This window comes from Thalia democratica, chromosome 2 (assembly GCF_965202585.1).
Source record: "Thalia democratica chromosome 2, ktThaDemo2.hap1.1, whole genome shotgun sequence".
NCBI classification, from domain to species: domain Eukaryota; kingdom Metazoa; phylum Chordata; class Thaliacea; order Salpida; family Salpidae; genus Thalia; species Thalia democratica.
The window spans coordinates 16,050,902-16,195,080 of NC_139166.1; the positions used below are offsets into that span (position 1 = coordinate 16,050,902).

Consider the following 144,179-nt stretch of genomic DNA (forward strand, 5'->3'; position numbering starts at 1 on the left):
TTTCTTAGATACTTAAACAAAAGCAATTAAAAAATACCTAAACCAACAAACTGCAACGAATTAAAACGCTTTGAGGATTTTTGCAGCTACTACCATAGACACATATCAAAACTAGCCGAATTAACTGCTCTACTTAGTGAAATATCAGGAGTTCCTAAATTTAGTAACAGGCAACCATTACTTTTAAACAAGTTTCAATCGAAATCTTATAGTGACTCTTCCAATATCTTATCAAATGCAGTGAATTTTGCTTTTGAAGATCAAGAGTCGCATATAAAAGTCATATTGGGGCAGTTTTTGATCAAGGAGTAAAATCCAAAATGAGTCCCTTACATTTTTTTACTGTTTAACTGGCACTTCTAAAAACTGAAAAATTGTCATTTTGTAAAGAATTTTGTGCACTATACTTAAATTTAAAACGTCTCTAGTTGCATTATAAGACGTAAATTGCTTATTAGGACTATCTGTTACAAAAACTACTAAAAATCTAGTTAGAAAACAAACCCCTATGGAACGACTTTATATAGCTGCAATTAAAGAATTTAATCCGATAGTTTCTCACAACTCAGGAGACACTAATAAAGGTACCCAATGCGCTAAGTCGACCACCACAAGTAACATAAGTGTACGTTAAGTAAAGACTTGGATTACATGTGCACCTCTGAAGAAAACAATTTGCCTGACTATCAGTCATTTGAAAATGAGAAAAAATTGTTACCTAAACTAACAATCAAAGCATAAATAGTTATTTTAAGAAAGGCTTACCCTCCGCACCATCACAAAATTCTCTGAGTACATGCGTAAATGTCAGTATTCATGTAATATTGAGTTTAATAATTGATAACGCTGCGGAAAACTCTGTATTTGAAAATGGAAATTTCCTACATACAATCTTTAAAGTTATTAGAGTTGATAGAAATTATGAGAAAAAATTAGTTTATTACGAACCAGGGTTTTTTAAAAGTAGGGAAGGAATGGTTAAACAAAAAAAGTAGAAAAAAAACTCAGTTCTTTTTATACCTTAATCCTTGACATTCATTCACTGAACATTCAGAGATTATCGATAAAAACTCAAAGCTTTTAAAAGTTGGTATAAGAAACATTAAAGCATATTTTCCAAGAAAAAACCTTGATAGAAACGGTAGAAAAGTAAGAAATATAAGGAGTATAATTAAAGAGAATGTAAAAATAATATTAATTTTGTAAAAATTTTATCTGATGAGCAAACCTATGTTTTCTCGTTAAAAGTGTAAACAAGGTTTAAACCAGGGTTTCCCAAAGTAGGCAATATCGCTCCCCTGGGGTGAATTTTAGTAAAGAGGCAAAAGGGGGGCGATAACTAGTAAGGGGGCGAATGGGGGCGATTTTACAATTTTGTGCAGTCATAAAGTTTTTACTTTTTATCTTGTTATTTTACTAATTTTTAGCTTGCCATTAGACATTTGACCCTGAGGTAAAACTTTAACAAAAAAAAGTTCATTTTGTTTACGTAAAGTATATATTTCATTCCAAACATGTAAATAAGAATATAGAGGTTTTAGGAAACGTCGAGATGAGAAAATAAAACAGTGAAAAATCATAAAAATGTTAAAGAAATTTACACAAAGTATTGAAGATGGACAATTAGCTTCTCATTATCTGTCTCTCATAATTGCTTAATAAGGACTACCTCACACCATTGGGGATAAATAAAAATATCATTAATGTCTTACGTTCTGTTCCTTTAAGCAACAGCACGGTGAAAAGACGTATAGATGAAATGTCAGAATGTGTTGAATAAAAGTTCGTTCGAATGATGTGCAGTAATTTTTTTTCGATGCAGGTTGACGAGTCCACTTTGCCGGAAAATAAATATATTTTTCTTGTTTGCGTGCGTTTAATAGTTGATGATACAACACTTGAAGAACTAGCGTTCTCCCAACTAATTGAAACGCATAGCACAGGAAGGCTTGTGTTTGAAAAATTAAAAATATTTTGAAGTAAATAAAATACCTTCAAAAAATCTTATAGAAATTACAACAGATGATACTCCGTCTATGATAGGAAAGTATGGTGAATTAATCACATATTACAAAGAGTTAATTCTTGATATACTTACTATTCATTGCGATATACATCGCCAACATTTAGTTGCAAAAAATTGATCGTCCGTTTAAATAACTCATTAAACTTAGTGATAAAAGCTGTTAACAAAATAAAAAGGCATACTTTACAAAGTCGTTTGTTTAAACAGCTGTGCAATGACAATGATAAGGTTTTGAAAAGTTGATAGCGTATACATAAGTGAAATACTTATCAAAAGGAAACTGTTTAGAAAGTTTTGGCAGTTTTTAATTCAGTTATTGATTTTTTCTGAAAAGGATAAGATATTGGTAGATAATCTAGTTAAAAGAAAAATAGACATTGCTTACATGTCAGACGTATATCTGAACACAACTTTACAAGGTAAAAACTTTAATCTTGTAAATGTCAAAAATAAGATCATCTTTACAAGGTAAAAACTTAAATCTTATAAAAGTCAAAAATAAGATAACCAGTTTTAGAAACCAATTTAAACTGTATGGAAAAAGTTTCAAAAATAATAAGCTTTCACAGTTTGCAAGTTTGAAAACTTAAAACTTTAAATAAGTGAAGGTGAAGTAGAAGTATTTTGATCTCATCTGAAACAGCTTAATGTGATATTGATAAACGGTTTACTGACGTTTTACAATTAAACGTTCCGAAGTGGATTATGGATCCCTTCGAAGAAGATCTTTTTGAAGTAAAAGTTGACTTACAGGAAAATTTTTCAGACTTACAAACTTACCTTAAACAAAGTAAATTTTTTCAAAGAACGATATGAATGCTTTTGTACTCAACAAAAACTAAGGCAAAAGTATCCGATCAATTTGGAAGAAGTTAGATTGATGTTTATAGCTTTCCATTCTAGCTATTTGTTGGGAAAGTTTTCAGTTCAGTTATCAACATATTGAGCAAAATATATAACCTAGATATTTATAAAGAAGGTGACTTGAGGATTTATTTGACTGATTTAAAACCAGATATAGAAAAACTTGCAAGCAGTCATGAAGCTCATCCTTCACATTAGATTAGACTTCAGTTGCAGACATTATTTTCTGTTAGGTGTTCAATTTTGTTTCGTTTTTTTTTAAATTTCATATTTAAGCTGGTTTGTATTGTATTTAAGTATTCTTTTTATAACGAAAGTTTTATTAAGTTATTATTCTACAACAAGTTTGCTTAATGCCTAATGATTATTGATTACCATAGACTTCCTCTTAAGTTCGCACTTTTTACCCAAAAAAAAGTGCAAACTTGTAATTTCTTAAATTTAACTTAAATAAAGTGTACAACTAAGTAATTAATAAAACAAAAGTTGTATTATACTAAATAACTTATATAGATCAATCTTTTTTAATGAATGTTTATGTTATATTTTATGGGATTATACATTTGTTCATAAAACTATTGCATTATAACATGATGAAATTTTCCATTTTGTAAAAAAAAAAGATAATTAAATTTAATGATTTTTCTTCATTAACAGAAGCTATTGATAAATCCACTTTTCATGTGAGATAATCAACCAGTCGGTCAAACTTCTTAAAATTGGATAAGCAATGATGTTTCAACATTTATTTCATTATGTGTAAAATTAGCTGTTCATTCTTTTGTATTTTTTTAATTTACGGTAGAGTAATTTTAAATACGCTTATTTATAAAATAATTTAAGTATATTGTGCGATTTAAATAAGTTACTTAGCATTCACTTCTAAATGTCAGAAGTTCTTTATATATTAGATTATTAAAATGTCAGGTTTCAGTTTAGATTTTAGATGGGTAACGTACGGTCCAGATCTAGTCATATTTCGGCCCGCTAAGCAGATTGAAAACCTTTTTGTGCGAAACAAATAAAATTTAGCTTTTTGGTACTTAATACTTTAACATACGCTTTCAATTTGGTTTTCAGTTTACAATAGTACTTCCTAGATCACAATAGTAGTAAATCATTTTATTATAATTTTGTTGAGTTTTCTAATTTTCTTATATGTTAATTTTTAAATTATGCAGACCTCAAGTAATCTTTTTTTTACCAAGTTGACACTAGAAAAGATTTTTTAGTAAAAATGACTTGTGACTACAAATTTTGTCCACAACAAACCTAAAGGTTTTATTAATTTAAAAAAATTCATACTTAAACAGAATTGCTTACAGATTACAAAGGGTTTTTTAATGGGTGGGTGTCAGAATGACACAACCGACAAAATGACACGGTGCGTCACTTTGGCACAGCAACAAAATGACACGGTGGGTCACTCTGGCACGGTGCGTCACTTTGGCATGTTGGACACTTATGCAAAATTTTATATTCACTTATGTGTCCAAATTTTGATAATTTGAAGAAACTAATTTTTTTCACTTGATATTATGTTTTTCTTTTAAAATACAACAAATAATTATAGTAAAACTAATTCCCAAAAAAAACTATTTTCAACAAATAAAATAAGTGTTAATTTATAATGAGTGTGTTTCTGATTTCTTGATTGAACTGGAAATAACTTGTTGGCTAAGGGAAAATGAGAAAAACAAATGAGAGAGCGCGTGATCTACAGTCCAAAGTCAATCGGAAATTCTAGAAAAAGAATCGAAAAACTATAAATACGCCCAATCAGAGCGTGAAACAGGTCATTTACCTCGAAACAAGCACGAAGCGACACTCTGCTGCTCACAAATTTGAGCGTTAGCCGCCATCTTGGAAAAGCTAGCTGATCTTTGGGAAAACCTTCTCTTGGCGCTCTGAACATAAGTCGCCATCTTCGAAAAGCTAGATGACACCCGAGAAAACCTTCTTATTCAACAACGTCGACGGGGCGAACAACTCGATTTGAGTTGTTAACGTGCCATACTCATAAGCCTACGCATACTGTAGCAGACAACTTCTTTGGATCAATTTAAACACTGAATTCCACGATTGAGTCCACAGCGTTCAAGGAAACAAACTTAAACATTCATCTTATCGAGTAAGCCCACATAGACTGTGGCGTCAACCTTAGCTACACTTCTACAAACAAGTTGTTTTCGTACATTTAATTAATTCCGTCGTAATACTTATACATATTTATATTATCGTATCTACTTAATATTGTACTTGTATTGTAATACTTATACATATTTATATTATCATACCTACTTAATATTGTACATGAATTGTACTATTTATACATATTTATATCATCGTGACTAATTAATATTGTATTTTATCGCCACGCTCCGATTACGGAAAGGAACCGAAAGAAGACCAAGCAAACGTTCATCAAGATTCTATACACGAGACAGACCAACGTCGAGTGCCAGAAACTGAGCGACCAGAGACCAGTGACACGTCAAGGAGGGAATCCAGAGCACGTTTCCCTTCTAATTATTAACTTTAAGTGTTTATATTTATTGTGAGCTGTCATTGCGTTTATTTGTACATAACAAAACAACATTACTTAGTTTTATTATATGTAGTTAGATAAATTATATAGTTATGTCCTTAAAACTCCTAAAAAAGGCATTAATCTTAAAAGTGCAACACACACGTTCGCGAACCGAAACGAGTTGTTCCGAGACTACTGCAAACCTGGAATCTGATGAGATTGTCGAGCCTGATACCGAGGAAATTTCGAAGGAAATCAGTGAGGCTCCTAGTCTGGGTAATAATAGACACAGCGACAAAATGACACGGTGCGTCACCTTGGCACGGTGCGTCACTTTGGCACGGCGACAAAATGACATGGTGCGTCACTTTGGCACAGCGACAAAACGACACGGTGCGTCACTTTGGCACGGAGTGTCACTTTTGCACAGCGACAAAATGACACGGTGCGTCACTTAGGCACGGTGCGTCACTTTGGCACAGCTACAAAATGACACAAGACGTCACTTTGACACAGCAACAAAATGACACGGTGCGTCACTATAGCATAAATTAACAAACTTATAAGCAAAACTTAACTTTTTCAGTAATATAACTTTTAATTGTAAAATTTTGATAGTAATTAGTTAAACAAAATATTTATTATAGTTTTTATAAACTATAGTAGGTTGATGCATTTGAAACTATATATGGTACGATGCTTTAAAATTTAAGTCATAGTATAAAAACTAAGATATTCTTAAGTTTTATTTTTTACGTTTCACGACTCTTCATATTTATGTAATGAATAAAATTTAGTACTTTTTGTTAAACGTTTAATTAATTACTATCAGTAATTGTTTTAAAAAATAACTAAGATTTAATTTATTACAGAGTTATTTTGTTGTAAGAATAAGTCATACGTGTTTTAACTATAGTTTTTTTAAAATACAGAGTTTAGCTACTTTTGTAGTAACTAGCCAGTTATATTAAATATGTTTAATATTTTAACCTAATAGTTTGTTTAAATATAAATGTTTTTTTATTACTGTTTTTAAACGACAAAAGGTTATCGCTCGAAAAGTTATACCAAAGAACATTTCAGTTATCGATTTGTAAATCACATGCTTTAATAATCTATTACGAGCAGTTGAAATAAATTTTTTTAATGTTAAGTCCTAAATTTCCAAAAACATACGAAAAAAATATTCAACAAAAGTTAATAAGTTACGATGTTTACTTAAAACTCTGTATTGAAAATGTATAACAAACTTGTCTAAAAGCAAATAATTAAATAAACGGTCCTGGAGCCTAAATTTATGAAAAAATTAAAAATAATATTATGAACAGTTGAGAGAAAATTAAGAGTCTAATGCAACTATTAATGCGCATTTATATATTTATCACTTTTAAGAAAATTAAGCACTAGAAGTTATACAACTTGAGTCCTAATAAATCAAAATTAGTTGTTCTTGAAAATAGTGTATTATATGTTAAGTTTATCGTCCAATAAGTCGCCAAAAGAGCGTAAGTATTACTTTTTTTAAGCATAAAAACGTAAAATAAGAACCGCATTAGAATTTAGAATTACACAAGAAGAAATTTTTTTTTCGATAACGTCTGAGTTTTAGTTTATAAATCAAATTTGTCTCTGTGTTTACATTAACTAGTTTATTGTTTTGATGTGCTGAATGATTGATCTAAAATGTAGATTGTATTTTTTAAATCAGAATGTTGCTGAAATTTAAAAATATGTTAATATAAATTTCTATCTTTCTAGTCTTAAAACTGTGTTTAAGTTTTTCCATTCGAAAGAAATCAAAAATAAATTCCCTTTAATTTTGGCAGTCGTATTTTGTTAAAAAATTGCTGTTTTGGCATCTTTGTGAACGATGTTTGATACAAATAATTATTTGTCGTTTATTAAGCACATCTTTTAAGCACACCTTACATCTTGCTACTGCTTAAAAATGAGTATGTTGTTTATAAGTACGACGATGGACAATAGAAGGTATAAACATTACGTGTTTCACTTTATTTTATGAAGTCACAATCAAAAATTCCTGCGGTCTTTGTTTTTAAAGTTAATCAGTGTGATTGTTGCTGATTCTACAAAACCGGTTAGAAGACAGGAAACCAAAAAGTTTCCTAGAAAAATAAGATCGTTGTCCATACCAATGTACATTGAAGTGTCACAACAAATCGTTCCCTTTCTTATTAACAACCGTGTCATTTTGTCGCTGTGCTAAAATGGCCCTCCGTGTCATTTTGTCGCTGCGCCAAAGTGACGCACCGTGCCAGAGTGACCCACCGTGTTATTTTGTTGCTGTGCCAAAGTGACGCACCGTGTCATTTTGTCGCCGTGCTAAAGTGACCCTCTGTGCTAAAGTGACGCACCGTGCCAGAGTGACCCACCGTGTCATATTGTCGCTGTGCCAAAGTGACGCACCGTGTCATTTTGTCGCCGTGCCAAAGTGACACACCGTGCCAAAGTGACGCACCGTGTCTATTTGACGACCGTGTCATTTTGTCGCTGTGTCATTCTGACCCGCTCCCTTTTTAATGTTTAAGTATTTTAATACACTTTACTGGGCTTATAAGAAAATAACTGTAAGTTATTTTTTCAAGCCCTGTAAATACTATGAACGCAGCCCAAAAGTAAGCGTAAAGAAGTTCCAGACTAAATTACATTTCGAATACAACTTTTTTGGCTCATAAAAGCGTATTCAAAAAAAAAATACTTTATAAAATCATGGGGGGCCATTTTCTAAAATTTCTAAAAGGGGATGATTTAGTAAATAGATTTGGGAAACCCTGGTTTAAACTAATAGAAGGTTTTTTAAGGAACATCAAATACTTATTTTTCATATATACACATGTATATATAAAACTATTACTTGTTATACACAAATTAGGAGATTTTCTTTATTGTGAAGCATTTTGTGTAAGATTTTATTCTTTGCAAAAATTGGTTTAAATCAGTAGTTTAAATTATTTTGTTAGGTTGTTTTAATAAAATAAATTAAAATAATAAAAGTGAAACTAACTTTCAATGTTTCAGACAATTTAGATTTTACTGTAAGAGCTTTTTTTATAATTTAATTTAAAATTTATGTAACTGATTTTTTATTAAACAATTTGATTTAAGCTTATATCTTCTTATAGCAAAACATTTATCAGTTTTTGTAAACTTTACGTTTATTCCTGCTTATTTGTTATAACGAATGAAACGAAAGTTTTAATTCTTAATCCTAAAAGTAATATCATTCGCTATGCACTCATGACAACAGCTTCTGCTTTATTTTTCTGTTAAAAAAAGTTTCGGATACAAGTTTATAGTGATTATACTAATTTTTATACTCATTGTTAAAGTTTATTAATCGTTATAAACCACTTAAGAACGTAAGATATATAAAAACTAAAACTCACTACTATTTAGAATTGAAATTTAATATCACAATTTTTTTTTTGATTCTATATAGGAAGAATTAATTTTGTCTATCACTATTTGAACATGAACACAACTCTTGAACATTATTTTGTTATTTACAATTAAATCTTTGGTTTTTTTGCAAAATTTTATTGCTTCTTAGTCACAAGTTGTTTTTTTCATAAAATAATTGGACAACCGTTTGTAAAAAACAATGGAGAATTCATGCAGTAACGTCCTAAGCAAAACTTAAACCAGAATTGTTTTGTATACTACTGCAAATGGTATAATATTCGAAATCAAAAACACTAATTTCATTTCCATGATTCTTTTCAAGTGTGGAGATAAGGTAACTAGATATGTATGAACAAAAAAGAGCGGAGAAAATTTTGTGTTTCCATAGTGAAAATATGTTGAAAGTTAGTGAAAGTGCAAGTGTTTTTTCATCAAAAAGTTTATTAAGGAACACTTCAACAAAATTCAAACAATTGTATGCAGCGCTAGCGACAGAAGCAAATTTTAATCTCTTAGACGTAAAATTACTGCAGCGTGTCTTCGAAAACCCACAGTGTAAAAACATACAAGTATAGTAAGCAAAATGGGGTCTCAATAGGCTCATCCTACCAAAACTTTAACCTTCCTGTTGGAAAAAGAAGTTAACGCTGTCTACTCAGCAGAAATTCTCAGGAAGGTGAAATTTTCTATAGTTGGAGCGTATTTGAAGCCAAGTCTAAGGTATAACGGTCGTATCTCTGATTGCCCCATCTTTCAGACTTATGTTCGCTTGAAAACAGTGATGGCCTCAGGCAAGGGCGCTTCTTGTACAAATATGTTTCTAATCTTTATTGTAATGCAATGTAAAAACACTTCTAATTCCATGACAATGATGTACTTTTTGAAAATGAAACTTTAGCAAACAAGCGGCCTTAAATTCATCAAACAACAAATTTAAAATTCAAAGAAAAGTTGTCCGACATCAATGAAAATAAATTGGCGGATGACGTTTAACATTTCGCCAATATCGAGAAGTAAATGCAAGAGAACAATTAGAGAATCTGATTTATCTGACGAAAAATATTTATGAAGCAAATTGTTTCGACATCGAGCCTTATCTGGTTGAATGCCAAGAGTTTAATACGTCCTTTATTAAGTATGCCTTAAAACTTTGGGTTCCGGAATTTTGGGGAAAACTGAAAACCGGGATACTGATATCCTGATTAACAAAAACAAAGTACAAATATATAATTACTATCAAGCAGTGATTCGTATCATTTATAGTTATACTAAAAATAAAAGTATTTTGTTTTAAATATACCTTTTTTGATTAATCAAAATTTCTATGCCTTCAAAAACTATTTTTTAAAATGATATCTTCATTTCATAAAAAAATAGTTATTGTTAGTTAATAATTAATTTCAAACAAAAAAAAGGTAAAAATTAACACTTTGTGTATTTGGCTTGTTTTATTAAGCTCAAGTTTGTAAGAAAATAGTTTAGAAACAGATAGAAAATATAATTATGTTTGAAGCTATATATATATATATATATATATAAATATCAACCATAAAAATTGAAATATGTATAATCCTAATGTAAATTTTTCAGAATTTGTTTCTATGATTAATATAAGACGGGTGTTAATGTCGTTGGAATATTTATAAAAGTTGTATAATTTATTTATTAAATTAATTCACTTCTGAGGCTCATTAGCTTATTTCTATGTGTTTTTTAAGTGTTGTTTAGTATAATAGATATTACAAGGTTTAAGTGAAAAGTATAAAAGCAAAGTATGTAGTCATAATTAGAAATCCTTAAAAATTATTTTTTTTCAAAATTGAATTTATCTGGTATTTAATAAAATATTATGTTTCAAAATTTTATAAACAGAGCTTTTAGTTGCTTATATATTATTAAAAATAAGTTGTTGTACTTGTTTTCATGTTCGGTACAATTAATATATTAGCTTTAACTTCTAGTTACATATTGTTTAATGTCTGAAAACATGATTTAAGGTTTTTAAAATGTATAGTAATCCTATGACATCTTAATCTGTTAAAAGTTTTTAACTGGAATGTACCTTATGTATTTAGTTTAAAGCTAACCGTAGTATAACTTTTCTTATTTTATTACTAGAAATTTCAAATAGTATTAACTATTTGAAATATTTACAAAAACTAATTAATGCAAACGCTTTTTTTTAATTACACTTAAATATATAATAATAAAACGCAAAAAAAAAGTTTAGCTTATATTGTGGTTCCATAAATATTAAAATGCACAGCAAGTTAATAAATAAAAATTTGTGAAATCTAGATTCTAAACAAGTTGTCTTTTTAAATACAAGTATAACTTTTTACTTGAAAGTACGATGTAATTTCAATAACTTGATTAAAAATTTGATTATAACAGTTCAAGATAATATATGTATTAAAAATATTAAATTGGTCTTCTATTTTGAAAAACATTTTGCAAAAATACTCACACTAGAATCATTATAAATTCAGTGGAAACTCACCAAAAGATTTTACAAAGAAAAATATGCACAGAGTAGTGAATAACATATTTATTATTTTTATCAATTCATGAATTTATTTAAGCTAACTAGTGCGTTCGTAAATTTAGTTTTTCAGATGTTTTTTTTATAATTCATAGGATTTATATACTAATTAGAATGATAGCTATAGTGTTGATAAAAGTAAATTAAAAAATGTACTTCACTTAAAATGTTTTGAAAAGGCACTATCTGAATAAATTAAGTTACTATTATATTATAAAATATCTTAATTAATATTTTAGTACCTTACTTTTGTTAGTATCTATATACTCTTAGTATACATTAAAAGTTCTTACACTTTAAAATACTTACATTTAAAGTATATTATGTTTTTGATTTGAATAGCTTTAACGACTTATCTACATGCTATGCCTATATTCAATATTAGTATTGTTACGCTTTGTTTGTGTAGGAAAGTATAAAACAATTTGTATGATTTATATAGTCATTAACTAATTTAAAATATATATAACTTTACGTTTTCGCTCAAATTGATGTTATCTGTTTGATTCATTTTAAATAAACATAATTTCTTTTTTTTACGGTTTTAGTTATTTTATATTAAAAAAATGTTTTGATTAATGGGTTCAACTCATTTAAAAAGTTTGATGTCTGTTTTAATACAGTAAAAAACTGTCATTAAAGATGCTCAAAATAATCGCGTTTTTCACACAATAATGAAAGAGATTTATAAAATAACGTTTTACACAAAACTTTTAGTAAAATCTTTGTTTTATAAAAGCTATTTAAAAACAAAAGTCATAACTGTTTACTAAAAATTTTCATTAAAGTTCACTAAAAACTTATAATAAACAAATCACTATCAACAGTAATTCGTTGTAACTTCTTAAATGTTAACTTAATTAAAGAAAATGAAGTTTATTTTTATCTATTAAAAACAAACTAAGCCTTAAATACTGTTTTAGGGTATCTTAGTGATATTATCAAAAAAAGTTGATAAAATATTATAATTGAAAATAAAGTTTGAGCACAAAATTAAAATTCTTAACAAAAAAAGAATATCAAATTTTAAGATTTTAACAAAAAATCAGTGAATTTTGGGTACAAGATATTACAAAATAAAAATAAGTGTTTTAAACTTTAAAACTTCTACAACTTTTTTCATTCAAACAAAAACAAAGAGTAAAGTTCAAACTTCTTTAGTAAGTTTTATAGAAACAATTTCTAATTATTTAAAACGATAGAAAAAACTAGTTTTCACATAACGTTTTAACTGAAAAAAAATATAAGTAGTGTGAAACGACAAATAAATTTAAAACCAATTTACTTTTGTTTATAAAGTTTTAAGTAATAATAAGTTTATTAAACTTTTTTTTAACACTTTTATGTTTGTGCTTTATTAAAAAATTAAAGAATTGTAATAAGATACTAAACGTAACTATACAAACATGTAGATTAGTTTTGAATGTTGATAGTTTTTAATCACGTGATTAGTTGCACGTTGTCAGCTGTTGTTTCAGCACTCGAAACTTGAAAATTTTGTTTCAAATCAGGGGAATTATCGCTTTTTTCAGTTTGTTCGTTCTCTCCTTTTATTAGATTGATTATTGTATTTTAAATATAACTTATTTTTTAGTTTTATATAATCAGAGTCTTTAAAAAATAATAATTACTAACATGGAAAAAATATAATTTACAATTTTGTATCAAATGTTATATATACTTACTTACTGTTTTGCTTACGCAAAGTACACTGTTCTGATTACTATATAAAACACACTATTTTGGTACTTATTTTTCGATAACGTAAATTACTTGAAACTATTGAAATAAAGTAATCGAAACGTACAAATTTAAATATTCAAGTAAACAATATGTTGTTGTAGAAAAGCAACTGAATAAACTGTTTTAATTTAATTTCATTTTATACTTTCTTTACGGTAAGTTTGTTAAGTGTTTTCTGTTTTTATTAAAATTCATAACTGAAAAATATATAAATGCGTTTATATTCTTTATTAGGATGATCATATTTTTGTCGATAGTAAGGATGTGTGCTTAATAAAAAAAACGTTTAAATGTTGACAAAAATTCGTTGCTTAAGACTTTAAAAAAGTAGTTTTAAAACCATATTATTATGTAAGTATACACCAATTTAATGAAGTAAGAAAATAATAAGTTTAATACTTTGATGAATAGTTATTACTAGGAAAACTTTATAAGACAAAATGTTTTTAGTGTAATTTGTATTTATGCTCAATTTAAAGTTTAATACAGAAACATCATACACTTAAGCTAAAGATGTTTTTAATTAAATTGTAATAAGTTGTACACATTTGTATGAGCTTCAAGGCTGAATATTTTTTTCCCGCTTAAAACGATGTTTAGTGTAGTTAGATGCTAATATAATAACATAATGAAAAAAACTACGTTTTGTAGAAGTTTCTTGCTGATTAAAGGTTTTATTGTTATCTTCAGTAGTTAAATTCATTTCCACTTGATAGTAGCTGTCTATTGTCTGAATTAAAAATCAATTACTATAACTTATATACTTTATGGTTTCATTAATTTTAATTAAGTTTTTTTTTTTGTAAAAAATTGCAGTATATAAGATTATATAAAACAAACTTTACTATAAAACTTATGAAAAAAATAAAGTTTTTATTATTATCTTAAAAGACTGAAAATGAAAATAAAAATACAATCTGATATTTTTAACATAACTCTTACAATTGTAATCATAAAAAAATCAGTAAAGTAAGTGATCGGATTAAAACTACAAGAAATCAAACTTACATGCTTAGTGCAACAAAGTATTTGTGACGTAATAACGGTACTGGCCAGATAAAGTGAAAGCTCTGTAAGTACAACAATCGTGTCCATCCAAAATACAAATCCTGACCAGCCCTAAATCGCATTATTTACATTAGGGTTATTTCTATGACTATTTACAATGATTATTTGTATTCTCAAGCTAAAGATTTTCTTAACCTTGTTTTAAAAAGTTTTTATTTTAAACAACAAAAATCTAATGAAACATTCATAAAATAAAAATTAATTGTAAATACATATATTATGGTATATTTATATGTTCTAAAACTCTCTTGTAATTTTTTTAATATATTTTATACATTTTTTTACACAAATACAGTTTTGCTGGCTAACAAGTTTTATAAAACACTTTAAAAAGTAAAAACTTAAAAAATCATAAAAAAACTTAAAAAAATATTTAAAACCGAAGTATATAAGTTAAATATACGAAGAAAAAACAAGCATTTTACTGATTTTGTAAAAGTAGTTTTAGTTTGAGCAATTATAAAGGGTAAAAGTATTAAATTCTCAATCACATTTTCACGATAAAAACAAAACTTAATTTGGTATAAGTAGATCGAATATTTAATGTAAAAGTACATGCTAGTTTTACTTGTGTTTTAATTTAAACAAATAAAAGTATTGTCTTTTTAAAACACCATATTTTTTCTAAGAATTTTGATTTTAGTTTAGATGTATAAACTGCAAAAGGAAAAATAAAGTTTTGTTTGTATATGTATGTGTGTAAATATATATACATATATAAATTATTCTATTCTATTATTACGTAATACTTAGTTTTGTATAATTTTATTACTGTATTTACAAGTTTGCTTTTCTTTAGATAAAACCTGGCTGAAGACGCGTATTAAACGCAGAAACGGCTGTCCCAAGCAAAATTTTATTTTTTGTATTTTAGTTCTTTAGAAATAAAATGATTAACTTAATAAATTTAATTATTCAGCATAGAGCCCATTTTAAGGGCATTTTTAATAAAAAGTTTATTTCAAGATACAAAACGTGCATGACTCGAGTTCGTGCGTATGCACTCCTCAACTGCAAACAAAAAAATAATATACATATTTATAAGGTTATTCTTCAAACTTAAACATCTTCTACTGAGCCCACTTGAAGGGCTTTTAAGTAATTTATTGAAATGGCGATTTTAAAAATTCTGGTACATATGTTTCATAAAGCTTTAATCATCAGCCAGTTAAATTCAAAATAAAAAGCACTGTACTAAACAAAGATACAAAAGCTATGCAAAAATACAACAAAGTTTGAAGTATTTTATAGTCAATTAACTGTTGTTTTCGTTAATTTTAGTTGTTTGATTAGTTAGATGGTAGATCGATTTTTGTACTGAGTATTTGTAATGTACAATATTACGTCATTTTTTTTTTGTTTTTTTGCATAACTTTTGTATCTTTGTTTAGTACAGTGCTTTTTATTTTGAATTTAACTGGCTGATGATTAAAGCTTTATGAAAAATTAAAGCTTTATGAAACATATGTACCAGAATTTTTAAAATCGCCATTTCAATAAATTATATATATATATATATATATTTATTTATTTATTTAAGGTTTTATAAAAAGTTCTGATCGATAGTGCTCGACAAATTAAATTGGAGCTAAATATTTATCTAATTACATAAAAAACTATAATTTATACAGCTGTTTCACACATGAAATGTAAAGTTTCATGTGATCGTTAGTAAGTTATAGTTTATTATAATAGTAAACAGAAGTTTCGATTTTAAAAATTTTATAATAATTGTGACGTGAAATAGTACAGTATATTGTACGGTTAGCTGAATTTGAAATAATACGCTGTGAATGTTAATTTATGCTTTTTAGGAAAGTTTAGAAAGATATTTTGGAAAAATGTTTTAAGCTATTAGAATTTTTTTTTGATTGTTGGGAAAAATGTTATAAAATACTCGTGTTTGCAGCTTCTATTTTATTTTGTTTTAATATTTAGCTGGTTTTAATATTTTTTAAAAAGTATTTTTGATAATGTATGCATATGTTTTGTCTTTCGTTTTTCTTGTTTAGTGTTACGTTCTTATCTGAAAAATAGAAATCGAAAAATCATAATATATATATATATATATATATTTTATTAATATAGTTTATTTAACGAAAAAAACGATGTTCAACATATTTCGTCCTGAGACCATGTTATCGAGTCGCACACCAAGGATGACAAGTAAATTCGTATGTTAAAAACAAATATTATTTGATATTTTTCTTCTTCTTAACAACTTTCATTATTGTTATTTAGTAAACTAAAAATAAATTAACTTATTGACGTTAATTAGTTTATAATTTAGTTAAGCACCAGCTTGCTATATAATAAAAAACCAAATAATTCTACCTAAAAAATGTAAACTTAACATTAAATTATCTTGAAATGGTAGAATATAAAAATATTCAAAAACTTATATGTAAAAATATTCAAAAGTTTGCAAACAAAACAACACTCACTTTTGCATAATTATGATATTTCGGACTTGAAAAAATTCTTTGTATATCAAAGACTAATTTTACAACCAATAAACTGAAAGCTAAAGCACCTATCAGAGCTAAAATGAGATGAGTTATAGCCTGAAAAGTGTTTATTAAACTGTTTTTAAAATGTTTAACTGTTTAAAAATTACAAAAGTTTTAAGTTTTAATTTCTTGAGGTTTAGTATAAACTGTATGTAGATAGAAATAAAGCACACAATTCAAGCTTTTTAAAATGCTTATTTTCCTATTTTAGAACACAAAAAGACTTTTTAATATTTTCCAAGAATTTGTGGTTTACAGAAACAATTAAAAAATAAGGAGAAAAAATTAATTTTTTTGTTAAAAAAACTTTCTTTTATAATATAATTCAAAATTTTACGCTTAAATACTTAATGCAAATCATGAACCTACTTATCTATTACTATATAACTTTTTTGATAATAAATTGCAAATATATTTTTACTTACTTAAAGTAAATAAATTTTAACTTTCACGTATAGCTTTTTCTTTATATAACATTAACTATTAAAAGCTTATTTTTTACATGCAATATATTGTATGTTTTTTTAGTTCATTTCGTTTATAGGCTATAATTACGTTTTATACCAAGTTAAAAGTTTTAGTTGCAGACTAAAAACACTCTTGTGGTTGTAAACAAATATCAAGAATAAGAACCTTATTTTCAAACTCAGTTTTAATAATAAATAAATAATATTTAAATCTTTTATGTATTCGATGCTTATAAAGTTTTTTTTAAGTTTTAAATTAATTTTTTTTGGTTTAAGAACAGTTTTTTTTACATTTGTTTTAGATTACATACTTTATGACTTTACTTTCAATGTTGATTTTAATTAGAACTTAATATTTTAATTAATTACCTTACATTTTGACAGGTTCTTGATGTTTCTACAGACCAAAAGACCTGTTATTACCATCTGTAAGTTTTGCTTAAGTGAATTCAATAATGTTAATAAAACAACATTAAGTGTATAATTTTCTCAACAGTACCGTAAAAGAACAATTCTAATAGTCAAACGAAGTAATTAACAAATTGAAAAAGAATTAAAAACCACTGTGAAAACAGCTGTATAATAAAATTTTCTATTTGGTATAAATATTTTAAAAAGTTTTAAAAACTTTATTTTAGTTTAGAGAAAGTACCATAGTCAAAAATTTAAAACACTGTTACAATCATGAGTATTTTTTTGATACTAATACGAGTATTATACATATTGTTAATATTTACTTGCTATTTCAAATTTACTAGTTATTTTTAACTAGTTTTTTAGGTTTTAATTTAAGTTAATATTTAAAAAATGTAAACATTTTTAATTTTTTTCTTAAATGTTTTCAAATAAATAAGTTAATAAAATTAAGATTTCACGTCAAAAGTTTAAAAACTATCAAAGTTTTTCTTATTTCATACATTTACTTGTTACACATCATTAACTTGTTTAAGTAATGTTTAAACTTACGTATATTCCACAACTAATTTGTATAGCATTACCAACATGGTAAAATGGGTAAACTATTGCTAATATAACACCGAAGGATATATCTATTGAACCGGCTACTATTTGGGCTTTCTGTAAATATATTTTACTTTGTATGTTGTGTAAAACAATCAAAAATATTTTTTTTAAAAATAGTTTATACGTAAACAAATTAATATTAAATTTATTTTATTTTTTAAACTTCAGGTATAATATAAATTTGCTTTTTGCTATACAGTTAGTTTTGACTTACACATAGAAATAAAAATAAATAAATTAAAGTAGTTTTGTAACAATAAAAATAAATGCTTCTTTTAGTTATTTTCAAAAACGTTCTTAAAGTTATCTAACTCAGTTGTTTTTTTTTTTAATTTATTTCAATAATAAACTCAAAAGAGACAAAGTTTTAGTATAGATTTAAGTTAGTCAAACTAACTCCAATTTTAGTTAGTACTTCCATTCTTTTTGATTTGTTGTTACTGGCAGTACTTGCAAACGTCTGTACTGTTGCCATTGTAATGTTTAAAAACTCAAAAAATAATTTCTGCAGATATTTGTTTTAATATTTGTAATTGATTAAACGATAAAAAAAGTTATAACTTTTCCTAAGTATTTTATTAAGGTTTTACTAAGACAATACATGCATAAGTTTTGTAAATCTATCTAAAAAAAACAAGTTAGTTTTTACAAAATAAAATATTTGTTCTGAAACATAGTTTTTCTAAGAAAACCAAAAACATTATTTATACTCAAAGAAAAACAAAAAATTTGTAATTATAATCTTACTATCACAATCTATTTATTTTCACTATAAAACATATTTAAATAACATGAGCGTTTAAAATTTATTTCATAAGACAAATTTTGTTTAGCCCGGAACATTTAAAAAAGACAAATAAGATTTTAGATAAGAAATTTAAAAGAATCTGCTCTTATCATCTCAAACTAGTTTGTTGATTTTCTACTTTTCTTTACTTCAGTTGATAAACATTTACTTATTGTAAAACTTATAATATAAAACTTTATTGAATGCCGTTAAATTTAAGTTTTTAACAAACATTTTGTGTTTGCAATTACTCCAATATTTAAAACATACAAAAGCTGGTTATATTTTCTAAAGTCTATGAGAAACACATAAAGTTGTTTTAACAACAATGTGTAAACAACGAAAAAAACTTCTAAACAGCTTAAAACTTTTAAAAACCAAACTAACATCATATTAACATTCGCAAAATTTGTGAAAAATGCTTTTATGTAAACTAAAATATTTTATAAAATTTACATACAAATAATCTAACGTACGGTTCTAACGTACTGTTTAAAGTAAAAGTATTTTAATTAAAATCAAAGAATTGTAATGTAGGGTTTTTTCTAAAAAATTGATATTATGTTTTATTTGTAAATATTCAAAACCAAACGATTGTACTGTTGCAAACTAACAATTGTAACTAAAATGAGCATTAGTAACTGTCAAATAGTAATTACATTTGATGTGTCTAGAAAGCTTGCTAAAAGCTTAACGAAGTAGTGACATAAATAGAAAATACTTATATCGATAAAATACAACTGTTCTTTTTTTTGTTTCACGATTTTAAGTAATACAAAGCTTATTTAAATTCACTTTATCCTAAAATTAAAAAAATATAACAAATAATTCTTACCCGTAAGTATTGATTAAAACTATGTTTTTTTTACAAACGTACAAAATTGTTTAAAGTTTATAGAATTAACGTATTACTAGTTTAATTTTATAGATAATATTTATCAAGGCAAGTAAAACTGATTTTATGGACACAAAATTAAATTCTCAAACTAACTTGAAATACTTACTATACTGTAGCTTAAATTTTCTAAAAAGTCAGTACAACCTAGCAAATGTTACATACGGAAAATGCAAGAGTCAACAAACTTATTTAGACAAGTCAGTCATCTTTTTACTAAATAGCCAAAATAAAAAACTTACTTAATAAGGGTAGTTATTTAGTTATATTTTCTTTAACTTTAACAAACATTTTTATTAACTCAAATAGAAACAAAAATTTTCAAAATTTTATTTTAAATGCTATAAAATATATACTTAAAATTATTTTTTCTACAGTTTTTAATAGCATAAAAAATTTTAGTTTCAGTTGATGAAAAAAAAACTGAAGCATAAAAAAAAAGGTTTATCTTTTAAAAACATTCAAAAAATCAATACTTTTCAAAATACTTTTTGCATTTAAAAATTTATTGATTAAAAAAAGATAAAAAGTTGAACAAATGAAAATACAACGAGAGTAGAATAAGTTTTTGACCAAAAATTCAAAGCATTTTGTTTTCAAAGTATGCCTACTTATTTATAATATTTTTAGAAAAAAATTGATATGTATATCAAAGTTCATGTAAAATTACATAATGTTGCTCTACAAAATGTTTTTTTAACACATGAAACCGTTGTCTGATAAGCTTTTTACGTAGTTCAGTGGTTTCTGTCTCACATGTATTTTATATGCAAAAAGTTAATTTTACATTCTTTAAATTTACTACTCACAGTTTTAAAATATTTTAAGTTGTTTTTTATTTGAATAAGATTTTTTTTTACATACAACACAGACCTGTTTTCCATTTTTAGTAATTCATTAATTAAACATACATATAAAACTTTTTTTACAACTGCTGTTTCATAATTTATGTCTAGTAATTCTGCGTTTTACAAAAAAAAAAATTAAATGTTGTAAGAAAATCATGATTTAAGTATAACTTAGTTTTTTTACTTAATTAAAAGCTAATGAAACTAATCATACTAAAAAAATAACTGAATAAATTAGTTGACAAATGCTTTATAAAAAATTAGCTTACCAAAGTAGTGTAAAAGCACAATATTGGATGTATAACCTTACTTGTTTTAAGAAAATAATTTATAATAAAATTTGAACTAACAAAAACATAAATAAGTGTTTCGTACAACAAATAGTTACAGCTGATATACATTATTGTTTTATACATTTACTTATAATTATGTCCATTAGCTAAGACTTAATATAGTAAGATTAAGCAATAAAAGGTGATTATGTTTAACTGCTATGAAACCACTTAGTATAAAATATTCTAGTCGGTTTTTAATATATCAACTCTCTTAAAAATTACCCTCAGTAATCAATTGTATTTACATGCACATTAATAAACCTTGCTGCAACTTACAATACACTAAATTTAACAAACGCTTACTTTTAAAATCAATCAAAATTAGGTTAACAAAACTGAACTGAAATTGAAGTATTTTGTATTGAAATCACAAATAAAGCCTATAGCACGTGAAACCAATATGTTTCTCACTGTAAAAAAAGGAAAAAAAGAACAAGAGAAGGAAATTTCCCAAATAACTTAAAAATCGAGTATAAAGTTTAAACGCATTGTTTTCAGTTTTCAAACTTGTAAAGTATGATATTTATATTTTATCATTTCTATCACTATAATAAATTGGATGTATTAGTTTTCGGTAGAGTTATATAAGTTCGAATATATAAGTTAATAAAATTGATAAATATGGAATACTTTTACTTTAACGCCTAAGTTTTTCCACTAAAAAATAATTATAAAAATAAATTGTTTATACATATACTACGTTTATACTTCGAATTATTTTTAAACTTTATACTTTTTTAAAAGTTGTATATATTCTATTGAATAGTTAAAATTCTTTATCTAAAATACGTAGTAATTCACTAAAACTTATTAAAACAAAATAATATGTTCTGTTTAAATTAAACGTTGTACTATTTAAAAAAAAAGAATATATTGCTAAAAGATTTAATTTTATACTTATATCCTATTTAAAAGTCAGTTATTGTATAAAGTTAATGTACTTTCATAAAAAAATTCAAAAAAACATTAAGCCAAAATTATTATTATTTTTTTTTTTTTTGATCAATGATATATTTTTTGATATGTTTACTGAAAAAAGTTGATTTTATTGTAATAAAATTGTTTTATAATTTGTCATTTGTTTTATTTAATTTGTAAAAAACGTTTTGATATGTAGTTATTTTTAAAAGTTTGTCATTACCGTTTTATAACATAACAAATCAAGTCGTTTAAAAAACAAAAGTTACGTTTAAAATTTGTTATTTATTTTCTAGAAGTCTGTAAAAGTAGTTGTTACACTGGTTTCTCGGTTTTAGTGTATTCTAATTTTCTATTATTCTTTCTCTTATTTTATTAATGTTAAACTTAGTTTTATCATACTTTAAATAGAATATTTTTAATTCTATACTGTGTCTTATAAAATTAATTTAACAAACAAAACGCTGCATCTAAACAAAAGAGCTCGGAAAAACCCACAAAAAAAAGCTTTTTTCTTTGTTAAACAAAACTTGTTGTTTAGGCGTATATTGCATTTGAAAAAACAGTTAAAAATTTAGTTTACTGTCCATTTTAATTCTGTCTTAACTAAGAAACATGGCTCAATTTACATGAATGTATAGAGCTTATTCAAATAACAATACTAGTGCAAAGTGAGTATTTTATTCACTACAATTCCAAGCAAAAAAAACAATTTAAAGTATAATATTTTATAAACAGTTTTCTATTTTTTTGTACCTGACAAGGTTGTAAATCTGTTTACAGTTTTGTTTGAAACTTGATTTATACTCTAAATACTTATGTTTTTAAAAGTAGTGCACCTATAAAAAATAAAATTGTAGATAGGCATTAGTAAGTTTTAAGCTGTTTTTTATCTCTGTCCAAGACAATGTTAACTCTTTTGTTCAGACAGTAAACAATTAAATACAAAATTAATTTTACTGTCTTTGAAGATATGAACAAATGCACGTTTTTCGTTTTTTTTTTTAACGCTTTCAAGTAAAAACGATTTTTTTTGTAAAGCATTATTAATCTATATAAAAATTAAGACAAAAACTAATAAGTACCAAATAATGTTTAAAAGTTTTATTACTCAATATATTAAATTAATGTTTTCGGAATTTCAAAAAAAGGTTTTACTTTTAAAAAATAGTTTTTTCTTGTTGACCAAAAAATATTATAACTTTTTTTTGTTAGTATGTTAAAGTTAAGAAAATTTCAACCTTTTACTTAGGAAAATAAACTTAAAAAGAAAAAATATCAAATGAAAGGTAAACACTGCAATAAAAAATGTCATAATTTTTTTTTATCGAAGATGCTCTTTACAAATGCTTTAAAACTCTGATGTAATCTTTTTAAATTCATCAAAAAATGTAATGTTGTTAAGAAAGCAAAAATTAAAAAGCTGTCATTATTACATAAAAAAGTATGATAATTTTTTTAACGTAGCACAAAAAAAGTACATAAACATTTATTGGACATTAAAACAATAATAAATGAAACCTCAACTTTTTTGAATTGAATTGGAAAAAGTAAAGTTCAACCTCAAACTCAAAACAAAGGTGTGAAAGTAGTTTATTGAATTTTGGGTATTTTTCATTTAATAAAATGTATATATAAATTTAAAAATTGTAAACATTCAAAATGTATATATAAAAATGTATTCCCAAAATTTTTGCATCTTATTTTAACAAAAATTTTTAAGCAATCTAAAGCTGTTATATATGACATGATTGTTTAAATTGAAAAACTAACAAAGTATACGGAAAAATATAATATCAAAAATCAAATTTATGATACTAGCAAATAATTTAAAAAATTGCAATCACTAGATTAGTTGCACGTTATCGGCTGATGTTTCACCATTCAAAACTTCCAATTTTTTGTTCTCAACAGGGGAATTTTTAGGTTCGTCAACTTTTTCATTTTCATCTTCTATTTAAATATTACATTAGTTTCTATCTATAACTACTAAGGTAAGCTAAAATTAACGTTTTTTCAAACGACAAAATGATTTATAAGTGTGAAGAAAATAGTTCTAAACTGTGTTCTAAATAATTTTTAAAAACAGCTATTTATGAATTTAGTTAGTTCATAGCAATGAAAGTGTTGTTCTTAATATTGTTACTTTATAAAATTTTACCAAGGGCAAACAATTTCTTTATTTTGTAGTTAAATTAGATAAGGTAAGATGTTAATTAATTTTTTCATTTAGAAAATACAAAATAAATTAGTAAAGTCTAATTTTTTAATAAAATGCATTCACAACATACTAATTTAAGACATGTACATTCAGTGTACAAATAAATACTTTCAGCGCATTTATATACGTTTTTTCCTAGATTTAATTAACATGCAATGACAAAAAAAAAACTTAAAACTTTTAAATAAAAATTGAGTGGTTTAATAAAATTTTAGTTTTAAACTTGTCCTTACGTATTTATCTTTTTTCTTTAGAAAATACGTAAATTATAGTAATAATTTTTATTTTCTAATCAATAAACATTGATCTACGACAACAACAACTTCGTGCTTCTTATCAAAAAGTTTTATCTTCTTAAAAACTACCTCATGCTTTATCTTTACATATTTGAACGGTAATTTTTTCTAAAAACAAATTTTTTTATATATTGTAGGGCATTTCAAAAAAAAAATAATTTGTCTATTTTTTAATGCAGTTTCTTTTAAATCTATTTTAAATGAAAAAAATTTTGGGTAAATTAAAAAACTTGAAAAAATACTTTTTACAAATTGTGAAAATACTAGTTACATATGTTTCGCTTTATATGTTTTATGTTTATTTCATTACAAAGATTTGTTCGTTAAATAAAACTTACGTTTCGATGGAAATACTTGTTGATTGATTGCTTCATTGTAAGTAGGTAAGTTCATTTCAACGTGATAGTAGCTATCAATAGTCTGTTATCAAGGAGAATGTTATATTTTAACCATTTACATAAAAACAAAATTTTATGTATAATTTGTTTTACTAAAATTTTCAAATTGTTAATTTCAAATATTTCATTAGCAATACAAATCCGATACAATCAAAAGTGATTTTTAAAGTAAACGTTATACTAACTTTTTTCAAAAATATTTAATAAAACAATTAAAGTAAACTTTATTAAAACCAAACTTACGTGTTTAGTGCAACAGAGGACTTGTGACGTAATAATAGTACTGACTAAGTAAAGTATGAGCTCACTGAACATAATTAGCGCGTCTAACCACATGAAAAACCCTGACCAGCCCTACAAAAAATAAACAGATAATTTTTTTAAATACTACAAAATTGAAAGCAAAGGTAAAAACATATACAGTCAAAAGTATGCCTAGTTTGTAAAGAAATAAAAGCTTTCAATGTTTCTGAGCAACTGACGACATAGTAAAAAAAAAGCCTTAATCAAACTCTTTTTTCGTATAACACATAAATCTTATAAAAATTGCTTTCTTGGTTTGCTCTAAACTAAAGTTTTTGTACAATTCTATGCATCTAGAAATTGAAACATTAATAATAAATTGAATACTGAACAAAACTGTAAATTATATTTAAGTTTCATTAAAATACGGTGACTTTGGCTTTTATAAACAAACATTTTTGTTTAATGAAAACATTATTTTTTGATCAGTTTGTACTTTACTTCAATAAAAATATACAGTATTAAAATGCACAGAAAAAAGTACTTTATAAGGTTGTTTACTTTTAAGTAAAAAATTAATAAAATAAAGAATAACAAAAAATGCTAAACTTCGTTTAAAATTAAGCTAGAACAGAACCTATTAAAGATTTACAAAACCTATTGATACATCATAATTTAAACTTGTACTAAAATAGTTCTTTTAAACAAGTCTTACCTCTGTAATAATATGGTTTTCAGGAATTGTAAAAATTCTTATGAAGTAACTTACATACCTAACTGCAAAGTAGGTATACCCCAAAACACCTATAACAGTCAAAACGAGGTGAGTGATGACCTAAAATTGTAAAAACAGTTTAGGTTTTATAGTAAATAGTTGGCTACAAAAAGAATTTTTAGTATACGACAAATTAAATATCATATATTTTAGATTTTACTTTCAAAATTAAATTCCGATAAAGAAAACAAATTACACTTAAAACTTTAAAAAACTTTGATATGACAGTTACATATACTAGTAAAAAAGTTACCAGACATTTGTTTGTTATAGAAAATACACTAAGCCTTTTATATTGAATTAATGAAATTAAACTAGTTTGTTTTGTCATTAAAACACATACTCTGCAGAATTAATTATAATGTACTTATCACAAAATTTTAATTCTTATTTAAATAATATTAAATGTTTGATAAACTTCAAGTTATTATGAAAATGTTTACTACACAGGTTAGTATAGCATTAAGTTATTAAACATTAATTTTAAACTAGTTGTTTTGTAACAGTTAGTAAAATTTGTTTTGTTTCAGTCTTTACTTTTGTTCTTTAAAACTAAAATTAACCTAGAATAAACCTATTTATATAAACTCTGTAATTCACATCGTTCATATACTTATGTTAAGCTAGTATCAGTATTAATAAAACTATTCTCTTTTTTTTTTAAGTTTTATAGTTAACTTTATTAAGGAATTATTACTTTGTTGTTATTGAAGTTAACATAAATATTACCTTACATCTAGATAAGTGCTTGATGTGTCTACAAACAAGAATTCCCGTCACTATCATCTGGAACGTTCAATATATTTTTATTTGTAAGATAAAATTTAAAAAAAATCGTTTTGAGCTTATTCATTTTGTTTTACTTTGTAAGTTGAAATTACATTTTTGTGTTTTTATTTTAAAGTAAGAGTTTTAATATTACCAAAAATTAGTTAAGCTCTAACTTAAGCAGATCAGTTATGAAATATTTCATGTTATTTTTAGTATCATACTTCACTAATATCAAATGTATACGGGTAAAAAGATTTGCATGGGTTTTTTTTGTTTAGAACTAAAAAAAACGCCTTTTAAACAAAGTTAAAAAACAGTTATATGCTGATGTGTCTTTAGTGGTTGCGTAACAAACACAAGTAATAGTTTAAATTAGAGTTATTTTGTTTAATAAAAAATAAAACGCTTTAAATTTATAACTAACGACCATTTCTAAAGTTGTAAACATTATTTGACTAAACTCAAGTAAACATACCTAACACAAGGCCTTACTAATAAAAATTTTAAAGATGAATAACATTCTTTGAGTAAAATAAAAATCTTATATTCTTCATGATTAATACTTTAAAGATAAGATCAATTATGAAAGTGTAGTGTTTAAAACTTACTTCATATACAGAACTATGTTTTATTGAAAAACGTATTAACAACTGTTAAATTACTTTAATTTTTTTACTAACTTACAGAACTTTCTTAATTTAGCAACTACACTTACGTATAACCCGAGAACAAATTGAATGATACTACCAAACCAGAAAGAATCAACGATACCTAGTATAAGAGCAAACAACAAGTCTATCGCTCCAACAACTATTTGGGCCTTCTGTAAAAGAAAGTATTCATATTTGTTTTTTTATGAAAAATAGATTTTAATTGATTAAGTTTGATAAAACATGCCTTTATTCTACAAACAGCCTTTTTTTAGTTTCAATAAACTTAAGGTAAATATTGTATACTCAACTTGGTGATAAAACTTTTCATACTTTATAAAAAGTACGAACAGTCAGATGACTATTTAAAGTATATAGAAATTTTGCGTTTCACAATTATAAAATGTTTACGATAAATTTTTTTGCCAGTGTAAAAAATGGAAGCGGGTCAAATATGCAAGTGACCCTTAATGAAAAAGTGTCTTTGTGCAAAATAGACCCCTCGATAAAGAAGGACGCCGTGCAAAAATGTCTCTTCGTGCATATTAGACAATATTAATTTTTTTTAAAGCTTGAACGCGTTAATTAAACAAATAAAGTTATTTTTATTATGTTTCTAATGTTTTAATACAATAACAGTAGTATTTGGGACAGAAAATCAAGGTGAAATTGAATAAATATGATATTTAAGTTGATCAGTGGTTAATAATTCAGAATATTTTTGTTTGTTTAGAAAAGCGTAATGTCTCATATTTTTATTTCTTAAATTTATAAATGCTTTTAATTTACTTAATATTTCAATTTTATTGTTTATTGCGTATAATGAAATTTAACCAAAAAAAAAAAGCCCTACAAGTATTTAAAAAAATATCTAATTTAAGTTAACACAACGGTCGACATAGTAATGCGTAACGTATGGGCTACGGTGTATTATTTAAATTTTAGCATCCGTTGAAAATTGTATGCAATTGAGGTTTTTTATGATTAGTTTAACGACAGTTGCTCTAAATACTTTTATATGAACCTATTCAAAATTGCATATAGGTTTATTTTTAAATATTTATATCACAGTTATTTTTAAAGGCGGTCTGAGAAAGACTTTTTTGTGAATCTGGCCTGTCTACTAGAGAAGTTGCTTACTTCTTAATTAAAGTGTAGCAATAAAATATTAACTTTCTAAATGTAAATGATTTTTTAAAGTACGTTATTTAAATTATAATTATTATTTTTGAATTAAGTTAGTTGTAAGTGTTTCATTAAAGTCAAAGTTACAGTTGAATAAAATCAGTTAAACTTACTCCAATTTTAGTGAGTATCTCCATTCTTTTTGATTTGTTGTTACTTGCAGTAATTGCAAATGTCTGTACTGTTGCCATTGTAAAGGTTGGAACTTAAGCAATTTAAGTTCTGTTGAAAGTTTGATCAACAATAACAACTGGTTATATAATAAATCAAAAACAGTTAAAAAAGAGTTTTTATTTTCTTAACGTATTTAACTAAAGTGCTGCTAACATAACAGTTACATAAGTCTAGTTTTATCGATTCACAAAGCTAGTTCATTTATATTTGTTAAAACATAGAAATATCCATAAAAATAACTTTGTTTTAGAGGTAAAAAACACAACTTGTACTCAAACTAAAAATTAATCTTCGTGCAAATTTAATTATTTTTCAAAACTATTTTCTACTTTCACTAAAAGGAATTTAATATCAACAAAATACACAATAACATTTAGTTTAAGCTTAAATTTTTGTTTTATGTTTTGTAAAACAAGGTTAAGTACGTAAAACTTAATTTGCGATAATAATTCTAAAGAATTTCGTTATTCTATAGTCATCTGGATAAACATTTTCTTATCTTTAATTTTAAAATTTTAAAATTTTCATGAATACCGTAAAATTAAAGTTTTTTACCAATTCTTAACATTTTTAATTTATCAAATATTCAAAACACTCTTTTTACATATAAATGAAATTTTATTTATGTCTACAAAAAGTTAAAAATCACATAAAGTTGTTTTTCACAACAATGTGTGCGCATGAAAAAGTAGTCTGACATGTTTAAAATTTTTTTAAAAATCAAGCATGTTTTTTTACATGTAATTTTAGATGCTTAAGTTCTACAAAGTTTTTCTAAAAAGTCTTGTATAAAAGTTAAAACAATAAAAATGCTTCAAAAAAAATTTTTTAGAAAAGGTTTACGATCTCAAATAACTGTTTATCTAAATAGCTTGAGAGTTAATAAAAATCTAGTGGTTTTTTTACATGAATTTCTAGTTGCTTCAGTAATACAATATTAGCAAAAAACTTATTTATAAAATGATAGCATTTAAAAGCTACTTAAATCTTCATTAAGTTACACGTATAACAGTCTATCAAACATTACTTTCTTAGCCTTAAAAAAACTAAAAAAACTAAATGTTAACACAACTTTTTTGTAATACATATATGAAACAGAAAGTTAAGACATGATTCAATAAAAAACATTTTTATCTAAATAAACAAGTATAATCGATTTCAGCTAACACTTATCAACTATTATTAACTATTTTAAAAATATATTGGACTAAATTAACATTTAGATATTTTATCATAAAAAATCAATTAACACCAATTAGCATTATTAAGGTAAGTTAATTAGAGATATATTAACAGTTTATAATTACATGTTTACAGATTAACTAATTAGTAGTTTAACTAAAATAAGCAAACGTATAAATATATAAACAAAATAAAAATAAATATGATAAGATAAGTAACAAACAAACAACAAATATTAATAAGATATGTTTCAGTTATAGAACAGTACTTAAAAACATATATATTATTTATTTCTTTGTGTTGTATTATAACTTTTAGTTTTAAAACTAGTCTAAAGTATCTCATGCATTAGATAATTTAAAGTATTAAATGATTTTGAAAACATTATACTACCAAACTTTCAATATATTATCCAAGTTAACAGTATTTTATTAAATACTAAACTACTTAAATAAAATACAAAAAATTACTAACCCAACTAACTCAATAACATAACTGACAAACTACATCCTAAATTATTAGCTTATTTTCGATTTAAACAACAAAACTTTGATAATTTTTACATACCATTCAACATAAAACTTTATAAATAAAAAAACTAATTTGAACATAAGTTTTGAAAAAAAAACAGTGTAATTTTGTAATTTGTGTGAAGAACGTGTTTTTAGTGTTTAACAAAATTAAACTAAAAAAGTTAGTAATTAGGTTTATCACTGCTTGCGGTATAAAACAAATTAAAACGTTTTTAAAAATTCATTTGTAATTAATTTGTGATACTGGTACACTTTAAAACAAGTTTTAGTTATCATTTGTTACATTATACATTATAATTTTTTACATGTTCATTAAGAGCTTATCTTTCAAAGTCTGCAAACAAATGAAATAAACTTTGAGTTTTTAATGAAAAACAGGTGTCAGAAGTATTCTAAAATATTTGAGAAATAAAACTCGTTTGACACTACGAAAAGATACGTTTAAGAAAAAAAGGCAAAATAAACCGAGAGAAATTCAATACAACAAAACCAAACGGTATCAGTTAATAAAATATGTTATTAAAATCTTTAGAGTTTTTCTGTTTTTAACATGTAACAATTTAGAATAATATCCCAATGTTATTGTTTGTTTAATGTACAACGCTTGACTGAGGCGTAAAAACTTGAGCACCTTAAGTTTAAGTCAAAGTTTTTTTTTTTCTGAAACTGTGTTTCATAAAATTAAAACTTTTTTAGTCTGATATAAAAAAGTTTAAGTTTAAACAAACTAATTATTTCATAGTAAATGTAGTTTAAATTTTTAGTAAGTGTAGTAAAACATCTAAAGAATTATCAGTTGTAATAACTTAAGTTTTTTGTTGGCTTGTTATTTTGTTCTTTTGTTTTTGTTACTAGATAGAATATGAATTTTTTTTTTATTCATACACACAAAAGTTTATGAAAATTTGGTTTTTAATAACTAATTTCGATGAATAAAAATATTTGTAGGTAGCTTAAAGCTTTTCCAAAATTTTATAAAAAAAAGAAGATTGTTAAAAAAGACATTTAAACGACTCATACTTATTTGAAAACGCAACACTTTTAGGCAATAAAGCTCTTAATACACAGAACAACGTATATTTAATGACTGAAGTATTTTTTCGTAATTATCAAAATCATAATTATTATTAATTATATTTTTTGCAAAAAGTTGAAGCTGCTGTATATACTCAGGTATTTAGTTTTAGTGTTATTTTTAAATGATTTATAACGTTATAAAATTGTATTAAAACATTGTAAAACCGTCGTAAAAAACCTAAAGTAATGCTCTAATTTAGTTTACAAGTACTATTGAATGTCTGTTTTCAAAAATAATTGACAAAAATTTGCTAAATTTACTAATAAAATTGATAAATGATTCCCTACATAACTAACGTACTTCTACATTTTTAACGTATTAAATGAAAGAATTTTATGAAAAAATATGCTATATAAAGATTACAAAAACAATAATTATTTAAAGCAACTTTTCATACAATAAAGTGTTATTTTCAGTTTATATTAAATACTTAGGCTTGTTATAAGTTAAAACAAAATAATAACAGCCCTTTTATATTAAAATTTTTAAATTGTTTATCCTAAATATGTTTATACTTGTGCTTGGCTTTTCTACTATATTTCAAAACTTTGTTTTCAGTTACGTAACTTATATTATTTAACATTTTTCACTTTTATATCAACCAAAGCTAGGTAATTAAACAAAAATAAACAACAAAATCCTAAACTTTCAAAAACCACTAAAAAAGTGTCATTCGAAATGAGGGAGGAAAAGTTTGTATTAGTAAGAAAGAAACAAAATGAAAGATATTTAAATCAAATAATCAAACGATATTATTGTGAATTAAGCGTGTTATTTAAAAAAAATTAAGTTTGTTTAATGTATATTTACATGCCAATGTGTTTATATTTAGTTATCAGTATGTGGAAATCCTTGTATAATCTACAAGTTTTGGTTTTACAAACTGTCACTTAATCTATTTTTTATATTTGCACAATTTTTAGTATATACATGTGTTTTAAACTACTATAAATGTGCATAAGTAAACCACAACAACAAAAAGAAATAAAAATAAATATTTTACTTCTACTTGTTAATAAACAAACACTCTATAGTTGCAAATTGTTCTCATTATGTTAAAAAGATTAATTTTAAACTTAACTTGTTACATTTTTGTTACTAAAGTGTTAAAATGTTAGACAATAATATTTATGTTTACGTTTATGCCTTGACAACTCTAGCTTGAACATTCAACAAGGAAATTATACTTTTAACATCTCGATTTGTACAAGTGCAAAACTGTGCTGCTAGTTTAACACTGATAAACCTGCGTTTTTTACAGTTTAAGTATTTGCAATTGATCATATTTCAACAAGTAATTTCTAAACTTGATAATATGTAACGATATTCGTCCAAAATCTACTACAAAGTTAAACAAATCGAGACGATTTTATCTTTACTTTTAAAAAAACTTAAACAATGTTTTTGTGGTAAAAACTTCACTTACTGCTTATTATGCTATGTTGTTAATTTTATGATTGATAAATAATTGTTCTTTACTTAAACTTATTACATCACAACTTTGATTTAAAACATTATTTTTTAATTTTTACATGTTTATTAAATTAGTTTTGAACGTTGTTTTATATATAAAACAGGCTCCAAACTTATTAAGGCTGTTGACACCTGTATTAAGATATAGTTTTATACATAAATGAGTTAACAATTAAACTTTTAAAACTCAATCATTGTTAAAAATCATAAGTTATGGTTTTAAACAGTATTTTGCCTATAAAACTTCATTGTCTATCAGACTTATGAAAACAAGTTGTTAGAGTTTTTAGTTAATTATGGAAATTTTGTTTTTTAAAATTTAAAAAGTAATGAAAAAGCCAATAATGAACTTTTTTAAATAGCATAATTTTCTATGGTAACATTATTACTCTTGTATTGAATCTGCTTTTTGATAGTCTGATAGTTACTATGTAAATTTTATAATTAAATGTTAATTATGGAATATTTAGATATTAACTCTATTTTATAGTATTATACAAGTATTACTGTAGAATAAATTTTATAAAAAGTCTAGGGTGTTAAAATCTGTCTCAGTATTGATATAAAGGTTAAATTTATTTGCTTAATACTTCAAAATACATAAAAAGGTCAACACAGTTAAGTTGTCCTTAAATAATAACGATTTTGAAATTATAAAAATTTATATTAAAAAAATACTATAAGGCCATGTAATGAAATAAACAAAATATAACTTTGTTTGTGTTTTATTTATTTTGCCACTAATTAAAAAATTATATCAGTTATTTAATTTCTTGAAAAAAAATAATTTACTGACAGCCGTGATACATAAAATCCTTAAATTTAGCTTAAATTGCAACTTCTTAGTATTTCAAAAGAAAATTAAACTTAAAAAAAGAGTTTTTTTTTTGAATATGACTACAATAACTTTTGTTTTGTTGTACTGTTTTTATTCCTATTATAGTAGCTGTTTTAAGCATACAATTTTAAAAGCTAGTACTAAAAATTATTAACTGTAAACTGTTTTGCTACTTACATCAAAAAGACGAAGAATGACAAAATTTATTTAAAAAAAATATTCGCATATTAAAAGTTATTATATTATTAAAACAGTCTTCATGAAATCAATATATTTATCAAATTTGCTGCAGTAAACCGAAGTTAAAATTCTGAAAAGTTGATCAAAAACATAAACAATAAAATTTGCAAAAGTTTTGCAAAAAACTTACCCATAAATATAATTTCCGATTTTTGGTGTATATTAAAGCTAGATGATTTTAAACCTGCGAAAGTTCAGTAAACTTTTGTAAACTCTTTAAATTTCAGAGAGCTTGTTTGGCAAACATTATGATAAATATCAAATAAACGTCACTGTACAAGCTTTTTACTAAAATTTACGGCCGGAAGTACTTAAAAGATCTTTTATGCTAATATTATCTGTTTTAACAGACATGCACTTTACACATGTATAACATAAACTTTTTCAGTCATTCTCTCAATTTTCCTTACGCCTTTCTCCGTAACTTGTTCTGCTTTTAAGAACGTTGAAACTTTGTTTTTAGTATTTTTTATTACATATTTAAGTTATTGTTAAACTTTATTCCTTTATAATATTTATTTTCACATTAGTAATCGAAATTGTTTGGGTACTATAACTAATAAATATTGTAATTTGTAACTAAACATAACTAAATTGATTCGCACTTTCAAAATTTTTAAATCTAAAAAAATTTTACCAAAATTCTAAATTGTTTTTTAATATCAAAGTATGATTAATGTTTTAAAAGGCTTGTGTGTATTAATATGACCCTAAAAAAGGTATATAATAATTAAGATTATCTATTTCAAGGTTTTTTAGTTTTTGTCTTGATCATTCTCACTAATCTCTGGAATGTTGACTCAATAAAAATGAATTTAGAGCAATTTACTATAAACGTTTTTAAAATTGTATATTATTACTGTCAATTATAAGAAAGACTAACTAAAACTTGATACTTATTGTTTTTAATTAATCCTTTGTTTGTTTTATTGTGTCTTTAAATTTTATTCAACAAATAAATTGCAGCATCGAAATAAAAAAAAGAGCTTCTTTGTATGAAATTCGATGTTAAGGCATATACTGCATTTGAAAAGTCAATAGAAAATTACTTTATATACGCTACAAAGCAAAGTATTGTGTTGAAAACTTTATATTTGCTAAAATTTTGTAGATATAACGCGTCTGTAATAAATAAAACTCTAGATAAACACTAATTACTGAAACGAGTTTAAAATATATAGAAAATACTGTTTTAAGGTTTTAACACTTGTTTTATTAAATATGTTTTAAGAATTCATTAACTTATTTCTATTTTAGAAACTAAGTTTTTTTTAGTTAACAACAAAATATTGTATATTTTGTAAATATGTTGAAGTAAAAAAAATTTTAATGTTTTGTCATGTAAATTTAAATAGTAAAACCAAAAAAAAAAGTATATAATATAATACAAAAGTTCCAATAAAACAATGTTTTATTTAAAATTGTTTACAATGTTTTATTTAAACTTTATAACTTTCCTGCAACCTTTTTGAATTCATAAAAAGAAATAATTAAAGTTTTAAAGCATAAGGAAAAGATAAAAAATATTTAACAACCAGCCCTTATTAAATAAAATACTTTAAACTATTTCTTATAGAAAGCACAAAAAGCAACTAATAAAAATTCTAGTTGACACTGAAACAAAAGTAAACAGCAATCGTTACAAGTTAAATTGAAATATGTAATTTTTAACAACAAATTTAAAAAAAAATAGTTATGAAAGTTAATGATTAAATTTTTAGTAGTTTTTATTAACGATTTAAATATATTTTTTGTTCCCGTTAGTTGTGCGGTTTAGTTTTGCAAACTAATTTTAAAACAAAACAAAATTGTTGGATGTGTCATAGTTTAATCTAAAATGACGTTTAAGGGTAATTTTTAAATGAAAACATATGATATAATGAATTATTTTCATTACTAGAAAATATAAAAAATGTTTTGGAATATCTTTAATTTTTCTAAATCACGTGATTAGTTGCACGTTATCAGCTGTAGTTTCAACATTCAAAACTTCCAAGTTTTTTTTTCTCATCAAGGACTTTTTCAGAATTGTCAACTTGTTTTTTTGTACTTTCTATATAAATATTGTATTAGTTTATACTGTATCTAAAAGTAACTAAGTTATTATCAATTAACGTTAGTCAAACAAAAATAAAACATTTAAAAACTCTAACAAAAAAGAAGAACAATTTTGAAGTTGTTTAATGTAAAATGTTTTAAGTATTGTGATTTTAAATAGTTTAAACCTTCTCCTACAACTCTTTTTTAAAACTCACTGTATTTGAAAAAAAAAAGTTATTTAAATTTAATTCGCTTCGTGGCAATGAAAGTGTTATTCTAAATATTGTTACATTAAAATGTATTTTTATTGTTTTGATATAAGTGTAGATTATTTAAATAAGTTTGTACTTGTTTTATAAATTTAAATAAATACTACTAAGTTGATTTATAAATTATTAATTTATATTAATTAAAGGCAGTCACAAAACTGTATGTTCAGTATACAAATATATTTTTTTTGCGTATTTCTATATATCTTTTTTTTTCATAACTTCAATCATATAAAATAATTTAAAATAAAATAAAATTGAGTTGTATTATAAATTTTTATTTCTAAAATTTTCTTAAATTTTTATCTTTTAATACAAAAATATACATAAATAATACAGATAATCTGAGTTTTCAATCAGTAAACATCGATACAACATCAACTTTTTACTTTTTATCAAAAAATATTATTAATAATTACCTAAAGTTTTATCATTACATCTTTTTTAATGTTATAATGTCAAAGATAACAAATATTTTTTATATGTCAGAGTGCATCTCGAAACAAATATTTTACTTTTCCTATTTTTCATACATATTTCTTAAAAAGTGCTTTAATAGATAAGCACAGTGATTAAATTTAACATTTCAAGCAAATGTATTTATACGATTTTTTTTGTAAAAATATGATTGTTTTAAATATTTAATGTTTAATTGACTTCAAATTTATTTCGTTAAAAAAGCTAACGTTTCAATGAAACTTCTTGCTGATTAATTATTTCATTGTTTTCTTCAACAGGTAAGTTCATTTCAACTTGATAGTAGCTATCAATTGTCTGTTAGAAAAAAAAAGATACAATTTTACCAAAAAACAATAAACTAAAAAAAAAAAATTCTTTGTTTTGCTAAAGTTTTACAAATATTAATATAAAAATGTTTATTAACTATACAAACAAGACAAATACAATCAAGAGTATTTACTCTCAAAAAGCATGTTATAAGTGTGATTCGTATGCTAACAGTTTTTACGAAATCATTAACAAAACAACTTAGTTGAACTTAATTAAAGACCAAACTCACGTGTTTAGTGCAACAGAGGACTTGTGACGTAATAATAGTACTGACCAAATAAAGTATGAGCTCACTGAATATTATTAGCGAGTCTGACCACAAGAAAAATCCTGACCAGCCCTAAAAAATTATCAGCGATAAATAGTTTTGTTGTCATATAAATATAATCTAAGATCAAAATAAAAGTACTTAAAAATGTGTTAAATTTGTACTTAAAACAAAAGTGTCTTCTTTTTTCAGTTAAGATTTTATTTCAACAAAAGCACAAAATTTAAAAATACACAACAAAGTATTTTAAAAGAATTTATATTTAAGTAACAACTTTAACTTGATTAAAAAAACAATAAATAATAATTGTGTAAAGTTAAGCTTGAACTGAACATAGCACTAATTTTCAAAAATTTCTCTTACAATTTTATTTTACACTTTACGAAAATAAACAAATACAAATGTTTACTTCTGTAGCATAATGGTATTGTGGATTTGTAAAAATTATTATGAAATTTCTGATGTACACTTTCGTAAGGTAGGTATATCCTAAAACACCTATAACAGTTAAAATGAGATGGGTAATGACCTGTAGATATATAAACAGTTTTAGTTTTTTAGTAATTAGTAGGCTATTAAACTAATACTTAATATTTGACAAATAAAACAAATGCTAAACAAGTTTACTGTTAGAAACTGAAATCCATTGTAATTTAAAATTAAATTCAAAGCTTAAAAAACTTTAAAAATATAGTTATATATTGTAATAACCTATTAGTTTATATTATAGAAAATTTAAACACACTTATTTATTACGAAAACGTTTTACTAAGTTTATAAAATTCATTTAATGCATTTTCTCGGTTTTTTATAACTAATAATTTGCAAGATAAAGGAAATCTATTTACACAAAGTGTAATTCTTTCTTTAAAACTAAAAATTACCTAAGAAGATTATCTATATAAACTTTGTTAGCAACAACGTATGTATGCATTTATTCTAACTACTATCCTTTTGTAATAAATTTCTTCTATAGTTTAGTTTTTATTTCTAATTATTTAGTTCACTTAATTAAAGAGTTACTATTTTTTAAAATCAAGTTAACAAAAATATTACCTTGCATCTAGATAAGTGTTTTATGTGTCTACAAACAAGAATTCCCGTCACTATCATCTGGAAAGTTCAAAACATTTCAATTAGATTTAGTAAAAAAACTAATTACAAAATTTTTTTAAAGTTCATAAATATTATTTTATTTCAACTTAATTATTTACTTTCAAATTTTTATTTTTATTTTGGTATTTTATGAACTACATTTAGAGTTTTAGTATACTATAATGCTACCCTGATTAAATTGTTAACATTAAAGTTAAGTTCTAACACTATAGATAGGATGGAAAATATTTAACTTTATGTTTAGTAATATACTTCAACAGTACAAATTATTTACATTTGAGCAGCTTATTACTTGTATTTCTTATTATTAACAATTCAAAAGTTTTCTTTAAATAGAATTAATAATGTGTATATGCTGTCGTGTATTAACTTATTTTGTAACAAACATGTAAAGTACTTTGAATTAAAAAAAATTGCTAAATAAAAAAATTAATTATTAATTATTAACGACTACCTCTTTGTAAAAACTATTTGATTTAAGCAAAGATGTACCTAACATAATACTAGGCTTTAACAATAATAAATATATAAATTTAGTGAAACAGGGTGTATTAATATTTTTGTTTTACAATTTTTTCAGGTCTATCATAGAGCTAAAGTGTTTAAAAAACATTTTTAAAAGAAAAGTATTTTTTAATGAAATAAGTATTAACAACTGCTAATATACTTTTACTTTTCTGCTTAATTATATATTTTTCTCATTATAGCAATAACTAAACTTACGTATAATCCAAGAACAATTTGAATGATAACACCAAACCAAAAAGAATCCACTATACCTAGTACAAGAGCGAGCAATAAATCTATCGATCCAATAACTATTTGGGCCTTCTGTAACAGAAAGTATTCATACAGTTTTCTAAAATGAATAACGAAACAGTTTTCTGACACATTTGATAGAATTTTATATATAAATTTATAATATGCATTTTTTTAGTTTTAATTATTAACTGTATTAACTAAACTGAACTGCAGATAGCAATATGAATGAAAAAAAAAGTATAAAAAATCAGATAATTACTTAAAAGTAATCTAAAACTAATATACTTTGTAAAATTAAATATCTCTTTTTTTTTAAATTAACTTTGGAGAAAAAATAATTGCTTTTAAGGCTTAAAACCGAGATTTTAAACTTATAACTCCTGAAAAATATATATGTTAAATATATCTTAACATAAATGTGTATTATTTGAAATTTTGTCAGAAAAGCGTGTGATTTATTTTTTACTGTTTTTATTGCTTTTTTATATTAAACTACTTATGAATAGTTTAAAACAAAAATAAAAGCTGAGAAACTTTTAAAAGAACATTAACTTAGTTTAATTAAACATACCAGCTAATAAAGTAGTGGGCAAAAAATTCCGATAAAAACAAATAAAGCCGAGGTTTTATAATAATAGGTACTATGACACTTTTTTTTTATCTCATTAATTGTACAAGTTCTAACGTATAAAATAATAATTTATTTTTTGAGAATGTGTAACTTGAGTTATTTTATTTGTTAGTACCACACAGTTTTTTTTTAAATACGCGGCCTTAGAAAAACTTTTTTTGTAAATCTGGTCCATTTTTGTTCTATTGAAGCATTACTAGTAGCAGTTTTTACAACGATTTTTTTTTGTTTTATCTAATTCGTGTTACAGATAAATAAAAGTCAGCTAAACTAACTCCAATTTTGGTAAGAACTTCCATTCTTCTTGACTTGTTATTACTAGCAGTATTTGCAAAAGTTTCTAATGAAGCCATTGTAACGGTTGGAAAATAAAACAATTAAAATGCTGTTCAAAATTTTTAATAAAAGTTAATTGAATGAATAAATAAAAAACAGTTAAAAATCAATTACAATTTTCTAATGTACTTAGCTAAAAATTTAGTGACATAATCATTATATATGTTTCTTTTTTTTCAAAAAACAAAGTTAGCTATTGTATACTAAACAAAAAAGAATCATTATAAAACACAATTTAATTTAAGAGATGGCAAAATAGTTTATACTCCAATTTAAAAAAAAAGTTTAATCTTAGTCTTGTTGTTTTAGGTATTGAATATTTTCACTATTAAAAAATCTAAAACTACAAAATAACAAAATATTTCAATAGCAACTCATACTTTTTTAAAATAAAAACTCTGGTTCATTTAGTTGTTTTCTTAATTAATTCAAAAAACACAACGGAGTTTATAGTTTATTGGAAGTTTCAGTAAGCGAAAATAAACTTTTTTTTGCGTTTTTATAATCTGACGTCATTTTATGAATATTCCTAACTTACATCCGTAAACTTAAAATTTAAAACTTTATCAAATACCGTGAAATTTAATTTCTTATCCAATTGTTTATGTAAGTAATTTATCAAAAGTTGTAAGAACTTTTTGTTTAAAAAATTTTTAGTTATGTCTATCAAAGGTCGTAAATCACATAAAGTTGTTGTTCACAAGTTGTGTAACGCATGAAAAAGTTGTCTGAGAAGCTTAAAACTTTTTAAAAATTCAAGCGGTTTTTCTATCACCTGTATTTTTAGATGCTTAAGTTCTGCAAAGTTTTTAAAACAATGTTTTTATGAGAGTCAAGACAATAGAAAAAAAATTAAAAACATTTTTCACAAAAGGTTTACGAATGCAGAACAATTCATTATCTAAGTAGCTCAAAAGTTTAAAAATTCAAGCGGTTTTTCTTTCACATGTACTATATCACATGTAAAAGTAAAGCAGTATTAGCGAGAAATGCGCTTTGAATGTTTTTTTGAGTAAAGGTTACATACGACAAATTTAACGTACGTCATAAATTCCTAAAAAATGTAAAAAAAAATTAAGGCAGGGGTTTTTTGTGATAAATTATTTTTAGCATTATATATATTAAATATATTCTACTCTACTTTTGTTTCCATATACTTTTTTGTTATTTCTATACAAATTGTGAAAAAAAGAAACAGTTGTTTTTCATAACAACATGCAACGCATGAAAAAGTAGTATAAACAGCATAAAACTTGACAAAGCAAAAAAGTAGTTTTACTTTCACATGTATTTTCAGATGCTTCAGTAAATAAATAACAGCGAAAATTTTTTTTATCTGAATGAAAACATTAAAACTTTAAATATTTTTTGAGTAAACGTTACAAACAAACAATTTAACAAAATTTATTTCTTATCCTTGAAAAAAACTAACTAAAAATTTAAGATTAATATTGTTTTAAATGTTATAATACTTTGTATTTAAACATAAAAAAAAACTATATTTTATGTACAAAATATGTTATATGTTTTGTTATTTTAGTCTTTTAAACAAATTTTAAGTATCTTATGGAGTTAGAATAGCTTAAATACAAATTATTTACTACCATAACTAACATGCTACCCAAACTAATAATGTTTTATTTTTAACTAAACTACTTAAGTAAATAAAAAACATTACTAACGCAACTAATTTAATAACATAAGTGATAGACTACTTTCTAAATAATTCACTAATTTTTGAACTAAAATACAAAGTTTTAATAAACTTTATTAATATATACATAAAACTTTAGAAAAAAAACAATTTTGAACAAAATTTTGTAAAATAAACTTGTAATTTTGTTGTTTATGTAAATAAACTAATTTTAGTACGTAACAAAACTAGTAAAAAAAGTTAGTAGTTAACTTTATGACAGGTTGCGGTATAAAACAAATAAAATTTTTTCTCAAATACATAGATGTATAGTTTGTGATACAGGTATACTCTAGCACAAATTTTGTTTATATTTTTTACGTTATACACTGTTCAATAAGAGCTTATCTTCTAAAGTCTGCATAAAATTCAAACAAACTTTTAGTGTTGAATAAGAAAAAGTTCTCAGAAGTATTCAACAAAATACGCAAAAAAAAAGTTATTCTGACACTACAAATAAAGTGTGTTTAAGAAAAAAGGCGAATTAAAGCGAGAGAAATTCAATAAAACAAAATCAAATGGTATCATTATATGAATAATTTATTTAACATTTTGTTAGTTTTTTTTTTATGTTTAACAATTTAAGCTAAATTTCCAATGTTATTGTTTGTTTATTGCACAATGCTGGACTGAGATGTCAAAACCTGGGCTATTTAAACCTAATTCAAAGTTTTAATTATTTTGTTTTGAAAAGTGTAGTAAAAAAAAATATATAATTTTTTGTTCATGCACATAAAAGTTTAATAAAAAATTGTTTATAACAACTAATTATAACTAATAAAAGGCTTTTATTGACAATTTTAAACTTTTATGCAAATTTATAAAAAATAAAAACACACATTTAAACAACACATGTTTATCTGAAAACACAACACCTTCAGGCAATAAAGCTCTTAATACACAGAACAGCGTATATGTAATGACTGAAGTATTATTTCGAAGTTAGTAAAATATTTACTATTAATAGTTAACGTTTCTGCAAAAAGTAGAAACTAATGTATATATTCAGGTATTTAGTTTTAATACTACTTTAAAACTATTCATAAAATCACGTGATTGTTTTTAGAGCACTGCTGATAACACATTAATTTTAAATAATATTCTAGAATAGTTGACAAGTATTATTATATGACTGTTTTCGAAAATTAATGTCAAAAAATTTGCTTAAACAACTAATTTACTAACGTATCTTATTAATGATTTCTTACACAATTAATGTATTTATACATTAAAAATAAACATAGAAACAACACTATATATAGGTTATATATAATATATAGGTTACAAACACAACAATTTTCAAAACAACTTTTCATTCAATAAAGTATTATTTGCAATGTGTACAGAAAATTTAGGCTTGTTATAAATTAAGCAAAATAATAATATCCAAATATTTTACAATGAAATATCCTTTTACAACTTTTTATACTAAAATGTTTAAAATTGATCATAAGTATGGTTATACTTGTACTTGATTTTCTACTTAATTCAAAACTGTTTTGTTTTGTTACATCACCTACATTATAAAAAGCGCTAAACTTCTAATTTTAATATAAGCTAGGTTATAAAATAAAAACAAACTTCAAAAACTTAAACTTTAAAATAAATTTGAAAAAAATTTCATTCGAAATGTGGGAGGTTAAATTTATAAAAAAAGGGAGAAACAAAGTGAGAGATATCTAGCCAAAACAATCAAACGATATTTGTGATTATAAAGCGTGTTATTTTCAAAAAAAAATACGAATTTGATTAAAGTATATTAACTTTCCAGTGTTTTTTTACTTAGTTAATAATATTTTTAATACTTATAAAATCTACAAGTTTAACTTTTTAATACTTTCACTGAAACTATACTAGTTTTTATTTGCACAATCTTTAATATAGACATGTAATTAGAAAATTATAACATCAACAAAATTTTAAAAAGTTTTACCTGTACTTGTTAGTACGAAAACACTTTATACTTGCAAATTAGTCTCATTATGTTTAAAAGGTTGCAACTTTAACTAATTTTAAACTCAAAACATTACACTGTTGTTACGAGAATTTTAAAACGTTGTACAGTAATGTTTATTTTTACGTCAGCTATGACGACTCTAACTTGGACATTCAACAAAGAAATGATGCATTTTGAATCTAGACTTGATCTGAGACGATTTTTAATAATTTGAGTAGTTTGCTATCAGTTATGCTTGAACATGTACTTTTTAAACCCAGTAGTGTTTAAAGATTTTATCCAAAAACTATTACAAAGCTGAAATATCTTCTACGTTTAAACATAAACTAAACCAGTATTTGGCAAAACGAAGCCCGCGATGTTATTTGTAGTTAAGAAACACTTAAAAAGATAATATTGTTCTAAAAACTAAATATTACTTCCTATCATGTTTTCATTTTTAAGAATATTAGTTACTTGTTCTTTAAGTATACTTGTTATATCGCAATATTGATTTAAAATGTTATAACATTAACTTTTATATATTTACTAGAATTATTTCGACCTGCAAATAGTTTTTAATATTAAGCGTAGTTAAGGCTGCCAATACCTACACTAGACATTAAAGAGTGTTTTATTAGGAAGTCTCTAACAATTTAACAAAAAAAAAAGACGCTCAAAATATTTGGTTCTAGGACCTGGTGCACAAAGATTCTTTCGGTTATCGAGTCGCACACCACGGATACCTTTCAACGTCTTGTCAAGGACAATTTACAGACAAATAACATAGAACTTTCAAAACACAACCATAGTTAAAAAATAATAGTCCTAGTTTTTAAACAGTTATTTTTTTAGTTTTTTTTTTAGTTATATATTGCCTATGAAGTTCTTAAAGTTGATGATTAAGTATGAAAGTTTTTTTTTTTCTAAAATTTTAAAAATACTGAAAAAGCTCATAATAAGCAGTATTTAGTGGCATAATTTTCTATAGTAACATTATTACTCTTATACTGAATCTGTAGTTTGGTAGTTTTATTTAAACTATGTCAACTTTATAATTAAATGTAAACAGTAAATCTATTTATGTATTAACTGTATAGTATTATACAGACTTTACTTTAGAACAGTTTTTATACAAAATTTAGAATACAAAAGATGTCTCAGTTATAATAAAAATGTTAAATTTGATTAGTTTACAGCTAAAAAGGAAGTAATAAAGCTTAATAAATGTTAAACTTTAAGAAAATGCAATATTGCTTAAGTAGTAAAATGTACATAAAACAACTTTGTTTCTGTGTTATTTAGTTTTCCACTAATTAAAACAACATATCAGTTATCTAATTCTTTAAAAAGTGACTGACTGACACCCTTGATATATAAAACTTTATAGTACAGCTTGTAAGTATTTCAAAAGCAAATTAAACTAAAAAATGGATTACAATATTTTTATTTGAATATGACTATTATAATTTTCGTTTTGTTGTTCTGTTTATTTGCTATTGTAAGAACATTTATTTTAAGAACTATTTCTAGAACTATTTCTAAGCTATTTTAAGAACAAAATTTTTAAAAAGTTGTTTTTAAAACAAATTTCTAAAACTCTTTGTTTTTCACATCAAAAACACGAAGTAATAGATCTTTTTTCAATAATAAACTAATTGCTGTATATGAAAATGTAATTAAAATACTCTTGATGAAATCAATACAAAAGTGAATTGCTTATCATATTTGCTGCAGTAAACTAAAGTTTAAGTTCTGAAAAGATAACCAGAAGTTTAAAACAGAAAACTTGCAAAAGTTTTGTGAAAAACTTACCCATAATAACAATTTCCGATTCATAGTATGTTTTAAAGTTATGTGATTTTAAACTTGTAAAAAATGAGTGAACTTATGTTAACTCTTTAGGTTACAGAGAGCTTGTTTGGCAAACATAACGATAAATATCAAATAAACGTCACTGTACAAACTGCTTACTGAAGTTTGCGGTCAGACCTACGAGATATTCTATGCTAATGTTGAATGTTTTTAAATGCATGCACATGTAGAACATAAATTTTTTTAGTCATTCTCTCAGTTTTTCTTACGCCTTTCTTCCGTAGAAAGTTGCGTTTTTTCGAACATTGAAATATCGATTTTGAAGAAGAAAAATTAATTTGAAAATTTTGTTCACTTGTTTTGTAATAAAACGTAGTTCAGTTTTACTTGTTGTTTTTATATTTATTTTCAATCAAACATGTATTTTATTAAATACTTAAAACATTCTATAGTTATAAATAATTGCAAGTGTTTAGTGTTTACTAGCAAAATCCATATTAAATAATATAATTTGTAAGTTGATTTTTTAAATTTGTTTAAGGTAGCCAAAGACTGTATTATAAAAAAACAAAAAATTTGGAAAATATAAGATTGAGAAATAGGAAAAAACTTAACATTTACACTAAACTGAAGTTTTGACATTGAGAAATTTATTTTTTTAATAGTTTTTATTTAGTATTAGTTATTTAATGCTATTATTGATTGTTAATTGTTTTATAAGCTTATAAAAAAATACACTACTATAAAACAACATATCTTAGTTTAAGAAAACAGTTTGCTTTTTTACAAAATGCTTGTTTATACTTTTGTTACTTTTCGATAGTATTTTTGTGAAATTACACCAATTTTTTTTTATTAAAACTTAGAAGAGTAAGATTTTCAATAAAAGTAACACAAACGATAAATACGTTTTGTCAGAACATCAGTTTTATTGAAATTTATGTATTTATCATTTGATTATATTGAAAAAAGTATTAGTTTATTCTCTATATCAGACAGTTAAACAGTTTTAACTTCAATAATAAAGGTTATTTGAATAGATCAGAATTAAATGTCAAATAAAGAATAAACCAAACTATTTATTCACAAAGCTTTCATCATTTATTTAAAATAATCACTTGATAAACGGATTTTTTAGTTTTGGAGTCAAACTCAACGCTCTCAAACAAAAAAAGCCGATAATGTAAACTAAATGGTGAAAGCTGTGTGAATAAATAGTTTGGTATATATTTCATTTGAAAGTTAATTTTAAAATAGATTAAAGTAATTTAGAATTTTGAATAGATTTGTTGTGATTTTATTTAAAATACTTGTTAAACATTTTGAGCAGATTGTTAACCTTTTGTAACGAGTGCATCATATGCTTATTAATCTTATGCTGTATTTTTTCTTATTAAAGCATGTAAACAATTCATGTGGAAGGTTTAGCTCTAAGTAATTTTAAAAATATTTCAAGTTGTAGACGTTTTATTATTCAAAATACAAAATCAAAACGATTTTTTTTTTAATTACTGTATATGTGTTCAGTATTTGTCATACTAATTCTAGAACGAAAAAAACGTTTAAAATTATGATTGAACTTTTTGCTACTTTTTAGTTTAGAAAAGTTATAAAGTAAAACAGTTGTTTAGCAATACTACAAGTGTTAAAAATCGGAAATTAAAGTAGCTTATTGAAGAATTACATCAACAGTTGTTTATACAACCAGGTCTTTTGTTTAAATTAAACATGTGTTACTGTATAGCTTCAATCAGTATGTTAATTCGTCTAATAGGCACACACTAGAGAAATTATTTAGTACATATTTAGAATAATTGAAGTTACTTCAATAACTCTAAAAACAGTTTTATTATTCGTTTTCTATTTGAAAAATTGTTTTTCAAGATTTAAATTTCACAATAAAAACTTGTTGCTAATCAAAATACTAAATACTACAATAAACATATGTTTACCTTTTGTTTACAGCATAAAACTTTAGTTTTTAAGACTTTTAGTGATGATAAAAGCAGTTTGCGCCGAAAAGTATACTTTCTTTCAAACAGCTTTTCAAAACATATTGTTAAGTTTAAATTAAATAACGTACATTGTTTGTATAGTTGAAAATAAGTAATGCCTTGTGTAGTCTATTTCATAAAATGAAACTAAAAAACTTCTATTTACCTGCAAAAAGGATACCTGTTGTACTTTATAATATATTTAAGTTTAAAATAAATTAGTTTATTGATAAATCTTTAATTTTTTTAGAAAACTCATGAGCTATTTTAGCAGATTTTAAAAACAATTGTATACGTGAAAATCTACAATGGCCACAGTACAAACGTTTGCAAATACTGCAAGTAATAACAAGACAAAAAGAATGAAAGTACTAACTAAAATTGGAGTTAGTTTTGTTACCTTGACTTTGCAATTTTAAGCACAAGTACTTATGTCAAACCTGTGTGATAAAAAACGAAATCAGACAACTGTAATGAAATTGAGTTTTAATATATCTGAAATAAATTATTTTGTATTTAGTATAAAACATCAGTAGATATCTAATATGTATTAATCAAGATTTTTTTAGATAATGTCAACAGAGTATTTTAATTTAAAAAGCAAAACTGTATTCTAAATGTTAAGTTTAGTTTTAGAAATTAATAACTTTGTTTTGACTTTTAACTTATAATATCTCGATTATAAAATCATGGCAATAACATTAAAAACAATGTTTTAAAAATGCAGTGATATTAAAATAATTAAAAAAAACACTTAAACTATTTAAAATAAAATTTCTAAAACTATTCTATACTTTTAATTCAAAAAACATATTTCAAAAAAAAAATCACAGCTAATTTTTAAATGTTTTTCATTATTTTATTCATTAGTAAACTTTCTTAAAATAAGTATATTTCTCAAATATAAACTTTAAAAAGCTTTTCGTTACATGAATTTAACTTTTAAAATTTTTATTTACTTAAACTAATTTTAAGTACTATATCTTAACTTAAAACACAACTTACTTGAAGTATAAGTTAAATTGATTTTTTTTATTTTTTTCATCACAATAGGATAACTTAAATACAAATACCAAGTAAAAGTTTCAAACAGGTGTTTTATTTCAGTAAAACTAATTACAGAAAGCACAAGTAGTTGTCGGAACAATAGATATAGTTTTTGGTATAATACTAGCTATTGTTGAACCATTTACTGCAGCTAATATAATTCAAATCAGTCTTGGAATATACGTTAGTATAAGTATTGTTTTTATGAAAGTATATTTGTACCTAGATTTTTGAAGTAACATAGATTAAAAAATTTATTTAAAAGAATGTACAAAGATAAAATGCATAGTATTTACTTTTTAACTACATAATGATTTTTAATAAATAAGTTTAATTTTCTTATTACCTACTATTTTACTTTTTATACAAAGTTTTTGTACGCAGTTTGATTTAAAACTTGTAAGTTTTGTATTAGTTCAAGACTTATTTTTAATTTTCAGATGCTTATAACTGGCATTCTTGTATGCAGAAACGTTAAAAATCTATCAAAGTACAAGGTAATAGTGAATATTGCTTCCTAAGCAAACTAATCGTTTACTATAAATTTCTGTTATACAATATAGTGCTTGATAGCTATAGTAGTATATATTTTACGATACTTTTTATTAGTTTAATAGCATATTAGGTTCGTTTGTATAAACTTTGGATGGAGATACCTTTAGGTACATATTTATATATGATTAAGTGTTCTAGATTAAGCTTATTTTGTTACAACTTAGGTTTATTTAGTTTCTTGTTAGTAAATAAAAAAATACTAAAAGGAAAAATATTTTTTTTACTTTAAGTAAATTTTCATTAAAACAATTTTACGATTTTATTTTATTTTTTACTAAGTTAATCTTATGCTATGTATAAAAAAGGACACAAAATTTTTTGTAACATTAAATTCTTCTGATATATATGTATATTTATATAAACTATAAATACCATTCAGGTACATATTTATTTAAAACCATATAAAAGTTGACTACCAGCAATTACACTAAATTAGAAGTTTTATATTAATGTTTTCTTGAAATAAATATATAGCGTTTAAACGATTATTTTTAAGTGCATAGTTTTAGGCCTAAAAGTTAATTATTAAAAAACGAAAAATATAAAGAGATATATATACTCAAACTTTTAGCATTTTACTAAACTTTAAACATTCAATAGATATTAGAAATTTGTTAACTTTTGCAGTGAATCTACGACACAGAAGGCTTTAATTTAAAATATAGTTAAAAGCTATTAAATTATACATAATTTTTAGATTATAAATACCACTATTCAAAAATTTTTACAGGTCATCATTCACCTAGTTTTAGCTGTTCTCGGAACATTAGGATTCATGTTTCTAGTTACGTCGTTGATTATAGCACTAGTAGAGGTTTTCTCAGATCCAAGCTTGCACTTTGTTACAAAAGTAAGAATTAGAAATAAAGTTGTTGTTTAAAGCCATTTATGTTTGCAAATATATCAAAACTTAAAATTTTACAAAAAAATCTAGTAAAAGTTAATTTAGTTTTTATTGTTGTAAAACTTTTTTTTTGTAATTTTATTTGATCAATCTAAAACTTCAAATGAATGTTTAATGAAATTTGAAGCATTAACTGTAAACTACAATTTTAATGAAAAGTAATGTGTTTAATGAACAAATGCGTTTTTTTTTTGTTTTGGAAATCAAAAACTTCTAAGTTATTCAGCATACTTGTCAAAAATTTTCGTAGATAACTAAGAAAAAATGTGGTGTCAAACTAAAAGCATCGATTTTTTTGCTGTTTCAAAATACAAAATTTTAAGATGAATTAAGATTTTGATAATAATTAGGTTAAAGTTCTATAAAAAACTTTGAGTTTACAACTTTATTGATTTTTTTTTCATGCTTCTTCATTTAAATTAAAACTTTTGTCTATTTAGAGTTGAAGAAACTGCTGCAATGTTCAAAATAATTCACCATTACAAAGTCTTATTTTTTCGTGAATTTTTTTTTTTATAAATTCATAAAGAAATAAAAGTATATTGCAAAGCAATGAAAATCATTTTGATGCTTCAGTAGAATTTAACTTTTAACAGGGCTGGTACGGCGTTTTAATGTGGACCGACACGTTTTTGGTTTTCACTGAATTCATACTTTATTTGGTCAGCACAATTATTACGTCACAAGTACTTTGCTGTTCTATACACGTCAGTTTGTTTTATTTAAGTTTAATCAGGACTTATATTGCTTTTTATTTTAATAACTTAAATAAAAAAAATAAACTGTTTTTTTTTTCCCTGCAGCTAATATCTACTAAAAGCATGGGTTAAAAAATGTTTGTTTAAATTTTTCTTAAAGATTTTCTTAGAAAAAAACTAATTAACATAAAAAAAATAGTTTTAATAACATAACTTACTAGTTGCTACAAAAGTAATCCAATGTCAAATAACACTTATTAAATAACAAACTAACTTTTGTTTTAGAAATATTCTGTAAAACTATGTTACAAACTTGATTTAAACTATTGTTTCTTTTTATCTCATAATGTCGTTTAAAAATCATTTGAACATCTAAAAAAAGGTTGTTTAACTGTTTTATTTAAAAACGATTTGTCATAAAAGGTATTTAATTTTAAATGAACTGTAACAACATAAGCACAATTAAAAATCAAAACATTGTTTAAATTTACAAATAACCTTGTACAATAAATTTTCTGTACAAAACACCTTAACTCTTTTAAAACAGTAATGTTTACCTTAGCTACAACCTACTAGCCTTTTAAAAATATCATTTAAACGGTAAAAACAGATTTTAAAAATATTATCAAGTAACACGCTTATGTTGTAAATAAAACTTTATTGAATATGTGTAATAGAAATTTTCTAAAACCGATGATTTTGTTTACAATTTGTTTTGTAACAATTGATTCACAAGTAGTTTAACTGTTTGTATATAACAGTTTCTAAATTGTTTATTGAAATATGTTTAAAAACAGTTTTAATTAGGCTTTTTATAAAACACAATTTAGAGTTCACATCACATTAAACTGGGATATGTAGAGGTCTGTTTAAAATTGTTAAATTGAATTTTTCGACAGCTTTGAAGTACGTAATAGAAAATTTAAAAGCTATTTTTTTTTTTTTAAATTTTACTCGTAAATTAATAGCAGTACAAAAAACATGTTCAAGAATATGTAACTGTTTTGAATAAAAAAAAAAACCTACCAAAACAACTAGACTCAATATACTAATTTTTTTCTTTATACCAACCTTTAAAACAACTAAAAATTTAAGCTTTCAGATTTTAAATTTAAAAGGGCTTTAAAAAATAGTTTAATGGTAAAAATAAAACAAAGACTCTAAAAGTAGTAAACTTTGTTATTATTTTTATTTAATTTAAGTTAGATGAACCTTCAGTGTCGTGTTTAAAAGTTGAAAAATGTGTAACAGTTAAAACTAAAGTTTACCATCAAGTTTTGTGTACCAAACATGGCAGCTAATTTAAATAACTTCAAACAGACAATAGATAGCTATTATCAAGTTGAAATGAACTTACCTATTGAGCCAAACAATGAAAAAACTGAAAAAGATAAAACAATTGATCAGCAAAATAGTCCCTTGGAAAGTAAGTTATTAAACGAATGCTATTGATAAATATATATTTTAGAACTACTCATTTAATTGTGATTGATAAAAGTCATCGATATAAATGTATTACTAATAAATCAGGTAAAGTTAATACAGAAATTTAAAAATTGTTTTAAGTACATTAGTTACAGAGAAAAATACTTAGAAAAAGTTGCAAAGCAAAGAGCGTTGTTACGTTAAGTTTATAACTTCATATTTGTCTATTAGCAACTTTAGACGTAACAACATCTAGTTTACGCTTGTATGACGAATTATTAATTTTTGATTCTAAGTTAGATGTTAAGCAAAGTCATAAAACATATGGTCAAGTACATAAATTTGTACAAAGTGTAACAGACAGGTTTTTTAAGTAAAGGTCAAATTTTCAAAAAATTTAATAATTATTACGAAGCTTAGCAAACAGAAATTTAAATGATTTTTTACGTTTAAATTCTTAAAATGTGTTGCACTTTTCACTACCTATTTAAAATAAATACTTAGTAAATTCAGTATTGATACCGAAGTTAAAATATCACCGTTTAACTATATTCAGCCTAATTATCTTAAAGACAACCTAAGCAAGGTTTAAGTTGAAACAATTTTTAAATAAAAAGTTTAATCTAAACAAAATTTAAACTAAATTTATGTTAAAATAACATTGATGTAAAAAATTATTGTTTTTACTCGTCACTAATCAACCTAGTTTGTTCTTTTTTTATTCTTAAGAACAAAACAAAAAATAGCGATACAAATGCAGGTGACAGAAAACACATTGAAGAAGTTAATAAAGTGAATACTGCTATATCGAACGATAAATCGACAGCTGACTACGAGCAATTAATCACTTAAAGTAGATTTTGATTACTTTTTAAAAGTCTTTCATTTACATCAATAAGTTACATTTAAATAACTCTGAGTAAACAAAAAAATATCTTATTGAACAATTTTTTTCTTTATTATACAACAAAATTTTTATCGTATAAACCAAATCTAACCTTAGTTTTTTTATGTTTACTTTATTCATTTTAAAAGCTAAACTGTAGAACTTATGAACAAATAAAAACTATTTTTAATTTTTTAGTTTTTTGATTATTTTGTTTGTATTAAATACATTTGACGTTTGTTTAATTTTTAGTTTAAATTCTGTATAAAAAAAGCATATTTTTATGCTTCTTTTGATTTAACTTTTAAATTGACTAATTATATAACTTCAAGTAAAAAATAACTTTCTAAAACCTTTTTTAGAACATAAAGTATCTTGCTTTTACTAAAAAAAAAAGTTAATTTGTATTTTTAATCAATCACTTTTCAAAAAATTCGCTTAAGACTAATCATAAACAATTATACCGTTGCTAATTTTTAATTCGTTTTGTTTTTGTTTTTTATATACTTACATTTTTTTTTAATTTAAGAAGTATTAAAACAAATCAAAATAAAATCATTTGTGTTTGTTTTTGCTTTTTCTTCGGGTTTAAAACTTGTAACAGTTGTCAAATTAGTTGCTATAGTATTATAGTATTCATTAATATGTTCTAATTTCGTAACTTTTATTTTTATTTTAAGTTTACTTTTAATACTTCTTTTGTGAGTATAACTAAAATTTCGAAGAAAAAACGCTATTTTAAAATCTTATTATAACAACAAAAAATTATGCATGCTTGAAGTTGTTTTAATTTACTTAATAATAAAAAACTACCATTTTAACAGTACACAAGTTTAACAGATGTTTCAGTTTTATAGTAAAATGTTTATGAAAAACTTTTCTAATACATACAAACTTTAATGCAGTTAACAAAAACTTTTAAAGTTAAAAGGTAATTCAGAATTACACAGCAAATAGGCTTTTAGATTAAAAAAAATGTTTTGTAGAATTTTGTAAGAGAGTATCAGCATTTTATTTTCAATATTTATAAAATAACAATAAAAAAAATACTATATTTGGTTCAAAACATCAAGACAACTCATTTTATAAAATTTAAACTTTTAGTTTTCAGAAAATTTTTTTTAATGAAACAGTATAAGCCTCTACCTTTTAGAAAACAGCTTTAATTTCAAACTATCACAAACCATAACTCAGGGCAATAAAAAACCTATTAAGCAATATACTTCCTTATTACTTTAAATAAATTACACATAAAAAAAGAATAATTTACTGTATATGTTCAATACAAAATATAACTTGCAGTTTAACGTTTTTTTTAAACCGTTTTGATACAAACCTTGTATTACTAAATAGTCATTTCGAAATTTCAAAATAAGTTATTATGCTAAATAATTGTTGACATATTTAATAAACTAATTTCGCAAACTTTTATATAACAACAGTTTTATTTAAGATGTATATATTACTCAAAGACAGTCTATATCTGTAAACAATGTCTTACAATAAATGATAATTATCTGTATTGCATTATTATTTCTCAAATTTCGAGTTCTTAGTGAAACCATTTAAGTTTAATTACGTGTGTTCACTGTATCAAAAGACCAATTAATGTAGTAAATAGGTAATTCAAATAACTTAAAAAACTTAAAATTTAGGCATTGTTGAATGAAATAAAATTGTTTTCTAAGACAATTGTATAAAAAAATGAGAGTGCATAAAAAAAATTTAATTAGTTTGTAAAATATATATGGTTTTTATAAATGTTTATTCTTATTGAAAACCTAAATAAAAAAACATTATAACTTCTTTGTTAACAAAAAAGTTATAGTAAGATTTTAGAAGAGTTTTAGTTCATTTTATTTTTTTTTTAAACTCAATGATCTCAATATTAATCTCAATACTAAAACTTTAACTGTATCGTAAATTAACTTTAAAACTTATAATAGATTGCTAATTGCAAGTATTTTTGTACAAGTTCTTAATTAAAGAAAATGGTAAAAATACTTTCAAATGTCTATAGTATTTACTGTAAAAAAACTATGAGCTAATTGTTTCAGGAAAAAATAATTTATGTCAAAAATTAAGTTTAACTAGCAAAAAATCTCATTAAAATTTTTAGTTCCTCTTGTGACTGTTTCTAACAAATTTAGTTTTTATTACCTATACTATTACAATTATATTAACTTTAAATGCCTGTTTAGAATTTAAAAAAACTTGTTTTTGATTACAGACATTAAATTTATTAGTTTAAAAAAGCTTGTAAGCAAGCTTTTGAAATTTTCTAATTTTAATTTACTTAAAAAAACTTATATACATTGAGCAACAAAACAGCGTAACTTAAAGGTTGTTAATTACATATCAAATACGATAAACAAGTTGATTGATGTTCAATTAAGTTTATTAATTTTAACAAACAGGCAATCTTTGTTTTGAAATATTAAACACTGGTTAGTGTTTTTACACGCTCCGTAAATAATAGTTCAAGCGAATTTGTCTACCGAGCAGAAATCAAATTATCCAAAAAGTCTTTATAAGTATATATTTATTATTGTATAAAACAAACTACAAACTTATAAAAATTTAAGGTAAAAAAAAAATAAATATTTGTCTCAAATATCAAGTAGACCACAAATGTCAAGTTTTTGATTAAGTACAATAAAAATTTGAATTTGAGTTTGTTTTAACTCGTTTATTGTGATGGCTTATTACTTTTACATCATTTCCGGTATTTCTGCAACTTAACTGTTGAAGTTAGTTTCTTAATTATAATGATTTATAATTAATTTAATTTGAAGTAGTTTTTCAAAATGTAACGACTTACAATGTATTTATAAAAAAGAAGTTTTAACAAAACTTAAACACTTCATCTTTTTATTCTATTAGGTTTTTATTAGAGTAAGCTTTACATAAACCCTGTAACTAGTTTAATTTATTTGTAGATAAAAACTACTAAATATTGTTAATACTTTACACAAAATAACAAAAAAAGTTTTGTCTAAATAGTCTATTGAAACAGTATGTGTTGCAGTCAATTTTAATCAACTTCAGTCTAAAATTATTGCTGATAATATTTTATTGATATTCACAACTATTTGACATTATAAATTTTGTAAATTAAATTTGTTAAAAATTGCTTACGTACTTTACTTTAGAACATATTTAAAAAGAACTATAGTAAACTAATTATAAAAGTTTTATAACAGAACTTTTACTAACAGTTATTTTGCAAAAAAAAATTGTCAAAAATCATAGACCAAAAACAAAATACCATATTTAGTGCTTTTTTTTTAATTTTCCAATGACAATAAACCTTAGCTATATATATATCTAATTAGATCTAAAGCAATTGTTTATTCTTAACGTTTAATTTAGTTTTAGTTTTACTAAAATCTAGTTTGATTTCTCTTATTATTTTACAATGAAGATAAATCATAGCTTTATATATATATTTATCAAACCTAAAGAAATTATTTACTCTCAACCTTTAACTTAGTCTTATTTTATTTAAATTCTACTTCTTTATTAAATATTTTTTTATTAATAGCTTTTATTTATTTCATATAAAATTATAATGAGTATCTTCAAAGTTGTAAATCATATAATTTTAAAACAAGTGTTTTATTAGATACTATTGATTACAAAAACTACTTATTGTTTTGAAATGTAGTGAAAATCTAGGTATGTTTTTTTTTAATTAAATTTTACAAAGAATTTTTAAAAATTATTAAGTTATAAACTAAACAGATTTTTAAAAGTTTAATAAAAGTAAAATAAATTTAATAAAAGTTTGTTTTAATCGCAGTTTTTACGGCTTTTCCGTTTAAATTATAACTTAGCGGCTTCAGTAGTTTTAAAAGTTTAACAAATGTCTGTAATATAAATGTGTTTTAGTTACTGTTTAAATTAAACATAATTGTTATAGTCTTTGAATTGACAAATTACTACTAAAATATTCATTAATATAGTGTGTGATTTTTTTGGGAAGTAAAAACATTGGGATTAGTTTAAAAAAGTCAAGTTAGTTTTAAATATACTTTAATAATAAAATTGACTTTTCATTACTTACTAATAAGGTTTTGGTATAGGCAACAATCACTACTCAAAACAAAATTAAGGAGTGCATAAGATCTACGGGAGGTCTAATCAAAAAACTATTGTACGCGCCGCTTATATTAGTGACATTAGAAATGAAAAATAAAGGAACAGAATTTTCTAAGTACATTTATAAAGTTAAAATCAATAACACATGCTAAATCCAAAAGATTGGACAATTAGAAAATGTAGGTAAGATCTGTAAAACCTGCAACATAAAAAAAAATTGAGATAGCACTTGCTGACAAAAAAAAATTTAAATAAAAGATAAGAACAGTTTTAAAACTGTCTGCATTTTATAAAATTATACTTTAAAACTTAACGTTTTTATAGATTTTTGATTTTGCTTATTAGATATTACAATACTTTTATTTGTTAAGTGCCATTTTTGATTTGTACTGTTATTACCTATATCTAAAACTGTATAAAACATATCAATATTTGTAAGTATAAAGATTGTTATTTATAAATTTAGTTTTTGTTAGTTTTATTATTTTTGATCAATTTAACAATGATGTTAAATTAACTTATTGATTTTGTAAATTTTATCAAACTTATTTAATAATTGTTATTCACTGTTTATTTAGTTATCTATCGTCTTATTTTTTTACTTTGCAGGCCGTAAGATTTACCTGAATTCCTATTAAAAAAAGACACTTTTTTTGAATAAATTTTTAGTTAGTATTTTGAAAGTATGATTTTTACATTAAATTCGTTTCAACTTTTTTCCAAAACAATTTAGCACCGAATTCAAAACTTTTTATTTATTTAATAATTCAATCTTTAACATTTTTCAAAACATACCAAAACTTAAAAAATTAAGTTACAACTAAAAGTTTTGAAAAACATAAAAACGATAAAAAAAAGCAGCAATGAACTACAGCTGTGAAGTTTAAAACTTAAAAAGTCACACACCATACGCATTAAAAACAACATTAGATTTAAATGAAACGGTTCTTACTAAAATAACCGGCATACGCATTAACCCGATCATTGTGTTGAGACAGATAAGGATTACCGACTAATTTGTACCTCGGCGCAAGAGTCTTTTGTTTAATGTCGTCACTTGATGCCGCTGAAGAGCAGTGGCGATGTTATCTTGGTTACGGTGACGTCATAAAACAACTTTCGATTGTCGCGTGTACTCGATAAGCAAGCCGATTTTTTTGTTTGTTTAGCTTTCTCTTGTTTCAAAAGGCACTTTAGATGCTGCGTTTGAAACGAATTCAATCAGCAATTGGTAATTTTAAGTAGTTTTAATTGTTTCTGTTTTTTTTTTATTATAAAGATTTAATGGATGGTTCAAATTGGCCGAAGTCGATAAATATAGCAAAAGGTAGTATTTTAATTTATTTGTTTGTTTTTTTTTTAAATATGAGAAAATTCTAGTTTAAATTTAAAATGTACAAAACTTGCTTAAAAATAAAAAGTAAGCTTTTTTTTAGTGATACCAATTTCCCAAACAAATAAAAGTTGTTTTATTTTTGTTTGCCTTGAAAGATTAACTTTTAATAGCTTTTGTGCAATAAGTTATTAAAATACAAATAAAGTTATTTTAAACTGAATAGGTTGTTTATTTTAGTTATATTTTATTTATTTATTTATATACAAAAAAGCTGTAAACCTTATTTTAATTAAAGTTTGTTATACTTATTAATTTTTGTAAACAATCAAGTTAAATTTTTTCTAGCAAATACTGTTTTTATAAAAACACAGCTAGTTTTCTTCTGATTCATACTAAATTTTTTATACTAAAAAAGTTTGATATCAAGGTTTTAAAAATCAAAAAGTATTTCGTAAAACATTTTATAAAAATAGGTTAAAGTTTTTTTTAAATAGATATTAAAACATTTTTTAAACTGATTTTTTCAAGAAACATTAAATGCGGATGACTTTCTCAAAGATGTGGCGACAAACTTAAGGAGAAACGAGTTAAGAACTTTTTTGTCCGATCAAGGTGCTCTTGCAGACTTTGACGTTGAAAACTTACTTGAACCAAACGAGTTAGCGATAGATAATTAATGAAATTTTGTTTTTAGAATTTCATTTTATTCGTAATTCATCATTTTGTAAAGCAGTTTTGTTGCTTATTTAACTTTGTGCATTTACGGCAAAAGGTTAGTATTAAAATTTATTTAAAAGAATGTCGCTACTTAAATATGTTTATTCTAAGAAAGTTGTTTAAACGTGTACTTCTCTCATGTCAATTCTATGTTGCTGAAAAACACACATTGAGAAGTTTACACAAAATAAAAGAAAAAAAAATACCAATAACTATTACACTTTAAATCAAAAATTAAATAGTTTAATTGTGTTATTTTTTTCTAACTTCATATTTGGTATAACTAACTATCTATACACACGTGCTTTAATTTGGCTCTCAAATATTGCCTGTGTTATTTAATATGATGTACAAACTTCTATAGTTAGTTAAAACTGTTGTTGTTTTAAACGTTTATGTTAAACGTTTATGTTTTTATATCAAACAATATACTAAATTTTTGTTTTAAATTAAGTCGATAACAAGCTAAAACTTGTCTTTAATTTTAATTACTATTTAAATAGACTTCGTTTTATTAACTTAACCTAAGATTTTTTTTTTGTTTAGTAAAGTGAATTTGATTTTTATTTAACAAAGACTTTTTTGTACCTATATAAAGAACAATCAATGTTTTACCACAAAAGTTTTAATATATTTTCACTGCGACTCTTCAAAAATTTACTGCAGAAATTTGAAATAGAACAGAAGCTTTTAAAGTAAAAACAATAACTTTAGAAAACTATTAAGTAATTAGATTGCTGTAAAAAACCAATCAAAATAATCAGTTAATGTAAAATAGTAATTAAGGCAAAAGACAAACATTAAAAATTACAAAACAAAACAAAATGTTTAACACAAACAAAGTCACTTTTAAGTAAATAAAATAACCAAGGAAACTTTTTAAAAAATTAACCAAAGTCACTTTTAAACAAATAAGGAAACCTTATAGTCAAACTCGCTCTGCTTACACAGTTCTGGTTTATTTAAAAATGTTAAGATTGCTTCTAATGACGAAAGACTTTGTTTTTTGTTGCAAAACATGTTTTGTTTATGAAAAAAAAAAACTTTTATTAACATCTTAATTTTCTTTATTAATAATGTTTATTTTTGAAAAATTCATTGACAGCTGATATATTTAAATTGTTTAATTTAAAAATTATTCCAGGGGAGGGTATTCAAACGTGGATTGCAGTTGGAACGGTCGAGTTCTGAGCAATAAAAGTTTTGGAGTGAACTTCACTCAACAAAAAATAAATGCAGTTGTTAGTTGGTGGAAGAGCAAAAACACTAATAAGAAAAAAGAATCATTGTGGGAGAGGGTAGTGTTTCTGTGCATCAATTTTTTATAGAAATTAACTTAAAATAAATATATAAAACTTCCTTAAAATAAAGAATGCCTATAAAACGTTTTCAACATGTTACTTTTCAAACTAGGGCATAAATATTGAAAATAGCTATAACTGCTTAGATCAGCAGAGAAGGCAGTAAAACACCGAAAAGCTCACCAAAACTTCCGGTATTGAGTAAAAGTGCCAACTTATCCATAACACCTCCCCGCAATACTCCCGAGAGAAGTGAGAGAAATTCAATAGAATGGCAAAATAGTTCAGATGGTGAGAACTTGCGGAAAAAACAGGTATTTAGTGATAATTATTCGTTGTTATTATATTGTTTAATAATTCAAAATGCTATCTTAGTTAAAAGCTGCCATTAGTTATATTGCGATTGGTAAAACTTACTTTTTCGATATTCAATTTTTGCTTTGACCAAATATTGATCTAAACTACTATTTAGGTAAAAGTTACTTTAGGTTAAACTTTTTTATTCTTTTATTCTTCGTTTAAAATAAAAAATTAAATTAAAAAAGTTAATGCTTGTATTAAAAACTGTTTTTTTCAGAGACTAGAGTTGAACACGAATTTTTACACACGTCCGTCTTTAAACAGCGTTGAGCAACAAACACGAAGAACCGCTAGAAATCTAACTGATGAAATCAATGTTGATGGAACGGATAGAACTTTAGAAGTTGGTGGTTTATTTATTATTTTTCATCTTTTTTGAGTAATTAAAATGAATATAGACTATTTTGTAATGACATAACAATATTAACTATACACAAAATATTGTACTATATAAATTTAAATTTATCATTTATAGTGTTATATTTCATCTCTTATAAATATAATTTCAACAGTTAAAAATGGTTTGTAAAACAATTAAAACTAAAATACTCAATTTAAAAACATAACTCATATTACTTTTAGGAAAACTTGCGAGATTTGTGCGAAAACTTACAATACTGCGGACGGAATGACATAATAGAAAAAATTCAAAATAAATGGATTGTTGGCGTTGATATAAATAGAAGTAACTTTTTATTTTGTTCTTTTTTATAGCAGTTTAATTCAATTTAGTTTTCTGAAACACGTAAAATAAAGGATATTTAAAAAAAAGTTGAATTTTTGTTAGTTTAATTTTAAGTTTCAAATTGAAGCATTTACATTTATAGCTATTGTTAGTAACCGTTTCAGGGATTGATAAAAGTATTCAAAGTAAAGTTTATAAATAATTTCTACTTGAACACAACAGTAATTTTAATTTATCTCATTAGACTATGCGGACATGCGGCGCAAAACAGCACCAGGTTTATCAAGAAGAAATAACACGTTGCAACCACCAAACAAGTTTTATCCGATGAAAGTCGTCGGAAGATCGAAGCTGCTTGACTCTAAAGTTTGTAGAAAACTATAAAAGCTGGAAAAATTATCACTGACTGAAACTATATTTTATTCAGTATGCCCAAATACAAACTAGTACTTTTATAGTTTTTAATGTGGTAGGGTTTTCTTTTAGTTTAAACTTACTTAAAATTACTTAATGTTATAACAAATGATAATATAATTTAAAACTTTTTCATCAATAAACAATTATTTAGTTTTTTTTTTCTTGTTCCATTGCCTAATAAAACTTATAACTAAAGCACGCAACTAGCATAGACGAACACACAAGCCACACTGTTATTGGCAGGGGTTCTTGTACTTCGCTCACCTCGGTTTACCAACGCGGTAACCAATTAACCGCATTCGATATCCGGACAAATAACAAGCCAAATACAATTTTTCGTCCATCACAAGGTGAGTAATGATAGCTTGCGTCTGGTAGAATGCCGACATGTTTATTTTCTTCCATACTCAAGTTCTTTTTTTTTTTTTGTTAACTTATGCAAACAATAATTGTTATTTCCTCGATAATACTTTGTAGAACTAAGTTTAATTTTATAAGCAAAATATTATTTTTAGTTTTTTTAACTTATTCATTAATTTACTACAAATACAACAACACATTTTATATACGTGTGTATGTATCTAAAATTTACAACTAAAAAATAGATAATTCAAATTTCACAAACGTTTGCAGCCACAATCGAGGTGTACGTGACAGTCGATGACGTCGCGATACCCGATGACGTAATGTTGTGGATGACGTCACAATCGTATGAAGACGATATTAGAATCGAGCGTCACGTTAGGGAAAAATTCGCTCACAAATGGTGCAGCACAGTGGTTAGGAGAATGACGTCACTAGAAAAACTCGTTGATCAGTTTGTTGCTTTTTTATTTGATAACAAATTGTGTATGCTTTTTACTTGTAACTGTACGACTTGATAAATTATAAAGATAAAAAAATTAAAAAGCTGTAAGAAGTGTTGTAATAAATATTCAAAATACAGCAATTAAAATACTGATAACAGTAATGAACTAATATTAATTATAATTATAAAACAAAAGTTTTATTACACACTTTTTTCGGAAATTTATAAGGAACATAATAAGAACTTATAGTTGTTACTTTAAAAAAAGTTTTTAAAGCTTTAGAAAACTACTATAAGATTTGCATCTTGATATTGTTATACTTTTCCGATTATGCTTCGTAGTAAAACAACAAGTTATATCAAATTACTATAATTAAATGTGACTAGATTCAAACCCCAGCTTTAATTTAAGAACTTTAAAAAAGCACAAGCCGATTTTTTCTTAAGCCAACTAGACTAAATACATCTAACCATCAACTTATTTTTTTAGATTGGAACACCACGAATACGTCATAGTGGACTCGATACGCAAGAGAAACGCGAGCAGACAGACAAAAGGGTACGACACACCCGTGACCCCCTGGTTGATCGTCACTTGCAGGTGCCTGAACCTTGAAGGACTAGAACACCTGTGGATGAACTACTGTGTTGGTAATAGTTTTTCTTTTTTAATAATTTCTGTTATAACGTGTTTATATGTTGTTTGAATATATTTATAACCTACAAGTACATAAAATCAGTGTTTTAAACAGAAGTAAAATAACTTTCCTTTAATTGTTTTTACAAAGTTTTACATTAAGATATATAGTAAATAAATTTATGTACTTTAAATTAGATATGTTACCTCATATACTAATCAGTATGCTAAAGATTGTTAATAGACTTTAGCTTTACTGATGAGTATATGAGGTAGTGTACATATTCGTAGAAAATAATGTATAATATAAATTTATATACATATATAAGAACTATATTAAGTCAGTTTTCAAAAAGCTCACTTTAAAGGATTTTAAATACAATATATACATATATGTTTTTGTGAAAAAAAAAACTGCAAGCTTTTTATTTTCATTCAATTTCATGTATTTTTAAATTCTCAAAACATTCAAATAATATATAAAACTCTGTGCTTTTGTACGTAGGTATTTCAAAATAACTTGTTGAAATTTTCTTACTATCACTCAATTAATGATTTAAACAATATTATTGGATTTATTGTTAGAAAAAATAACTACTTTAGAACAAAAAGTTTGGGGAGATTGTTCAAAACAGCTTAGCTTCTGTAGAAGCAAACAGTAGAGATGATTTTGGAAAAATTAAATTGAAAACAACAATCTTCAAAGAAAACTACAGCAAAGCACTGCGCTATTTCAAACCCGAATCTGTTTTTACTGCAAAAAGTGGGTCTACTTATTTAAAGAAAAAAATATAGTTTTTAGTTTCAAAGTACTAAATATAAAATGTCTTAAAATAAGTCATACACTTATACAGAATAAATATCCTTTATAAAGAAACTTTATTGCTGTCTCGTTTTAGTTAAGCATTAATAGTTAAAAAATTCTACTAGTTTTAGCCTTTTTCTTTAGGTTCAAACAACATACTAAAAACAAAACCAAAAAGCTTCCAAGGTATATGTGCTACGAGAAATGGAGAACCAAGAATTACACATTACATGATGCTGAATAACATAAACAGGAATGATATACAAAACGTTAGTTATGATATCGTATTTTTTTGCTTATTATCTAATAAGTTTATCTTTAAAAATTTGAACTGCGTCAACAAAAGATAAAAAGTACTTGATCTTATAAGAACATAATAGAGAAACTGAGACATTGTATGCTAAAAAGCTAATAAGTCTTCAAAATTAATGGCATTAATTGATAAATCATTTATACTTTTATTAAGTAATACAGTTATTTTATAAATAGTTGTTTGCAACTCAGTTTGCAAACTGAAGGATATTCAAATATTGTCAACATTAAACTAATTATTCTAACACGTATATTTACTCAGAAAAGCTCATTGCAAAAAAGAAGCACAACAAGAAAATTAAAACCGGCTACAAACATACTCGATAAATCGTTTGACAAGGTAATTGACAACAATACTAGCCAATAAGTTAATTATTTCTTTTTTTATAAAAACTAGGAAAAAATGAATAAAGGCTATAATCCATCATAGCGTTTAGTGAGCGAGTTGAAGAAGTCGAAAAATTTGTTGAAGGATTGCGAAGAAAAAATAAACAATTTCTTTTCCGATGATTACGAGAAACTCGTTAATATTTTACACGACATCGTAACTAAACGTTTCTCGAGGTATAAAGAAGATGAAAACTATGAAACTTACAGGTAATGACAAAAGTAGTATCTTAAACTTTATTTTTTTGTTTTTGTTTATTTTAATTGAAATCATTCCTTAATTAGTTTTTAAGATAATAAAAATTCATGTCTTTAATCAGCATGTACTCTTTTATGACATTCTTCTTTATCTTAGAAAGCCATAACATTATTTCTAAAATCAAAACGCTTCTAATTTTATTTTCTTTACAGGTTCATGAAGTCTGTTCATGACGTTCTCCACGCGAACTTGAACTCGCCGAGCTCTGTGAGACAGAAGAACCTGTTCCTGCTCGACTACGAGCGGTGTCCGGCGTTTGAGAACGACTACGACTTGATTAGGAATCAAAAGGAAAAAGAGCTCGTCTACATCTGTTTTTTCAAAAAGCTGACGTCACTGATGGATGGCATAGCGGACGTCAGAGCGCACCTGCAGAACGTCGTCAAAAAGTGGTCGTCGTACCAAGCCGCCGGCCCGGTTGAAGTTGAAAAACTGATTTTAGTGAAGGTTAGCTTTTGTTTTGTTCCATGGGAGTAGATAAGTAGCTGTTAACTAACGGTAACTAGCATGTTAAGAACAAAAGCTAACTGTTGTCTAAGCTTTTTGTTCGTTGATAATTGAAAGTACAAAAAACTTTAAGTGGTAAAAACTTAATTATTTATTTATTCAATTAAAAGGACGTTTACGAGAAAATGGAAAAGTGTCGGAGGCTCTCGAGCATAACAAATTTCAAATTAATCCCGAAATTTGAAAACAGGAGTGGGCTAGACGTGATAGGAGAACAAATTTGTTTGCTAAACTACGTCATAAAGCAGTTGGAGTCGCACGATTAAATTTTTTACATTTTTTTTGATAAAAACTTCGATCGTAAAAAACTCACTACCTATAACAAAAAAATTAAGTTATTTCTAACGAGCTCAATTTGCTTAAAGTCTAATGATTGCTTTACGTACCAATTATGTAATTTATGTTCTAATTTTTTCAAAAAACTATCAACCTTACTACTCAATCGTACCTTTTTTTATTGCTGCCTCTATAACAGATAATTTAGAAATTTAACAAAATGAAACGACTGTGAAATTTTTTTAATTGAAATAAAATAAAGCTTTTGATCAATACTTTCATAGTTTGTTTTGAAATCTTAGTATATAAATTTTACTTTAAGATTAAATGTATGTTTATAGTAAATAAAAAAAAATAATCAGAGCAAAGTTTACCAAAAAACAACTGATGTTTTTATAGCTGTTAGCTAAGTTAAAAATATATTTGTTAGAATATTTAATGTTTAAAATAGTTTATATTTTAAAGTTTATTACCACACTATGTTACGACATACTGACTTATGTGTAAATTATCTCTGTTTGAGTTAACACACAAACCAGGGTTAATATTTTTAAATAAAGACGTTTGAATAAAAAAGTTAGAATACTTTTAAGGTCTTAAACTTAAACGGAACTTCTTTTGACGACTGACTTGAGCTATACGATTTCAACGTTCATTTTCTTATTTTAGAGCATTGATACTCAAACAAGGACATGTTCTTTAGTCAAAACTAACAAGTATAATCACTTTAAAGCTGAGTGAAAAAAAAACTAATTTATCTAAATATTGATGCTATACATTTCATTTAAATATTAATGTACCTAATTTTGATGTCAAACGTGATAAACGTGTACATAACTTTCGGTGAAACGGTGGAAAAAACACATTCAAGTATTGTTTGAACGTAGCAAAAATAAAAAAAGTTTTTGCGAACCTAGCTTGAACCTAACAGTTTTGTACCGGAAGGCCACAAACAACGGCAATTGTATCTTGACAAAACTTATTTTGAAACATCATTTTTACACAAGTTACGGTGCATATTTTTCTATCAAAATAAATATCAAAACTATTTTTAGTCTTAAATTGATTATTAACAATAAATGTAATTTTTTAAACGTTTTAGCTTAACAAAATTCAAACTTAAAGTAATATTAGTTTTTGTATACGAAGCACACTTGTTAAAAAACAACAACTTTAAAATTTTAGTTTTTTCATAATTATTAGCTAATAAAGAATGACTTCAACAACTTAAAACTAACTTCAACTAAATTTCCATTTTAAATATCTTTAGAAAATTAAATGGATCTAATAGTTTTAATAATCATTACATAAATAAATACTTATTAACCAACAAAAAATTAGTATAAATTATTATTCTATTTTAGCCGAATATTTTAAAAACAATTTCAAAATTAGAACAAGCATAAACTGATAAAACAATATTTTAAATTTTTGATCTAAATTAGAAAACAAAAGCATTCTATTAAAACAATTTTCAAATTAAGTCTTGTATTTGTATTTTTTTGTAGTTATTATTCTTAAAATAAGTTTTAGATTATTTTTATAATTTAATATAAACAAAACATGTTTCATGTGAGTCAATAAATTATGTTAAAAAGTAATATTATATTTAAATTTGTATTTGACGAGCTAAAAACATTCGTAAAATGTAGTAAATTCAATAAAACTTTAATTTGAAGATAAAAAACTCTTTTGTTTTTTATTTTAAACGTTTTTTGAAACTCGCCAGTAATATAAATTAGATGATTATTAAAAGTTTCGCTAGATACTGATGTTTTTATAATTTTGTTTAAAACTAAATCGTTAAAAAAAATTTTGGTTTAAAGTTATTAAAAATTATTAAAACATTTTCAAGAAAACCGAAACCTTATAAATTATTTTTTCATAAAGAAACTTTTGTATAAAAGTTTTAAGAGCCAATTGTTAATAGTTTGTAAAATTGCAATAATACTTAAATTAAAGTAATTTTAACTAAAGCTTAGTTTCATACCAAACTGGACTATTAAATATTAGTTGGTAGTTTATATGAATAAACAAACACTTATTTTTTATAAACTTACTGACAACTTTCAAGTTTACATAATGCTCTAATATATATTTTCGTAACGTTAATAAAATAAAAAACTAGAAACATGTTTAAACTAGTTTATTTACCAATATAAAAACTATCATACAAAAAAATTAAACGCTAAATTAACAGTTGACGGCTGGTCACTTGGTGTTTGTTGACAGAAAAGTTTGGTCCGAGGACCTGGTGCGCGAAAAACTCTTTGGTCATCGCACACCGCTGTGCATGCAGTTTAACGTCTTGCCCGGGACAAGCCAAGTGTCAGGTTTACTCGTCACTTCCACAAAGTCCGCACGACACGGGGCACTTCTCCCTGACGTACCTTCCGTAGCTATCGTGGTCACAGTACCCATTAGCGAAGTACATTGGGCAAATGTCTCTCTTCGGAGTTCCGCTGCATCCGCCTGATTTCAGAGTGTCCTTGCATGCTGCGTAAAAAAAATATAAATATTGTTTTTTTTTTTGTAAATATAACTATTCGAATTTTAAACTTCTTAGCTCGTTATTACACGTTGAAGGTTAGTTTTTTTTTTTTTGGTTAATTTTAATCGAAAATTTAAGTTTTGTAATAAGTTTTACAGGTTAAATGACAATTAAATTTTGGACAATTCAAATTCCAATTATTAAAATTTTTAAAATATTTTAAGAAATTATATCTTAATTTTGATGTACACTAAAAAAATTAAAAGTTACCTAAGTAGGTCTTAATAAAATCTACAAGCCATTTTTTTTTTCTTTTTGAAGAAATTTAAATATTTTGAGAATATATTAGAACATTATTTGCCGTATTTCTGAAAATGCTTAAAACTTAAAAAAAAAGAAAAAAACTAGCTTGTCGGTATTATTAAAGACTACATATTATTTGTTTTAAACGTAAAACTTTTTGAGATGTGGTCTCTAAATTTCTTTCCTTTGAACTTGAGTTTTCGAAATGTGAATTGTCCGAACTGAAATAGTCGTGCTCAAAATATCACAATCCACAGTAAAACTTACACTTTAAAAGACTTTTAAAAATCACTTTTTTTAATTCTATGTAAACTTATAGTTAGTTATTCATTCATAAACCCGCGCATACTTAAATTGCAATGAATAAAATTCTGCACTTTTTTTATCAACGTCAACCAACCCCACTGTTTGCTTTAAACGAAATATCTAAACTTTCTTAATTTATCTCTAAACAAAGCTTATCGAGCTACTTACGAAACACTTCACTTACCAACACAAATCATTTCGCCTCTCGAGTTTTCAACTTTGACTTCTCCGTCCGGGCATTCGTGGCCGTCTCCCATGGCAACCGAAAACAAGGCGAACAGTGCGAAAACGACGAAAACCTTCATAATTTTTAAGTGGTTGTTTTCTTACAAGTTTGTAACTTTTGATGCTATGCATAGTCCTGTAATGAGTTTTATACTTTAAAGAAATTAGCCTCAGGGTAGGTCGTTTAGTGTGAATTTATTTTACTACGTGTCGCAATAACTTGTTGCACCATAGACGGCAATTTTTTCACATCTATGTTAAAAGTATATCTGTCATGGTTTTTTTATTAGATTTTTTAAGTAGTTTTCTGAAGTTTTACAAACACCAATTTTTCTAATAGTTGTTTAGTATTTATTAAGAATTTAGATAAAGTTTAAATTAATAAAACTCAATTACATAATCATAAATTATTGAAAAAAACTATATTTTACTAATCAACACTACATTAAAACATTGAAAATAAAATATATTTTAACTTGTATAATACAAAGTTTTTATCATTTCACTAAAGTAGTTAAAAATATATTTTTGTTAATATTTGAAAAATTCTTTAAATCCATTTATTACAAGTTTAACTGTAGTTTGGATGACTTAATTTTCAGTCGTAACTTTATGCTAAATTATCGATTTGATAGTATACAATTTCACTAGAATTAAAAATTTGAATTGTTTAAATTTTCGGTAAATGAATTTATGTTAAAAAGAAAATTAATTTTTGTTTTAGATTTTTGTTATACTACTTTATCATTTTGCTAAAACAAATGCAGCTTTCGAATAGCTTACTGCAATTTAAAAATTATCGAGTGTTTTTATTCCTTAAATAACTAAAATTTCATTTTAAGTCGTAACTTGTGTAAAATAATCTTTGAAAAATTTAAAATTGGAATTTATGTTAAACGTTATTTTTTGTTTATAAGTGAACAACAAATTTACTTAAATAAAAATATTACAAGCTTATATTTTAAAAACTTCAATTATCAAGCAAAGAGAACCAGTTTATTTTAGATAGCCACACAATCTTATAAACACCTTACGATTATAAACAAAATTTGTCATATTATCAAGAACTAAACTATTACAAAAAAGTTTTTTTAAATAACTAAACTAATTTCTTTGTAAATGAACTAAATATTTAGTGTAACACTTGTGATAAAAATGAATTATTAGAAGTTTTTAAATTGCATTTAATTTATTAATAAAACTAATAGTTTTTATAAATCATAAAAACTTAATTATAACTTCTTAATTTTATACGTTATACCAAAGTTGAAGTAAAGTATGTCAAATATATGTTTTGAATATAATAATTTAAAATGTTTTTCTAACCGCTTTAAGAAATATGCCGGTACGGTGCGAAATTTTTAGCCGAAAATGATGTGTTCAAAAATAAAATCAAAATAAACTGAATTTTTTTAAAAGCCTGAATCGTCCTGATTAGCCTAAGTAACCTGAAATTGTTGTAACCATGGCAATTACGTATAAAAAAGATGAGTTTAAATTAAGCTTGTAAAACTTTTAAGCACCAATTATATAATTCCTTACTGCTAACATTGACTACGAAAGCTACTGTGATCACCACACCATTTTATCCTTTATTGTTGTGATTTCTACAAAGACCACCAATTTGAATACAAATATTGCTAAATAATAACCGGGAGTAAATTTTATAGGTCTACATTAGTTTTTTGGAAAACACTATCTAATAAAATGTTGTTCTTATTTCATCAATCTTTATTGTTTAAAAGTTATTAGTTAGTTATTTGTACTATGAAAATTTAACAGGGTACAATGTAAACTAACATATTAAATAAATAATCAAGACTTCTAATACCAGTAATATGTTTTGTTTTATGGATAAAGTTATTGCTTACGGAAATTTTGCTTAAACAGTTATTTGTAAAACTTAATGGCTTTTAAAATGTTTGTATTAGGCTTAATTTTAGTAGTTAAAGACCAAAAGTAACTTGGTACAAATTGCCAGTTGGGTACGCACTTTTGTGCTGTGTTCAAAGTGTGTACCTAGTTGGCAGGTTACTGTTATCTTTGTTTTACGTGTTTCTAACTTTATATTATCTTAATAATCTTATGATGTGACTTGCTAATTAAAATTTCTTATTGTGCAATCTTTTCTGTACTAACTAATTTACAGATTACGACTTAATAACTATGTAAATAAGTTTTCAAACGTTTTCTATTTTATTAGACTTCCTTAATTATAAATTAATCAATTTTTATTCCTATAAAATTTGATATTGATGGTTTAATAACCTTACTTCCAGTTATCTTTTAGTATAAGCAGAAAAAATCTAAACTGTTTAATAAAACTTTAGTATGAATTTATGAGATCGTGAAAACGATTATACTTTGAATTTGTTATTTTTATAGTCGTAGTTATGCTTTTACAAAGTTAAAAAAAATAGTTTTCTACTTGCGTACAAAAATACTAACGTTTAAATTGTTTTATTTTATTTGTTCTTTTAACACTAAAAGTTTTATTTAAAAAAAAAACAATCATGGTTAAGAACATGAGCAACTTTATAAAAAACAAAATAAATAAACAAAAACATTTTTTTTATAATTACTTAACCTAGGTAAACAAAAATAAGTAAGCTAATGTTTTATTTTACAAAATAAAAACTGTTCAAAAATTAAAGGATTAATCAGTAAATGACTGCTGGCTTCGTATTCAATGTTATATCCACTCATCAACTGAGAAAAAATAAAAAAAGTCAATTACAGTTTTAAAGTGTTTCATTTCGAAAAATAAAAACAATCGAAGAGGAAAAGACAAATCAGTAACTGACGGCTAGCTTTTTATCAGATGTTTACTCATCACTTCCACAGAGTCCGCACGACACGGAGCACTTCTCCCTGATGTACCTACCGTACTGGTCGCTGGTGCAGTATCCCTTCTCGTAGGACCTTGCACATGTCCTTTTTCGGAGTGTGGCTGCATCCTCCAGATTTCAGAGTGTCCTCGCATGCTGTAAAGTTAGAGTCATTAGTTTATTATATGTTAATATTGTATATATTTAATTCATTTATTTATTTATACAGTGTGTTCAAATTTTAAACTACTTTGAAAAATTTTAAGCATATGTTTTAAAATTTTTACTTGAACGTCTTGTTTATTTTTAGTGGAAAGTTAACTTGTTTGAGTGGTTATACGTTAAATATAAAGTTCCACATACACATTAAAAGACCAAAAGTACGTATATTTCTCAAAATTGCTGTCTAAAAATAAATTTTATTTTTTATGATGATTATAAATCCACTCATGCTGTAGATATATTATTCATTAAAAGAATTTTGCCAGATTTTTGTTCAAGGTTAGCTTGACTATTTAGTTTAAATTAAGTATTTAAACTTTCTCACATTATCTCTGAAAATTTGCACATTTACAGAATTTTTAAACTAGCATATTAAACTTTGAATTAAAAAATAACAATAATCATCTAAGATGCCTACAAACACCCAATAAAACATTGATTTTAAAACAATTTTTATAAGTCATATTTAAAAATTGTAAAAATCTTTAAAAAATATAAAAGCACTATTTAAAATTTCTCCATGTTTAACAAAACTCATCAAGCTAATAGCAATGAGTTTTATTAACCAACGAAAACCTTTTCCTGCCTCCAGTTTTCAACTTCAATCTGTCCTTCTGGGCATTCGTGGTCGTCTTCAATGGCAACCGAAAACAAGGCGAACCGTGCGAAAACGCCAAAAACCTTCATACATAATTATAATTTTTTTTCTATAAGTTTATAACTTTTAATGCTTTGTAGTAACTTGTTGTGAGTTTTATACTTTTTACAAGTCAGGGTCGACTAATAGGTGCAGATTTTGTAAGTACGAATTTGTCCTAATTAGTGGTCGCAATTATTTGCTGCAACAAAGCAAGGCAATGTTTTCACATCTGTGTGAACTTTTTTCGATGTATTTTTATTTTAAATAAGGCACTTTTAAGTTCTAATACTTGTTAACTATTTTTTTTAAAACTAAAAACAATTATATTTATAAAGTTTTTTTAAGAATTCTTCGTTTTAAATAATTAATAAAAGTTATCTATTTACGAATAAACGTCTTTAACAAGATTAAAAAATCTGTTAAATCAAATCTAAAGTTATTATAGTCTAACTAAAAGGACTAAAATTAGTCATTTGGTAATACAGTATAAAAACTTTTTTTTGTTGATTTGCTATTTTAATTTATTTTCTCTTAAGTCGAATGTTTATGCTTCGTTATGTAATTGATATCAATGAAAAAATTCAAATTTGACTACGGATTGGAAAACTTAAGTTTAACTTTTTTTAGTTTTAAACAAAAGTTTTATTTGTGCTTATAAAACTGTTGTTTGTTAATGTCCAATAAAAAGTTTTTTAATACTTATCATAGTTCTAAAACAAATATTAATGTCTATATGTATTTTACAACATTTCAAAAATTATCTAGTATTTTTCAATCCGTAAGTTACAAATTGAGATGTAATTTAGATAATTTCATTTTCGTCGTTATTTGTGGTATGTTATGTAATAAGCTTTAAAATTGAAACATTAGTAACGTGTGCAATTTATTTAAAAATTGTATAAAGTTTTTAAAAACAGTGAATTTAGTTTAGATAAAATAAAATAAAATAAGACAAACACATAAGTATGATAAAACAAGTTTTAACATATCACTACAAACTACTTTTTTTATTATTTAAAAAAATGTTTTGAATAAGTTATCTTGTCGTGTTTTCTGTAAAAAATAAAACTTTCAATTTTATTATTCGTATATAACAAATTACTACACATTTAACAAACTGCATTTAGTTTAATAAAAAAAGTAAAAACTCAACAAAATTTTAAAAATTGAATAATTCTATATAATTAGTCATTAGATAAAAATGTGCATTTTATTTCAATTACTTTAATTTTACATGTTATATGACTATTAAAGTCATGTATGTTAAAGTTTTTTTCAACTAATTAAATCAAAATCTGTTTTTTATTACTGCTTAACAATTATTTACGCAAAATCAACAATAAATAGTTTTAGCTTTTAAAACTTGTATTTTTTTACTAGTACGAAATATTTGAAATTGTAATGAAGTTTTCTAAGACGTTGACAGTAATTTTCTTCGTGCTGAATTTAAAAAAAATTTTGTTATACAGATTCATTTACTTTGTATTAACTTAATAATATTAATAAATGAAATATACAAATGATAATAATAATAAACAAAGTATCTTATTGTATAAACTTTTCAAAACAATTTTTTTGTTGAGTAAATCGACTTAATAATCATGTGCATACCTTTTAAACACTTTTCAAGATTTTTAAGGTCTAAAATCTAAATAGTTTCCTTAAAACAAGTGAACTACTTGATTTTCATTTCTATAGAATATTGCTTTAATGCTCTCACAAACTTGTTTTCAGAGTTTTTTATACAGAAAATGGTCAAATAGTCAAAAAAAAAGACTATTTAATAGAACTCTAGTTGAAGTGAGCTTAACAATTGTTTTTGTTTTTTTATTATTTTCACATTTATAAATATGATATTGCAAAATATAAACTGAAAAGTTTTTAATATTTTTTACATTATAAATAATAATGTGTGAATTAAATATTTTATTAACTACTATGTTTTAGTGGCAAAAAAACGATCAATTACTAACATTTGCGTTTTTTTATCACCAAAAGTTACTTTTTATCAACTAAAAAATATCATAGTTCAAACTACTAGCAAATATATAAAACAATTTTTTAACTCTTATTCGAAACACTTAGTTGACATGTGTTAATTAAGGTGAATTACAAGCTGGAATTCTTCTGTGGCAGTGTAAATTCGCAACAACAACACAAACTTCATTTCATTTCATTGGAGTATCGCAACTTTAGAGTATTTCAACACAACGTGCCAATTTACACTTATTTTGTTTCTCAGAAATTTGAAACTTTAAAAACAAAATTCCAGATAAATATATTACATACCTTGAGGTAAAAAGTGCAATAAATGCTTTTTTTTTGATTAACTCATAGATTAGCTCTACAAGTAAATTATTTATACGGTGTATTAAATACTAACTTTTTAAAACCTTTTTATATTATATAAAATTTATTTTTTATGTTGTTAAGAATTTTTGTTAGCATTTTTATTTTTCTCTTTACTTTTAATAATTTTGTTTATTAAAATTAAATTGTGTCATATTTTGATTAACCACTTATTTACTTGTAAAAACGTTGTATATACATATACATCGTAAATATTAATTAACATTTAGTACTAATTTTTCAGTGTATAACAAATTACTAAAAAATAATTAAAGAATTGTGTATTTATCAAACAAATAAAAATATCATTTAAATGTTGTTAAAATTTATACATAATTTGACTGAACTTGTTCGCGTAAACAATTGTAATAATTTTTAAAACTTCATAAAATGTTTGGTGTGCAATTTGTTGATTAGCGATATCACAACATTGTTAATTCATTGTCAACCTTTAAGTGAAAACACTTTGATGAACGTTGAAAAATATAAATTTTGTTAACACACTTCAAAAATTTCTGACTTTGTAAATGTTTTTTTACAAGTGCTCGATAATTTAACTGGCTTTACGGTTTGTTGCGTTATGTAGCTTAGCAAAGTATCTAAAATTATAAGTTATACATACAAACTTAGTTGCGTTTTAGTACAAACTAGTTTTAAATTCTACTTAGATTGAAAATAAAACTTTGTTTTAGACGTGACTTCAAATGTATTTCAAAAATAAAAATTTTTTACTATGAAATGAACATATTGCCATTATAAGTTTAAAAAGATTATATTTTAGAATTGATAATCTTATATTTATTTTATTTATTTATTAAAGACATAAAAATGTTGACTCTTAGAAATTGTGTTTAGTTAATTTAGGTAATAATCTAATGTTGTACAAAGTTTCGTAAACGCAGCTAAACGTATAAATTTAAGCCATTGCTATAAATAAAAGTTATATAACTTTGTTGTGTAAGAATGAAAAGTATTCGAAAGGTCATTTGATTATTTAGATTTTCCTATGGATTACAAACCTTATATAAATTACATTTGAGTATCGAAATAATTTTTCTTTTATAGTCTTGTTAGGCTTTTTGAACACATAAGTTTAAAATCTTGTTTTTTTAGCTTTAACTCATTTTTTTACTTTCTATTAGTCTAAAATAATAAAAAAATATTTAAATATCTAATTTACCTTAAAGTAACTGTAAAAACAGTTAAATTGGAGGTAGTCATTATGATAGTTTTAAACATACTGTTGAAAATCGAAAACAAATATTTTGAAATATCTTAAAAAAACACTACATGACTGTTTTATTTTCTATAACATTTAAAAATAGTAAATAAAACAGTAAAAGTTAATTAATTAACGCACGGCCTGGTGCACGAAGAACTTTACGGTTATCGAGTCGCACACCATTTGAATACCTTTTAATGTGTTGTCCAAGACAATTATTCAAACGTTACTTTCAATACATGGAATATCGCCACATCTTGTTTCAATATAGTAAGTTAAATTTATGTTTTTATTGCTTGTCGCTAAGTCATATATATACAAATTTAACTAAATTAAAACTGTGAACCTTTTTGAAATGCGTTAAAAAGTTCTTATTTAACTTTAATTAGGAAATTTTTATCTAAAAAAGCTAACTTTAAGTTATTTTATAATTCATTTAATTTTTATTTACTGTTTAATAATATAAAACAATTATTTAACGGTTTAAATAACAAAAAAAAATTTGAAATTATTTTTATAAAAATAAGCTTATATATACAGAATGCACTAAATCTTACAGTAAATAGAAAATGTTTGGTTGCAATAAAACATAAAAGATTAATTATTCAAGTTTTCAAAACTATATAAAATTATAAATTACTGTTAGATATGTACTAAAGTTAATTTTTATTTGAAGAAATCATTTTGTTAAAAATTTTTGTGGTAGCATAAAATTGTTATTTTGCAAAATTCGCGTGCAATTTGTTGACTGTCTTCACTGCAATACTGCCATTGCGACACAGACAGTAAAAAGACCCTCCGGCTAAAACTGCAAATGTATAAAACAGCCGATGTGTATTCGAACATATTAAACTTTGTACAAAAAAGTGCAAGATATTAAAGCTGAAAATGAAGTTGCTGGTACTTTTCGCACTTTCCGCCCTGATGCTGAGCGTCGTCGATGGTGACGGGCACGCCGGGGACCACGGTGACATGCACGGCAAGATGATGTGTCCGCAAGGAGAAGTTGCCGTCATGGGGTACGGAACGGAAATGATTTGTGTTGGTTGGTGTTAAAATTTTAGTTGTTTTGTAAGTATTAGCAGCCGCGTTTGAGAGTAGTTTTACAAGTTTTTTTACATAGTGTACGTAGTGTAAATAGTTTGAGTTTTATTTGTTAAACTCTGATTTTTAGGATACAGAGAATCGCTGATTGACTATAGATTTAAATCGATGTTGTTTGAACCATACAACTGTTTTTTTTTTTAATTTTAAAAGCAAAGTTCTATTAACGAAAAAAAATATTTTTTTCTATATGAAAAACTTTTTTATTTTACTTACACTAAATATTTTAACAAACTTAAAACTAATAATTTTCCAAGTTTAGACAAATATATACAGCAAAAACTATTAAGAACAAAAAAAATTGGATAGCGTTTAAATAAAACCTAATAGTATTTTTATAACTCTAACAACTACAAGGTACGAATTTACCTAGGAACCAAACGAGTAAGTAATTTTTATATCAAGCTAAAAGTAAATAGAATATGTAAGCTAATTTATATAATTTGTCAATAGTATTAAAAGATAATCTTTTGGTTGATTTTATATTTTTTGCATACTTTTATGTAGCTTTAAGACCATAAGATCTTATTATTCACTATGTTCTTCGACCAAAAAATTTAACGTTGAATTTTTATCATGTTCTATAAATTCTTTGTTTCTATATTACAAGTTAAAACTTCAAGCAGATAAATAAAGAAATCGAAGACCTAAAACAATATTTTGATATACATTTAAGTGATAACAAATTATTACAGCATGTATGGACCAGATAGACGGATCTTGCGGAAACTGCAAGGGGTACGCTGAAAAGGGGTACTGTGAAGACGACAGGTTCAAGAAGTTCCTCGCCATGAAATGCCCCGTGTCCTGCGGCCTCTGTTAATTACGTCATAAAGTAAATTGTATTCCGGGGCGCCTTTTTGTAACTTCTGCAATGATATTTTTAGTCGCTACTAAACGGATTTAAATGAATAAAGCAAACAACAAAAACTATTCGTTTTTTTTATACATTTATATTAAACGTAAGATAAAGTATTTTTAGTTGAAGAGAAGTCAGTAGTATTAAATGATATATTTTTGGTTATTTGTCTACTTCAGAAATGTAAAAACAAGAGCTTATCTATAACTTTCTATAAGTTGTTATGGTTTACATTTCAATTAGACGTTTCAGTTAATGTTTACACCTCAAGTGTGTGGTAGAAAGTTTTTATGCCCTGAAGGTAAGTAACACTTATGACTTCATAAGTATTGCACCATCATGTTGAATGTATGTTTTCGCCTAATGTCGCAACACTGCGGTAAAGGTGTGTGAAGTTAATGATGTTGTGTTGATAATTTCTGATTTAAAAAAAATCTTACATAACTGAACTGCGTTAGGTTGACCTACTTAAAATATCATTATACTAAACATTTTACCAAAGATATGCAGTGGCTAAAAAAATTTTGTCACCATAAATAAGCGGCGGTTACAAAAATTTTTGTCCCCATAAATAAGCGGCGGTTACAAAAATTTTTGTCCCCATAAATAAGCAGTGGTTAACAAATTTCTAAGAAATAATTTTGATTTCTTAAGTTTAATGAAGTATAACCAAACTTTTTAAAGCAAAAATTCTTTTAAAAATTGACTCTCGACCTAGGCTTATAAGATACAATTTAAAAGTCGATGAGCTTAGAGTTACAAAAGTTTTGTAAGTTTAACATGACGTCGTGTAAATAAGTTTTCTTTCGTTATTTATTTACAAGTTTGTTTTTTAATCGGCTAATGATCGTCGTCTGCAAACTTTTGGGTTTTTACTTTCAATCCACACAAGATACATTACATTGCGTTGTTTTAACTCTAAGTATTTTAGTAACTTGTTTTAATGTTTATATACTACATACTTTCATCACTAACAAACCTTTATATGCTAGTGGTAATTGCTACCAGTCCAATATATAAAATTACAATTAATTTGTTTTAAACGTTTCCTTAACTAATGCGATACGTTTTTAAGTTAGCATTTGATTTTTATTTTGAATTTTATATTTTTAAACTTTTACTTTGTTAAGTTTCCATGTATTTTAGAGAATATTATATAATTCTACTTCTACACGTTTTTTTTTTAGATTTAGTATAGCTTTTAGTTTTGCTTTTTTTACGTTTAAGGCCTAACTCAGCTTTTTTAACATATTTATAAACTGTCTAATCGTTTTAAATATAAATTAATAAAACGAAAGTAATATAATATCATGATAAAATTGAAGTATGCATGAAAATAAATAAAAAGCGTATCTGAAACTATACTCAAGTTATATTAAAACTTGTCTATAATCTAAGGTTTAGTATTAAAATAACAATCACATTAAATTATAAAAAAATTAGAAACGTACTTAGTTATAAAATTCAAGAAAGTTAAATAGAAAAGTGTTTAAAAGTATGTTTAATTAGAAAGTTCAAGAAACTTAAATAGAAAAATGTTTAAAAGTATGTTTAATTAGAAAGTTCAAGAAACTTAAATAAAAAAATGTTTATAAGTATGTTTAATTAGAAAGTTCAAGAAACTTAAATAGCAAATGTTTAAAAGTATGTTTAGTTAGAAAGTTAGAAAGTGAAGAACTAAAAACGTATCTATTAAGAAAAACTCAAGCTTTAAAACTGTTAAAAATTAATAAGTTTTAGTTAAAAGCACCTGTTAGCTTGAAATTTAAAATACAGAACCTAGTTCGCAACCTAGTTAGCAATTTTAGTTTATTTTGTTCTAGATATATATAAAACAAATTGTATTGTTTTATTTTACTGCCTTTTGTCATTAGTTTTACTATTTCACTTTTCCTCGCGACACATTTCTTGTCAAATTTTCTTTACAAAAATCAAAATTATAAAAGTAAGAAAAATCGAATAATAAGAAAAAATTAGCTCAAAACCGTGTGAAACCTTCAATATAACCAGATTTTCAGACGATTTATCTTTGAATGAATAACAGATTACTGCACCTGTATTTAATTTCAATAGGCAGCTTTTTTAAATAGAAATACTAAAACGTACCAAATTTCAGCACAATAACTTTATAATATAATAGCCTTGTATATTCAGATTTCAAAAAGTTTGTATAAATAAAGTTAAATCAGGGTTAATAATTAAAAGTCTTTGTGCACATAAGTTGACTTCAAAACAACAATAACAACACCTTGACGTTGACTTATGTTGTATCAGCATCAATTTCCCCCAACGACATCAACATCCAAGCAGCTGTATCGATAATCGAGATGAAATCTCATCTACAATTTTTTAATAACTTATGAAAAAAATTTTTAAACATACCTGCTTCGAAAATTTCTTGAAGAAAAGTATTATCTCGAAAAAATCTAAAACCTATCATGAACCAATAAGCTGTGAAACAAATTTTTTGTTAAAAAACAATTAATAATATTTAAGTGAGATACGCATTGTATTTGTTACAAAATTATTTACCAGTTTTAGTTGCTCGGCTGCATTGGTAAGGCGTTAGTTGTTTTTTTTTAATTTTTTTATAAAGATTAGGCAAATGTGGTAAAGTACTAAAACAGCATAAAAATTAAAACATATAATTAAACTCCTATCCCTATCCAGTTTTACCCAAGCTTTTTAATCTAGACCTATACTCACCTTACCTTAACATATAAAAAAAAAGTTTTAAACTTTGAACAAAGATGAATAAGATTTTAAGCAATCAGAAGAGCATAGAATTCGAAGCTGACAGGTCTTAAATTTAGCATTATCATTACAAAAACCTTTAGACTAACATAAGTAGCCTATAATTAACTACACTATTATCAATGATTCAAATTATACAGAGGTTACCTAAAGTATTTCTATCCCTATGTTTTATATATATTGTATTATACATTATATATTTTATTGAACGAAAAATAAGGACTAAAAATAATTGGTCCTAGGACTTGGTGCACGATAAAACCTTTCAGTTATTGAGTTATACACCGCTTTAATATCTTTTTACGTTTTGTTATAAAGTTAACCAGGAGTTATAAATATTGTTATAAAACAAATAGTTTAATTTTCAACACATTTTACTACTTTCGTATACCCATAAATAAGTATAATTTTTCCTATCTAAGTACTTTGCCAAGTACTTTAAGAATTGGACTGATATTTCTAATTATATTATTATTAGTTAGAGGCAAACGTGTAATAGTTAACCAAAAAATTTAAATTAAAAGCCTTGAATATGTTTAAAAATTTAGATGATAAGTTAACTATTAACCAAACTAGTGTTATTTTTTAAGCAGTAATTAGAGTTTGTAATTTCAGTTAAAGGAGAAAAATAAAAATCTATACTTGTAAGAACTATTTTACAAAAACATGCTTTGTTTTTTAAGGTTGATCAGTTATAATCAAGTCCATTTAAGATAGAAGAAACCGACTTGGTAAGACAATTTTTTATAAAAGGTTCTTTAAAAATTTACAAAAACTATAAACTAATTACTGCAGCTTTACTATTAAATTATTCCGTGCTATGTAACTAATGTTGAACTATTTTTTTAATCTTTATGAGATTATTTTTATGTGCAACAAATTTTTTCATTGAAAAAATTTGTTACATTAAAATATTTCCTTTCTAGCTTTTAAGCAAGGCACTTTCTTTTTGATACTTTGAAGTTTGGTTATTGAACCATGATTTTATCAAAAACTATTGAAAATATACGTATTGTTAGATAATTAGATGAAACTTTTTTTTTTCACTATTTTTTTGTACGAAAGTGTATCGTGGTTGTGTAACACTACGTAATCTGCTTTAACTAAATTTTTTAAATAAATTTTACTTAATTATTACCAATTTTTTAGTTAAGTAAACACAGAATAATATCCTTCAGTAAACATTTAAAAAAAAACGAAACTTAGCTTATTACTATAATATTGAACTTTAAGAACAAATTACCAAAAAAAAAATCTAGTACCTTGAATATTTGCATACTGTTACAGTATACTTACACTTAAACTCAATATTTTTTGAACATTAAGTAACACATTAATTTGTTTTATTTTTGTTTATTTAGCAAACAAAAAAAACTCAAAAACATGCTTCAAATAGTTTCTTTACGAAAAAAATATTACTTTCAAAAAAAAAAAAAAAAAATTGTACAGAGATACTTATTTAATAAGTTCAGAACTTTTTTTAAATATTCAAATGTTGAACTGTAAGATTATCATTTAACTCATTTATGAATAAAATTATTTATGAAAATAAACAAAACTATTTTTAGTGTTATAATAGTAAACTTTAGTTTTATTTTTTTTATTTTATATCAAATCTATAGAAGCTAAACATATTAAAATGCTAAATAAAAAAACTAAACTTAGATAACTGTTGTTTAAAGTTTATTAAAAGTATTACTAAACTAGTTTATGATATTTTAAATTTTAGTAAATTTAACAGCCTAGTTATTCAATATTTAAATAAAATAAGAAAAGTTTTTGTTTTTACTTTACTGTTTTTAGTTATAACTAAAATTTCAATAACTGTATAAAATAAGTTACAAAAATTAATATGCATTTTATTTAAGTATTTGTACATATGACCTAAATTTTTAACAAAAAAAAACAACCTAAATAAACATATCGCTTATTAATTAAAATTTTTACTGACACTTTATAAAAAACACATTTTAATTAAAAAAAGACAGTAACTGAACGCAGTTTAACTTTTAGTTTCTTAGTTATATCACAAAACATTTTTTTTTTTGGAAATAAATTTATGAAGTATAAGAAAGTAAAGTAATTTAAAATACTTTAAATCGAGAAATAAATTGTGTATTAAAGTAAAGCCAAAGTTTATAAATATAAAAAGTACAATTAATTACTAATTGAACTTTTAAAAATCAAAAATACTGAAAATTTGTTTTATTATTGAGACAATTTGTTTAGTTAAACTTAAAAAAATTGCATGTTCAAATGAAGTCAAGTACTGTTTAAGAAAAAAATGATCATAAGAAGTTTAGCTATGAAAAATAAATATTTTTAGGTAAACTACAAACTAAGAAACAAACATAAAAAATTGATATTAAATTATAATAACGAGTACTTCGTGCAATAGAAACCAAGTTTTTTTGTTGTATAAGTTTACTTTATTTTTATCAATATAAAAAATGCATTTAATTAGTTTAAGTACATAAACATTCACTTGTAAAGGTTTTTTAAAGTTTAATAAAAAAAAAACTTAATAAAACTTTATAAATTTAACTTGAATAAATAGTTTTGCTTAACAAGAAATAAATCAAAACTATTTCATACAGAAACGCAAAAATATCCGTTTGTTTTTTTACAAAGTTAGTTTTAAACTATTTAAAAATTACCTAGTATTTCTTACACTGTCAAGAACAAAATAAATGTTTGGTTTTCTCCTTTGCTGACGTAATAAAGGCAATAAAAGTTGTCGATATATTGGATGAACTTGAAATCCTATGACAAATGTGTTGCTTTCTGAATATTCCAATCCTAAAAGTAAAGGTACATGAACTCTAGCTATAAAGAAAACAACAACATTCTTTAAAAAAAAAAACAACAATTTTAATACAAAAGACTAAGGAAAGTATAATAATAACAAACTATACAGTTTCCTTCTTTTATTACACTGACATATGTTTCTGTGTGTTAAACGAGTCAACACACTCCAACTGAGCTCTGTAAAAAAATACTTTAAATAAGGAATAGAAGCTAAAGTAGGTATATACATGTGTCCATTAAATATAAAACAATTGCTAAAGGATTTTATGCTTTAATAATAGATAAAATACTTAATTTTAAATTCGACTGTAATAAAACTATATAATATTTGTAATTATTAAGTTTAAATTAAATAGATAAAAGTAAAAATAAGATAACAAATCATAACATAAACTATTTAATGAAAATAAAAGAAGTAGTAGTTCTAAAATATTTACTGGTTGCTAATCATTTAAAAAAAATTTATCTAATAATTACTTCACAATATATATGAACATTAGGACTAGTATAATTTATAGTACAAAGTTAGATAATCTATTCCTCACATTTGGAAAAAGTAGTTGAGCGCTTCAATTTAAAAAAGTGGTTTTTAATCTATTCTGAATAAAAAGTAAAACCACAACATTAATTGTTGAATTATTAAACTAAACAATAGTAAAGGTAATAAAAGCCACTGAAACTTGATATAATGTATATTTATTTATTGAATGTTTATAATGGTTAAATCTAACTTATAACAAAATAAAAGTTAGATACAATTAGAAAGCAGATTGAACTAAAACTAAAAAAAATCTAAAAACAAAATAAAAAAATCAAACTTGTTATTAATCTTTCAAAGTCCTGATATATTATTAAGTTACAGCGCCATACATAAACCACCATGACTTAAACTACATGTATATTATACAATAAGTAAAATAATTGATTATTGTTTTAAAAATTTGTTTTAGAAAGTAGTTTATATTATGATTTGTTATCTTATTTTGTATTTTTACTTTAATTTATTTATCAACTAGAAGAAAATGGAAAACTACACATTGTTTTTTATTACTATTTGTGTTGTTCTTTGATTTTGAAACTTTACCACAAATTCAATCTTATTATTAAAATTTAAGTTGTTTTGTTTTTAGGTAAAAGTAAGTATAAGTTTTTATTTAAAGCGTTTTGCCGGGGTATCAAATTTGCATAGCTATCACAAGCACAAGATTGTTTAAATTTTCAATAGTTACGTCGAAATTAAAATAAGCTACGTTAAAATGCATCTCAACTTTAAGCTCACTTTATTAACTACATTTTTGCTTAAGCAATGTTTACTTTGAAAATTAACTAAAAGAAAAAAAAAAGCTACATACAGCTTTTATTATTATTATTTTTGTTTTATTGATTTTAAAACTTAACTATCATTTAAGTTTTACCTTAAATTCAATCTTGATATTAAAATTTAATTTGTTAGATTTTTTAAGTAAAACTTTTGAATAAAAATTTGTTTTCATTTTAATTTAATTGTTTAAATGCTATTTTCCATGACTAAAACATATCTTTTTAGATTTATTTAAGCACTGACGAGGTCTTTAACCGAAACTTAGTTTGTAAAATAAGTTTTTGAAATAACAAATTCATTAATTTATAAAAGTTAGACTTAATAATCACAATAATTATACAATTTTATAACAATCGAATTTAACATTAAGTATTTTATCTATTATTAAGCGGTAAAAACCTATAGCAATTATTTTATTTTTAATGGACACATGTATATACCTACTTTAGCTTCTATTCTTACCTTACAGTAATTAGTTTTTTTACAGAACTCTGTTGAAGTGTGTTGACTCGTTTAACATACAGACCCATATGGCAGTTTAATAAAAGAAGGATACTGTACAATTATATATTCCAGTGAACTTGGTTCGCTAGAATCTTTTGTTAACAAACGCGTTAACTTATATTTTAAATAATAAAAGTAATTATATCTATTTTGTTTACTCACATCTCTGAAAAATATATTTCTAAAGACAATTTTCTACTGAAAAACTTTTTTTTTTGTTTTGTTAAGTCCAGTTACAATTTCGGTTATTTTAATTAAATCAGACAAACTTGATTCAGTTGTTATGCTGCCAGGACTGTTTTGTGTAGCAAAAAAGTCTGAATTTTCAGAAGATGCTTGATTGGAATCGTAAAATTCTGCATCGCTTTCATTGGAATCTGAAGCTAATAAACTAAAAACAACATATACAATTGTTTCTTATATTAGATAAAAAAATATATACTACGTAAAAATAAAAGTTCAAGTTAATGTTTTTAGGTAAGCAAAATTTATTAAAATATTATTTATTAGTATATTAAAACCATCTAAAACGTTGTAGACAATCGTTTTAAAGTTCTTTAGTTAAATACAATATTTGATAAATTTTAAAGTCTAAAGAACATTTCGTTACAGAAGTTAAACTTGATTTAAAAAAACTAGTCGTAAGAACAAAGCTTGTTCATACAAAGCCTGGTAATGTTTAATTTGAATACAAATTTTTATTTTATTTTGAAAATCTATATTTCTGACAAAATTGATAATTCTGATAAGTTAGATTTTGAGTAAAGCTACAATTTTGATCCACTGAAACTATTGTGTGCTTAAAGCTTACATTAACTTATTAAAAGCAAACATTAATTTTGGAAGTTAAGCAAATAAATATTTTAAATACTCTCTTCTCTCTTAACTTAGTAAAATTAATACAAAATTAATCACTTATGAGTTATAAGAGAACAAAAATCAAAGTATTAAACATAGTACAATATATTTGTATTTTTGTTGCATTTTCGTATTCATAAAAATACATTAAACTCAATGCTAAAAATTTTATTTTGAGAAACACTTTTAAAAATCGTTAAGCTTAAAATTTTATTTGTTTAGTAATACTCATGAGAAATGAAATCTAAGCCAATACAAAGTTAATAAATATACTAGTTATAATCAAATCTACTAAAAGTTGAAACAGAGTTTTTTATTGCTTTTAAATTAATTAATATGTTTCGAGTTTGCCATATTCATAAATGTTTTACCATAGCAAGAAACAATTTAAACTTTTGTAACAGTAAAGGCGTACTAGAGTTTGTACTTAAATTACTCTTGTTTATGAAAAGGTTTTTATTAAATAATATTAAACAACTTTACCTACAAGTTTTAGGATCCGACCCGTTAGTGTTTACAAAGCTTAAACAAAATCCGGCCCGCCAAAGTAAAACTTGCAGCCCGCTAGCATGTAAATTTGGTCTTCTAAACCAAATTTAGAAGCTTACACTAGAAATTAAGGTTTGAAATTAAGCACTAAAAAAGTCTTGGGAACAGATATTGGAAATTTAAAACGTACAATAGTAATAGTAAAAAAGTACAAGTAAAACTAGTTGAACAAATAAGAAGTTTTCGTGAACTTGGTGAAATTTAAACGCTCTGGCCCGCTAACAACTAAACTTTTCTACATTGGCCAGCCTACTTAAACCGTTACCCACTCTTATACTACAATAATGAAGAAGTCTCAAAAATACAAACTGACTTTTTGTTTTCTGTTCAATTTATGATAGTCAAGTTTGTGTTTGCTGCATTTTTATATGAAAAAAGTTACGCAACAGCAATAAAATATTAAGCATCATGCTTAGCAGTGTTTATAAGTTTCATACTTAGGATCAAATTAAAATGACTTGTTCTATATTAAACGTTTTTTTTACCTATTTTCTGAAACAGAACGACATTTTAAAATTATTTTCAGAAAAAAAATAAACAGTTACGTACCTCACATAAAGTAAAAACAGATTAGTTTTGTTGTGTTGTGAGTTTACATTTTGGTTAGTATATTAAATTTTAAAACAAACAAACGTTATGTTAGTCTTTGGCTAATATTTAATTACAGCAAACAAACTGAAAAATTAGATTAACACAGTAGCATTTTACTCTTCAATATTTTTATGCTATCAATTCGTATTTAGTTTGTATTTTTAAAATTTATAAGTCATGAAACATTATGGAATTTAGAAATAAATTACAATTTATTTTTCTTTAAGTCAATTTAATACCATCCTCTTTGACAAAAATAACTTTTGTACTACTTTTTATTAAAAATCAACTGGAAATTTCTATCAACTACATATTCAACAACACCTACTCAAAGTATAAATTATTCTAGTTTTATAAATCTACTGAACAAAAGTAGCAAAAGATAAGTTTTGAATTTTTTATAATTATAAGCAAATTTTAAATCTTAGTCTAGAAAAAATCAATATTTTAACAAGAAGCAATATAATAAATTTTGTTTGATGTAGTATTTCAAAATTCTTTAATAGAATCTTAAAATTTTCTATTGAGGTATGTAAAAAAGTTGTAAAACACTGAGCAAACCATCATAAAATTAAATTCTTTTAAGTACTGTTTAAACAAATAAGTTAGAACTAAAAACAATTGAAGATATAAAACACAAAAATTAACGACCTAATTATTTTCTTGAAATTACTCAATAAGCTATTGTTTAATAAAAAAAGCAAGTTAAGATATATATAACTGTGAACACTAGTAAATAACGATAATTAAATAAAGAGTTTGTAAAATAAATAAGTAACTAAGCAAGTAACAAAAAACATTCGATTTATTTTAATTTTAGAAAAAAAAAGCTTTAGAAATATCTTTTTAAAACGTCTTTTAAACGTTTTTAGCAGTAGCTCTTATAAGCTTTTGAATAATTTTAAAAAGTAGTTGAATAGTTTTTTCCGCAAACTATTTTTTTCTAACAAATCGTTAAAAAAACTTGAACACATTTTAAGGTTCATTTCAGATAAATAATAACTTTTTGTTCCTAATATAAAAGTAAGGAGTTCATTTTTAAACTTTAAAAATAGTGTTTATTCGAATAAGAAATATTTAACATGATAGGTATTGGTAAACTAACAGTTTAAAATAAAATCAACAAGTGCTAACTTTGGCTGACGTAATGCATTCATTCAATTCGGTCGTTATGTTGGTTCAACTGGAAAACTTTAGGCGTTTTGGTTACCTGATGAACAACTCATATTACAGCTAAATTAAACCAAACAATACAGAAACAACAATGTTTTAATTTATAAACATTCTAACAAAACTGCATCGAGCAAGGCGGTTTTCTTGCACCAGTCTTTTGTTACGGGAAAAAATGTTAGCAAAAACGGTAGAGACGATATTAAATATCTAAGGAAAGGTGAAACTTTCATTTTTTGAGCCATACCAATGCAATGCAGCTTTTTTTCGATGAAATAGCTTTAAAGTTACTTTGTCCTGATTACTCGTTGTGATTTGAATTGAAGAGGCAGCACTACAGCTTGGATCAAACAGAGGCTTTGAAAGAATTATACTATTTTTATAGTTGTTGTATATTTGCATAGTTTCTCGTATCTTTATAAAATTGTGCTGCATATCAGAAAGAGTGGATATAAAAAAGTTATTAATGGCTGACAACCGTAAAAAACTTCACAAAAACTTGAAAGTTAAGAGTTTATTTTATAACACTCTTTCACATACTTTAAACTTACGGATTGCATCTAAGAATTTTTATACAGGCATGCAGACAGAGCTCGATCCTCGTACAAAAAGTTATCTGTCATTTTACTAACACTTTTGTCTCTCAAGTTGAAGCACTCAACGGTTTTGGTGTTTGTATGCTTACCAGTCGCTCCTGCTATCAGGTAAACTTCGCTTTCTCTGACGCAAAACGCGAAATCAAAGCGCGCTTCGTACAGCTTTCTCTCGATCACGGTGATTTTTTCTTTCATGACGTCATAAACCTCGACGGTGTCCAAACTTTGGCTGCTGCTGTTCAAACCGCCAAGTACAAATATTTTTCCGTTGTAGCCGACTGCTTGGTGGTGGCTTCTCGCTGTGTTAAGGCTCACTTGTGATGTTTTCCACGTTTTTTCTTTTTCGGAATATACTTCAATGCTATCAAGCGTGCTAAACGAAGGGCCCCACCCGCCCAGTGCGTACACGCTTCCGCGGCATTCGACCAAAGAAAAGTTTCGTCTTTCATCTTCCAGTTGGTCCAGCTCGCATATTGCGCCAGTTTGCGGATCGAAAAGCCAGCAGTTGTTCAGCGTCTTCTGTCCGTCGTTGCCGCCTGCCACCATGAACTTGTTCCCGCACTTGCACACGGCGAAGCATTTCAGAGAAGACAGGCGTTCAAAACTGCTCACCCCCACCAGGTCATTTCCGTTGAACGCGTCGATCTTATTGCAGTTGTAGCCGCCAACCACGTAGCGCGTTTTCCCGTCGAACACGCACGCGTGGCCTTGCCGTTTGCCCGCCACGTCTTTCAACGATTTCCATCCTGGCGATTCGAACGAATAAATTGAAACGGATTTCCGGTACTCGCTCCCTCCAACCACGAGAATGTGGTCTCCCTTGGGATTTTTAATGTCTTCAAGCTCCTTTTTGAGTTTTGCGTTTTCTAACAATTGTTTATTTAGGTTTTCAGTTACCTTTTTGTAAGTTTCTTTGTCTTTTTCCAACATATTTATTTTTTCTTTTATTTTTATATTCTCTTTCTTTTCTTCAACTAATTTTTTGGAAAGATGTTTATTTTGTTCTTCAATCATTTCTATATCTTCTATTAACTTTGTGCTTTTTAATTTTTCTATTTGTAAATCTCTAGAAAAACAATTTTTATCTGACTCCACAGTTTCGTGTGCTTTTTGTAATTTTGTAATTTTTTCATTAAGTTCTCTGTCTAATATTTCTATCTTCAAAAAAAAGTTTTCATTCTGTTCTTTTAATTTCTCATTATCTTTTTTTAAACTTTCTCTCTCAAGTTTCACTTTGTACAATTCTTGAAGAATATCTACATTTCCATTACCTGAACTGGTAATTTCATCTTTTTTATTACTTTCTTGGTTGATTAATCCTCCTGAAAGAAAAACTTAAATTTTATAACAAACATGGTTCTAAAATAAATTAATGAATTTATACAAGAACCTAAATATTACTCTTTCTTTATTACAATAAGACGTGATTCTGTGTGTTAACAAATTAACACACTTCAACGGATCTCAGTAAAAAACAAATACTGTAAGGAAAGAATAGAAGCCAACATAGGTATATCTATGTGTTTATTAAAAATAAGAATAAATACTATATATTAGAGTGTATTCGTAATTATCAAGTCTAAACTAGATAAAGTAAAGTAAAGTAAAAAGCAAAATAAACAAATTGTAATAAAAAGCACTTACATGAAAGTTCAAGAGATACTGATTTAAAAGATTAAACCGTTGTTAAAAATTCAAAAAACATCCGATAATTACGTCACGATATTACGCTTTTATACATTAACAATCTAACAAGTCATTTAACTAGCACTACAAGCTAAATAACTTATTCTTTATGTTCAGAAACAGCCAGTAAGTCACTTTAATTAAAAACAGCTTTATCTTAAATACATAGTAACTTATCTATTGTAGATAACAAGATGTAAAACAACAAACATTAATTACTAGATTTTTAAATTATATAATAGTTTAAGGGAGTTAAAGCTATAGAAATTCGGAATTATATATACTTATAAAATGTTTAAAATTGTTAAATCTGAATTATAACATAAGTAAAATTTGATATACTTTAAATAGCAAATTAAAAATAAATTCTTAAAAAACACCATAACACGAAACTAATATTGTTATTAAACATGTAAAGTTCTGATCAATATTAAGTTACAGCACCGTACATAAAACACCAGATTTTAAATTGCATATACATTACATATTAAGTAAAATAACTAATTATTGCTTTGAAAAAGTGCAGTCGGGTGTTAAAGTAAAATTATTTTATACAGGTGTTTGAGATAAAAACTAAACTACAAACTTGTGTTTAATATAAAAGTAAAAGTTTAAAACATAAAACATCAATGTTGTTATATGCTAAGTATAAACCTGCATTTTAAAATCATCTCGCCGATTTATAGGGCGTAGTAGTTAAAAACCACGATTTATATGTGATTTGAAAAGTTTTCAATTAAACTTGGAACTTAACAAATAAAAGAACATGAAAAGTATATAGTTGAGTAAGAGACATAAACCATGTTGGAAAATGAAAAGTAACATGTTTAAAAATAAGCATATAAAATTAATTAGATAAAATGTATGTATTAACTTGGAATATAAAATTGTGTTAGTATATTTGATATGACAAAAATTGTTTGAAGTGAGTACTTGTGCGCTCATGTAAAAGAGAAATGAAAAGTGAAATGGCGCTGAGGTTTTATTTGAAGAAGAACTGTCGGTTGTGTACACAGTTGTTTGAAATATCACGTCTTTTGTTTGATAATTGTTTACTATCTTCTGCTACCATTGCCATTCGTTAAAGGTTGCATACTTTGCAGATCTTACTCGCGCAACCGATGTTGTTGTTGGCGTGGTGACGGATGCTCTATTCCATTTCTGGTTTGGTACCTATCTTCAAAACGACTTCCTGTCGAACCGACTTAAGTTTTATATTTATAATTATCATTAACATTTTCATTATTATACTCACTTAAATTATAATTAACATGCACCTTATACATTTGATTATTAATCAAGCACTTACCTTGAAACGGACAGTTTACTTTATTCGCCTAAGTGCTTAATTAAAAAAGTCTTGAAAATTGGGCATGAGCTTACTTTTAAGCACGTAAATAATAAGTATTGCACAAGTTTGTCAAATTTTGTTTATTTTGAAAGGTATGGTACCAAATCAGAAATAAATTGGAGCATCCTCTCCACGCCAACAACAATATCGGTGGCGCGAGTAAGGTCTGCAAAATATGCAACCTTCAACGAATGGTAATTGTAGCAGAAGATAGTATACTAAATAAAAGACATGATATTTCAAACAACTGTGTACACAACCGACGGTTCTTCTTCAAATAAAACCTCGGCACCATTTCACTTTTCATTTCTCTTTCATATGAGCGCACAAGTACTCACTTCACATATACTAAAACAATTGTATATCCTAAGTTAATACATAAATTTTATCTAATTAATCTTATATGCTTATTTTAAAGCATATCACTTTTCGTTTTCCAACATGGTTTTTGGCTTTTACTCAACTATATACTTTTCATGTTCCTTTATGTGTTAAGTTAAAAGTTAAAATTGAAAACCTTTCAAACTTCATATAAACCATGCTTTTTACCTACTACGCCCAATAGATCGGCTAGAGGACTTTTTATTGCAGGTTTATACTTAGCACATAGCCACCTTTTTTGTTGTATGTTTTACATTTTTACAGTCATATTAAACACAAGTTCGTATTTTGTTATTTATTTAAAACACCTGTATAAGATCTTTTTACTTTAACACCCGACTGCACTTTTTTAAACTGACTGACTGATGAAACTAGATAAGAACGAAATCGGTCTCAGTCTACCGAAAGCTTGTGGTCTAATGATCATATTGGCATGATTAAGCATTGTTTATTTATTTATTCAGTAATTAATGTTTGTTGTTTTACTTCTTTTTATTTACAACAGATTACTTATTATGCATTTAAAATAAAACTGATTTCAATTAAAGTTCCTTACTGCCTGTTTCTTAACATAAAGAATAATTTATTTAGTTTTTAGTACAAGGTAAATGACTTGTTTGAATGTTAATGCATAAGAGCGTAATACCGTGACGTAATTATTGGATCTCCTTGAAACTTTAACAACGGTTTAATAGCTTTAAATCATTATTTCTTGAAAATTCATGTGAGTGTTTTATATAATGATTTGTTTTTTTTTTCAATTTTAGCTCTTATTTTAGCACGTTTTAGTTTAGTACAAACACTTTTAGTGTGTTTTTACATAAATAAATATTTTAATTAAAGTAGTTTTAAAGTGTAGAAGAAAAACTTTACACTAGAAATTAAAAAAAAAATTCTAGACGCGGCTTTCGACATAATTTTGATGATATATTATAGATGATGAAACAAAATCAAATACATGCTTCTTTACTAAATTAAGTAACAAGTTGACGATTTTATAAATGTTTTCATATGTTTGTTTAAACTTTAAAATAATATTAAAATTTACCTCCCGTGTTAGTTTGGCTAATATTGATTCTGCTTCTACCAGTAGCGTAGGCGCCTTGATATTGTAAATTTCCCTGCACATTTACATTCGTTATGTTAACTGGTACTTGGTTGCTGTTTTCAAAGATTACAAGTTAGTTTTCAAAACTTCTTTTGAGCGTATTTTAAAGAAATTCAAAAGTTTTATGTGTTTTAGGTTTTCGTAGTTTATTATTCATTTTGAGTATATTTTTTACAATGCCATTAATTTGATAATTTTTGTTAAAACAATAGTGAGTACTATTTATATTTTTCTTAGTTTAACTACTGAAAGTTTAGTTCAACACTTAAATTTTCAAGATGTTTGTTTTATTATTAAATAAGTTGAACTGAAACTGTTTAAGCTTTGACAAGCAAAATGATGCCAGTTAATAGTTACTACGCGAAGTACGTACTATGTGACTTGTTCATTTCTCTAAAAAGTAAAAAACAACTTATAATAAAAAGTTTCCTTACTTTATCTTGCCAAGTCCAGTTACAAAATCGGTGGTTTGGGTTGAATCAGATCTGTTTGTTTCAGTTGTTATGCTGCCAGGACTGTGTTGTGCAGCTAAAGTGTTTGAACTTTCGGAAGGTACTTCATTGGAATCGTAAAATTCCTCATCACTTTCAATGGAATCTGAAGCTAGCAAACTAAAGTTTACCATTGACAATACTTTTTATAATAGCCTAAAATAAATCGTTTTACCGTATCTAAAAACCGTACTCAAATATTACTCCTTATTAAACAAAATAAAACTTATAAATTAGAGCAGTTTATCAGAACATAAAAATAATTATTATCATGTGAAACCGTAGTTAAAACAGTGCATTTATTAAAAATAATATAACTGAAAAGTATTCTAAGCACAAGAATTATTAAAATAAAAATTTAATTTTATTTTTTTGAATTAATTGATTAGAACCTTTAATCAAGCTAATACTATTATTTTCACGTAGGTCGAATCTTGTTTGCTCAAAAACTGCAATAAATTTTATAAGTAAACATTTCATTTATTACTACAGTAAAACAAACAGTTTAAAATCTTATAGCTTAATTAACTTGAAAAACACAAAACTAAATTAAAAATTAGCGACAGTTTGAGACGAAAAAAATAAAAAACTAAATGCAACAAAAGATACTTTCTATGTAAAGTAAATGAATTTATTCAATTACAAGCAATACAGAATCAATGATTCAAGTAAACAAAAAATAATGTTTGATGTGTTTTTATGCTATAAATAATCATTTTAAATAGTTTAAGTTTAAAAGGTTTAAAACAACAAATTTCCAAATAAATTTTTCCTAGTGTAAAAATTTTTAAACTTTAATTTTGACCACTTTATGGTTTATAAACTCTGTATACTACTAAATGGTTTATCGTCTTTTTCACTCATGTTTCTACTTTTTTCTTTAATTTTTTTTTTTCACTGTAGTTATAAACTTGTCGTTCAAGAGACGGCTTACTTTTAGTTAAAAAAGTCATCTATCTATTTGCCTTAGCGCTTTGATCAAAAAAGTTTACGTATAGAACAAAACAACATTGTAAATTAAAACTAGCAAAACATTTTAGCACACTATAATAACATATATGTTAAATAAAATTAAATATTTCATTTAAACTTGTTACCTAAATCGCAAAAAGCTTTGCAACTTATTTAAAAACCAACATCGAAAATTTAATATTTACAAAAGATTTGATTTAGCATAACATTTAAAGCGTTAGTATAATACTCAAAATAATTACATAAAAAATAAAAATATATTGAAAATAAAAAAAAACGAGAACTTCAAAAACTAAAAATAACTTTTAAAAGTTGTGAGTAGTTTGTTAAAATAATCTATCAATAACAGAAAATAGAAGTTTAAAAATTTCTTAGTTTTTGTCCCAAAATATTATTATCAAAGTTAAGCTTTTAGCTAATTTGATTGTTTAAATATTTGGCGAACATGTTTACATTGATGACGTTTGAAGTAAATAATGTTTAACTAGTTAAACTTACAAACAACTCCTTTAGTTGCAAAAGAAAGTTTTATCCCAAAAAGTAAAGCAAGCTTAGTTATAACTTCTTTAACTCAAAATAAAAAAGAGACAGTTTGTAAATTTACTTTCTTGATTTTTTTAATTTAAAACCATTAATTTAATTAAGAAAGTTGAGCTGACCTTCATAATAAATTATTATCCTGACATCCTAGCTATTATCCTAGTTTCTATTATTTCGTACGTTTTTGAATCAAAACATCCGGTAATTCTTAAATTATCACATTGAAATTGATATGAGAAAAAAAAAAAGAGAAAAATAGAAAAACAATCAGCTTTATAATTTAAAATACATCACTGCTACTAAAAAGTATTTAGACTAAGGAAAATAATTAAATCAAATGTTCATAGTAAGAGTTTTCTTGAAGTTTTAAAGTATTTACTACTACGTATAAAAATGTTTTTAAAGAATTCAAAATGTATATAATTATATTAATACTTTATCTTTCCAAATTCAGTTACAATATGGGTGATAAAATATAATAACATGAAGTTGAATCAGATGTATTTTGTTTCAGTTGTTTTGCTATTTGAACTGTTTTGTGTTGCTAAAGTGTTTGAACTTTCGGAAGGTCGTTCATTTGAATTATCAAAGCTATAATTGAAATATTGTTCTACTATATTACAAGGTAGCTTTAATAATTATCGATTTTAAAAGCTAAAAAAGAATTAAGATAAATACTATAATAAAAGTTTAAAGATATCAATTAATTATCAAATGAGCAAAGTTAAACGAAGCTATAAAAAATGTGTTTAAGGTAAAAATGAACAAGAAGTTATCATTTTTCAAAATTTTACACAACAAATTTAGTAAATTTTGGTTGCTGTTATTTTAGTCATCAAACCATTATTAGTTATGCTTCAATAACAAAATATTGAAAGTTTAGTGTGTTAACAGGTAGTATATTAAAATAAGTTATATAAACTAAAACTTAAAATTTGTAAATGTTTTCTTTATTTTGTCTTATTTCAGAAATGATAACTAAACCAAGTTTTTGCTTGATTTAGAAATATATTTTTATTGTGTACTTCAGTTTTCTTTTAAGAAAAAAAAGTTCTTAAAGCAAGCATACTACAAATCAGATTGGCTAAACTAATGTTTCTATAGCTTTCCACTAAGTTTAAAACTTACATAAAATATATTTTATAAAAGGTTTTACAAGCTTATTATAAAAAGGCTGTAAATTAATGCAATCCAAATTTTATATATTTAATATTATGTTATAAAGAAATTTAATTTAATTATTTTAAACCTTTAATACAACCATTAAACACAATTGATTTTAATAGCTTTTAAAGAATTAGATAAAAAATGTAATAGACTTGTCTTAATTTACAACATTTTCACTTTGTTAGCTTTTCAGTTTGATTGTTAATAACAAGGTAGGTTTTCAAAAGTAAAAATATGGTTTTAAATTTTAATAAAAATGACAAATCAAAATTTCACGAATTTCAGGAATGATTAAAAATATTTAGATAGAAATGCTACTTATCACAAAAACATTGATGATTGCGTAAAACATTTGCTCTTGTTGAAGAGTAAGTTTACAAAGTTTATTTCTTCAGACATTATTCAGATTAAATAGAGCTCGTTTTATCTTTTTTTTTCTTTTGATTTACTGAACCTTGCTGTACTATTTAAAAGCATTTACACGAAATTTTATATCGAAATGATTCGAACTGCTTCTTTTTCTACAGAATTTTTTAAAGTTGTTGTACTTCTTCTTGAGCTTGTAATAATTGAATTATTGCACTTTCTCTCGAATCACCTGGTTCATCATTATGTACTTCATCGTCTGCCTCCTGGCTAGCAGGGCACTTCTTACCACAAAGTTTCTCACGAATCTACAAAACACATCACTAAAGTAAGTCTAATATCATAACAACAAGTTGTAGTAGTTGGCTGTTTTAAAAATGTCACTGCTTAAAAACCAAACAAAAGTAAATACAACCGTTTTGGTAGGCCAAAGTAAAAGTCATTTAAAACTGAGTAATAAAAATCTCACCTCGTTGTGGTTGAAACAACAAAACACAATAAAGTTGAATATGCCAATGAAAGAAACACAGGCTACTGCCGCACACTTGAGTCCGGGATTCGGTTGCCCCGGTTCTTCGATCAATCTCATGACAAACGCGATGCCCCACAAAAAAAAGTAGCATGCCGGATATCTGACAAAAAAAAAAGTTATTAATTATATTAACTAATTAAATCTAAAAGAAATTGTTCTGATAAAAACGTTTAGCACAATTACTCGTTGTTATCTATCTATCTATCTAAAAGTAATCTAAAGCAAAGGGTAGCTATAGCTATGTTTTAGCTATATTATCTATAAACTATCCATGTAATAAAATTGGTTTGATAATATAAACAAAACTTTCAAGTAACTAGTAGTAACATTCAGCTTTAAAATTACATACTTACGCATTCAAACTCCTTGTTATTTTTTGTTGTCGTTTCTTATTCTCTCTATCTTCATCGTCATTTTCTGGTATGTCTTTTAAGTTGCAATGCCTACAACAACCGTAAATAAACAATCCAACCATAGCAAGACCCATCCAGACGTACCAGATGAACAATACCAAAAGTATATATGTAAATTTTTCATCAGTTTCCTTTTTCTTAATCCAACACCAAGCTCCTTTTGCACCGTACCTTTGATCAAAAAAAGGCGCAGTGCTAAAAACAAAAGCGAAAATAAGGATTAAAATAAAGTATCTTGCGAAGGAATATTTTATTTTTGGTTTACAGCCTTTAAAACACTTTTTAAAACATTCTATTTTTACTGCGTCTATTCTTTGATAGTCTACGTTTCTCACTGTGATCACTCTATCTTCTCTTTGCTTGTAGTTTTCTATAGTGGCGTACCGGTGAAAGATGATGCACAAGCAACAGACCAGTTGGGCCCAATCACTGGTTTGGATCAGCCAAGCTACAAAGGTGCACCTCAGTTCTTCGGATTGGGGACTTTCCAACAAGTAAGCAATCGACCCGCCGAGCGAGCAAAAGTTTAAAACTATCACCAGTTTGTCCGCCGGTGTCTCCCACTTTTTCAGGAGGATCGTCAAGACAGCGAACAAAACGAAGCAGCAGATGGAAGCCCATCCAGTGCCGCTTTTCACCCCGATGAACTTTTCACATACGGTTTTGTTTGCCGCGTCCTCAAATATTGACGCATCAGCCGATGAGGAAAATTCAACCAAGTCGTAACTCATTTAAACTTTTGTCACTTTTCAGTTTACTGACACAGTCTAAAATATTATTTATTTATTTTCTATCTTTACATTATTTTAAAAATTCAAGTAAAAATTATTTCTAAATAAATTAAATTGATATTAATTTTTTTATCTCACCTATAAAAGTTTGTAAATTATCAACAACGAATATTAATTAGCTTATTCTATTGTCATTTCAATAAGCTTATCTTTTACAACATTTAAACTATCTAAAACAAATTTAATGAAATTTTTGAACGAACATAGCATACAAGCTTTGAAGGTTAATTTTTATAAACGAGTTTAAACAAAGTTAATTGACATTTTACGACTTTAGCAAATTTTACAACTTCTAATAAAACCTTTTGACTGTTGTCTGACCACAAGCGGTAACATTACAATTTCTTAAAACAAAATTTCCGTACACTTTAATTTTTTTTTTTTTTTTTAATGAAATAATAAGTTTTTAAGTACACTGTGCGAGAAAATAGTAAAGTGTTTTAATTCTTTTTTTGAATATGTTCGCAGTTACTTTTCAAACCACTTCATTCTAAAATCAAACTTTATTAGATGTGTTGTGAACTGTAATCTAGAAAGATTTTTTTTTAATGTAATGAAACATAATTTTTCATACAATTTGCATTATCTTTTACTTTTATTTCTTTTAGACAAAACCTTAAATAATTTCTTAACATTTACAAAACAATAAAAAAAAACTTATTTCAAAACTTATCCTAATTATATTTAAATTTTTATTAACTTTTCATTTAAAAAAGCTTGTAGATATTAGTAAGACTTAAATAAGTTGTTGTTTATTTTTTAAGTATAAACATTTTTTTTTTGAGTAGTGGCCCTTTAAACATATTTTAAAAATATTTTGTTGGAATTTAAATTGTCGAACTTAAAAAGTAATGCAATTCAAACTAAATATTAAGGTTTTTTAAATATAAGTTACAGGTAAAAATTAGTCGTACTTTAAAGTTTTTTACTTACTTTTACACCAACAGTTAAACAAAGCTTTTTTTTCGAAATCATAAAGTAAGCATTAACATGTTTTATTCTTGTTTATCTAGGAATTAAAAAAAACAAAGACACGTTTCAAAACATTACATGAAATATTACTTTCAAACTAAATTAATATTTTATAAAGAGATACTAATTTAATAAGTTTAAAACTGAACTTCAATATGAATAAAAATGTTGAATTGTAAAGTTATCTATATACCCAATGTATGCTTGTAAAAATAAAATATAAACCATTTTTATTGTTACTATTATAAATTGTGGTATATTAGTTTTCATTCTGTTTCAATTTTACAGAAGCTGAACATAAAAAACTAAAACTCAAAATTGAGTAACTAAGCTTTGATAAGCATTGTTCAAAGTTTGTTAAAAAATTGAAGTTTACATTTAAGTAATTTAAGCGACCTGGTAAATTTAAAAACAAACTTAAAACTTAATGTGAAACTAGAAAACGTTTTGTTTTAACATAAATACTTTTAGCTGTAATTGTTCATAGTAAACTACTAACAAAAACAAAACTATCACTTAAAAACTGCAACAATATAACAACACAAACACATAATATTTTTTGAGAAGAACTAGTAGCTTAGTTCAAACTGCCTGGTAGAAAAATTAAAAAGAAACTACTGTATTGCTATTAACTCGGAAGTTGGAAGGTGGTGAGCAAATTCACACATCGCTTCATTGTGACGTCATACGTTCGCTCCGAGGCGCCCTCAAGTGGAAAATGAATGTTGACGTCATACTCAAGTTTACTTGTAATCAGGAAGTATGTCGGAGAGACAATATTTATGATACTGTTTTTTGGTTGGTTCTAAATACAGGAGAAGGGATTTGAAAATTTCAAGCTAATTTTAAACGGATTAATCTGTAAAAGTTATGAATTATATTGCTATTTTATTTCCATTTAACAAAACGATTGTTTACATTGTGTTCTTATTCTTTTTAACAACATTTTGATTTTTTTTTAATAAACAGCATTCATTAATCGTTGTAAATGAAGTATAGTATTAACTTGAATTGCTTTGAAATTGTGTAGTTTAAGTTTATTCAAAAGTAGTTAAATTTAAGCTTAAAACTTTATAAATACAGATTAGTCTATAATTTAAAAATTACTTATATATAAATATTAAACTGATAGTATTATAGTAAAAAATATATCAATGTTATATAAAAATATTAAAAAAACAAAAGCAAACTTTTGGTGTTGACTAGCTTCAAATTATTAAACTAGTTGTTTAAAGAAATTTCATAGGTTTTTATAAGATCAAATTAATATCTTTGAAATTAAAAAATTTTATGGTCATGAAATTAAAAGTTTAAAGTTAATACTTACGACATATAATGCATTTTGCATAAAATCTAAATATTGCATTAAAACCTGTGTATATAAACCAATTACAGTCAACATCTATACTAATTAATTTTTAATATTTAAAATCTTATCTAAATTTAAGTTCTCAGCACATCTAATAAAGCTTGTTTTTTAAGTCTAGTACTTTTAACAGTAACTTCAATTATATTTAATTAAAATGATTAAAAAAGTTTATTATTTTCTCGCATAATGTACTTGAAAACTTATTAACTCATTTAAAAATTAAATAAAAATTTAAAGTGTTTCTATAAATTGTTTAAAGAAATAAAAAAGCTACCACTTGTGGTCAGACAACAGTCAAAAGGTTTTATTAGAAGTTGTAAAATTTGCTAAAGTCGTAAAATGTCAAACACTTTTGTTTAAACTCGTTTATAAAAATTAACCTTCAAAGCTTGTATGCTATATTCGTTCAAAACTTTCATTAAATTTGTTTTAGATAGTTTAAATGTTGTAAAAGATAAGCTTATTGAAATGACAATGGAATAAGCTAATTAATATGTTGGTAGTTTACAAACTTTTATAGGTGAGATAAAAAAAATTAATATTAATTTATTTTATTTAGAAATCATTTTCACCTGAATTTTAAAAAGAATGTATATATACAAAATAAATAAATAATATTTCAGACGGTGTAATTAAACTGCAAAGTGACAAAAGTTTAAATGAGTTACGACTTGGTTGAATTTTCCTCACCGATTAATGCGTCAACATTTGAGGACGCGGCAAACAAAACCGTATGTGAAAAGTTCATCGGGGTGAAAAGCGGCACTGGATGGGCTTCCATCTGCTGCTTCGTTTTGTTCGCTGTCTTGACGATCCTCCTAAAAAAGTGGGGGGCACCGGCGGACAAACTGGTGATAGTTTTAAACTTTTGCTCGCTCGGCGGGTCGATTGCTTACGTGTTGGAAAGTCCCCAATCCGAAGAACTGAGGTGCACCTTTGAAGCTTGGCTGATCCAAACCAGTGATTGGGCACAACTGGTCTGTTGCTTGTGCATCATCTTTCACCGGTACGCCACTATAGAAAACTACAAGCAAAGAGAAGATAGAGTGATCACAGTGAGAAACGTAGACTATCAAAGAATAGACGCAGTAAAAATAGAATGTTTTAAAAAGTGTTTTAAAGGCTGTAAACCAAAAATAAAATATTCCTTCGCAAGATACTTTATTTTAATACTTATTTTCGCTTTTGTTTTTAGCACTGCTCCTTTTTTCGATCAAAGGTACGGTGCAAAAGGAGCTTGGTGTTGGATTAAGAAAAAGGAAACTTATGAAAAATTTACATATATACTTTACGTATTGTTTATTTTAATTGTCCTAACTTTTAAAGTCTACACTCTTGTTTTGAAATTTATTTGTGTTTTAAACTTTAAGTAAAATTTAGTTAGAGCCAGAAATGTTTTTAAGTTTGAAAAAAATAGATTCTGTTAAATAAGATATTTAAAGTTAACAGATTTTTGTTAAAGAATCAATTGATCTCTTACCTAGTAACTATATATGTATATACATTGCCCTATTAATATAATAATAATAAGAATAGTATAATTTTTTTTTAAGTTAACAGTAATTACTTTATTAATAATTGTGTTTTTATTCACAGATTTAAGTTTTGTTCTAAAAAGCTTTGTCATTAAAGTATAATATCGGAAAAGTTTTAAGTTTCAATTGTTAATTACATTAAAAATCATGACTTTTATTTATAACTTTTGAATGTTGACATTAAACCTTAAAAACGTTCGATAAAATGTTATATTGTTGCAGTAATAACTTTAAAAAGTTCTTAAAATCTTACTAAATTATGGTTAACATTTGTGTCGAATAAATATGAATAGATTAATGGTAAAAATTTTGTTTGAATTTTTGTTCACGTGGTAAATTTTTCAATTTTATCTAACATCAAAGTTTTTTACAAACCATAAAACTCCCTCGCGCCAATTTGCTAAATCTCAATTGTAAACTGAACTTCTATACTTGGTTAGGCAAGCCTAGCACTCTTTTTATTTTATTTTCAAGAATGTCTAGTTTTAAGCATTGTGCTTTACAATTAATGTTGTCAATATACTGTTTTTGTTAGTATTAAAACTTATATTTGGCGTGTAGTCAATTTGAGTGACGTTGTTATCATTTTAAACATCTTATAAATCTGACCACTGAAACTAGCTTGATGCAACTTTCTGCACTCGCATTTTGAAGTGGCAATTTCACCTATAAATTTTTACCTGAGTTGGTTTTAATTAAATGTTCTTTATTTATGTAACTACTCGTATTACAACTTTTTTATACGTATAGAACCTCGGCAAATAATGGCATTCTTATTTGACTTGAAATAACGGTAAATAAAATAAGTTATTTAATTATGATTTAAAGGTTTCAGTGAACATTTTTCTGTGATAACCAACATTCCTAATATGCCGTACACTTATTGAACTTAACTATAAGGCCAACAACTCTTTGTAAGACTTTACTGACCAAAACAAACTGAGTTGTAAAATACAATAGCTTAAGTGTAGAACAAGTAGTCGAGCCATGTTATACTATACTAACTTGATTTTATGTTGAAGGTTTTTAAGAGGTTTCAAACAAACATGTCTTATAGCAACAATGAAATATTATAGTTAAACAAAAACAATAATGTATGCCTATGAAAAAAAAATTGGTAAACCATCACTGCTAACCAGTTTTGAAAATGAAGATGATGCACAAGTCAAAGCCATATTGAGAGCATTTTAAAAGGTGTTTGTCTATAGTATAGATACTCTAATTTATTAAGGCTCCACGTTGTTTCAACTGTACTTTATTTCATAATTGTAAGCACTTGCGAAAATTAATGTTCTAATTTGCTTATGGTAACAGAAATCTGGAGTTTTATGTAAAACAATTTAACTTTGTCTGTAACTTGCTCTCTGCTGTAAGCATTCACTATAACTATTTTTTTACATAACACAATAACAAAAATACAAGCTAATTGTTAATGTTTGAAGCATGCATATAAAAATATTTTAACCAAGTTATCAGGCATGTAACTCGATTTTTTTGAAGGTTTTAGCAAGATGTTCGTTTTTTATTTTTTGCTTTTAAAATAAATTACTCTTGCAATAAAAATAGTTTTGCTTATAAAAACGTTGAAAATGTTGTTCAAACTTCTATTACTGAACAAATAAAAATGTAATAGATAATTACTATTTGTAAACTTGTACCATTTACATTACAAACAACTTAGATCTCTATGATTTCAGCTATTAAAATATTGGATTTAGATCCGTCTTTTCTTATGACATTTTTATACTAATAGTTAATTGAAGTTTTAAAATATTTGATTTTTATAGTTCACCAAAAATAGACGCCGTTTGAACTACTCAACTCGACATTAGTAAATTAATATTTTAACATTTTCTACTTCGTACTTCTATTAAAAAACACATAATAAATTGTTAATAAAATAAATGGTATTATACAGTATATTTTTCCAAAAGTAAAAGTTTCTGAATCTTAAAGCTGTGAATTTTTCTATTTAACATTTGTTAAACGTCTAGCATAAAAATTTGCTTGTTAAGATTTAATGTGATCAAAGCGCTAGACTTGTTGAAAAATTCAGCGTCTTAAAAAGATAAAGTTATTTTCCAAATGGCAGTTTTTTATAGTTATCTTTCTTAAAGTTGTTTTTTTGTTACTTTGCAATTCACATAAAGCTTTAGAGCTCTAGCAAATACTAATTTCTAAACATTTTATGTAAACCTTTTATTTTTTGATAACTGTAAGCAGGTTATTATATGTTAAACTAATAACAACAAAAATATAAGTTTAAAAAAAACTAATAATAAATGAATTACAGAAAAATAATGTATCTTGTTTTTTTTAAGCACTTTTGCATCTTTTTAATGATTCTTATCAGTAAACGGCAACACAGTAACTTGAAAATAACGTTTTAAGTCAAAACACGGAAACTTTTAGTAAGTGTTTGTATAAGTATTTACTTAGGTTTCATTATGTTTTGTTTTACAGATTTTATCATTCTTGTTATTAGTTCTCGAAAAAATATAACTAAGAAAGATATTTATTTATAATAAAATCATACTGAATTGAGTCAACAATGCCTATGATTAAATGCCCTCTTGAGATTTTCAACACCAGTTTCAATACTTCTGTAGCTGCCTCTTTGCTTATCATGCACAAAAATGTTCACATTAATGCAAGTTCTTCCAAACTAAAGCCTCCAAAAATAGACCGTCCTCGAATAGGAAGAAACTGTAATGAAGAGGTATGAAATACATTTCTGCAAAAATAGACAATGTTTTAAGACAGCACAGAGATGACAGAGTCAGAAAAATGTTGTCAGTTGTACCAGTGCTGTAATGAAGATCTAGGCGATACGGTTACAAAGGGAAACGCAGAAGTAGTAAATTTAAGTGAGTCAGAGGTTTTAGGCATGATCAAGCAGCTAGCAGTCATTACTGTTTCAGTTGTTGTCCGACGGTCAGAATTTCTTAGTACAAGACAGGATTTGACTATAAACACCAGATCGTTTGCTGCCCGTTTAAAAAGAAAAGCCAGTACATGCTTTTACACCTGTACTTGCCTAAAAGATGGCTGTAAGTAAGTTAAAGACTTCACAGACATAATCCTAAAAGAAATTATGGTGACTGGTCTAACAGATGAGATGACATGTCATGCAATGTCACAACCCGCTGTTACGGTTTTATCATACAAATCCGTAAAGAAAACCACATAAAAGTCAAGTGGTAAAATAAATGAACTGATAAATTTGTTTAGAGCAGAAAAAAAAAGAAGTATATTGAGTGTTCTACCTGTAAACAATGCTGGAAAAAATCCCGTAAAACGTTTATCAAAGTAAGAACAAATGTGCTGATGAGTCAAATGCACTTCTAGTTGATGGATTTTATACACAAAATTTTGACAACCTTTGTAGCTTAAGTGGTGGGAAAAATATGTTCGAGTGGAAAAACTCGAAGAAGAAAAAAGAGGTACATTGACAGATAAACGTACTTCTTTTATGGCGATGAAATCCAAAGAAATCCTTGCCTACCTCAAATTAAACCATTGGTTCCAAAAGCTCCCTTTAGATCGATTGTTTGTGATTATTCTTATTTCAAAGTGTGGTATTATTTTGTTGCTGCTGACAGACTTACAGGTTGGACAGAACAAAGAATCGAATTAAGTACAAATGAGTCTGGTTAAAAAATTCTATGTAAAGCTTTGCGTCGTATTTTTGGTATTCAAGTTGAAATATCTTCAGATGATGCTCAAAAGTTTTCTGCAAATGTTACCAGGGACTTTCTTAAAAAATGGGGTGTAAACTATTTTATGTCATCTGCATATCATCCTATGTCAAACGGCAGAATGGAACTATCAGAAAAGGCCACTAAGCAATTTTAATGGAGAAGGTTGGTCCAAATGGTGAACTAAATAACGACATACAGGTACAAACTTTAGTTACGCAGAGAAATACGCCTGATCCGGGATACAAACTATCCCCTGCACAGATCCTTAGGGTCGAAATTTATGGATTCATTACTTACATCAGAAAAAGTGTTATAGCTTTTAATAACCCGCAGATTTCAATCATAAAGTGTGACGCATGGGGTGAAAAGGAAAAATATCGTAGGTCTCGTTATGTCAAGTCATTATGAAATTTTAGTGAGCACACAAAATCATTGCCAACACTGCATTGATCATGTCATTTACAAATTAAAAAAAGATTTTATCATAAGAAAATATTTGTTTTGTTTAAGTTCATTCACGAACTAATTACAAGAATGATAAAATCTGTAAATAAAACATAATGAAAACTAGATAAATACTTATACAGCGAACAACATTAGCATCCTAGCAATACTGCAAAAGGGTAGTAGTTGACTAAAAATAAAAATGTTACATATACATATGAAGTTAATGTCATAAAACATAATAATAATCAAGGTAACTCGTAAAAATAAAAAGTAATGATTTAAGTAAGAGTCTTAAATTAGTTAAGATTGTTTTTTATATGTTTAAACAGGATTTTTAAACTTTCGTCAGTAAATAGGCGATAACTAGCAAAACTATCTTACACTAGATAATCTTTTTAAATGCAGTAAATTATTCCACTTAAAATCTATTTTCTCCTTCATTTTTTAAACAATATTCTTCTTTAAAATATAAAAGATAAAAAATCAAAAATATTAATATTTTATTCTTTTAATTTTTACTGTATGATTTGTTATCTACAATTTTTTTCTCATATTTTAAAAATTGCAACATTGAGGTATTTTAAACCATAAAATATTTTTTTCCTGAAAATTTGAGGTTTCTAGTTCAAAAGATGAAGAAGAAGTTAGATTTTCAGTGATTTCTTAATTTCTGAGAAAACAGACAATAAAATATTTGCGGACCGAAACGGGCTTGTAGCTAATACTAAATGGTTTAATACGATATCTAATGTTAAGTTTTGTAAAAAAAATGTTTAAGACCCTATTGCCAAAATATTCTGACAACAAAAGCTTAGCCAACTAATAACAAAACACGAATGCAGTCATATTTTATTTACAAAGCAGTTAGTTTTGGCTAGCTTCGATCATCTCGTCGAGTCTCCTTATCTTCCGCTCGTACTTCGCAATCTTTCGCTCGAGGGCTTCTAGCTTGCTCTGCTTCTTCGCGCAACTTTCATGAAGACCGGACGCCTTGCGTTTACGACCTGCAAAGTTGTTAGTTGAATTTAAAGAGCTTTGCAATTTGCACTGCAAATAAAAAACAAACTATTTTGTGCGGTTCCTTTTCGAACGCCTGGTTGTTGATTTTTTGAACCAAGCTCTTTTCTACCATCTGATTGCTGACCACCACGCTTCTTGCTATTCCGTACTCTCCACGTATTTGTTCTAAGTTGCTGATTTGAGTTAGCAATTTGGTTGGATACAGGCAGTGGCAAAACTTCTTTTTTGAAGGAATTCTGTTGTCTGTCCATACCAGTCTGATAAGTATCTCTTCGAGTTTGAGAGATGTTACTGTTCATGTCATAGCTAGCACTAGTCATATGAAAGTTGCCTCTATGCTGTCCCTGGTTGCCTCCTCTAGTCTGATTATATCCTCTACGCTGTCCCTGGTTGCCTCCTCTAGTCTGATTATATCCTCTACGCTGTCCCTGGTTGCCTCCTCTAGTCTGATTATTGCCTCCAGGCTGTCTATAGGAGACTCCTCTAGGCTGATTACTGCCTCTACGCTGTTCATTGTAGACTCCTCTAGTCTGATTATTGCCTCTAGGCGGTCTATAGTCGACTCCTCTAGGCTGATAATTGCCTCTAGGCTGTCTATTGTAGACTGCTCTACGCTGATAATTGCCTCTACCGTTTATATAGCTGTCACTTCCCCGATGAAAGTTGTTTCTACTCGTTATTTCTCCTGGCGATCCATGTTCAATAAATGGTGGAGTTGTTTTCATATTTTTTTCATTCCTTCTCGAGCGGACATCATAGGATTCCCAAGTCAGGACTCTTTTGGTGAAACTAGAAACATGTTGTACCATCGCTCTAGAAGACCCTTGATTTTTCAACCCTTTCTTATGCTGCAAAAAAAGTACCGCGTAAGAAATTAGTTACTTTTTGATCTTAAAAACTTTCAAGTTAAAACGGTATCAGACAAAAAAAGACACAACAACAAACATGAATTAAGAGGATTTTAAAAGCACAAAAAATAATATTACCTCTTCAGCTGTATCATGCCCGGACTTCACACCCAACTCGAAAAGTATTTCTTGTGCTTTTTTCATAAAATCATTGTCCTTTCTTTTCAATGATTGGAGTTGATTTTTAACGATTTCAGTGTCTTTAAGGCTGAGGTCTGGATTGATTGCGTAGAAGTTCAAGTTGCAAGGGTCGATGTGCCAAAACTGTTAATATTAAAGAGAATAAAGAAACAGAAAACACGGTATTAGTCAATTATAAACGCTACAGGGTGTAGGTGTTTCAAGTTTACTTTTTAACATTTATTAAAGGACGGCGTTTACTTCAGAAGCTTAGGGTGGGTGTTTATATGTTTAAAACATGTCACACAACAAACACGCGAACTTACAGCAAGCACGCCTTCACGGATTTTTATCACTTTTTCCCTGATGTTTTTCGATCTTCCTTCGTATGTTTCCTTCTGTTCAGACAAGAACTTGTAAAAGTCTAACAAATCGTTCAGCGCCTCGAGCCCGTAGCTGAGGTTTTGCAACGTGACATCTTCCATGGTCCCTTCTTTATGGGTGAAGAGCCTGATCTAGACGTCGTTTAAAACCGTGTTGAAAAGCTGCACTGAGCTCGAAAATTTAAACTAGATGGAATTTTTGAAAGTTAATTTTTGTGAGTTGTTCAAATCATGCAGTTTGAATGTATTTAATCGATTCAAATTTTGAAATCTACTGAAGTGACAAACCATGAGTGATTAATCAATATAAACTAGATTTAATTTAAGTAAAACAAAAACAGTATATTAAGACGTGTTAAAAATTAAAAACCAAAGAGTAGAAATATAGAAACAGTTCAAGTTACCTTTGATGCTTGATTTATACATTTATTCATATCTTTTTTTTGTTCGAAATTAAGTTCAAAATTACTTAATGCAAAATCTTCGAATTTGTTTTTTATTTCCTGTAAGCACAAAATAGTTTTAGTTTAATATGCAAAATTTACAACTAGATTAATTTAAGATAACAAAAATATATATAGTCTTTCTTTATAGACAAAAAGATTAACTTACTCCCAAATTCTGATCGTGCAGTTGTTCTAGCATGACACTGGAAATTTAAAAAAAACTTATTTAAAGTTTTAATAGTTAATAAGTAACAACATTTTTTAAAGTCTAATATATTGTTTTTTAATTTTGGCATTAAAGTTGAGTTTTACAATTTAATTACTCACAGCTTAATACAGCTTTTTTTTCGTGTTTTATTTAAAGTATATTTCAAAACAATTGTAAACTTTTTTAATTCTTTAACTTTAACTCTTATATATTTGGTAAACTTATTAAACACATAAGCTGTTTATTCATATTTCAGTTACAAAAATACATCACTTTAATAACTTTACTATATAAATCTTTCTACTACAATTATTGGACAACAACAGTAAATTAAACTGTTTAGGAAAAAATAAACACTTAAATTAACAACTGTTTTAAAGAGTAAAATTAATTTTTTTTAATATAGCCAAAAAAAAATTGAAAATACTCAACAACTTTATAATAAATTAAATAATTACACCAAATCACATTGTAATTAATAAGTTATAACTAAATTTATATTTTTGATAAAAATTAAAAAAGAAACTAATTTTCTTACTGGTAAGTATAGTTTAGCTTAGACTTGACAGCTTGTATCTGGAATACATCGTTTTCATCAAGCATTGGAGTAAACACTACTTCTCTGTAGAAAATAACTTCATATTACACCCTTAAAGTTATTTCTTAAACTGTTTGTTTTTGTACTACCTTATTTTAGTGCATTTTAATCGTAAAAAAATCACAGGTTATTAAAGCTTCACAGCACTTTAGCGTAAAAACAGCAATCCACGCGATTTTCTGCGATCTGGGTTACTGTGCAGTCTAGTGCATGTTGGTGTTTACTTATGACGGCGGGAACGTCTCAGCGTTGCTGAAGATAGCAGAAACACTATTAGTATGTGAACTTTTTAGAAAAAGATGTAGTAAAACATAAGTATATGTATCATTTAGTACTTTATGTGTTTTAATAACATATTTATAAAAGCACTGAATTATAGACTAGTATTGTTTTATAATAAATCATGTAGCTGGAACTAATAGATAACACTTAAGGCCATAGGATGTTCTACAATAAACTGGTTTAATTTGTTATTTTTGTCTTTATTGCAAGTAAATATTTACAGCTCGAATAAACTTGACAAAATTCAATAGATTATTTTCAGTAAGTAAAGACCAAAATGTAAAATTTATTACAATGTTTCTTGGTCTACATTTTTTCAAACAAGTTTTTACATTTTTTCTAGTACCCATTGCTTTCCTACCAAAAAATGTAAACTTCTTAAACAGAAAAGACTGTTTGCCCCTCTCCTTTGTAAATTCAGCTATAGGTACAATATAAAGATAGAAAAATTAAAACAAAAACCTTTTAAAATAGCTGACTATACGACTCATACTATTCAACCTCCGTAATGTCCACTTAGTTAGCACTTCCTCAAATATCTTCTCACCTTCTTCATAAAAAGCAAATCCATATTTCTGCTAAAGTTTACCATATACCTAGTGTATACTATAAATTTTAAAACTATCAACAGCAAACTTTTACTTTTAGCTTATTTTAGTTCTGTAAAAAGTTATTGAAAATTAATAAAATCATAAGTCGGCTATGGTAAACTTTTACTCAAGTATAAATTGGATTTACTTCTTCATTCAAAACGGTACTAAAACGACTTTCATTTTCTACATGCATCAGCGCCAAATTATAAGCTTTATTTGGGATGTTGCTTCTCAATTCATTTAATGCCTCTTTAAATGCTACTTTGAGACTTCGCTCTTCACCATATTTAAAAGCTTGGTAGTGCTGTACAGACGGAACTTCTAAAGATATATATGTTTTAATTTAGATGAAGTAACAGTTACGAAAGATAGACAGAACAATGAACTTGTAAAACTATCGGTATTAAAACTTCAAATTGGAATAATAGTTTGAAGAGTATAAATTCCGAAATATACAGGGTTTCCAAATGTTTTTGGCAAATTTTCTCTAGATTTTCAAAATTTCCTTCAGGTTTTTAAAAGTACACATTTTCGGGTCTATTTTTAGTTCAAAGTTAAGTTTAACGTAAGAAACTGTTTTTAATAGTATAAAAAAATGAAAAAATACTGTAAAGCTACTTTATATATGTTTTTTTTTATAATGACAAAAAAAAATATTTATATGATAAATTTCTTGAGTCAAATGGAAATTTTACTATTTAACATGTTAAAAGTTGTTTAAAATTCCAGGTTTTTTTAGTAATTTTTATTCAAAATTACAGATTTTTATTTTTATTATTCAAATTCCAGGTTTTTTGTTTTAAATTGTTAAAATTCAGGTTTTTTGGTAACCCTGTGTATACTAGCTTAAAACTTTAAAATTAAATGGGTCATAAATATTTTTTCAGCTTAAAAAAGAATTAGTACAATCGAACTTTGTTAACTTTATACTACGGCGAAAAAGATTTAGTACTACATATAGCTAACTGAACTGCAATACATGTATTAAAATACTTGCCTTTGTCCTTGTAGAAAAAAATAAGTAGCTTTTCTGAACTCTGTCTAAAATGATCTACCTGATTATCGTCATCTATTTTAATCAACTCGCTTCTTGGTTTATTAGCTGCATTCTTGTCCAGTTTTTTCTTTTCAATTTTTAATTTTCTGTATTTCATATTTGAATTTTTAATGTGTTTATGCATTTATTTAAATATGTCTAATAAAATCGACACGTTCACTGAAGTATGGAAAAGGTTTTTTTTTTTGTATGATTTTGAAGCAGATTCAGAAAAAAAAAATTAATAGTATTGTCATTTCAGTTTTTTTTTTTTTAAATTACGTAACAAAACAAAATAAATGTTTGGTTAATCAAAATCTTGAATCTTTCACAACTTAAGAAAAACGTTTTTTGGTGCATAAAAAAACATTTTAATTCATTTTAAGTACATTGTAAGTAATAAATCGTAATAACATTTTCGTTCAAAATGAATAAGAACTCCTACTTGTCGAAGGATTGAAGAAATCCGCTGGTGAAATGTTCATTAAGATCACTATTCTTTATTAAGAGGTTTTTAACGTATTCATTAGAGTCGATTGCATGAAAACTAAAAGCCTCATAGTTGGCGATAGGTTTATATAGGGATAAATATTTTGAAAAATCAGTGTTGAGTTTTTTATGAGGAATCGTAATCTTTAATTGCTTTTGGAATTCTGCATCGTGATATTTTTCTGGATTTTCTAGCTCAAGCAGTCTCTTACATTCATTCTAAAGATAAATTTTATATCGTTAAAAAAAACTGTTCTATATTTGCATTATATCAATAAAAAAACTATGAAGTTGTGAATAAAAGTTTGACAATAAGTAGCTAAAAAAAAAACCATTTATTCTGTGCAAAAAGTTAGTAATAGTTGTGGTTAGCTTTAATACTGAATATTTATTTGAAGCAGAGATTTTTTTAATTATATTTATACTACACATATTTTGCAAAATAAAATATGACAATTAACATTTATAGACTAACAATATTTGGTAAGGTTTCCATTTGTGCCAACAGAAGGTTTTTATATTCTTTAAAACGGTCATGTGTTAGACAAAGGTTATGCCCTACTTTATTCCTTAACTGCAACAGTTTAAAAATATATAAACGAGCATTAAACACAATTTTTTTTTCCAAGTTTATTAAAGTTATACTAAATAGCTAGATTATAACTTACATTAAATAATAGTATATTATACCTCACTGTATTTAATTTAAACAAACTTATTTCATGTCTACTTTTACTCTAATAAACTAAGTATAAACAAAAGTCTTATTAATTTATTTTAGTATATACAGGGTTGCCACTGGTTTTTGGCAAATTTTCAAAATTCCCCCCAGGTTTTTAAAGGTATGTACTTGTTTTTAAGTCTATTTTTAGTTTAAAACTAAGTTTAAGGTAAAAACTGTGTTAAATAGTACAACAACATTGAAAATATACTGTGAAGCTACTTTAAATGCGCTTTTTAATAAAATAAATGATGATAACAAAAAACATTTACCCATATGACAAACAAATCGAAATTTTATTACTAAACATGTAAAAGTTGTTAAAAGTTCTAGGTTTTTCTACTTTTTTTATCAAAATTTCTCAAATTTCAGGTTTTTTAGCCTAAGTTGTCAAATTTCAGGTTTTTTCAGGACTCTAGGTTTAGTGGCAATCCTGTACATATAACTTCCTGAAAACTTTTTTTATCTTAAAGCGTTATTATTTTAATAACTTTATTCGACCACTGCGTAAATTAACTGATGTTTTCAAACTGAAATAAAAACTACAATTCAACTGAGATTTGACTTTTCATAGGATATTCCAGAGTAGAAATATTAAATTAGAAAATATTTTAAAAAGTGTTGATTAGCTTTTATCTTTTTTTTCAAGTTTTGTTATAACTTATTTAACATTGTTACAAAACTTTTCAAAAAATCGAAAGCTAACATTTAAAGTTAAACTAAAACTTGTAAAAATGATCTGTAGTTTTTATACTAGCCTATAGTAAAGTTTATTGAACGACAAAAATAAAATTGCTCAACATATTTGGTCCTAGGACCTGGTGCACGAAAAAACCTTTTGGTTATCGAGTTTACCAAGTGAATACCTTTAAACATCTTGTCCAGGACAACAGGTATTTAAATAAGAGAAATTAACTTTGATTTTGGTATAATTAAAAAATATATGTATGTGTAAATATTTCAGAACTTTTCTCTTAAAAAATTAAAAAAGTTACATGTGTGCCATTTTAGTGTGAAATACTTCATGGATAAAGATAAAGTCACTAAAAGTAATAAACACCCATTAATAGCTAATGAAGCTAAAGAGAGAGATGTGTATTAAACCACATGACTGAAACTTAAAATTAAAATAAACTATTTTAAATAAACAATTTTACTTTATAATGCAGTCAGTCAACGAAAACCTTAAATTAAACAAATTTGAATCAACTTTAGCTTTTAATTTTATTAAATTGAATATTGTTCTAAACAAATAATAGTTTTAAAAATTATACAAAAAAAGTGTATTACACTCTCCAAAAGAATACATACTGTTTACAAAGTTTAATCTCATTTACTTCTATTAAACTTTTTTTTCAACTTACTTCCTGAACTTCATTTAAATCATAAAATTGATTTTTGTTGGGTTCTTTATTGAGCAATCCAGTGATTTGATTGATACGTCTGCTAAGTTGAAAATCCCCTTTTTCTATATCTATATTTAGATATCTTCTAAAATAGCGAGGTGGTTGAAGCTCTTTTTTTTTCAATTGAGATGCAAGGATCATCTGTTGAAAAATTGTAAAGCTGAACTAGCATTGTCGAAGTGATACTTTAACAAACATATTTTTAAATGTAGAACTATAAAAAAATAAACTTAAAAGAGCTAGTTATAGCGTTAAATGCATTGAGTTGGTCAACTTTTATTCATATGTTTTTCTATTTTAACTTATTGAAATAAAATAAATGTATAAGTTCGGAATTTTTTTACAAAAACTGACCTTTATGACTTGGTCAACAAACTCTTCAATAGTTTCTAGTTGCTCTTTGTAAGTTTTTTTATAAAATTCAATAACTTTTGTAAAAAATAGATATTCATTCTCTTTATGTATATTATATACATTACCAGGATTTTTTTGGGTAAAAGCATAGTTCTTTGAAAATATCTCTTTCAATTTCATCATTAATTCAAAGAAATCATTATGCGGTTTCCTTTAAACAATAATACATTCTATAGTTAAATTTGTACAAAATTAATAAAACATCAACACAGAATAAAAAAAAGATATAATTGAAGCTATTGTTAGTTTATTAACTTACCATTTTATATAAATATATATTTTTTTAATTTTTAGCCCGGTTGTTAGCTTTATCTAAGCATCTTTAAAACTTAAATTTTCTAAAAATCAACAAAATCGCAACAAAGTGAAGCTGATAGTAAAAAGTTTTTAAGGTGTTGACAGTTTATTCAGTTTTGAGTATAATTAGGAGTATATTGTTATTTTTTCACTTTGAATAACTAATTTTTAACAGTTTTTTAAGCTTGGATTAGTTGTTTATAAAATTAAATATTTATTCAAATTAAGACAAGTTGTATTCAAACAATTCAAATCCTTATAGAAACTTTTAAAGACTATATCTTTATAAATAAACAATATATGAAAAATATTATATGCTCATTGTAGGTCTAATCAATAAGTTTACAATGGTAAAAAAAAATTAAAACAATTTTTTTATAGAAATTTAACATTTATTAAAAACAGCCATATAAAAGATTTTTGGAACTTCTTTTAACCATACCAAAAAAAAATTAAAGGAAAATATAAAAAATGCTCATGTAGGTCTAATTGATTAGACAATAATGATAATGAAAGTTTTGAAATTTTTTTATTGAAACTGAAAATTAACAAAAACTAATAACTATTAAAGCTTTGTTTGTTGAATTTGAATTGTCAAAACTCAAATAGTCGTGAACCAGTTTCAATTAATGTGTAGACATTTTACAATATTTGGAATGTTTGTTGCAACAGTCAATTTAAAATCTTACTTAGATTTATTTTCATGGATGTTTAATTTCAATATAAAACATTTACATTTTAGTTAAGTATGTTAAACATGCAAAGTGTTTATAAGATACAACTGTAATACTTAAGATAAAAACCATTAGCAAAAATACTTGTAAGTTCGAGCAAGATATTAAAACAATGTGTTGTAAAAATTGGCCGTCTAAAAAAATAGTTAAACTAAAACTGTCATTCAAAGCTGAAATAAAAACTTACAAAGAAAACAACACTTATATCGAACAGATGTAATTAATGAATAAAGTGATTACATTAACGAAAATAACAATTATCAGTGTTGCCACTCGTTTTTTCAAATTTTTTCAGGTTTTCCAAATTTCTTCCAGGTTTTTAAAAGTACACATTTTTGAATTTATTTTTAGTTTTAGGTTAATTTCTATATTAGAAACTGCACTAAGTAGTATAAAAACATTGAAAAGAAACTGTGAAGTTACTAAAATTGTGTTTTTTAATAATTTTTTTTTTTGATGATGACAAAAAAAATCTTATTTATATGATAGATTTGTTGTGTCAAATCGAAATTTACTAATGATATTGTTAAAATTATAAAAAATTCCAGGTTTTTCCAGGTTTTATGATCAAATTTCCAGGTTTTTCCATGTTTTTTTCAAAATTTCTCAAATTCCAGGTTTTTCCAGGTTATTTTTACCTAAATTGTCGAATTCCAGGTTTTTCAAGGTTTTTCCGGGTAAAGTGGCAACTCTAAATTATAAAATGAAATATTAAATTTTTATTAACTATAGTAAAACAACTAAACGTTTAAAAGTTATTCACAAAATAAGTAGATAAAAATAAATTTCGAAACGTACAAAAAACAAGGTCTCATTTGATAACGCAAAACTAATTTACCAAAACGCTTTTAAGAAAAGCAACTTCAATCATAAGCTCAAATATAATCTGGCAAATGCTAACATTAAACCAAAAAACAGATAAAGAAAATGCAAATTCTATAACCCACCTTTTTGCAAATCGGTAAAAACAAAATTCGAAAGTCTATTCCTAAAACTGCTGAACAAACACTTCCTAAAATCAACTGAACTCTAGAAAACCTTTAACAGAAATTCCATCAAGGTTTCATATAGTTGTTCCCAAAACACAAAAGCAGTCATCAGCGGACACAACAAAAAGCTACTCGAAAACCGCCAACAAGGTCAGAACTATGTAATTACAAAAACAAAAGACTACGTCCAGTCAAGAACAAGAGTAAATACAAACATTTAATTTACGAAGCAGTTGTTTCATCTCAGAAAAATGACGATATGTCATATACAGGATCCACTCGAAGACCTTTCAATAACAGATTATACGAACATAGAACATCATTTCCTAAACCCAACAAGAAGAAGCCCATAACTGGACTCAACTTGCCAACTACTTATAATAATTGCATGAATAAGATGAAAAACACACAATAAAATGGTAAATAGTTAGAGAAATTAACAGAAAATTCAAACCAAACTGTATGTGTTCGTTATGCAACTTGGAAAGTTTATAGCAAATGCTAACAAGTTAAAATTCCTAAATAAGAGAAATGAACAAGTTACACAGTGTCCTCATTACCCTAGGGAATATTTTTAGTTCATTTTTTATTTGTATTTTTAATCCTTTTAGCACTTACTAAGTTTATTAAATTTAATTTATTACTTTGTAATGTTTTTTTTGTACTGTGTATATGTTTTGCCTGGACTTACAACATTTTTAAAAAATCAAAAACAAAAATAAATATTTTTTTAAATACCCATATAATCCTAATATTTACACTTTTTTAAAGCTTACTTTGAAACGATAGTGGTTTGATTATGTAACAACTAATTATTTTTGTCATTTTTATTATTAAAGATATAGATAATGTATAGTTAACAGAATACTGATATTAGTACTTACATATGTTTAATTTAAGTTTTATCTACAACATATTAAGAAAAGTTTTAATTTTATTTTAATGTCTTTTTTTATTTTAGTTCATAGCTTTATATTTTTGTTTTACAGCTTTTGTTTGTGTCTAATAAACTGCTCTGCAGAGAAACGGCGTAAAGCAATAAAAGTTAAACAATATATTAGTGTAATATAAAATAATCAACAGAAGGATTTGTTAGCGATATAAAAGTTCAAAAAAAATTGAGTAAGTAGAACAATTACACACAGAACAAAAATAACGTAAATTATGGGCATTTTAGGTGTTGTTTTTGTAGAATTTTATTTTACTTTGTAGAGTTTTATACCAGCTACCAGTTACTTTTGTCCGCTTAAAAAAAGTAATTGAAAGCATTTTCTTAGACATAAGCGATCGAAGTCAGTGAGTTTAATATGTTTTTAGTGGAATGCAACAAAAACACTATTTTACTGAAAAACTTTCTTCTCTATAATTTTTTCAAATTTTATAGTACATACTTCTATTATTAACATTTAAAGTGTTCGAACGTAGGGATTTTTTTTATTCTTTAACTATTTTTTAATTCTAACTTTCAAAAAATTGTTAACTGTATAAGAAATGTTTCCTGAAAATGCTTAGAAAATGTTCCTTGCACTAATCTGACGTAAAAAGTTTTATAAATTTTAAAAAATAAATTATTGACAAATATCTAAAAAAAACACTTTTTCTTTATTTTTTAGATATTTTAAATTTTTTAAATTGATTTTTCTAAACATTGCAAGGAACATTTCAAGAAAATTTTAGGTATAATATCAAAACACGTAGGAGGAGATAAATTATGAGCATATACTAATTTTTTTCTTAATCGTCGTTTTAATTTTCTACTCCCTTAAGGAACCTATTGTACCCTCCGATTTTAACCGGCTTATCTCAGAAAATTTTTTTAACTTTAAAAATTTGTAAAAAGTAACTTGTACCTTAATTAGAACTCTAGAAAATAAGATCAAGTTGTGAAAAAAAAAAGGTTTACCCCCTCTCCCTATGGCCTTAATATAAGTTTGTTGGAACTCTTATTAACTTTGAGCTCAAAACGCATAGTATGCCTTGGTTTTATTTAATAAAACGAACTTAACAGATCTACTTAAAAAAATAACAGTAAAAAAAAATTATTCAACATAAAAACTTGTGTGTTTTATTTAAATAGATACTTGCACTTACAATATTTTGTGGAGAGCCTCTCTATTCTAATCACATTTAAACAAAAAGAAGTGTATATACGGACATAAGTACATTATATAAATCATTTTAAGTTCAATTTATATAAAAACAAATAGTTTATATAGCTGATGGTTGTAGCAATAATCTAAATGAAATTTTGCTCTATTTTTAATTTGCATTTTAAATAAAATATTTTATAGACCTTTCAAGCGGGCTCAGTAAAAATTTAATTAGTTAAATAAACTTGAACATGTGTATAACACATACATAGAAGAAAATATATGTATTTATTAACTTAGTACACAAAAACAAACTTTTATATTCTACAACTGTTTAATACGCGTTTGTCAGCAAGGTTTTTAGTTTATTAAAATTCATTTTTAAACTTTAAACAAATATAAATAAAGTACAATTTGTTTAAAATTTAGATTTTAAGTAATATCATAGTATACAAACATATAAAAATATCATAAATAATGTTTTTTAATATACCAAGTTTAAATATAACACAACATTTCATCTGAAAAAATGTTTTACTTGTCTAAAAACGTAGACGAGATCCTCAGTCAGTCAAAACAAAACGTAAATCAAAATTTAAAAATGCTTGTACAGTAACCTCTCGCTTATTTACGCACATTGTGTCCACAGAAAAAAATCATAAAGATACGACAGATCGTAAAGATACAAGAGGTTCAATTAATACTTACTATAATGGCTGTTTTTTGATAATGCTTCTAGTTAAAATCAGTCCTGGGACTTTTAAACTTTTAACAACTTTTTTTACTTTATTTATAAACATTAAAACAAAAGATAAAACTATACATATATAAAAAAAAGGATTTAAATTAAATATAAAACACTTATAGAAAATTTTACTAATTTTTATAATAAGTAGACTTTATTTTTATTTATATGTGACTTATTTAATACTTAACATTTATATTCTAATCTACTTAGAAAATTCAATTTGTAATTAAGCATTTGTTTACAACTAAGAAATGGTGTGATGTCAATATTAAAATTTGTATCTATAGCCTTTTACAAAAATATGCATTTGGTGCTGTAATAGAGTTCTTCTTTTGAACAAAAATATATAACATATAAGAAAAATTCTCAATAAAAATTGTTTATGTTACTACAACTTTTTTTAATTTAACCTTTGCCCACATAAGGATAAACTTGTCTTGCATTGTATTAAAAATATATTAATGGATTTTTTGAGTAGAAATTAGGTATAACTAAATGATTATCAATTAGTCAAGGAACATAAGTTTACAAAGTCTAAAGATAAAGAGAGGTGACTTAGCATTTAAAAACATATTTAAAATTAAAAATATACAATAAATATAATTTGTGCAAAATTTAGAAAAAAAATTTAAACGAGAGTGTGTAACGTCATGAGTGCGTAAAGATGCGAGAGGTTGCTGTAAATGTTATTACCTCATAGATTTTTTTTAGTCTGTTGCAGTTACACTGAAATGGCTGAACGTATGCAATAAATTTAACATTTACTATGGAGCAACCACAGAACTTAGAAAAAGTAAATCCAACATCTAGCTTTTCCGTAATTATACAAAACATAAAAACTAAAATATTGTAAGGCTACAACTTTATTGGAGCACAGGTAGAAACTTAAAAATAAGCTGGAACATAATTATATCTTAAACTTTAAAAAAACAACGTGAGCGTTTTTTAGTGATACCTTATTAACAACTTAGAAATCGAGAAGCTAAGCGCTTTGAACTTAAACAAAATAGATACACAGTTTTAATTTAAATACTACTTTTTTCACATCGAACATTATATACATCCATTTATTTTGTTAAAAACACAATCTATTGTTAGTTTGATTTGGAGTTTTTAGATTTAAAACATTTTCTTTATGGGCCATATGGGGTCAAAAACTAGTAAAAATAAAGAACTAAGATTGACTCTTACTTGAAAGCTTTAAGTATACTGATATAGACTTTAAAAAAAAAATCCAATTTACACTTGCTATATATTCAGTTTTCTAAAAAGTTTTCGATACAAATGTATTGAACAGAAATTTTTCATGGCCAGTTTTATGGGAATTTTAAAAGCTTACAAAAGATCTATTTCTTCCTCCATTTCTAAACCAATTTACTTTAAAACTTTAGGATTTTTTTTCTAAATTAAGAATAACGTGTAGGAAGCAGATATAATATATCTGAAATATATATAAGAATATATTTTTTATGACAAAAATTTAAAAAAATATCTGTTTATTTATAAGAAAAATGACTAATTTTTTTTTTCTACAAATTATTTTATTTTTTTTTAATTGGACAGAAAAATTATTAAAACATTGCTCAAAAAATTAAATGGACATATATTTTAGTAAAATACTCTACTATTGCCTTATTAGTTTGAGCCTTACATAAGAGAGCTATCAATTCTCTAACTTTAGTAGCTTATATCTCAAATGCTACTTTTAATTTTGAAGATGGTAAAAAAAACAGCTAGCACCTAGTTTTTGATGTAAAATATTAAAAAAAAAACTTAAAAAAATAATTTGTTTTTTACCACTCATTTTTAAGATTTAGTGCGTACCTTATCGATGTCCCTACTGTACTTATTTGACTTGATCAGAATTTCCTAAACATTTTTCATATGGCCCCTGTTGAAGAAAAAGAAAAAGCTGTGGCTCCTTCCAACATAATTTCTTAGAAGATCACCCTTAAAAACGAATAAGACCTTTTTTTGCTATATCATTAACTCTAAAATATCTAGTGTAAGTTTCAAACTTTACTACTCACGTCCCTCTCTAGCCCCTTTGCAGCTTATGGCTCCATAAACTTCTTAAATGGCCCCAGAGGGAGTCATATAGTACCTTGTGAAACTCTGATCTAGTTTTAAGTTTAAAAAGTATTCCAAGTAGGTAAATCTAAAAAAAACATAATTTAGGTGTCTCTTATAACTTAAAGTTGAATAGTTTTTAATTTTATTTTTAGTATAAATTAGCTTTCAAATTTATACAGCTAAAACAAATAATGCTAACTTACACAATATTTTCGTTTACTTGGTATCGGCATTCATCGACTTCTATTTCAGCTATATGTTTTTCGAAAATACTGGTAAAAAATAATGCTAATGATATAAAGTTTGACTAATTATATTTTATTAACAAGAAAATTATATAATACCATCATCACTTTAAAAAAATACTTTCTTTGTATAACACTAAATTTTGGTAAAGTTTTGGTTTTTAAATGAAATATGCTTACTTTTTTTACTTAAATATGCAAGAACTGAAGAAAAATGTATCCTAATGAGAGTAGAATATTTCAAACTTTATACAAAAAAATTTCATTTATTATTTGTGTAAACATAAATAAAATTAAAAACAAAACAGCTTTACAAACATATCACCGGGAAGACAAAGATTAATTTATAAAATTTAGTTTTATTAGTTCAACCACAAAACACTCCAGTAAGTATTGTTTTAAATTATGCGCTATTTTTTGCAGTAATAAAATAACTTAGTTTCAAAATAATAAGCTTACCGAAATGGTTCTTCAATTCGTAAATAATTTCGAATGGCAACGTCTGAAAAATAAGCTGCTTTATTACATAATTTTGCTTTACTGATTGGAAATTTACTTACACAATATCAAATCTAAAAAAATAACAAATGAAAACTTCTAAAAAGGTAAGATTGTATAGTTTATTGCAGAGAGATGATTAGTTATTACACAACTCTGAAAACGTATTTGAATTGAACGAAAGATATTAAGTCCTTAGGGAGTAAAGCTTTTTTACATGTTGATCTTATGTTAAAGTTCTTTTACATGATGATCTTAGCTAGCAGTTGCTTTTTAGCGTTTTATAAAACTCAATTTGAGACATTCAGTATAAAGTCGGAGAGCTCAATAAGTTCCTTTTTGAAGGACCAAAGTTAAAAGTCTAAAAAAAGCCGTTTCATTAAAAATCTATCTTCTCAGTTTTAAAAAAATCGTTGTGAAACCCAGTTTAATATCAAGTAAATAATAAACATTTCTATTATAGGATTTTTTAACTTTGATTAACCTGTTTTTACGTTAAAAAAATTGATTACTCACTTTATTTTGGTTATAAGATTCTTAAATCTTTTTATTTTTTAATTTTCTTACAATAGAACCTTGATTAATTCGAGGAATTTTGTTTTAAATTTTGATGTTGACTGAAAAAAAAAAAAAAGATATTAATGAATTTTTCGAAATTCTGAGAAAATGAACTGTGAATTTCGTTTTCTTTATGACTTTATAATGGAAACTTTTTATACATTTGACAATATCTCAAAAGTCATTTTTTATTTTATTATTCAGTGATAATTGTTTTATAGCTTACAATAATAGCTTTCATATCATGTTTCATGCTAATTTTTTTAAATAAAATGTTGAACCTCCTCCCCCCTCTATGGCTTTAAGGGAATTATATATTACAAATTTAACTTCTACCATGGAATCCAAATTAAAATAGGACTAGGCAAACTAACATCATTTAAGGCCATAGAGGATGGTCCAACATTTTTTTTACAAAAATTAACTTTGGCTTTTATATGAAAGCTTTAAGTACAAACTACAAGCCAGTTTTTATAGAATTCAAAAATATCATTTAACTTTTGAGATAATTAATTCTTTGTAAAAGTTTTCCAATATAAATGTATGGACCGCAAATTTTTTGGGGTCCATTTTCTTGGAAATTTTAAAATTCACTAAAAATCTATCTCCTCCGTCATTTTTCAAGCAATCTTCTTCAAATTTTCAGGAAACGTTCCTTATAATAAAAGGAAAAAACGTTACTTTAGAATTTAAGTAATTTTAAAAAATAAAAATTTTATCACTAAAATTTAAAAAAAGTGTTTTTTTTTTCAAAATTAAAAAATATTTTTACAAATTTTTTTTAAATTCCAAAGTAACGTTTTTTTGTTATTGTATAAAGATTAGACTGTGAAAGTTTGAAGAAGATTGCTTGAAAAATGTAGGAGGAGATAGATTTTAAATGAAATAGTCTTTTTCCGCTTTTTTAGTTTTCCCTTCCCATAGGGAACCTATTATGCGGCCCGACTTTGACTGGTCATATCTAAAAAAAATTTTGAATTTTTTTAAACGATAAAAAGCATCTTAAAGCTTAGAAAAAACTCTATATAATCAGATCAACTTGTAAAAAACATGGTTTACCCCTCCCCTCTGGCCTTAATGATAAACTTTAATATTAAGATTTATAAACTACAACAAAAAACAATTACCATTGTGATAGCTACAACATTATGTACAAAAAAACTTATTAAATAAATTATAAAAATAAGCTAATTTTATGTTTAGAACTACAATCATCTAATTTGAAACTAAAAGTATTAAAAAATAAGATATTAACTCAAAACAACATTTTGTTAAATGTGATATTTTAAAGCTTTTTATTGTCTAAAAAATTACAAAACTTATGATTATTTTCATTACTCTATGCTAAAGCAGCTTTCATTATCTTAAATCTATATTAAATTATTTTAAGAAAAGAATATTTTTAAATTATTGTTAAGTACATAGATCATTTAATGTCTTAGCTCCCGGATAGCAAGTTTCGGCTATTCGCAGCAGAAAGTATAGAATGTCTGCATAGTGTTTCTTGAATTTCAAATCTGTAAAAATGTGTTCATCAAATATGCATTTTAAATAAATATAACATCAAAGGTAAGTTATATACCTAAAAACAAAGCAAGCAAAGCTTGCTGAAAATTCAGAAGAAATGTTTATGAACGCAAACATTTTATTCTACTGAAACAAAATTTTAACGGTTTTAGGGTGTTTGTAGAGATTAATGTACATTTTAAAGGCATGCAGCAAAATTAAGTATAGTATATAAATACCTTAAGTTAGTACTAGAACATTAAATTGTTGCTACTTACTTTAATTTTAGATTAACAAAGTTAAAATTTAGTTTTTACTTTAACTAAATTATTTAAGATAACTTTTTGTATTCTATTTTTAATAATTGTAATATGTTTATAAATAATACCTTGAACATATTGTATTTTATTTTTGTGCATACTTTTTTTTTTATTTACATTATTATTGAAACACTTTGTAAACTTTATTAAATTTTTGTGGGCAGCGAAACAATAATGTATTTCGGTAAAAAAGTATCTTAAAATTCTAATATACATTTTTAAACTATGTACATAAAGTTAATACTTAAAATCAAATTGCTTTATTTTTTATCAAGTAAGTTTGTTTAGAAACTCAATAAAAAGTAAGCAAATTATTCCTATGTAAAGAAGGCATTTAAAATATATATTACAAATATATATATATATTTGTAATATAAATAGTATATTTATACTATATATTTTCAATACTATATACTATATACTTTCTTTTACTATGTTTGTAATATAGTAAAAGAAAGCGAAATATAATTCGGTATAATCCCCCATTCTGTACTTCAGTTAAAACAAACATCGGCAGAGAATTTATAAATCTAGTAAAAAAACATTTCAACAAAAATAACCCATTATCAAATATATTCAACAAACATAATATGCGAATCAGTTATTCATGTATGGCGGATTTGGAGAGATTAATTAAGTCACATAATCAAAGGATTTTAAACAAAAGTAATTTAATCAAAAATCAATGTAATTGCGCCGGTGGCTGTAAATATAATTTGAAGGGGGCAATTGCCGGTCAGAGAACATTATTTACAAGGCAACAGTTAACTCTGACCTTAAAAAGAAGTTCTACATCGGCTTATGCTCCACTCAATTCAGATTTCGGTATGCCAACCATAAAAAATCCTTTAAAGGTGGTGTATACGAAAATGAAAATGAAACTGTTTGCGGCCTTAAGCGCAAAAATATTGATTTTAAATTAACTTGGGAGGTGATAAAAAGAGCACAGCCAATAGCAGATGGTAACAACCCTGTTTGTAGGCTGTGCTTAAAAGAATCAACAGCAGTTATGTATGCGTTAAAAAAGGAAGGTTGTTTAAATAAGAGGAGCGAATTTATATCGTCTTGTCGACATATGAAAAAGCTTCTCTTAAAATACAACAAATTTTGAAGTATTTTATAGTCAATTAACTGTTGTTTTCGTTAATTTTAGTTGTTTGATTAGTTAGATGGTAGATCGATTTTTGTACTGAATATTTGTTATGTACAATATTACGTCATACTGTTTTTTGTTTTTTGCATAACTTTTGTATCTTTGTTTAGTACAGTGCTTTTTATTTTGAATTACATGGCTGATGATTAAAGCTTTATGAAAAATTAAAGCTTTATGAAACATATGTACCAGAATTTTTAAAATCGCCATTTCAATAAATTATATATATATAATTTATTGAAATGACGATTTTAAAAATGCTGGAACATATGTTTAATAAAGACAAAAAGATTGTCTCTAATCTTCAGCCAGTTCAAATTTAAAATAAAAAGCACTTTGGTAAACAAAGATACAAAAGTTTACAAAAAAACAAAAACAATATGACGTAAGAATTGAACATTGTACATTACAAATATTCAGTACAAAGATCGATCTACCATCTAACTAATCAAACAACGAAACTTATTAACGAAAACAACAGCTAATAAACGGCAAAAGCTTGAATTGACAATTGTTGAAGTATTTATATTTAAATGATTAAGCTATTTATATAGCTTTTTAATTTATGTATATCAATATTTCAAAATTTTCAACATTCAAAGTCCTTAAACTAAATAAAGAATGTGTTCTGAAAGGTTTAGGTCTTTGGTTAAAAATAAAGGAAAAAAATTAGTTTTAAACAAATGTTAATAAAACTTTTTATTTTCAAGAAACTGACAATAAAAAACGTGGGGTTCATACGTTTGTATCGGAAACTTTTTGCAAAAAGTAAAATATTTAAAAATTAAATATTTTTCTACTTATTTAAAAACCGGCTTGTAATTTATACTTTAAGCTACTTTATGATAAACATTGTTAATTTTAGTAAGAAAAAAAAGTTGAACTACCCTATGTCCGTAATATTTCAAACTAGATTTTTTTTTTTCATTTTAATAGTAAATAAACACTTTTGATTATTTACCTTTGTACCCCTGATCAAGGCCGTCTAACAAACTATTTTCTTCCTGGTTACCACTGCTCCCTGTATAAAACAATACTTGCTCATGATATTTATTAATCACAAATTACTAAATTTTGACAGGTGAACATAATGATTTATTTTAAATAAACATAATTACACAGAAAACTTACTTTTTATCCTACCATGATTTGAAGTTAAATAAAAGCTAAGAATGGAACAGTAAACTGTCATAACTTTTTGAGTATTTTCAAAGTAAATTTTATATAATTTACATTCAGATAGAAAACATTTTACCTAAAACTAACTAGTGTAATACATAGTTTAAAGAGATTTATAGTCTATTAAACTGTAGAAAAATAATCATTTCAAATAGTGTAGAAATTAATCTAATATAACTAATGTAAAAAAGTATTAAGACTGTATTAACGCTTTCTGTTTAGAATTATAATTATAATGATCATGATTTTTTAATACGAACAAACTTAAACTTAACTAATTATTATAATGGAAATAAACTAGATAAAATAATAACAATAATTTTTCAAATTGTAGATATCATTAACTTACTTGGAAGAGGGGTATCGAATAAATCTGAATGTCTTCTATGCTTGTAACCTATAAATTTCATTTCATAATTAAACATATTATTAAACTACAATGTTTTACAACTACATGCTTAAACTATTACATTTACTAGGCCTAGTAAAAACACCGGTTAAAAACAGATGTATTAAAAAACAGTAAGAGTATAAAATGCAAGATTTCTTAACTTTTACTGTAGCTAACAGACTTGGGTTTATCAATAAATTTGTTTTAAAAAAAATAAATAAAAATAAATTTGTAGAATTAATCATTAAATAACTTGGATAATTAAGCTTGTTGAATAGAATGAATAATCTATAAGTCAAAAAAAAAACTTAAGTTAAAAACACATACAAAATATTTTACTTACTTAGAAGAATATCTAACAATTTAGCTGCTTGGCGTTTTCGTTTCAGTCCTGAAAAAACCAAGAGATTAAAAACTATTTATTTCTATACAAAACATCCCATATATATTTTTTGAATATGAAGAGCAGGTTTATTATTTTTTTATTGAAGGTACTGTGCTTCCTAAATTATCTCTTCCTTACTTATCCGGTTCCTTGCATATCTGATTCAGTCTCAAGAAGTAGATTTATTTAATACAGTTAAAATGGTTGTTTAAGGGCATTGAGGGTATAACACTATTTTTATAATTTAATCTAATTTTATATAGTTTCCACTAAGCTACAAGATGTTTTTTACAGATTTTAAAAATTCAAAATAATTTTTGAGAAATAGCTAGTCAAAGTTGGAGGCAACAATAGGATCCATATGGGCGGTGCAAACTAAAGCAGCAAATAATTAAAAATCTACCTACTCTATGGGTGGGGAGTACTGCACATTTTTTTGGTCATATTGTAAAATTTGTATGAGTACGTTTGATTTGGATGTGTTTTTGCTTCATTAAGAAGAATCTAAAAAAAAATCAAAAAAAAAGTTTGCCTTCCAAAAACTAATTTCACCCCCAAAAATCAATAATTTTTGATTTTTTGACTTGAACAGTAATGAAATCACTTATACACGCCCTGGAATTATAATTTATGTCTTAAATGAAAGCTTTTACTAATTGACATATATTTAAAGACATATTAACTACTTGTAATGTATTATGACATCATAATCACCCTAAATGTCCAAAATGTGTCTGTAAAATTTAGGGGTAGGGATTACAGCACATTTTTTTGGTTATATTGTAAAATTCAAAAATGTACATATGATATTGATGTGTTTTAACTAAGTTAAAAAGAATCTTAAAAAATCTATAATTTTACAAAAAAAAAGTTGCTGCCCAAAAACAGATTTAAACCCCAAAATCACCTACTTTTTGACTTAAACAATAATAAAATTATTTAAACATGTCCTAGACTTGTTATTTATATTTTAAATGAAAGCTTATAACAATAGACATAAATTAAAGATATTTTAACTGCTTTTGTTGTATTATGACGCCATTATTACAATAAATATGCAAAATTTGTCTATAATTTGTACTTTTTTTTATATTAAAAAAGGGAAATTCTTTTGCCGTTTTACTTTTAGTTTTTGATTTAGAATAGAAAATATGTTGAGTCAGCTAGGCAGAAAGATATTACTGATGTAATGTCATTTCAATTGCATGTTGATATTTAATAGTGATCTACCGGACTCACTATCCGGGTCCGGCCGGATATTGTCATTTTGTCTGGTAACCGGATCCGGCCAGATCTTCATATGAAAAAAAAATCCAGATCCGGTTACAGCCAAAATCTAATTTGAAAAAAAAGTCCTGGTCCGGCCAGATCCTAATTTGAAAAAAAAAGTCAAGATCCGGCCGATTTGGATCTAGTTAGTCAAAATGAGCATACAGAAAAGTATTTTTTCAAAAACATACCCTGTGTAGTAAAATAGTCATTTTTGTCAGAAAATACAATTGAAAATTAAACACCTACTGTAATTGGCTCATTTTGTACACGTGACTAACTTACATTTAAACTATGAAACAAACATTTCAGAAATGCAACTCTTTACCTACGTTGTAAAATTAAAAATTTTATTACCAAATTATCAACCTTATGGCTAGCTGTTCTACTGATTATTAGATTAAAGTAATTTTAGAATCAGGCTAGTTTATACTCACTCTAGCTAGTTTTTTTTTTTTGACTTAAACAGTGGCAACCCTGTTAGTTTGAAAATTTTTGTAAATCTAAGGCTGACTCAGGCTAGTTTAGTTTTTTATAAAAACTCAGGCTAGTTTTAAGATTTTTTGAAAAACTCAGGCTAGATTTCTTTTAGATTTTGAATGAGTTTGAAATGATCTAGTTTTCAATATTTTGTGATTTTCTAGTTAATTTTGTTCAAAAACTTGATTTTAATTGATTTTAGATTGGTAAGACTATAGGGTCCACCTTGATTTTTACAAGTTGATCTTTTTTGATAGATTTTAATCTTAGTTACAGATACTTTTTACAGCTTAACAAAATTCAAAGTAGTTTTCAAGATACAAGGGGTCAAAGCAGGCCAGCCCAATAGCTTCCTTATAGAAGGTGCAAACTAAAAAGGCAAAAAAAAACCATTTTAATTAAAATCTATCTCCTCCTACAGTTTTTAAGCAACCTTATTCAAATTTTCACAAATTTACTCTTTACTAAATTTTAAATCATTTGAGTGTAGGAAATTTGTTTATTTTGAGAATAAGTTTTCTTTTTTATTTTTTAGACTTTAAATTTGTAAATTTTGGTTATTAGAAATTCCAACACTCAAAAGCTTTTAAACTATGTAGGGAATATATTTTTGAAAATTTGAGGTACCTAGCTTAAAAAACCTAGGAGGAAATAGATATTTAGTTAAATGGATATTACCGCGTTTTTAGCTTGCGCCTTCCATTAGGTTCCTATGGAACTCTACGGCTTTGACCTCTTATATCTCAAAATCTACTTTGAATTTTGTAAAGCTATAAAAAGCATCTGGTAGCTAAGATAGTATTCTATTAAATAAGATCAACTTGTAAAAAAAGTGTTTAACTCCCCTATAGCCTTAATTGTAAACATAACTTAAAATGTTCAACCTTGTGGCTAGCTGTTCTATTGATTATTAGTCTAAAGCAGGGTTTCCCAAACTCATTTACTAAATCGCCCCCTTTTCAGTAACTTGAAAAAAAAATCGCCCCCCACGATTTTACAAAGTAGTTTTTCTTTTGAGTACAAACTTTTGAGCTAAAAAAAGTTGTGTTCGAAATGTAATTTAGTCTAGTACGTCTTATGCACGCACTTTTGTGTTCAAAGTAGTTTACAGGGCTTGAGAAAATAATTTACAGTTATTTTCTTAGAAGCCCAGTAAAGTGTATTAAAATACTTAATTATTAAAAAACCTTGAGTAATCTGTAATCAATCCTGTTTAAATATGATCTGTTTTGAAACTATTGAAACTTCTAGGTCAGTGGTGGACAACTTTTGTAGTCAGCAATTCATATTTACTAAAAAATATTTTCTATTTCAACTCGTTAGAAAATGTAATTGCGGGCTGCATGATTTAGAAAAAATTACAAATAAGAAAATTAAAAAACTCGAGCAAAATTGTAATAAAATGATTTAGTATTATTGTTATCTAGGAAATACTTTTGTAAACTGAAAACGAAATGAAAGCGTAAATAAAAATATTAAATATCAAAACAATAAATTTTATTTATTTTGCACAAGTAGTTTTCAATTTTCTTAGCGGGTCGAAATTTGACTGGATCTGCGACTGGATCTGAGCCGTACGTTACCCACCTAAAATCTTAACTTAAACCTGACATTTTAATAATATCTCATATAACAAATTTCGGACATTTAAAAGTTAATACTAAGTAACTTATTTAAGCCGCACAAAATATCTATACCAGAGATTAAAAAACTATAAAAGAATTAACAGTTTATTTTACACATAATGAAATAAATATTAAAACATTATTTCTGATCTAGTTAAAGGAAGTTTGACCGACTGGTTGATTATCTCACATGAAAAGTGGTTTCATCAACTAAACCTTAATTCTAACATTTTTTTTTCTTTATTTAAATTCAAAAAACAAATCCAATGTTTTACAGTTAATTCTGTGAACAGAAAGTAATCAGTTAAAAAAAACTTTTAACTAGGTTAAAATTTTGTTTTGTAACTGTAGCAGTCTTTTTGATGACTTATTTAATTCTGTTTAAAAAGTTTTTTTTCTAGCTATTAGCCTACAATAATTTAACAGAGGAAAATAGTGAAAAACTAAAAGCAAGTGTTGAAGTATTAAAATAAACTAAGTATATTCTAATTGCTATAATATATTGAATTAAGATAAAACAAAAAAAAGTTGTATTAATAGTTTAAAACTCATTATATTATAATAAACTTTTGAACAATAATAAATCAAGTTAGAAAATAAAATTGTGTTTAAGAAACTTTTAAATGAAAAAGTAGAAGTCATTTCAAATATAGACCTAAAATTTATACTCTTTTAAAACCAGAGAATCTTTTTAGAAATAAAAACTTTAATGGTTGTCAAAATATTACAATCAGATAATAGTTTTATAATGATATAAGTTGTATACAGATTAAACTAGTAATAACAAAACCTGTCAAATAAAGGTCTTTCAAACAAATATTTTAATCACTAAGCTATAAAAACTTTAAGTGTAATGTAAAACAACGAATATAAACTACAAAATTAACCAGGTCAAAATAAAATTATTAAAATATTTAAAACATAAACCATTTAATAAATATAGTAGACCGCACTTTGAAAAAATCAAAAAGTGCAAACTCAAAAAATTATTACCATATTTTTTTTTACAAAATCACAAATTTCAAGATATTATATGCAATGATGTTATGAATAAACATGAAATCCACTAAAACATAAAACAAACTTTCATAAAAAAAAATTCTATATAAGCTATTAAATATTATATATATTTTGTTTTATTTATATTTAGTTAGTAATAGACTTTACTTTAGTTAAATTTAAAACTATATAAATTTGCACTTTTTTTTGGGTAAAAAGTGCGAACTCAAGAGGAAGTCTACCGTAAATAATATTTATTAGGCATTATGCAAACCTGTTGTAGAATAAATAGCTTAATAAAGTTGTTATTATAAAAAGACTACTTAAATACAATACAAACCAGGTTAAATAAGAAATACTTCAAAAGATCAAATAAAATTAAAAAACTTTCATAAAATAATGTCTGCTACTGAAGTCTAATATAATGTGAAGGATGTGGAAAATGACTGCCTGCAAGTTTTTCTAATCTGGTTCTTAATTAGTAAAATAGAGCCTTAAGTCACCTCCTTTATAAATATCTAGATTAGACCTTTTGCTCAAGATGTTGATAACTGAACTGAAAGCTTTCTCAACAACATAGCTAGAAGGAAAAGCTATAAACAACAATATAAAATCCTCTCAAATGATTAGATACTTATGCCTTAGTTTTTGTTGAGTCCAAAAGCTTTCATATCGTTCTTTGGAAGAATTTACTTTAAGTTCAAGGTCAGTTTGTAAGTCTAAGAAGGTTTCCTGTAAGTTGTTTACTTCAAAAGTATTTGCCTCGAAGGGATCCATACTTTTATCTATATGATAGCTTTTTTAATTCAAATCTAAATTTTACTACTTAATATGTTAAAATTGTTAAAAATTCCAGATTTTTTCCAGGTTTTTTTGCTTAAATTGTCAAATTCTAGGTTTTTCCAGGTTTCTAGGTAAATTGGCAACCCTGTATAGTTTTATTTCTTAGTCTAACTTAGTGACTTTTCAAAAAGCAACTGGAAATATCATGAGGTGATAGTTAGTAATAAATAACATAGAATTTTACAAACCATTTATAACCCCAAATAACATATATGTCAGGTTATAAAATAGTGAGAGGGATTCCAATCGTCTATGATATATGTAATTGTTAAATATGGAAATATATAAATGAAAATATAGTATTTACTTGAAAGTAAGAGTCATAAGCACGAGATTTTTTTCTTTTTTTTTCATAAATAAAATAAACTTTTTTGTTTAAGTTTTACCTAAGGGTCAAGTAATTAATAGCAAGCTAAAAATGATAAAATAGCAAGAAAAAAAGTAAAAATCTTATGACAGCCCAAAATTTTAAAATCGCCCCCTTTTCGCCCCCTTACTAGTTATCGCCCACCCTTTCGCCCCCTTACTAATTATCGCCCCCCAGAATACTAAAATCGCCCCCAGGGGAGCGATATCGCCCACTTTGGGAAACCCTGGTCTTAAGTAATTATTTTTTTGGTTTTTCAAAACCTCATTCTGACAAAAGAAAGTTTATAATCACTCAGGTTAGTTTTTTGAATCAAAGAGTGGCAACCCTGATATTAGCTAAAATTAGGTGATAATCTGGTTGCCAAAAATCATGGAATGTTTATTAGTTTAGCAAAAAAGATATTTTAGTGTTTTTTATTGTTCTTTCAATTTGAATTATTTTTACTGTTCTTTCAATTTCAAGTTTTTCTTTTGTTCTTTCAATTTTAATAAAATTTAAATGTAAATATTGTTCAGAAAACTAGCAAACATACCAGCTACTATTTTTAACTGTTAATCTTAACTAGACCTTAATTACATATCATAAACTTTCTTATTATTTATTTATTTTAGCAGCTTATTAAAATTTTCGAGTCTAAATTTTTATAAAACTATGATTTTTAAAATTCAAAAGTATATAGTTAGATATAACACATAAAAGATAAACTTTACACAATTATACTTAGTTAGTAGGTAGTTATATAAAATTGCATTATTGTACATGGTAGTTTTTATACTACTTACATTACAAATAACTTAGAGTATTAAGAATCCGGTTCCAGATCCGGCAAGATTTTAATTTGAAAGAAAATCCGGGTACTGCCGATTCTAATTTAAAAAAAAGTCCAGATCCGTGTCCGGCCAGAATCTAATTTGAAAAAAAGTCCAGATCTGGGTCCGGTACATCACTAATATTTATATAAAATACATTTTAAATTTATTACTGTTACTAGAAACTATGATTATTGAGAGCACCTGTTTAAGAGTTAAAGATCTGGACTTATATATTATAGAAAGTGCTAGTAACTTAATTACTGTTTAAGTTAAAAAATCAAAAATAGGTGATTTTTGGGGTTTAAATCAGTTTTTTGGGCAGCAACTTTTCTTTTTGCAATATTTTTTTTTTTAGATTCTTTTTAAATAAGTAAAAACACATTTTAATCATATGTACTAATTTGAATTTTACAATATGACCAAAAAAATGTGCTGTACTACCTGCCCCTACATTTTACGGACAAGTTTTGCACATTTAGGGTGTCTATGACGTCATAATACATCACAAGCAGTTAATATGTCTTTAAATATATGTCAATAAGTATAAGCTTACATTAAAGACGTAAATTATATTTCTAGGACATGTAAAGTGATTTTATTACTGTTTAAGTCAAAAAATCAAAAAGTATGTGATTTTTGGGGGTGAATTAAGTTTTTTGTACAGCAAACTTTTTTTTTTGATTTTTTTTTTTCAGATTCTTCTCAATGAAGCAAAAACACATCTGAATCAAATGTACAGATTAGTCAAGCAAACATCATTCTAGTACTCCCTACCCCTACATACTCCAAGGTATTTTGAGATAATTACCTCAAATTTTCAGGAAATGTTTCTTGCAATATTTAGAAAACTCTGTCAGAACAAAATTTGAAAAAATTAAATAATAAAAATTTTATAACAGAAAAAATAATTTTTTTTTTTGAGCAATTTTTATATAAATTTATTTTTTTATTTTTCAAATTTGTTTTGACAGAATTTTCTAAAAATATCAAGGAACACTTCCTAAAATTTTTAGGTAGTTATCTCAATAAACGTAGGGGAAAAAAGATTTTCAGTGAAATAGTCTATTTTTGCTGCATTAGATGCGCCTTCCATAAAGAACCTATTGTTGCTTCTGACTTTAACCGCCTATATCTCAAAATTTATTTTGAATTTTTTTAATCTGTAAAAAGTATCTTGTAGCTTTGTAATAGTTATATAAAATCAGATCTAATTTCAAAAATAAAGTTTTTCACTCCCCCCCTATTCCCTTAACAAAAACATATGATCAGTTAATCAATATAATTAGGCAAGCAGCTTATAATTCTATTATTTGAACAGCTTTTTACCGGCGCATAACTTATTTAATTAATATAACAGAACACATTTCATTTTCTTTAAGTTTTTTTAAGTACACCCAGAAAAAGCTCATCAGAAATAGTTTCTTACTGAATTGTAATGAATACAAGTTGAAATAAAATCATACTAAAGTTTAAATGTTAAAGATATAAAATGACATAATAATCAAATGTTAAAATTAAATGGCTTATGCTTAATAAATTTGGTATACTAATAAAACTCAATAGAACTAAACAATATAAATAAACTATACTTAAAAATTAAATTTAACAAGAAACTAATTACTTTAAAATTACTAATAAAAGGATTTAAAAAGTCTAGTATGGTATACAAACTTTTTCTGCTTACATAAACTGGGCCTTAAAGATTGAATACATAAGGCTTCCAGAATATGCAATTGAAAAGAGTTCTCCGCTCTCACTAAGACTGAATTTTGTCAATTTTATAAATTTTAACACACCCAGTATTGTCCAACAAATGTTGCTTAATCGCCAAGAAGTATTTTTTTGTTGTTTTCCCATGTAGTCACTACGACAGTGACAACTAAATTTATAGATGATGTTACTTTTTTCATGGGTGGGAGATACATCTTTGCAAATTCCACTTAGAGGTCAATCAGTATACATAAGTGTTCTTAAATGAACAGAGCAGACAACTTGGTTTATTTCCTCTGAAATTTCCTGAAGAAATGAACCAAGTTTTCAGCTCATTTAAGAACAGTCTTGTATACTGATTGACCTATAAGTGGAATTTACAAAGATGTTTCTCCCACCCATGAAAAAAGTAACATCATCTATAAATTTATTTGTCACTGTTGTAATGACTACGTGGGAAAAAATCTCAAAGGTTTCATGTAAGAATCGATCAGCATGTTCCTAAAGTCTTGAAAAACTGGTTTGATGGCCGTTCTGAGAAACCAACAAAAAAATACTTCTTGGCGATTGGGCAACATTTGTTGGACAATACTGAGTGTGTTAAAAATTATAAAATTGACAAAATTCAGTCTTAGTGAGAGCGGAGAACTCTTTTCAATTGCATATTCTGGAAGCCTTATGTATTCAATCTTTAAGGCCCAGTTTATGTAAGCAGAAAAAGTTTGTATTCCATACTAGACTTTTTAAATCCTTATATTAGTAATTTTAAAGTAATTAGTTTCTTGTTAAATTTTATTTTTAAGTATAGTTTATTTAGATTGTTTTAATTCTAACGAGTTTTATTAGTAAATCAAATTTATTTAGCATAAGCACTTATTTAATTTTAACATTTGATTATTATGTCATTTTATATCTTATAACTTTAAACTTCAGTATGATTTTATTTCAATTTGTATTCATTACAATTCAGTAAGAAACTATTTCTGATGAGCTTTTTCTGGGTGTACTTAAAAAAAATTAAGAAAATTAAATATATTCTGTTATATTTTTTAAATTCTATTATTATTAGACGTCATAGTTTTTATTTTGGTCATTAAATTCATAAATTGTTTACAAATAAATTTAAATTTTACAAAAGGATTTGTTCTATTAATGCATTGAATATTTTCTAAAAATTTGAGGTTAATTAACATAAAAATGACGAAAATAAACTTATAGTGAGTTTTTGAAAATTCTGAGAAAATCCGCAATGAAAAATATTTTTGTTTCAGAAACTTTTTACACAACTGAAAATATCTTAAAAGTTAATAAAATAGAATATACTGTGTAAAGTATCTTACAGTATATTATTATAGCTTTCAATAAGGTCTAATGTTAATTTTTTTTAAAAAATTACTATGCCCCTCAAGAGAAGTTTGTGTGGTTTTATTGTATGCAATGCATAGTACAAAAGAAGCAGATTATTATTAAAAAACAATGTTTTGTTTTTATCCGGCCAAAGGCTAATCCAGCAATAAATACAAAAAAAGTCTTGCCCAACATGGCCAGAGTAGCACGGTTCAACAAAAACCCTATTTTATGTTAACTTATTCAACAAAAAAAATGGCAGAAGATTATTTTAAAAGATAATAATAAAAGTAAATATTTTTTTGCCAACAAAATTATATAAGATTAGTTGAAAAATTTTGATTGCCAACCCTGAGCCGCTTTTTGCCAACCCTTGATTTAGGCCAGGAGTTGGCAAACTGCAGCCCAAATGTGTCCCTCAAAGCCAAAATCTGCGGCCCGCTAGGTAATGTTTAGCTAAAAATAGTCTTTTTAAAAAACAAAAAATATAAGGTTTTGCAATAAAAACTTACAAATAGGCTTATAGTCTAATAAATATTCTTTAAATGTGTTTTTTTACTGCTTATTTTGTTATATATTTGGTTTAAAATAGTGCTTTTATACTATTTATTGTAATTATTTTTAAATAACTGCAGCCTTATTTTCTAATTAATGCGGCCAGCAAGCTTTTTTTTTTTGAGGAAATACCATGAGTTACAAAAGGCTGCCAACCCCTGATCTAGGCTATCAAAATTTCTAACCATTATTAAAAAATTCAAAATTAATTTTGAGATATAAGCATCAAAGTTGATGAGTTCAATAGTTTTAAGTGCAATCAAAAAACTCAAAAATTGATTAATAACTAAAAATATATTTTCTTCTTCATTTTTATACAAATATTTGTTTTTATTTTTGCTGAAGTCAATCACTAACATATAAATATTTTCCATGCATGACATTTTAAATTTAAAATATACATATATATACATATTTGTGTAGAAAAAAGAAAATTGCTCAATTTACTAGATTAAATTAATTAAAATAACATTATAATTTCAAATTTTACTATTCTGGTTTAATTGGGAAAAAAATCCAACTTAATCAAGTGATAATAAAACATAAAAGCTGCACCACTACACATTATTGTTTATGTAATGAGAAATAAAACCTATTCATTAAAAATAATTTTCATTACATAAACAATATTGTGTAGTATAGTTTAACAATCTTATTTACACTTGATATGGTCTAATTTAACTCTAACTGAAACCTTGTAATAATTAGAATAATTAATTAGCAATTGAAACATTGTTTAACATAAAAATTAAATATTTTTTTAAACACCATTTTACTTCATATATTTTAATTTTTTAAAGTCTTGACATACAAAATCTTTTGAACTAGTTTAGGAATGTTTTCTATAAATTCAAGGTGTATAGTATAGTTCAAAAAGTAAGGGGAACATAGGTTTTTACTAAATATAATATTTCTTAAAAAATTAGAGAAATTTAAACAGAAAATTCTTTATGAAATTTTCAATTAACATTTTTTAGGGGCATAGGGGTAAGCATCCAACATTTTTTTTTACAAAAATAACATTGTATCTTATATTAAAGCTTAAAGTACAAACTACAAGCCAATTTTTATAGAGTTAAAAATCTTATTTAACTTTTGAGATATTGTAATTTTTATAAATAGTTTTTAATACAAATGTATGGACCACAAGTTTTTTGAGTGAATTTTCTTGGAAATTCAAAAAATCACTTAAAACCTATCTTCTCCTTCATTTTTTGAGCTAGAGACCTCAAATATTCAGGAAACGTTTCTTTTGTAATTTAGAAGACTTTGAATGTTGGAATTTTGAAAATGTTTAAAAATAAAAATTTTGGATAAAAAAAACAAAAAAAAAAAGTGGTATTTTTTTTAATTTTTTTTTTTTAAATTAAAATAAATTCTGCATTCAATCTTTTTTAATTTTAATAAAACACTTTCTGTGAAAATTTGAAGAAGATTGCTTTAAAAATGAAGGAGGAGATTTATTTTTACTGAAATGGTATTTTTTTGCATTTTAGTTTGCGCCTTCTATTAAGAACCTATTGAGGTCACCAACTTTGATTGCTCATATCTCAAAAAATACTTTGAATTTTTTCAAGCTGTTAAAAATGTCCGATAGCTCAGATAAACCTCAATAAAATAAGATCAACTTGTAAAAATCAAGGTGGATCCCCCCTATGCCCTTAACATATGATTCTTCACCTTGATTTGAATCCTTTGTAATTTGAAAAATTAGTTTGAAGTACATACTTATTTTTTTAACTTTTAAGAAAATTGGCAATGAAAAAGTTACAGTTCATAAATTTGTAAAAAAAACTTTATAAAAAATATTTATAAACATATATTTTATTGAAGGTCATAAATACAATCAAAATATTTGGTGCTAGGACCTGGTGCACAAAAAAACCTTTTGGTCATCAAGTCGCACATCACCTGTCTTGCCTACGACAATAAATCTCAAAAGTTTATTAAAATATATAATTCTTTAAAAATTGACTTATATATTTATATTAAAAACTTTAATGTAATAACCATTATTTTTTTTTTAAGTTTTTAACGCTTCCCACATGTGCCCTTGATTGTTTTTGAAAATGAAAGATGTTTTAAAAATTTATCCTACAATTTATAATTTAGTGGGTTAAAAAAATGCTGTTTATAAAGTTGTATTATAATAAAGAATATATATAAAGCATCTTTTTTAATTTTAAGCTAATGGGATATCACTTTATTTAAATCACTTTATTTTACTAATCCATTTATTTTGTAGAGTCTTAGCTAAGTTACATTCTACAGATTTCTAAAGTTTATACTAATTTTAAAGGTATTGCTTATTTAAGTCAAAGAGTATAATATATTTCTAAATAATAAAAAAATAATAATAGAGCTATAAGTAAAACAGTGACTAACTTAAAATCACTAAAAAACAAACTTCCCCTACATTTTCAAAGATAAACTCAAAGGTTCAGAAAAAATCCATTGCAACATTAAGATATTTTTGTAACAAATTGATAAACTTTTGATTCTTTTATTTAATTTTCTAATAAATCTTAGTTATTTACAAAGTATTTTTTTTGTTTTACAATGAACATTTTCTGTGTATTTGAGGTTACCTGTATCTGAGTATTCTGTATCTGAGTATCTGAGTATTTGAGGTATACCAAAAAACATATGAATAAAAATACTTTTATTAATTTAATTTATTTATTGTTTTGATTTTCTTCTATCATAAAGAATATATTGTACTCTCCCACTTAAACATCTATTATATCTTAAAAATTAGTTTGAACATTGAAAATCCGTAAAAAGCAACTTGCAGCTTAGTTAAAACTCTAAAATTTAAAATAAAGTATTTAAAAAGTTTTATAAAAAGACTAAAAATCCCCCTCATGGCTTTAAAAAATTAATTGTTTAGATTACAATGATAATTTTATTTGTTACTTTGGACAACTTAAAAACTAGATTATTTTACAAGAAAATTAGACACTTTAAAGATTAAAATAAAATAATTTCAAAATAAAATTGTTCTACAAGTAGAATCGTCTATTACATTTATTACAATAACTCTATAATGTATGCTGAATTACTACATAATTTGTTAAGGGTTTGAGAGATTAGGGACTTTTTTACATGTCGATCTTACTTTAATTATCTATGACAGAGCTAACAGTTGCTTTTTACTGCTTCTTCTAATGAAAATTAGTTTGGGAGATATGAAGGTTCTAAGTTAGAGAGTTCAAAAGAATGTTTTTAAAGGGGGCAAAGTTAAAAAGACAAAAAAGACTATTTTTATTTAAAATATATCTTCTCCAACAATCTTTAAGCTACAGTAACCTCTTGCTTATTAACGCACATTGTGTCTACAGAAAAAAAGCGTAAAGATACGAGAGGTACCAAATATACATACTATAAAGGCTGTTTTTTGATATTGCTTCTAGTTAAAAGCAGACTGGGAATTTTCCCACTTTTAACAATTTGTTTACTTTATTTATTAGTATGAAAACAAAAGATAAAAATATAAATATATAAAAAAAAAGGTTTAAATTTATTTAAAACAATAATACTTATAGAAAATGTTTACTAATTTTAATATTAAGTATATTTTATCTTTATCTTTATATATATGTGACTTATTTGATATTTAACATTTATATTCCATTCTACTTAGCAAATTCAATTTATACGTAAGCATTTTTTTACAATACCTTAAAAAACCTTAAAAATAATAATAAAGAAGTGGTGTGGTGTCTATATTTAAATTTGTTTCTATAGTATTTTACAAAAATATGCATTTAGTGCTGCAATTGATTTTTTCTTTTGAACAAAAATATATAAAATATAAGAAAAGTGTTTAATAAAAATTTCTAATAAATTTTAATAAATGTTACTACAGATGTTTTTATTTATTTTGCCTTTGCCCACAATAGGATAAAGCTTTCTTGCATTGTATTAAAGATATATTAATGGTTTTTTTAAAAGGAATAAAATTTCATGCCATAAGAATTTGAGGAGTCGAAATTTTTTATTTCTTTTATTAAACAACTGATATTTTTGTTAAGTGTAAGCTCTATATTTATTAAGTATTACTGCAACTTTTTGCTAAGAAGTTTCATTAGATTTTTTTAGATGTTTATTGATATATAACGAAATAGTACTGTGTTATTTATTTGTGTTTCAAACACTCATTATTTCATTATACTTTTGTTATTTAACACAGTCATATTGCTTAGAGAAATTGAATTTAATCTCTTATTGTTAACAAAATTTCTGATATACTGATGTATAACTTATTGTTTATCAATTAGTCAAGAAACATAAATTTACAAATTCCAAAGGTATAGAGAGGTGAGTTAGCATTTAAAAACGCATTTTAAATTTCTTAAATTAACAATAAACCTAATTAGTGCAATATAAAAAGATATTAAAGTTTAAATTTTCAGAATTTTTTAGAATTCTAAAATGCGTAACTAAAAGAGAGAGTGGTAACGTCACAAGGATGCAAAAGGTTACTGTATTCTGTTAAATTTTCTTAAGTTTTAATCTTAACTTAATTATAAACAAGACTATTGTAGGAATATTTTAAATTTAGTGTTATCTTAAATATTTTGTTTTTTGATCTCAAAATTTCAATTTTTTTAATTTTTAATTCCTTAGTCCAGAAATTTCCTTCTAATGCAATGAACAATTTCTTAAAATTTGAGGTAAATAGCTATAAAAATACAAGACAAGATAAATTTTGAAGAATTTTTAAAATTCTCAGTAAATTTAAAGTTA

General features: G+C 25.3%; 4 protein-coding genes and 2 long non-coding RNA genes across 6 annotated transcripts; 2 read left to right on the plus strand and 4 right to left on the minus strand.

The window, feature by feature from the left end:
• Nucleotides 1–12,295: 12,295 nt before the first annotated feature.
• On the minus strand, nucleotides 12,296–18,697 carry LOC145829768 (uncharacterized). The gene is made up of 7 exons (XM_082937637.1): nucleotides 18,594–18,697; nucleotides 18,140–18,250; nucleotides 17,543–17,599; nucleotides 16,641–16,760; nucleotides 14,137–14,247; nucleotides 13,771–13,858; nucleotides 12,296–12,932 (listed from the first exon to the last, which is right to left on the minus strand). The coding sequence occupies exons 1-7, from the start codon at nucleotides 18,669–18,671 to the stop codon at nucleotides 12,826–12,828; spliced, it is 672 nt and encodes a 223-aa protein (XP_082793763.1). The 5' UTR covers nucleotides 18,672–18,697; the 3' UTR covers nucleotides 12,296–12,825.
• Nucleotides 18,698–23,766: 5,069 nt separating this feature from the next.
• Nucleotides 23,767–28,721, minus strand: LOC145829996 (uncharacterized). The gene is made up of 7 exons (XM_082937887.1): nucleotides 28,632–28,721; nucleotides 27,399–27,506; nucleotides 26,642–26,698; nucleotides 25,853–25,972; nucleotides 25,138–25,248; nucleotides 24,835–24,916; nucleotides 23,767–23,932 (listed from the first exon to the last, which is right to left on the minus strand). The coding sequence occupies exons 1-7, from the start codon at nucleotides 28,707–28,709 to the stop codon at nucleotides 23,826–23,828; spliced, it is 663 nt and encodes a 220-aa protein (XP_082794013.1). The 5' UTR covers nucleotides 28,710–28,721; the 3' UTR covers nucleotides 23,767–23,825.
• A 6,699-nt stretch (nucleotides 28,722–35,420) lies between these two features.
• Nucleotides 35,421–40,298, minus strand: LOC145829685 (uncharacterized). Its single transcript, XM_082937542.1, has 7 exons — nucleotides 40,187–40,298; nucleotides 39,242–39,349; nucleotides 38,459–38,515; nucleotides 37,812–37,931; nucleotides 37,364–37,474; nucleotides 37,032–37,119; nucleotides 35,421–36,089 (listed from the first exon to the last, which is right to left on the minus strand). Exons 1-7 carry the CDS (start codon nucleotides 40,262–40,264, stop codon nucleotides 36,013–36,015), a joined length of 639 nt encoding a protein of 212 aa, XP_082793668.1. The 5' UTR covers nucleotides 40,265–40,298; the 3' UTR covers nucleotides 35,421–36,012.
• An 18,205-nt stretch (nucleotides 40,299–58,503) lies between these two features.
• LOC145829453 (uncharacterized) lies at nucleotides 58,504–66,332 on the plus strand. Its single transcript, XM_082937244.1, has 16 exons — nucleotides 58,504–58,628; nucleotides 59,166–59,295; nucleotides 60,499–60,652; nucleotides 60,802–60,969; nucleotides 61,233–61,358; nucleotides 61,598–61,700; nucleotides 61,945–62,066; nucleotides 62,314–62,467; nucleotides 62,751–62,934; nucleotides 63,416–63,572; nucleotides 64,166–64,325; nucleotides 64,512–64,636; nucleotides 64,942–65,019; nucleotides 65,110–65,276; nucleotides 65,478–65,772; nucleotides 65,943–66,332. Exons 1-16 carry the CDS (start codon nucleotides 58,586–58,588, stop codon nucleotides 66,096–66,098), a joined length of 2,322 nt encoding a protein of 773 aa, XP_082793370.1. The 5' UTR covers nucleotides 58,504–58,585; the 3' UTR covers nucleotides 66,099–66,332.
• A 1,907-nt stretch (nucleotides 66,333–68,239) lies between these two features.
• On the minus strand, nucleotides 68,240–69,543 carry LOC145829557 (uncharacterized). The gene is made up of 2 exons (XR_014369562.1): nucleotides 69,393–69,543; nucleotides 68,240–68,604 (listed from the first exon to the last, which is right to left on the minus strand). It is a non-coding gene; the product is annotated as an uncharacterized LOC145829557 (long non-coding RNA).
• An 8,013-nt stretch (nucleotides 69,544–77,556) lies between these two features.
• Nucleotides 77,557–78,728, plus strand: LOC145829530 (uncharacterized). Its single transcript, XR_014369561.1, has 2 exons — nucleotides 77,557–77,739; nucleotides 78,494–78,728. It is a non-coding gene; the product is annotated as an uncharacterized LOC145829530 (long non-coding RNA).
• The last annotated feature ends 65,451 nt before the right edge of the window (nucleotides 78,729–144,179 follow it).

Coding starts and splice junctions, on each gene's coding strand:
- LOC145829685 (XM_082937542.1), bottom strand. CDS start 40,264: ATGGCTTCATTAGAAACTTTTGCAAATACTGCTAGTAATAACAAGTCA. Junction 38,516..39,241: donor AAATTGTTCTTGGATTATAC/GTAAGTTTAGTT, acceptor TGAACTTTCCAG/ATGATAGTGACGGGAATTCT. Junction 37,475..37,811: donor AATACCATTATGCTACAGAA/GTAAACATTTGT, acceptor ATAATTTTTTAG/GGCTGGTCAGGATTTTTCTT.
- LOC145829768 (XM_082937637.1), bottom strand. CDS start 18,671: ATGGCAACAGTACAGACGTTTGCAAGTACTGCCAGTAACAACAAATCA. Junction 14,248..16,640: donor AATATCATAATTATGCAAAA/GTGAGTGTTGTT, acceptor AATGCGATTTAG/GGCTGGTCAGGATTTGTATT. Junction 13,859..14,136: donor TACTTTGTTGCACTAAGCAT/GTAAGTTTGATT, acceptor TTTTTAATTCAG/ACAATAGACAGCTACTATCA.
- LOC145829453 (XM_082937244.1), top strand. CDS start 58,586: ATGGATGGTTCAAATTGGCCGAAGTCGATAAATATAGCAAAAG. Junction 64,326..64,511: donor ATCTGTTTTTACTGCAAAAA/GTGGGTCTACTT, acceptor CTTTTTCTTTAG/GTTCAAACAACATACTAAAA. Junction 65,277..65,477: donor GAAAACTATGAAACTTACAG/GTAATGACAAAA, acceptor TTTTCTTTACAG/GTTCATGAAGTCTGTTCATG.
- LOC145829996 (XM_082937887.1), bottom strand. CDS start 28,709: ATGGCAACAGTACAGACATTTGCAATTACTGCAAGTAACAACAAATCA. Junction 26,699..27,398: donor AATTTGTTCTCGGGTTATAC/GTAAGTGTAGTT, acceptor TGAACGTTCCAG/ATGATAGTGACGGGAATTCT. Junction 25,973..26,641: donor AGCACTTATCTAGATGTAAG/GTAATATTTATG, acceptor TTACAATTTTAG/GTCATCACTCACCTCGTTTT.